This window comes from Anolis carolinensis, unplaced genomic scaffold (assembly GCF_035594765.1).
Source record: "Anolis carolinensis isolate JA03-04 unplaced genomic scaffold, rAnoCar3.1.pri scaffold_14, whole genome shotgun sequence".
In the NCBI taxonomy this organism is placed as follows: domain Eukaryota; kingdom Metazoa; phylum Chordata; class Lepidosauria; order Squamata; family Dactyloidae; genus Anolis; species Anolis carolinensis.
This window is the reverse complement of record NW_026943825.1, coordinates 9,190,401-9,308,421: the sequence shown is the minus strand read 5'-3', so window position 1 is coordinate 9,308,421 and position 118,021 is coordinate 9,190,401. Positions and strand designations below refer to the sequence as shown.

At 41.3% G+C, this 118,021-nt stretch overlaps 5 protein-coding genes across 8 annotated transcripts; 3 read left to right on the top strand and 2 right to left on the bottom strand.

Moving 5' to 3' along the window:
- The first annotated feature begins 785 nt into the window (after positions 1-785).
- LOC100559819 (lysosomal acid glucosylceramidase) lies at positions 786-21,550 on the top strand. Of its 2 annotated transcripts, none has more exons than XM_062964907.1 (11): positions 786-926; positions 2,202-2,310; positions 4,721-4,912; positions 5,005-5,151; positions 6,349-6,482; positions 7,433-7,605; positions 8,880-9,114; positions 10,789-11,016; positions 18,223-18,386; positions 18,478-18,603; positions 21,182-21,550. In XM_062964907.1, exons 2-11 carry the CDS (start codon positions 2,244-2,246, stop codon positions 21,279-21,281), a joined length of 1,566 nt encoding a protein of 521 aa, XP_062820977.1. In that variant the 5' UTR covers positions 786-926; positions 2,202-2,243; the 3' UTR covers positions 21,282-21,550. The 2 variants fall into 2 exon arrangements, with proteins under 2 accessions (XP_062820977.1, XP_062820976.1); XM_062964906.1 differs by having other exon boundaries at positions 8,880-9,117.
- Positions 21,551-36,177: 14,627 nt separating this feature from the next.
- Positions 36,178-47,983, top strand: LOC100559029 (lysosomal acid glucosylceramidase). The gene is made up of 9 exons (XM_062965207.1): positions 36,178-36,669; positions 40,317-40,463; positions 42,354-42,490; positions 43,342-43,514; positions 43,628-43,868; positions 43,946-44,170; positions 46,484-46,647; positions 46,819-46,944; positions 47,605-47,983. Exons 1-9 carry the CDS (start codon positions 36,354-36,356, stop codon positions 47,708-47,710), a joined length of 1,635 nt encoding a protein of 544 aa, XP_062821277.1. The 5' UTR covers positions 36,178-36,353; the 3' UTR covers positions 47,711-47,983.
- A 6,231-nt stretch (positions 47,984-54,214) lies between these two features.
- Positions 54,215-59,170, top strand: LOC100559226 (C-reactive protein-like). The gene is made up of 2 exons (XM_062965315.1): positions 54,215-55,203; positions 57,678-59,170. The coding sequence occupies exons 1-2, from the start codon at positions 55,140-55,142 to the stop codon at positions 58,301-58,303; spliced, it is 690 nt and encodes a 229-aa protein (XP_062821385.1). The 5' UTR covers positions 54,215-55,139; the 3' UTR covers positions 58,304-59,170.
- A 502-nt stretch (positions 59,171-59,672) lies between these two features.
- On the bottom strand, positions 59,673-90,081 carry syvn1 (synoviolin 1). The gene is made up of 16 exons (XM_062965314.1): positions 89,934-90,081; positions 78,156-78,311; positions 77,898-77,990; positions 76,313-76,465; positions 75,366-75,414; positions 73,711-73,814; positions 70,836-70,962; positions 70,615-70,714; positions 67,607-67,672; positions 67,374-67,490; positions 66,387-66,553; positions 66,142-66,294; positions 65,143-65,262; positions 63,484-63,670; positions 63,198-63,343; positions 59,673-62,597 (listed from the first exon to the last, which is right to left on the bottom strand). The coding sequence occupies exons 2-16, from the start codon at positions 78,285-78,287 to the stop codon at positions 62,443-62,445; spliced, it is 1,869 nt and encodes a 622-aa protein (XP_062821384.1). The 5' UTR covers positions 78,288-78,311; positions 89,934-90,081; the 3' UTR covers positions 59,673-62,442.
- Positions 90,082-98,164: 8,083 nt separating this feature from the next.
- On the bottom strand, positions 98,165-111,045 carry cdc42ep2 (CDC42 effector protein 2). Of its 3 annotated transcripts, none has more exons than XM_062965311.1 (2): positions 110,931-111,045; positions 98,165-99,421 (listed from the first exon to the last, which is right to left on the bottom strand). In XM_062965311.1, exon 2 carries the CDS (start codon positions 99,140-99,142, stop codon positions 98,441-98,443), a length of 702 nt encoding a protein of 233 aa, XP_062821381.1. In that variant the 5' UTR covers positions 99,143-99,421; positions 110,931-111,045; the 3' UTR covers positions 98,165-98,440. The 3 variants fall into 3 exon arrangements, with proteins under 3 accessions (XP_062821381.1, XP_062821383.1, XP_062821382.1); XM_062965313.1 differs by lacking the exon at positions 110,931-111,045 and adding an exon at positions 105,073-105,259; XM_062965312.1 differs by lacking the exon at positions 110,931-111,045 and adding an exon at positions 100,774-100,967.
- Positions 111,046-118,021: the final 6,976 nt, after the last annotated feature.

Sequence of the window (118,021 nt, the reverse complement as noted above, 5' to 3'; positions counted from 1 at the left end):
TCCTAAACCATCCCGCGGGTCGCGGGGAGAGGAAAGTCCGGGCTTAGGCTACAAGAGAGCAGTCCGGCTTGAAAAGAGCAGTCGGTTCCGTTTGACAGTCAGCTGATGAGGTGCCGAGGACTGGACCGATTTCGGTTCCGTTGGTGGTCTTCGAGTCAGGAGCCTTAGAAAGGGTTAGGACTAAAAGAGGAGTGTTCTAGGGGTAATTTTGATAAAGATATGAGCCGATTTGTATCGTCCGCCGTATTAATCTATGGCGGAGAAGCCTCAGCCAGAGTTAAAAGGACGGACGGGTTAGAGAGAGAGAGAGAGAGGAGATTTCGTGCAAAGAAGGTGTCAGGGAAAGACACAAAATAACCAGATAGAGAGTGTTACTGTTAAAAATGAATGCTACTTTTATTGGGGGGATTTGTTACATAGTTCAGGGAAGGGGAAAGTGAAGAAGAAAAGATCTTTTAATAATAGTCTGCTGCGGTCCCGCTCCGTTCCTTTTGGTGATGGATCTGCGGAACTCTCCGCTGCGGGTCCAAATCAATTTGAAAGCCGGGGTGACGGTCATCATATTGTGTATTTATATATGTGTGTGTGTGTATATATGTATATACAGTATGTATATATGTATATACTATATGTATATATGTGTGTGTGTACATGTATATACAGTATATGTATGTATGTGTGTATGTATATGTATATGCCTAGCACATCACTTTCTGGCAGACCCTTGCCTCTCTTCTGCAGCACAAGCCCTTCTTTCTGTTCTGGGTTCCAAAACACTACAACTCCCAGCTGCCCCTGCGGCACAGGGCGGGTCACGTGAGCCGGATCATGTGACCTTCAGGCAGGGAATCTGCGGAAAAGCCGCTGGATCCCGCTTCTTTGCTGCTTTTCCAGCCGAGGAGGTGAAGGAGGCTGGCTGCACCTGGGTAAGGGATAAGCTTCCCTGTCTTGGGGCTGATGGGAGTGGGAGTCCCGAAGGGTTTCGAAGCAGAACGCGGAGGCTGGTCAGTGGGTTTGCTGTGAGTGTTCCTGGCTGTGTTCCAGAAGCATTCTCTCCTGACGTTTCGCCCACATCTATGGCAGGTTGTGCTCAAAGGTTGTGTGGTCTGTTGGAAGTAGCCTTGTAGCTTCAAAGTCTGGTTGCTTCCTGCCCGGGGGGGGGGACCCGTTGTTGGAAGGGTGTTAGCTGGCCCTGATTGTTTCTTATCTGGGATTCCCGTTTCGTTTTTTTTGTTGCTCTTTATTTACTGTCCTGATTTTAGAGTTCGTTACCTTCCCGCCGATAGGAGCGGTACCTATTGATCTACTCACCTTTAGCATGTTTTCGGACTGCTACGGTTGGTGGAAGCTGGGGCTAACGGTGGGAGCTCACCCCGCTCCACAGATTGAAACCACACCGACCATTCGGCCTGCCAAGTTCAGCTACTTGCAGTACCTTATTGATTTACTCACCTTGGCATGTTTTCGGACTGCTACGGTTGGCAGAAGCTGGGGCTAACGGTGGGAGCTCACCCCGCTCCACAGATTCAAACCACGCCGACCATTCGGCCTGCCAAGTTCAGCTACTTGCAGTACCTTATTGATCTACTCACCTTTTGCATGTTTTCGGACTGCTGCGGTTGGCGGAAGCTGGGGCTAACGGCGGGAGCTTACCCCACTCCAAAGATTCAAACCATCGACCATTTGGCCTGCCAAGTTCATCTACTTGCAGTACCTATTGATCTACTCGCCTTTGGCATGTTTTCGGGCTGCTGCGGTTGGCGGAAGCTGGGGCTAACGGCGGGAGCTCACCCCGCTCTACAGATTCAAACCCCCTTAAATCCATTCCTGTGCTATGGTAGATTCTGCACATGCTCAGAAGCGCCCCATCGAGTGGGAGGTTGCCTTCTAATTATGTGGTGCGACCGTGGCACACCTTGCCGGCACAAAGGTGCCAGGTGTTAATGGGATTCAGGTGTCAACAGGAGTGCGAAGGAATTGATTTAGACTAATGCAAGGAATTGATTTAGACTAATGCGCTTCCTTCCAAGGCAGGTGTGCCTTCAGGTGCTCCAAAGGCCAGGCCAGGCACCCCAAGGGCCACCGTATTCTTCCAGGAAGGGAGGCACCAGCAAAGCCCTCCCGGCAGATAGCCATCCAGCATCTCCTTCAAAGCCTCTGGAGAAGGAAAATCCTGAAACCCTTTTCTCCCCCTTTCTTAGAGATGTGAATAGCCAGTTGTGGGTCTGAGTTACGCTGGGACCATGGTGCTCCGGAGAGCCGGTGTGTGGGGTTTGCTGGTCTTGCTACAGGCAGTCGTTGGAGGGATGGGTGAGTGCGGCATACTATTATTATTATTATTATTATTATTATTATTATTATTATTATTTATAGAGTGGAATATAAACATTATTATTATTATTATTATTATTATTATTATTATTATTATAGAATGGAATATGAATAAACTATATTATTATTATAAAGTGGAATATAAATAAATTATTATTATTATTATTAACTAGCTGTGCCCGGCCACGCGTTGCTGTGGCAAAGTGGTGGGGGTATTGGTTAAAAATTGTTTTGGAATTTTTATTTGATGTTATTTGTATTTTTAATTACTTTTATTGTAACTTATCTTTTTTATTATTTTGTTGTATATTTTTAGTTATTTTGTTATTATAGTATTTTATTGTATTACTTTTTAGTGTTTTTAATTATTTTAGTGTTTTTAATTATTTTTTATTGTATTATTTGTATTTATTTTATTTTTTATTCTTTTATTAACACAGGGCTGAGTGGGTTGCTAGGAGATCAAGTGGGCGGAGCTTAGCCTTCTAACTGGCAGCAATTAGATAAAAACAATTATTCCTTTCCCTCTAATTAGGACTTTATTTTTCTTTTCTTTTTGTTGTCGGAACCTAGGGGCAAGGATGGTGGGTTGTGTTGCCAAATTTTTAGGTTCTGGGGCTTGTACTTTTGTTGTTTAGTGGGAGGAACGGACACCATTACTCCTTTATATATATAGAAGTGGAATATAAATAAATTATTCTTATTCTTATTATTATCGAGTGGAATATAAATAAACCAATTTATTTATTTATTTATTAGCAACATTTATATCCCGCCCTTCTCACCCTGAAGGGGACTCAGGGCCACTTACAAGTTATATATACATACAGTAGAGTCTCGCTTATCCAACCTCCACTTATCCAACATTCAGTCGTCCTTTTAGTAGTCAGTGTTTTTGTAGTTAATGTTTTCAATACATTGCAAAGTTTCGGTGCTAAATTCATAAATACAGTAATTACTACATAACACTACTGTGTATTGATCTGCTTTTATGTGATGTTTTGGTGCTTAATTTGTAAAATCATAATGTAATTTGATGTTTAATAGGCTTTTCCTTAGTCCCTCCTTATTATCCAACATTTTCACTAATCCAACGTTTTGCCAGCCCGTTTATATTGGATAAGTGAGACTCTACTGTACAATATATTATATTATTAGTATAGCACAATATAAGCACTATATAAGCATTATATAGTATTATATTGTACTATACGACTTATCCAAGGTTCTGGATCATCCAATGCATTTTTGTAGTCAATGTTTTCAATATATCATAATATTTTGTTGCTAAATTCGTGAATACAGTAATTACAACATAACATTGCTGCGTATTGAACTACCTTTTCTGTCAGATTTGTTGTCTAACATGATGTTTTGGTGCTTAATTTGTAAAATCATAACCTAATTTGATGTTTAATAGGCTTTTCCTTAATCCCTCCTTATTATCCAAGATATTCGCTTATCCAAGCTTCTGCCGGCCTGTTTAGCTTGGATAAGTGAGACTCTACTGTATTATTATAGCGTGGACTATAAATAAACTATATGATTATTATTATAGAGTGGAATATAATAATCTATATTATTATTATTATAGAGTGGAATATAAATAAACTATATTGTTATTGTTATAAAGTGGAATATAAATTAACTATATTATTATTATCATTATTAGAGAGTGGAATATAAATAAACTATATTATTATTATTATAGAGTGGAATATAAATAAACTATATTATTATTATTATTATTATAGAGTGGAATATAAATAAACTATATTATTATTATTATTATCATTATTAGAGAGTGGAATATAAATAAATAAATAAAGTATATATTTAATATTATTATAGAGTGGAATATAATAATCTATATTATTATTATTATAGAGTGGAATATAAATAAACTATATTATTATTATTATAGAGTGGAATATAAATAAACTATATTATTATTATTATTATTATTATTATAGAGTGGAATATAAATAAACTATATTATTATTATTATCATTATTAGAGAGTGGAATATAAATAAATAAATAAATAAAGTATATATTATTATTATAGAGTGGAATATGAATAAACTATATTATTATTATTATTATTATTATTATTATAGAGTGGAATATAAATAAACTATATATTTATTATTATCATTATTAGAGAGTGGAATATAAATAAATAAATAAATAAATAAAGTATATATTTATTATTATTATTATAGAGTGGAATATAAATAAAGTTTTTTATTATTATTATTATTATTATTAATATAGAGTGGGATATAAATAAAGTATATTATTTTATTATTTTCTGCAACATGTTTTTGGGGGGAGTGACGACCCCTTCCTTCCTTCCTTCTCTGTCTGTCCTCCCTTCTCCGCGAAAGGGAGCCAACCCTGCAAGGAGAAGTACTTGGACCCGGACTCCATGGTGTGTGTTTGCGACCGCGCCTATTGCGACACCCAGGACCCCGTCTCCCTCCCTCGGCCCGGCTTCTTTGCCAAGTACGAGAGCAGCAAGTCCGGGCGGCGGCTGGAGCGCAGCGAAGGGAAGTTCCAGGACAAGGCCTCCACCCCAGGTACCCCGGCCACTCCTTTCTTTGGTGGGCCGAAGGAACGGAAACACTCATTCGGATACATGACAACTCACTGACCAACCTTTGCCTCCCAGCTCTGGTTCTGGTTCTGGAGACGGCCCAACGGTATCAAATGATCAAGGGATTTGGCGGTGCTGTCACGGACGCGGCTGCAATGAATATATTATCGCTGACTCCCGACGTCCAGAATAATCTGCTCCGTTCCTACTTTTCGGATGAAGGTGAGGGTTAGAGTGGGACTCAGGGCAGATCACAATGAACACATATACACGGCAAACATATACATACACACATAGATACATATATACGTATATATACATAAACACATAAATATATACATATACATACACATATACCTACTTATATATAAATACACATACATAAATATACATATACATACACACATACATATATATCCATACATATACATACATACACACATACATATATATACATGCATATACATACATACATGCACACATATACATATACATGCATATATACACATACATACATATACATACACACATATATACATATATATAAATACATGCATACACACACATATACATACACACATACATATATATACATATACATACACACATATGCATACACATGCATACATACACATACATACATATACATGCATAAATACACATATATACATATATATACATATACATACATATACATACACACATATATACATATATATATACATACATGCATACACACACATATACATACACACATATACATACACATGCATACATACACATACATACATACATATATATGCATATATATATATATATATACATGCATACATACAATAGCTTGGGTACCCAGTGATTTATTTATTTGTTTATTTTATTTACAGTACAGTAGCTTCTCACTTATCCAAGAATCGCTTATCCAACGTTCTGGATTATCCAACGCATTTTTGTAGTCAATGTTTTCAATATGTCATGATATTTTGGTGCTAAATTTGTAAATACAGTAATTACTACATATATGTCGTTCACATATACACGACAAACATTCAACACCGTTATTAGACATACGACATATATAGATGGACACAGAGGCCATTTAACGTGTTCCAGCTTCATGAGGGTTATGCTCAATTCCGGCCACAGGGGGAGCTGCCACTTCATCGTCCACTTGTGACACCCAAGCCCTTGATGGAGTACTTCCTCATTCTTTCCTCTTGGTGTCGTAAATGAGTTAAATTAACCTCCCTGCATAAAGCGGTACCTACATTTCCTACTCAACAGATTCAGCTGACTTCCGAGCTGCATAGGTCAACAGTGAACTAGGCTATTAATGGTTGGGGGCTCAATCCGACCCAGGCTGGCTTCGAACTCATGACTTTGGTGGTGTCTTTCTGTGGCCTTTCCCCTCGTTGTCTGCAGGGATCGAGTACAACGTCCTGCGTCTGCCCATGGCCAGTTGCGACTTCTCGGTGCGGCCGTATTCGTATGCCGACACGCCATACGACTACGAGCTGAAGGACTTCAACCTGGTGGATGAGGACGTCAACATGAAAGTGAGTGTCCTGCAGTGAGTACGTGATAATTTTTGGGACTCAAAAATATCCCTCTTTTGTGGTGATTCCACCAAAAATATAGCAGAAGCAGACTTCACAACCAAGCAGATCCCAAAAATATAAGTCCAAAAGTATTTATTGAAGTAAAAGAAATACATTCTGGATAGGAAAGATATCGAAGAATGTGCATTCTCCAAGTAAGATGTAGCTGCGTGTACATTAGTAGAGAATGGCAAGATGCTGAGCTAACTAATAGGCATGTCCGATCGATGAAAAAAATATTTCAATTCTCGTTTCTAAAGTAGGGGGTGCTGGCGCTTCGATATAGAAATTATTTCCGATTTTTTCACCCCAAAATTTCGGATATTTCCGAAAATTCGTAATGATTCTAAATGTTTTTAAAATGGCGGACACGCATGCACAATCGCTACAGTATGGCAATGTATGGCATTGTATGACAATGTGGACGCAGAGGACGTTAGCCCCCACCTTTGCGTCCATCATGGAAGCTTCTGATTGGCCGGGGAGCGGTAGCCATGTTAGGCTGCACTAAGCTCCCATTCAAGCTAGGTTGCAGAAACAAATTATTTTTTAAAAATATTTTTTTAAATATATTTTAAAAAAAATGGGGGGGGGGGGGAATTAACAAAACATTAAGAGACAATTAGAGAATGGGCCAACAATGGTTCGAATTACATTGCTGGTTGCGCTGTGAGACAATGTCTCCGAATGCGTATCAAAAAGCGAGAACAATCCGAAATAATTCCGATATACGATTCAAAACGATTTTTTGGACATGTCTACTAACTAACTTTCTCAATCTCCTGGTCTAAGGAAGGCAAAAGGTAAAGATATCAATTATTATGCATGCGGCTACATCTTGCCATCTTCCAAGCAAGATGTAGCTGTGTGTACATTAGTAGAGAATGGCAAGGTTCTTCTCCCCGCAGATCCCTCTGGTCCATCGGGCCAAGGCCATGTCTAAGAAGCCCATCTCCTTGTTGGCCGCCCCATGGACCTCCCCGACGTGGATGAGAACCAACGAGGAATGGAAGGGGAAGGGGTCCCTCAAGGGGAGCGCCGGAGACCGGTTCCACAAGACGTGGGCCAACTATTTCGTCAGGTAAAGTGGGGTACGGATTGGGGCACGGCTCCCTGTTGTGGTGTCTCTCGGCTCCAGTTGGATTAGTCTTCTTGAAAGAATACGCCAAGACGCACAATGTCTTTAATATTCGGGTCGGCTTATATGCGAGTATATACGGTATATCAGAGATAGAGAGTTTATTAAAGTCTTATTATTATCTGGTGCAGCAGATTAAGCCACTGGGCTGCTGAACTTGCTGACCGAACGGTCGGCGGTTTGAATCTGGGGAGCAGGGTGAGCTCCCAATGTTAGCCCCAGCTTCTGCCAACCTAGCACTTCGAAAACATGCAAATGTGAGTAGATCAATAGGTATCGCTCCCATTGGCGGGAAGGTAATATTGGCGCTCCATGGAGTCATGCCCGCGGCCACATGACCTCGGAGGTATAAGAAAGTATTGTTATTATTATTAATAAAGTATTATTAATTATTATTAAGTATTATTATTTTATTATTAAGTATTATTATTTTATTGTTTATTATTTTAAAGATTTTTTTTTTAATGATGTTTTTAAAATGTTTTTAAATTGTTGATTTTAGCCGGTTCTTGTAAGCCGCTCCGAGCCCTAGGGGAGTGGCGGCATATAAGTTTGAAAAATAAATAAATAAATAAATCAATTGTATGACACAGCAAACAAGATAGATATGCTGGATTTCGTTTCACAAAATCACAAGTCGAACACTTCCCAAGTGTCTAGGACTGTGTGATGAATTTTCGGATGATGTGTGCAGATCCCAGTAGGGTGGCCTTTTGCAGTTGGCAGATTGTAATTTCGTCAATGTCTATCGTTTCCAAATGCTGGCTGAGATCTGAGATTATTATTATTATTATTGATAAAGTATTATTATTATTGACAAATTATTATTATTATTATTATTATTATTATTATGAACCTCCGCTGGCTCAGTGTGTTAAAGCGCTGAGCTGCTGAACTTGCAGACCGAAAGGTCCCAGGTTCAAATCCTGGGAACGGAGTGAGCGCCCGCTGTTAGCTCCAGCTTCTGCCAACCTAGCAGTTCGAAAACATGCAAATGTGAGTAGATTAATATGTACCGCTCCGGTGGGAAGGTAACAGCGCTCCATGCAGTCATGCCGGCCACATGACCTTGGAGGTGTCTACGGACAACGCCGGCTCTTTGGCTTAGAAATGGAGATGAGCACCAACCCTCAGAGTCAGACATGACTGGACTTAACGTCAGGGGAAACCTTTACTTATTATTATTATTATTGTTATTATTATTTATTTTCCTCCAGGTTCCTAGACGAGTACGCCAAGCACAACCTGACCTTTTGGGCTGTGTCGGCCGAGAACGAGCCGACGGCCGGCCTGATCGACAACTACCCGTTCCAGTGCTTGGGCTTCACCGCCGAGCAGCAGCGGGACTTCATTGCGCTGGACCTGGGGCCGGCCCTGGCCAACAGCTCCCACAAGGACATCCGTCTCATTGTCCTGGATGACAACCGCGTGCTTCTGCCCCACTGGGCCAAGGTGGTATGTTGCCGCATGAAAAACGGTTGTGAGCGCATGGCTTTATTTATTTATTATTTATTTACAGTATTTATATTCCGCCCTTCTCACCCCGAAGGGGACTCAGGGCGGATCACATTATAACACACAAAGGGCAAACATTCAATGCCCATAAACACATCAAACAGAGACTGAGAGACACACGCAGAGGCAAGTTAACGTTCTTCTGAGGGGATGTTCGATTCTGGCCACAGGGGGGAGCAGCTGCTTCATCATCCACACTGACGGCACTTCCTCATTCCAGGTCGTAAATTAGTTAATCTTGCCTCCCCACTTTTTATAAGTGGTACCTTATCTCCTACTTGATAGATGCAACTATCTTTCGGGTTGCTAGGTCAGCAACGAGCAGGGGCTATTTTTTATTTTTAATTGACGGGTGCTCACCCCGCCACGGGCTGGCCTCGAACTCATGACCTCATGGTCAGAGTGATTTAAGGCAGCTGCTCAACAGCTGCGCCACAGCCCAGCCCGGCTTTCCATTCCATCAGAGCACAGACTCAACCCTGCTTGAGCGGTGATGGCATGATCGTCAGCATAGAGGAAACTCTCTGTCCCTTCTGGCAGTGGTTGGTCTGTGTTTTAGATCAGTGATTCCCAAAGTGGGTGCTACCGCCCCCTGGTGGGTGCTGCAGCGATCCAGGGGGGCGGTGATGGCACCTATTAGGACACGGGGGCGGGGCCAGAGGAGGGGAGGGGCCTCTTTCCAAATGCTGGAAACAGGGCTGAGCATCTATACCTCTCCTGAGAGGCCTTTTAGGATTAAAGGGTGGGGCTAGGGGTGGGGGGTGGGGCCTCTTCCCAAGAGCATGAGGCAGGGCTGAGCCTCTATACCTCTCCTGAGAGGCCTTTCAGGACTAAAGGGCAGGGCTGGGGGTGGGGGCGGGGCCTCTTCCCAAGAGCATGAGACAGGGCTGAGCCTCTATATGTCTCCTGAGAGGCCTTTCAGGACTAAAGGGCGGGGCTAGGGGTGGGGGCGGGGCCTCTTCCCAAGAGCATGAGACAGGGCTGAGCCTCTATATGTCTCCTGAGAGGCCTTTCAGGACTAAAGGGCGGGGCTAGGGGTGGGGGCGGGGCCTCTTCCCAAGAGCATGAGACAGGGCTGAGCCTCTATACCTCCCCTGAGGCGCTTGTTAGAAGACGGGGGCGAGGTATAGAGGTCCAGCCCCGTCAGGCACTTGGGAAGCGGCCCCACCCCCTCCTCTATCCCCACCTTTTAGTCCTAAAAAGCCATTCAGGAGAGGTATAGATGCTCAACCCTGTCTCAACCCCCTGTGTCCAGGACAGGGATAGAAGCTCAGCCCTGCCTCAGAGCCCGTAACTCTGCCGTCCATTTGTGGCCCCGCCCACCCACCCCCCTCGCAGTCTTGCATCTTGGACTAGGGGAGAGGCTCAGCCCTGCCCTCTTGAGCAGGAGCCACGCCCACCCCTCTAAGCCACGCCCCCCTTTCCAGGGTTTGCTGAGTCATATTTTTTTCTGGAAGGGGGGCGGTAGGCCAAATAAGTTTGGGAACCACAAATCTAAATCTTCAGAGAGCTTCTGTTCCACCAATTCAAAGCTCCCTGCTTGAGCGGTGATGGCACGATCGTCAGCATAGAGAGAGCTTGTGTGTGATGTGTTTACTTCTCTCTGCGCAGGTGTTGAGCGGAGACAGCAAGGCGTACCGCTACGTCCACGGCATCGGCGTCCACTGGTACCTGGACTTCATTGCCCCCATCGCGGACACGGTGGCCATTACCCATCAGCTCTTCCCAGACTATTTTGTTATTTCTACCGAGGCCTGTGCCGGAGCGCACTTCTGGGAGAAGGACGTCATGCTCGGCTCGTGGGATCGGGGCAACCAGTACAGCCGCAGCATCCTGGCGGTAAGGCCATGATATTACTGTTGTTGTTGTTGTTGTAACGATGGGGAGGACACCAACAACGACCTCCCAACACATCATAATTATTATCAAGGATGATGTTGTTGTTGTTGTTGTTGAGAAGCATGAAGACACCAGCAAAGACCTCCCAACACATACCGTATAAACTCGAGTAATTTGATGTTTAATAGGCTTTTCCTTAATCCCTCCTTATTATCCAAGATATTCACTTATCCAAGGTTCTGCCAGCCCATTTAGCTTGGATAAGTGAGACTCTACTGTGTAGTGAAATGATGTCCATTTTGGCCACCTTGATTAGCATTGAATGGCCTTGCAGCTTCAAAGTCTGGCTGTTTACTGTGCTATAGTGTAATAATATATAAATATTATTATATTACAATATAATAATAATAATAATAATGATAATAATAATAAGTAATATAGTAATACAGTAGAGTCTCGCTTATCCAACGTTCTGGATTATCCAACGCATTTTTGTAGTCAATGTTTTCAATACATCATGATATTTTGGTGCTAAATTCGTAAAAACAGTAATTACTACATAGCATTACTACGTATTGAACTACTTTTTCTGTCAAATTTGTTGTATAACATGATGTTTTTGTGCTTAATTTGTAAAACAATAACCTATTTTGATGTTTAATAGGCTTTTTCTTAATCTCTCCTTATTATCCAACATATTCGCTTATCCAATGTTCTGCCAGCCTGTTTATGTTGGATAAGTGAGACTCTACTGCATATACCGTATATACTCGAGTATAAGCCGACCCGAATATGAGCCAAAGCACCTAATTTTACCACAAAACAACTGGGAAAATGTTGACTCCAGTATAAGCCGAGGGTGTTAAATTTCAGAAATAAAAATAGGTACCAATAAAATTACCGTATATACCTGACTATAAGCCGACCCTAATATAAGCCAAGGCACCTAATTTTACCACAAAAAACTGGGAAAACATTGGCTCCAGTATAAGCCGAAGGTGGTAAATTTCAGAAATAAAAATAGATACCAATAAAATTACCGTAATTATTATCAAAGATGTTGTTGTTATTGACAAGCATGAAGACACCAACAAAGTCCTCCCAACACATCATTATTTTCAAAGATGATGATGATGATGATGTTGTTGTTCTAACGAGCACAAAGACACCAACAAAGCCCTCCCAACACATCATCAATATTATCAAAGATGTTGTTGTTGTTGTTGTTGTAGAATCCTAGAGTTAGAAGAGACCCTAAAGGCTATTCAGTCCTAACCTCATTCTGCCAGGCAGGAAGACACCATCAAAGCCCTCCCAACAGATGGCCATCCAGAAGGAAACTCCCTCATAATTATTATCAAAGTAGTTATTATTGCTATTATTATTGGATCCTAGAATTAGAAGAGACCCCAAAGGCTACCTCATTCTGCCAGGCAGGAGGACACCATCAAAACCCTCCTGACAGATGACCACCCAGCCTATGTTGGAATGTCAGGCTCACTTCAAAGGACCAGTCTGAACGCAGGTCAAAGATTGCTGCTCTCAAATCCAATCTTTATTGAAGAATACATGACTTTGGAAAAGTCGGGAATGACCTAATGTTTACATACAATCATTTTTATCACCTCTGTCGTAACGTCACACCACACGTAAATATCATCACCAAATCCCACCCCCTGTATCACATTACTATTATTCCCACACATTCTACCAATTATAATTGTTTATACTTTCAACCCCGAGTTCCCAGGCTCTTCTATCTTCTTCTGCCAGGTGCTTCATGAGACATCAGGAATTATTTATGTTATGACTCCAAGTCCAGGGCTTGGAAATTCAGCCCTGGGACTTGGTTCCATGACATGGCGCCCCCTTTTTCTCCATCGTCCTCTTCGGTGCTGCTTTCATCACAATTCTGAAATAAATCAAACAATAACTCTATGCGTCCATTTTGTCCAAAGTACCCATATACTTTTTCAGTAAACTGCGATGGAATACTGGGTGTATTTTCCCTAAACTTTTTGGCAAGGCCAATTGGAAAGTCACTTCGTTTATAACACCCTGTATTCTGAATGGTCCAATATATTTGGGGCCCAGTTTTCTCGAAGGTAGTCCCAACTTGATGTTTTGTGTACTTAACCATACTAAATCTCCTTTCTCCAATTTTTCGCCTTCCATCCTTTTTCTGTCTGCGAATGTTTTATACTTTTTGTGTGCTTCCTTTAAGGATGCAGTCACTTGACTCCAACATTCTAGCATTTGAGTTTTCCATTTCCCTGCCCCTGTTTCTTCATTCTCTGTCCATCTTGGCAATTGGGGCAGAGGCTGTATTTCATACCCGTAAACAACTTCAAAGGGGGTTTTATTTGTTGCGGAGTGTATAGCCGAATTAAAAGCTAGTTCTGCGAAGGCTAGCCATTTAGACCAGTCATTCTGTCTCATGTTTGAGTACATGCGGAGGAACTGTCCAAGCGTCTGTTGAGTACGTTCTACTGCCCCGTTTGTCATGGGGTGAAAAGCAGAACTTAGGCTCCTTTCTGCTCCTAGCATTTCCAAGAATTTTTCCCAGAATTTTGCTGTGAACTGAACCCCTTTGTCACTGACCACTCTACTGGGACATCCATGAAGTTTATAAATATGGTTTATGTACAATTCAGCCAGCTTCTCTGCCGATGGTAGTTTCGTCAGTGCTATAAAGTGGGCCTGTTTAGAAAACAGGTCTAATACTGTCCAAATATAACGATGTCCCTTGCTAACCGGCAGTTCCCCCACAAAGTCCATAGCCACACATTCCCAAGGCCTGGTAGGTTCTGCTACTGTTTGTAATAATCCCATTGGCTTCCCTCCTCTTGATTTATTTCTGGCACAATCATCACATTGGACAACATGATTCTTTATGTCCTTCCTCATCCCAGGCCACCAACAATGTTTTGCTATCGCCTTTGTTGTTTTTGTAATCCCTGTATGACCAGCGCTCTGGTTATTGTGAAAACGATGCAAAATCTTAATCCTTAATATTGCCGGGATATACAGTTTCTTGTTCACAAACCAAAATCCCCCCTTCTGCTCCCCCTTTTCTGCGTTGGATGCAATCCACTGATCTCCTTCGTATGACTGTCTCAGTTCTTTTCCCCAACTATTTTCCTCGTCAAATTCAATAATAGCAGTGTTCTCTCTTTGGGTCTGAGCTCTTGTACTGACAGCTAAACCCCATTGTTTATCGGAAAATAATGTTCCCTCTTTTGTAGTGGTTATGCCCTCGTGTTGAGGCATGCGTGAAAGAGCATCTGCCAAGACATTCTGTTTCCCTTGGAAAAACTTTAATTGGAAATCGAACCTGCTAAAGTATTGTGCCCATCTAATTTGTTTAGGGGACAATTTTCGAGGAGATTTTAAATACTGGAGGTTCTTATGGTCAGACCAAATTTCAAATGGGATTCCACTCCCTTCGAGGAAGTGCCGCCAGCATTCTAAGGCTTTTAATATGGCTAATGCTTCTTTTTCCCATATGGGCCAACATTTTTCAGTTTCACTGAACTTCCGAGACAAATATCCACAAGGTTTTAAATTCCCATTTTGATCTTTTTGCAATAGTACTGCCCCGTATGCACAGTCTGAAGCATCGCAATGAATTATGAAAGGGCTCCGGATATCGGGGTGTTTTAGGACAGGTTCTTCTGTGAAGCGTCCTTTTAGGGTTTCAAATGCCTTTTGGCATTCTGGTGTCCAACTCAGTTTGGCGCCAGGAGCTTTCACTTTTGCTGTCTCCCCTTTCCCTTTTGTTTTTAAAAGTTCAGTAAGGGGAGCGGTTATTTGCGCAAAGCCTTTTATGAACGATCTATAAAAATTTGCAAATCCCAGAAATGATTGCAATTGTCTCCTTGTTTGAGGTACTCCCCATTCTTTTACGTCTGATACTTTAGACGGGTCCATAGCTAACCCTTCTGGAGATATCCGGTACCCTAGAAAGTCAATTTGAGTTTTATTGAATTCACATTTGGACAGTTTTGCATACAGCTTTGCTTCCCTTAGTCTTTGCAAAACTTCCCGGACCAATTCCACGTGCTTTTCCTTATCCTCGCTCACGATCAAGATGTCATCCAGAAATATGAATACTCCTCGGTACAACAATGGGTGCAGTATTTCATTTATAAGCTGCATAAAGCAACCGCCGCCATTTTTTAACCCAAATGGCAAAATTTTATATTCAAAATGGCCGAATGCGCAGGAAAATGCAGTTTTCCAAGTATCCTCGGGTTTGATTCTTAATTTATGATATGCTTCAATTAAATCCAGTTTAGTAAATATGCTCCCTTTCTTCAATACGGTAATTAAATCCTTTACTAAGGGCATAGGGTATTTATTGTCCTTAGTAATTGCATTTAAATTTCGATAGTCAATGCACAATCTTAGAGAGTTGTCTTTCTTTCTCCTAAATAACACTGGGGCTCCGAGAGGAGAGTTGGACGGCTTAATGAAGCCTCGCGCCAGGTTCTTATCAATATATTTCCTCAATTCCTCCTTCTCCTGAACAGACATGGGATACACTTTTGGTTTTGGTAAGTTTGCTCCTGGGGTTATTTCAATTTCTACTTCTATATTCCTCTTGGGAGGTAATTTACTTGCCTCTTTCTGATTAAAAACATCCACAAAGTCTCTGTATTCAGGTGGCAATAGCTGTGGGTCTATTTCCCCTGTTTCATCTCCCTCGTCCTCCTCTGCTGCTATTTTGCTTATCCCCCATTGTGTTTGTTGCTCTTTAAATGCCAGGCTCTTTCCTCTCCAATCTACTTCGGGATTTGCCTGTTCGAGCCATGGGATCCCTAGTATGACATTGTATGTGGCAATAGGGGCTATCACAAAGGATATTCTTCCTTCCCATTTGCCTATTTTACATGGGACCCCCCGTATTTCCTTCGTAGATACCTCTCCAGCAGCAACTGATCCATCTAGCTGCGAAAATGCAATCGGGGAGTCAAGCAGCGTCTGCCGGCATTTTAGCGCACCTGCTAATTCCGGAGTTATAATGTTCCTAGAACAACCGCAATCCACGAATGCCCTGCAGGTGGCCCGATTCTCTAACCCCGATAGGCAGATTGGCACTACTAGCATGCGTTTGTCTTGACTCACCAGCCTCTCCGGAGATTCTGGGGCTCGCACCTCCTCCTCCGCTCGTCTCCCGGCTGCTGGCTTGGGCTTTGGGGGTTTTTGCGGCTCCCCCTTCCGGGCCCAACATTCTGCTGCTCGATGGCCCGTCTTCCCACACACAAAGCATCCCGGCTTGGGTCTGTTGTCGTCTCCTTTGAAGGGGATCCCCGGCCTCCCTCCGGGCCTTTCCTGCTTCCTCGTTTCTCCTCGACCCCTCGCCACCGGTCTTTGCTGGCCGCCGCCGCTCCGGAACCGCTTTACTTGGGCCAGGGTGGATTCGACGCGCCCTGCCAGTTGTATCCAGCCCTGAAGTGTCTCTGGATCGTCTCTGTGCGCCGCCCAACTAAAAACCTCGGGGCGTAGTCCCTCTTTGAATATCTCCACTTTGGTCACTTCAGACCACTCTGGTACCTTTTCCGCGAGATGGAGGAATTCCTCTGCGTACTCGGGCACCGTTTTGTCCCTCTGCTTTATTCCTTTAAGCTGGTCTCGAGCCCTCAATTGCTCTAGCCGGTCTCTGAACCGGTTTTCCAGTGCGGCGAGGAAGCGGGGCACTGACCTCAAGCACGGGTCGCGTCTGGCATGTAGTTGCACATACCAGCTGGCCGCTCCTCTCTTTAGTGTGTTGCCGATGGCCCGCACCATGCTTCCTTCGGAGGGGAATGTGTGTGCATTGTCCGCCATGTATCCCCTGATGCCAATGAGGAAAAAGTTCAGTTCAGATTATTCCCCTCCGTATTCCAGTTTGAGCTCTTCCCTCCTCTGCATCCATTCTGCGGCCCGTTGATGCTGTCTGGGAGGCATGGGGAAGGGTTGCATCGGGTTCCCTTGGACGGCCCCTTTGAACACGCCGCGCCCCATCCCGGCGGTCGTTCCCCGCGGCTCCCGAAACTCTGCCGCTGCTGTCGACCCTTCTCCCCATCCGAATGCGGGCCTCGCCGTAGCCCCCGCACCTCGCCTTCCTTCGTCGTACGGCACATCCTCCTCCTCTTCCTGGATCTCCGGCTCCTCTCCGCCTTCCTCTGCTAATCCACTGGACCCGATTCCTGGTCCCAGTGGTCTTTCCACCCCGACGCCCATTCGGGGGGTTGGGAGTCCTGTTGGAGTTGGCGGTCTCAGAGTTCTCAGAGCTTGCTGGCGCTCCACCTCGCGCGCCATTCTGTCCCGGAACTCCAGTTCCTGCCAGTATTCCTCATCCCCCTCGCCGCCACGGGGCTCTGCGTTGAGGTGCGCTGGCCCCTCTGGCTCCAAGCCCCTTCTTTACTTGGCTCTCTCTCGGCGCCATATCGGGTGGGCTCCTTCTGGAGATTCTCTTCCAATAGTGGCACCAATCTCCCCACGGTTTCCGACAGCCTGGATAAATTAGTTTCCAGGATGGATAACTGCAGGGCCACGGTCTCCGGCATGCTTCCTCCAGATCCCCAACTGGTTTCTGCAGCCGCCGAGACGCCTCTTCCTCCTCTGGGAATCCTCTGGGTCACGCCGTTCGGCAAGCTATGGCTTGCAGCGTTTCTTCCCCCAACGGCCGGGCCCCTGGCAGAGGCCTCTCCATTTAGGCTTTGATCGCCTTCTCCACTCATTATCACTTCACTGCGAATCCGCAGGAGGGTGAGAACGGGGATTCCCGACTTAAGTGTCAGGCTCACTTCAAAGGACCAGTCTGAACGCAGGTCAAAGATTGCTGCTCTCAAATCCAATCTTTATTGAAGAATACATGACTTTGGAAAAGTCGGGAATGACCTAATGTTTACATACAATCATTTTTATCACCTCTGTCGTAACGTCACACCACACGTAAATATCATCACCAAATCCCACCCCCTGTATCACATTACTATTATTCCCACACATTCTACCAATTATAATTGTTTATACTTTCAACCCCGAGTTCCCAGGCTCTTCTATCTTCTTCTGCCAGGTGCTTCATGAGACATCAGGAATTATTTATGTTATGACTCCAAGTCCAGGGCTTGGAAATTCAGCCCTGGGACTTGGTTCCATGACAGGAAACCTGCCTCTCTTCTAATCTTCTAATCTTTCCGCTTTCTCCTCCCTCTACAGAACCTCAACAACTACGTTGCAGGCTGGGTCGACTGGAATCTGGCTCTGGATTTGGAAGGGGGCCCCAACTGGGTCCAGAACTTTGTGGACAGCCCGATCATAGTGGACGCGGCCAACGACGTCTTCTACAAGCAGCCCATGTTCTACCACATGGGACACTTCAGGTAGCGGGGTAGATGGCTATATCGTCGTCATACATGTGGCCATTGTCTGCCAGTTGTGGACCTGATGGCACCTTCCGCCGTGTCTTTGCAGCAAATTCATCCCGGAAGGCTCCCAGCGGGTCGGCTTGACCGTGGTACAGAAATGCCTGGGTTGCAACTTGGAGCACGTGGCCGCCCTTCGCCCCGATGGGTCTGCCGTGGTGGTGGTCCTGAACCGGTGAGTTCCAGGTGCATTAGAGACCGCGAGGGCCATCCAGCCCACGGAAAGACACCATCAAAGCCCTCCCGACAGAGGACCATCCAACCTCTGGTTCAAAGCCTCCATCACACACATATTCCACCTGAAACGGGTGGATGTTGTAGTTGAATCCTCACCAGGTTCGGTCCGGACCCATCAAGCCATGGGGGAGCATTTGTGGGACATACATAACTAAATATATACATGAATGCATATTTTCATAGATATATACACATACTGTAATAATAATGTGTATAATAATGTGAATAATACACAATAATAATAATAATAATAATAATAATTCTGGAACACAACACACCAGACATCACAGTTGTGGAAAGAAAAAAGGTTTGGATCATTGATGTTACCATCCCAGGTGACAGTCACATTGATGAAAAACAACAGGAAAAACTCAGCCGTTATCAGGACCTCAAGATTGAACTTCAAAGACTCTGGCAGAAACCAGTGCAGGTGGTCCCGGTGTTGATGGGCACATTGGGTCAGCCGGCATTTGGAAACAGTAGACATTTGACAAAATCACAATCTGCCAACTGCAAAAGGCCACCCGACTGAGATCTGCACGCATCATCCGAAAATACATCACACAGTCCTAGACACTTGGGAAGTGTTCGACTTGTGATTCTGTGATACAAAATCCAGCATATCTATCTTGTTTACTGTGTCATAATAAAATGTAATACAATATTATACTAATAATAATACAATATAATAATATTAACGTCATGGACAGAACGCCAGCAAGTAAAACAAAACTCAGTTTATTGAGGTTACAGAACTAAAAACGCCCGTAAGGAACAAAGAACAGGGCAAACACTTGACTTCAGTGTGCTAAATAACCAAAAAGCAGCTCAGTTTGAGCTTAAACAGTTCAAAGGGAAAAACCGGGTTAAACAGGAGTATAATCCGGATTAAATCAAAGAGCTTACTTCAGCTTGGCAAACAATGCAAACAAAAGAGAATCAACAGGAGTTGGAATGTAAACAAAAGACTGGCGGCAGATTCTTCTCTGCTACTCAGGAACAGCAGGGGAGTAAACCAGGCTTGTTTACTCCTTCCTGCAGCGAACGAGAGCGTGGTTGTAGTCAAGATTCAGGTTTAGGGTAACGGCAGTCAGCAGGGTCCCAATCCGGTCCAGAAGATCAAAAGCCAAGCGTAGTTGTCAAGGAATCCAAAGGTCACACCGATAGCCAGCAGAAGGGTTAATCCGGAATCGTAGTCAGTCAGTCCAGCGTCAATCCAGTGAAAGTAGATATTGCCCGTCAAAAAGACGACGGAGGTCCAAGCTATCAAGATTAAACACAAGTTGCACAGAGAAAAACCCCACACAGTTCCTCCCGCCGTCAATGCCCCTTCCTTGGTAAACTTACGTATCCAGTAATGAAACACACCCATCTTCAGGAAATTCCCCAGCAAGAGCCCAAGCGTCCGTCCAGATTACCTTGCCCAACGCAATTAGACATTGGTCCCAAACCCCATTTTATCACAGTTCAAGCTCATCATCGCTGTCAGCTGCCATCCCAATTCCAGACGCCCCAACATCATCATCCTCATCAGAGCTTAAGCACCTTCGACTACGCCCCACAGCATCCCCAGCTGTGGATCCCGCTCCATCCCTCCAACCAGTCCATGGGTCGGATCCTGCAACCCGCCAATCACCTCCCATGCTTTCACTGCCTGCCTCCCCAACACCCAAATCCTCCCTCACACGAGTCCATTCCATATCATCCTCCTCCGAGCTGGCCATCTCTTCCTCCAAACCCTGAGAAAAACCCTCAAATGAGTCCTCATCTGTCGGCTCTGCAAACAAATCCCGGAGCCGTTTCCTTTCACGCTCCTCGAGAGTGTCTGACTCTCGAGGAGTCTTACGACCCCTTCTTTCATTACCGGAGCCCGAAGGCTCAACCATAACAATTAATTATATATTATATATTAAATGTAATACAGTAGAGTCTCACTTATCCAACATAAATGGGCCGGCAGACCGTTGGATAAGTGAATATCTTGGATAATAAGGAGGAATTAAGGAAAAGCCTATTAAACATCAAATTAGGTTATGATTTTACATATTAAGCACCAAAACATGTTATACAACAAATTTGACAGAAAAAGTAGTTTAATATGCAGTAATGTTATGTTGTAATTACTGTATTTATGAATTTAGCACCAAAATATCACGATATATTAAAAACATTGACTACAAAAATGGCTTGGATAATCCTGAACCTTGGATAAGCGAGGCTTGGATAAGTGAGACTCTACTGTAATAATAATAATGTAATACAATATTATACTAATAATAATACAATATAATAATTTTAATTATATATTAAATGTAATATTACTAATAATAATCGCATATAATGATATAGTACAATATAGTAATTTAATGCTTCTATTGTGCTATGCTAATAATACATTGTATGTTCATTTGATTTGTAAGCCGCTCTGAGTCCCCTCCGGGGTGAGAAGAGCGGGATATAAATGTAGTAAATAAATAAATAATAAATGACGTTTTGTCCTCGTTGTGCCGTTTCAGCTCCGGCTTGAACGTCTCCTTCGGGATTTCCGACCACGCCGGCATGATCCTGACCGAGATCCCGGCCAACTCCATCCAGACCTATCTCTGGAGGCGCTGAGGACGACGGCGGCCCAAGGTTGGGAACTCTTTCTTGGCATTCACCAAAACCCGCCCGGCCTCATTTGCCTTCCACGCCAAAGCTGAGGGGCTGGCGTGGTCCATGGGACATCGGGACCATCGTTTCTGCCGGCTTGGAAAACGTTGCTCGAAGTATATCCTCTGAACCAAAATGAAGGAGCCCGGACTGGCATTCCGATCCCAAAGAGAAGCGGCGTGTTTCCTTGTCTGCTTCTTTGGAGTCTGCTATTAAAACCGAATCATGCTTTATTACTTTTATTATTATTTTCCCAGGCAGAAGAATGTCACACTTTTTGGATTGCTGATGTTGTTCCAAAGTTAGTTGTAAATTACTTTCCGACAGCGAAAACATGTTGATTCCATCCGTTCCCGGACAGATGTTGACTTACCTTAATTGGTGTCGGTCAACGTAAGGAGCCTTGTGTTGATTTCCTTCTTAACTTAAAAGAGCCATTATTTCTGGTCATGTAAACACGTTGTTTTCCCCAAAAGCTCATCAGGTCAGTTAATCATTTGTTACCGTTCTCATTAGCAACTTTTAATTCCAGTTCCTCAGTGTAGTTGTTTTCCAGGCCTCAATATTTTAGAATTGTGTCTTCAGCCCAATTCGACCCCAAACCAAACAGTAGAGTCTCACTTATCCAAGACTCACTTATCCAAGGTTCTGGATTAATATGATATAATAATATTTATATATTATTGCATTATAACACAGAAAGCAGCCAGGCTTTGAAGCTGCAAGGCCATTCAATGCTAATCAAGGTGGCCAAAATGGCAACATTCACACCTTGGACATCATTCTGCTCTATATTTATATATATATACACACACATACACACACACACACATATACAGTAGAGTCTCACTTATCCAACACTCGCTTATCCAACGTTCTGGATTATCCAATGCATTTTTGCAGACAATCTTTTCAATACATCGTGATATTTTGGTGCTAAATTCGTAAATACAGTAATTACAACATAACATTACTGCGTATTGAACTACTTTTTCTGTCAAATTTGTTGTGTAACATGATGTTTTGGTGCTTAATTTGTAAAATCATAACCTCATTTGATGTTTAATAGGCTTCTCCTTAATCTCTTCTCATTATCCAACATATTCACTCATCCAATGTTCTGCTGGCCCATTTATGTTAGATAAGTGAGACTCTACTGTATATACTCGAGTATAAGCCTAGTTTTTCAGCCCTTTTTTAAAGACTGAAAAAGCCCCCCTTGGCTTATACTCGGGTGAGGGTCCTGGTTGGCTTATATTTGGGTCAGTTTATACTCGAGAATTTATTTATTTATTATTTTTCTCTATTATTATTGGTATTATTACATTTATTATTTTTCTCTATTATTACATTTATTTTACTCTATTTTTATTATTATTCATACATTTATTATTTCACTCTAATATTATTATTATTACATTTATTATTTTACTCTATTTATTATTACATGTATTATTTTCCTGTATTTATTACTATTATTACATATATTATTTTACTCTATTATTATTAAAAGGATACATAAGCACATTGACATTGAAGAAGATGAGAATAATGATTTGATCAGAGTTGGACGGTCTTATCTTAAATTTGTGCTTTATGTAAATATTCAAAAACATTTAACCTACTGATGCCTCAATTAATGTAGTTTTATTGGTATCTATTTTTATTTCTGAAATTTACCACCCTCGGCTTATACTGGAGTCAATGTTTTCCTAGGGGTTTTTTGTGGTAAAATTTGGTATCTCAGCTTATATTCGGGTCGGCTTATACTCGGGTATATATGGTATATATCTTTCTTACAATTGCATTCAAACCATACATCATATTTATCCATGACACCTTCTTTGGTACGAGATCCAATAATCACATGACCGATTTGCATTGCATCTCTTCTGCAACGTAATTGTTTTTGACATACAGTAGAGTCTCACTTATCCAACATAAACGAGCCGGCAGAACGTTGGATAAGCGAATATGTTGGATAATAAGGAGAGATTAAGAAAAAGCCTATTAAACATCAAAATTGGTTATGATTTTACAAATTAAGCACCAAAACGTCATGTTATACAACAAATTTGACAGAAAAAGTAGTTCAGTATGCAGAAATGCTATGTAGCAATTACTGTATTTATGAATTTAGCACCAAAATATTATGATATATTGAAAACATTGACTACAAAAATGTGTTGGATAATCCAGAACGTTGGATAAGTGAGTTTTGGATAAGTGAGACTCTACTGTATATACAACTACAAAGCCCATTGCTCATAGGACACATGCTTTCCTAAGCAAAGGAAAACACGTCCTCTCTCTTTGCCGATCAGCGAAGCTCTTCTGCCAGCAAGGGCACATTCCACAGCAGAAGGATGAATGTCCTCTGAGACCGGAAGTCACAACCTATTGGCTCGGCAAGCTAGCACTCAAACATGGTCTTATCTTAAATTTGAGCTTGATGTAAATATTCAAAAACATTTAACCTACTGATGCCCCAGTTAATGTAATTTTATTGGTATCTATTTTTATTTCTGAAATTTACCACCCTCGGCTTATACTGGAGTCAATGTTTTCCCAGTTTTTTTGTGGTAAAATTAGGTGCCTCGGCTTATATTCGGGTCGGCTTATACTCAAGTATATACGGTAGGTAAAGGTAAAGGCTTCCCCTGACGTTAAGTCCAGTCATGTCTGACTCTGGGGGTTGGTGCTCATCTCCATTTCTAAGCCCAAGAGCCGGCGTTGTCCGTAGACACCTCCAAGGTCATGTGGCCACTGGCATTATTGCATGGAGCACCGTTACCTTCCCGCCTGCGCGGTACCTATTTATCTACTCACATTTGCATGTTTTCGAACTGCTAGGTTGGCAGAAGCTGGAGCTAACAGCGGGCGCTCACTCCGCGCCCGGATTTGAACCTGGGACCTTTCAGTCTGCAAGTTCAGCAGCTCAGCGCTTTAACACACGGAACCAGCAGAGGTTCATAATAATAATAATAATAATACTTTATCAAGAATAATAATAATACTTAATAATCTCAGATCTCAGCCAGCATTTGGAAACAATAGACATTGACAAAATTACGATCTGCCAACTGCAAAAGGCCACCCGACTGGGATCTGCGCGCATCATCCGAAAATACATCACACAGTCCTAGACACTTGGGAAGTGTTTGACTTTAACACACTGCACCACCAGGGGCCCCAAATTGTAATTAAAACCTGCTAATGAGACCTGAAATAGTTGACCTGCCTGTTAATTGTGATAAGAACTGTGACAGTGATAAGAGAAATGTTTACATCTGTTTACGTCTGTCAACATTTCGTGCCTACCACGAACTACCGTATGTTGAATTGGTTGAGACTCGTTGAGGGATCAATGGAAACGTGCTGCAGGACGTCTTGCAAAAACAAAAGTTTGGGCAGTGTAATAAACCTTTGCCTTTTTTAAACGATAGAACCAATTAGGGAATGCTGTCGATAACCCGGGAACAAAAACTGTGCTTCATAGTGTCATCAAATCGGAACCTGAATGGCGCTTGCAAAATTCCGATTTCAAGCTCGGGCGGTGTCGTCGGCGCTGCGGGTTTCTCTCCCGTTCTGGGCTGAAATTAATTCAAATGGCGACCAACCTTTCCTTTGCCCAGTGCTTAGAAATGCCATCATTCTGGCTCAGCCAGAAATGCCATTTCGCTCCTGCCTCCTCCAGAGATTCCTCCCCATAAACAGATGTCTCCAGAATCCATCGGTGAGGAATCAAAGGTCAGTGAAGCCTCCTTGTGCTCCCTCAACGTCTCCTGGGTTTCTGGCCTGTTTTCTTGGTTGGCGCAGGTGAGCACAGCCTGGGAGAGGTGAGAACAGCCGCCAGGTGAGTCGGAGGCTGGATTTTCCTGAACGAGAGGCATTTGCGCAATAGGGAAAATATCACTGGCAGTGGCAAAATAGGGGACAGGATACAAAAATAAATTATTATTATTATTATTATTATTATTATTATTATTATTATTATTATTATTATTATTGCATGACACAGCAAACAAGATAGACATGCTGGATTTCATATCACAAAATCACAAGACGGACACTTCCCAAGTGTCTAAGACTGTGTGATGTATTTTCGGATGATGCACACAGATCCTAGTCGGGTGGCCTTTTGCAGTTGGCAGATCGTGATTTTGTCAATGTCTGTTGTTTCCAAATGCCGACTGAGATCTTTGGGCGTGGCACTTGTTGTGCCCATCACCACCGGGACCACCTGCACTGGTTTCTGCCAGAGTCTTTGAAGTTCAATCTTGAGGTCCTGATAGCGGCTGAGTTTTTCCTGTTGTTTTTCGTCACCTGGGATGGCGACATCAATGATCCAAACCTTTTTCTTTTCCACAACTGTGATGTCTGGTGTGTTGTGTTCCAGAACTTTGTCAGTCTGGATTCGGAAGTCCCACAGTATCTTTGCGTGTTCATTTTCCACAACCTTTGCAGGTTTGTGATCCCACCAGTTCTTTGCTGCTGGGAGGTGGTACTTGAGGCATAAGTTGCAATGAATCATTTGGGCCACATAGTCATGCCTCTGTTTGTAGTCTGTCTGTGCGATTTTCTTACAGTAGCTGAGGAGATGATCCATGGTTTCCTCGGTTTCCTTGCACAGTCTGCATTTTGGGTCATCAGCTGATTTTTCGATCTTGGCCTTAACTGCCTTTGTTCTGATGTCTTGCTCCTGGGCTGCAAGGATCAGGCCTTCTGCCTCCTTCTTCAGGGTCCCATTCGTGAGCCATAAGGAAAACATCACTGGCAGTGGAGAAACTTCAATGGCTTCTCTCTCTCTTGCCAGCTTCGATTCTTAAGCTTTTGGAGCGGGCCATGCTAACGCTTTGAATAGACTTTTAACTTACAAAACTTCCGAATTCTTCCAATTTCCTTTTTTTTTTTTTTTTTACGAATCCTTTGCACATGCCTACGGAATATAAATAACGAACACCCAGCGGCGCAGCAGGTTAAACCACCGAGCTGCTGAACTTACTGAGTGAAAGTTCGGCGGTTTGAATCCGGGGGAGCAAGGTGAGCTCCCTCTGTTAGCCCCAGCTTCTGTCAACCGAGCAATTCAAAAACATATAGGCAATCGCTGCATTCCTGTTTGCGACGTCACGTTCAAATCATCACCTCGTTTGACTCGTTGCTAAAAAAATAAAAGGGTGGCAGCTCATTACGGAGACTAATAAGGCCATCATTTAAGATGCAGATTTGCGGTTACGGATTATCCAGGGAAATGGAGACGAGGCGGGACCTGCTTCGACTATTTCACCCCAGCGCCTGGCATTTAGGAAGGCAGAGTGCCTCTGAATACGCAAAGCCTCTCCAAAGCATAAGTCACCTTTCAGATAAGAACCCAACTCATTTGAGATCTAAAATGCCGCAATTAGATTATAATCTGTCTGGGAAGGAGGCCAGGTACAGTTTGTGGTGATGGAGAGACTTCACCAAAGCTTAGGTGCAATTGCTGAGTTTCCATACTTCATCTTGTTCACAGGAGTGGAAATCACTTTTAACCTTTTAACCTCAGCCAAAACCAAGGTCACAACAACATCTGTTATAGAACTCCAATATGCTGATGATAACATAGTCTGTGCGCATTCAGAAGAAGACCTCCTGTGTCTCAATGTGAAGACTTTTAGGTTGTCTACACCAGAGATTTCTGCCCTGAATTCATCCCACTGACTCATAATGTAAATGGACTCAATACCCTTCAAAAAAGGCATGAAAACAAGATACAAGCACATTTACATTGAAGACAATGAGAATAATGATTTGATCATAGTTGGACAGTCTTATCTTAAATTAGAGCTTGATGTAAATATTCAAAAACATTTAACCTACTCAATTAATGTCATTTTATTGGTATCTATTTTTATTTCTGAAATTTACCACCCTCGGCTTATACTGGAGTCAATGTTTTCCCAGTTTTTTTGTGGTCAAATTAGAAGCCTCGGCTTATATTCGGGTCGGCTTATACTCGAGTATATATATATATATATATATATATATATATATATATATATATGGCAATACAAAAGAACTTGCACATGTATGGGACGAGTGATGCCTAGCTTGAAATCTGTCCATGTGGAAGGGATCTAGGAATCTGGAGCCAACAGTGTGATGCTGCAGCTCAAAAGGCCAATGCGATTCTAGGCTGCAGCAGTAGTTAAAATTAGGTGCCTCGGATTATATTCTGGTCGGCTCATACTCAAGTATATATGGTATATATATACAGTAGAGTCTCACTTATCCAAAATAAATGGGCCGACAGAATGTTGGATAAGCAAATATGTTGGATAATAAGGAGGGATTAAGGAAAAGCCTATTAAACATCAAATTAGGTTATGATTTTACAAATTAAGCACCAAAACATCATGTTATACAACAAATTTGACAGAAAATGTAGTTCAATACACAGTAATGCTATGCAGTAATTACTGTATTTATGAATTTAGCACCAAAATATCACGATGTATTGAAAACATTGACTACAAAAATGCGTTGGATAATCCAGAACATTGGATAAGTGAGACTCTACTGTATATATAGTTGATATGGCAATACAAAGGAACTTGCACATGTATGGGATGAGTGATGCCTGGCTTGAAACCAGTCTATGTGGAAGGGATCTAGGAATCTGGAGTCAACAGTGTGATGCTGCAGCTCAAAAGGCCAATGCGATTCTTGGCTACAGCAGTAGTTAAAATTAGGTGCCTCGGCTTATATTTGGGTTGGCTTATACTCATAATTGTTCCCACAAACTTGAGACAGCCTTTGATGGCCTTTTCTTTTCTTTTCTTTTTTTTGGCCTTGTCTTGAGTCCGCCGAGGGCGAGATTCCTTGCCACTGAGTTGACACCTTGAGAGGTGCCGCTCGCTTGGAAAGTCGCCTTGCCTTAGGGGCAGGAAGGCGAGGGAGCGAGGTGTCAGCGCTTCTAAACGGGGAAGCATCCATCCTGGAGGAACCTGTCTGTGCAGATGGTCAGATGGCACGCCGTTGCATTTCTATTTATACCACCCTCCTTCCTAGAAGCTTCGGTTGAGCGGCCTGTGGTGGCACCGAAACCCACACGCAGCACAACCCTGCGAGGAAGGCCTGGGACTGCTGCCGATGGACCAAGGAAGAGCCGGAGAAGGACCTGCTTTGCAACCTAAGGCATCGAACCCTCCAGGTAAGGCCAAGCAGGACTCTGTGTAGAACTCTATCTCGAACTCTAGAGGCGCCTAGAACTCTATCTATTCAAATCCAAATCCAAATTTATTTGATGCTTAGACCATAGGTCTTTCACATGCAAGACAAACAAATACATGAAAGCCAGATTATTAAATCTATATATATAAAAGAGTGATGGCATCACGGCGACCCACAAAACAACAAAAGTACAAGCCCCCAACCTCGAAATTTGACAACACAACCCATCATCCACGCCTCTAGGTTGATACAACAAAAAGCAAAGAAAAATAAAGTCCTAATTAGAGGGAGAGAAATAATTGTTTTTATACAAATTGCTGCCACTTAGAAGGCTAAGCTCTGCCCACTTGGTCTCCTAGCAACCCACTCAGCCCAGTGTTAATAAAAGAATAAAAAATAAAATAAATACAAATAATACAATAAAAATAATAAAAAACACTAAAAAATTAATACAATAAAATACTATAACAAAATAACTAAAAACAATACAACAAAATAATAAAATATAATAAATAAAAAAGATAAGTTACAATAAAATTAATTTAAAAATACAAATAACGTCAAATAAAAATTCCACAACTTTTACCCAATACCACCACCACTTTGCAACAGCAACGCGTGTCCGGGCACAGCTAGTACAATATAAAACATGCCATTAATAGGAAACAAATTCAAATTAGAACCTGAAATGTATTTACTAAGCTTTACGAATTCAAATTTAAAAAAAAATGAAGACAGAATATTTTTCTACATAAGCACAGCGGCCAGACTAACAATAGCAAAAGTCTGGAAAGGGAAAAAACTTCCTACTTCCGAGGAATGGTTAATCAGAATCTTGGACATGATACAAATGGATAAGCTAGCACAAAAAATAAGAGAGGGTAAAAATAAAACAGACTGGACAAACTTCACAAAATTCTTGATAAAAAGAAGAATGGACTTCACGATAGACTTATCTACAATATAAAATGGTTTAAACGAAAAGATACTAAGGAAAATACAAATATGTAATCAAGGAAAGAGAAAACTCCGAGGTCAAGCTGGGAAGTCAACCATTTTTTTTCTTTTTTCTTTTTTTTTCTTTTCTCTCTTTTTTTTTCTTCACCTATTTTCAGAACCCTTTCACCCCCCCCCCTCACTTTCCTGTTAATATATTGTTCCACCACTTTCGATGTATTATGTTTCTTTACAAAATAAAAAATATTATTAACTAAAAACAAAACAAAACAAAACATGCCATTTAAGCCCTATATAAACCACTAGCTGTGCCCGGCCAGGCGTTGCTGTGGCAAAGTGGTGGTGGTATTGGTTAAAAATTATTGTGGAATTTTTATTTGATGTTATTTGTATTTAATTAATTTTGTTGTAACGTATCTTTTTTATTTATTATATTTTATTATTTTGTTGTATTATTTTTAGTTATTTTGTTATTATAGTATTTTATTGTATTAATTTTTTTAGTGTTTTAAATCATGTTAGTGTTTTTTATTATTTTTATTGTATTATTTGTATTTATTTTATTTTTTATTCTTTTATTAACACTGGGCTGGGTGGGTTGCTAGGAGACCAAGTGGGCGGAGCTTAGCCTTCTAACTGGCAGCAATTGGATAAAAACAATTACTCCTCTCCCTCTAATTAGGGCTTTATTTTTCTTTTCTTTTTGTTGTCGGAACCTAGGGGCAAGGATGGTGGGTTGTGTTGCCAAATTTCTAGGTTCTGTTGTTTAGTGGGAGGAACGGACACCATTACTCTTTTATATATATAGATTAAAACATTAAAATGCTGCAAATGTCAATGTCAGGATATGCCCTTCAAATACTACATATTTCATGGATTAGCACCAACATAATTAAAAACAAGATAAAACCAAGTAAGTACAGCATTATTAAAACTTAAGCAGGGAACACCTTGGATATAAACAAGCACTATTAGTTAAAAGCATCCCTAGCACAGTCAATTGCAATATCAGAGATTAGTCTTGCCTGGATTTTCCGTGCTGCCAGGGCAAAAAGGGCCACCTGATGAGTAACCACATGGTTAGTGTCAGACAGAAGGTAGACAATCCTTGATAGCTTTGATTATACGTGGTGAATGGGTGCTTGTCCCGATTTCTTGACCACGGGTTCTCACCCTGCTCTCCCTTCTGGATTTAGGTCTGCACCTTCTCTTGAGCTTTGACACCAGCACTTGAGAGCCACGATGAAAACCACGGGCACCATCCTTGGGGTGCTCGTCCTCCTTGTCTGGACAGTCGCAGAGACAACAAGTAAGTGAAGGCATCATCCATTGCTTTGCAGGTTGCTGTGAGTTCTCCAGGCTGTGTGGCTATGGTCCGGAAGCATTCTCTCCTGACGTTTCGCCCACATCTACGGCAGGCGTCCTCAGAGGTAGTGAGGTGTGAGGTCCTCATCTTCCAGTTGTGCTGTGGGTTAAGGCTTCTCCAGAAGAAAGCACCAAGACACACGCTGGGTGGATCCCAACAGGTTTATGGTTCATAATACCAGAATCTTCTCTGTAGCCTATTTATATGGGGTCTCCCACATACCTGAGGGTAATTGAGGTTTTATGGCTGGCCATCTGTTCTTTGTCAGTGCTTGCTCTGTGTTCGGAGATGTCATGAAACGGGGGATCATGGCATGAAGTCTGTTGGAAACTAAGCAAGTGGGGGTGTATATTTCGGAACTTTAGGTTGCTGTGAGTTTTCCGGGCTGTATGGCCATGTTCCAGAAGCAGCATTCTCTCCTGACATTTCTCCCAGACCTATGGCAGGCATCCTCAGAGGTTGCGAGGTCTGTTGGAAACTAGGCAAGTTCTCTGGGCTGTCTGGCTATGGTCTGGAAGCAGCTATCTCTCCTGACGTTTCACCCACGTCTACGGCAGGCATACTCAGAGATAGTGAGGTCTGTTGGAAACTAAGCAAGTGGGGTATATACTCAAGTATAAGCCTAGTTTTTCAGCCCTCTTAAGCCCCCCTCGGCTTATACTTGGCTTATATTTGGGTCAGCTTATACTCGAGAATATATGGTACATTTATTATTTTTCTCTATTATTATTGGTATTATTACATTTATTATTTTTCTCTATTATTATTGCTACTACTATACCAACTATACAGCTCCAGGGCATTGAACATGTTTTAATTGATTTTAAATTGTTGTTGCTGTATGCTTTTTTGATGCAGTTATTGCTGTGTTTGAATTTGTTTTTACTGTTGTGTTTTTATATTGTTTGGGCATGGTCCCTTTGTAAGCCGCCCCAAGTCCCCTTGGGCAGATGGGGCGGGATATAAGAATAAATAATAATAATAATAATAATAATAATAATTATTATTATTATTATTATTATTATTATTATTATTAAAGGTAAAGGTTTCCCCTGACGTTAAGTCCAATCATGTCTGACTCTGGGGGTTGGTGCTCATCTCCATTTCTAAGCCGAAGAGCCAGCGTTGTCCGCAGACACCTCCAAGTTCATGTGGCCACTGGCATGACTGCATGGAGTGCTGTTACCTTCCTGCCGGAGCGGTACCTATTCATCTACTCACATTGGCATGTTTTCGAACTGCTAGGTGGGCAGAAGCTGGGGCTAACAGCGGGCACTCATTCCGCTCCCCGGATTTGAACCTGGGACCTTTTGGTCCGCAAGTTCAGCAGCTCAGTGCTTCACCACTGGGGCTCCATATATATAGTGGAATGATGTCCAGGGTGTGAATGTTGCCATTTTGTCCACCTTGATTAGCATTGAATGTCCTTGCAGCTTCAAAGCCTGGCTGCTTTCTGTGTTATAATGTAATAATATATAAATATTATTATATTACAATATAATAATAATAAGTAATATAGTAATATATAAATATTATAATATTGAAATATATATTATAATATTATTAGTGAATCCTAATAAGTACGTTTCTGGTTTTAATTTAAATTTGGTTCCTAACCATTTTTTTTGCGTCATTTTGTGTGCTGTCTTCCAAAATTCTTTGATTTTTGGGCAGTCCCACCATTGGTGGGAAAATGTTCCTGTTTTTTCCCCCACATTTCCAGCATGTTTTGGTTTTTCTTATTGAATTTTGCTACCAGAAAAAGAACAAATCAAGGAATGTATAATCAAATGGGCAAAAGATGTAGGCTATAATTTAAATTTGGATCTTTGGAGAGAGATTTGGAGGGGAAAAAAATAAAATACACGGCATCAACTTATATTAGAGAAAATTGGTACAAGATGCAATATACCCCGGAAAGGCTGGCAAAATTCAAAAGCCTTTGGTTCCTGATGGTTTTGTGAACTCAAACATTTTGCTTTGTGTACAGAATGGTTGAAAAATCTCTTATGAAATTCCCTCCAGGCTAAGCATGTAAACAAACCTCTAGGTTCAGTCTCCGGGATATCTCATTATGCACATCCAGATAGTCAGAAACTCCGAAATAATCCGAAATCCCAGAGCGATTTCCGTATTTCGCTCCACCCTTATTTCTGAACTACCAGAGGCTCGGCGTAATTTGCAATGCGGTTTTTTATTCTTCATGTCATTGCATCAGGGTCATGCATTTAAATATGATTCTATCATAAAACCCAGGAAATGAGGCGGCTGTGGTTGCAATAAAAAAGGGCACTCCACCCTCCCGCTCATTCCTATGCCTCTGGTTGCTACCACGTTTTGGCTTCCGAGGTGGCCCGTTGGAGAGGAAATGTGTCAGCAAGGAAGAAAAGAGCACAGCGTCGCCAAAATCATGTGTATGGATGGATGCCAATCTAGGACGACAGGTGGAAAAACAGGGCATTTTATCACACGAGGAAGTTGGCGTCACTGCCTGACTCGACATCAGAGCTTCCCAAGCTTTCCATTTATGGCCCATGCCTGATTTACATCCTTGAAAAGAGATATTATTTATTTATTACTATTTATTTGTTTACAGTATTTATATTCCGCCCTTCTTTCTCATCCCGAAAGGGACTCAGGGCAGATCGCACATATACATCATCATCATCATCATCATCATCATCATCATCATTTAATTACTTATTAATCGCCCTCCATCCAAGATGCTCTAGGCCAGGGGTCCTCAAACTTTTTAAGCCGAGGGCCAGTCCACAATCCTTCAGACTGTTGAGGGGCCGGATTATCATTTGAAAAAAAATAAACAAATTCCGATGCACACTTATTTGTAGTGCAAAAACAACAACAACAACAACAACAACAACAACAACAACAATGAAAGAACAATACAATATTTAAAAATAAAAACAATTTTAACCAACATACATTTATCAGGATTTCAATGGGAAGTGTGGTCCTGCTTCTGGCCAATGAGATAGTCAAGTTAATTAGGGTTGTTGTTGTTGTTGTTGTTGTTGTGTGCCTTCAAGTCATTTCAGACTTTGGGCGAGCCTAAGTCTAAAATTTATTTATTATTTATTTACTGCATTTATTTACTACATTTGTATCACACCCTTCTCACCCCAAAGGGGACTCAGAGTGGCTTACAAATTATATGTACATACAATATATTATATTATTAGCATAGCACAATATTAGCATTATATATTATTACTAGCTGTGCCCGGCCACGCGTTGCTGTGGCGTTGTCTGGTGGTGTTGGTGAGAAATTGTTGAGGTAGTGGTTGTATTGAATGTCTGTTGTATGGTTGTCTTTATGTTTAGTATGCACACTGAAGTGGATTATATGGATAATCCAGTTCAAAGCAGATAATATAAGATTATAAATGGGTTATATAGCTGTGTGGAAGGGCCTTGAGTCTGCACTGCCATATAATCCAGTTAAAATAAGATAATCTGTGGAAGAGGCCTAAGTGAGGCCTAACTGTGGCTGTCCCCTGGGCTGAGTAGGTTGCTAGGAGACCAAGTGGGCGGAGCTTAGCCTTCTAACTGGCAGCAATTGGATAAAAACTATTATTCCTCTCCCTGTAATTAGGACTTTATTTTTCTTTTCTTTTTGTTGTATCAACCTAGAGCCGTGAATGATGGGTTGTGTTGTCAAATTTCGAGTTTAGGGGGCCTGTAGTTTTGTTGTTTTGTCCGCTGCCCTGATGCCATCACTCTTTTATGTATATAGATGTTGAACTATACCACTATACTGTTATATTATTAGTAATATTATATGTAATATAGAATATATAATTAATATTATTATATGGTATTATTATTAGTGTTATATTGTATTACATTATAATATTATTATCAATATTATATGTATATACAATATATTATATTATAAAACTGAGGGCGGGAGCCAGGTAAATGACCTTGGAGGGCCGCATTCGGCCCCCGGGCCTTAGTTTGGGGACCCCTGCTCTAGGCGATTTACAAGCTAAATTGTAAAGGATAAAAATACATACATACAAATATTGATAAAATTAACATAGATCAAAAGCTCTAGTAAAAAGCCAGGTCTTAAGTGCTAGGATAAAAGGGCGGCAAACGTTCAATGCCATTAGACATGCGAAGATAAGCCGAGTTTTTCAGCCCTTTTTATGAGCTGAAAAAGCCTCCCCCCGGCTTATAATTGGGTGACTCCGGCAGCAGAGCCTGGAGCCTGAAGGCCATTGCTTGCAATATATGATCTATTTAACTCTCATCTTACCCTCTCTTATCAGTGTTTACTTTTCCAAAGCCTCTCTCGCTTGTAACCAAGGGAATGTTTTGAAAAGGGAAAGAAGCCCTTGCAAGTCAATATGAAGAATATATATTCGCTATGTAAGCAAACCTAGGGCCACGTGTCCCGAAATTATGCCCCCCTCCAACATACTGGCGGCAGCAGCGACACACTCTTCAGCCGCGGAACTACCTCGCTTTCTCATGAGATTTCACGCAATCTCGCAGAAGATTTTGCAGAACAGCCTCCATGATGAACCGGCCCTGAGATATATATATATATATATATGCCTATTAATCTTAGAAAAGCATTTCCCCCTGAAATATTTGTTAATCTCTGCTACAGATATATAAGCATTTCCCCCTCCAAGCCTTTGCAATCCCTATGTACCTTTATATTTGTATCTATCTATCTATCTACATTAATTTTATATATGAATTTTCCTCTCATATGTTTGCAAGTCTTCGTAAATCCCATATACATATAGATATCTAGAGATTTCTATGTACATGTATATCTGTAGCTATACATTATTTTATATATGAATTTTCGCCTCACATGTTTGCAAATCTTTGCAAATCCTATGCAGATATAATTATCTATATACAGAGAGATGTCTAGATAGATATATATGAATATAGTTATATAGGGCTTGCAAATATTGCAGGAGGGAAATGCACATATATACAGAGAGGATTTGCAAACATTTCAGGGGGAAATACATATGTGAAATTAGTATATATAATTATAGATCTATATCTAGCTCTGCGTTGTTTATATAGGCATTGAATGTTTGCCTGTTACTATGTTGGAAGCCGGCCTGAATCCCCATGGGGCGCTAGGGCAGGGTACAAATGAAGTTATTATTATTATTATTAAGTTATTGTTAATACCATAGTTTTTGTTGACCCTACTTTTCCACTTACAGAGCTAGTTTACTGTTTTTCTTTGAAATACGGTAAATATTCAAAAACCTTTAACCTACTGAAGTCTCAATATAATTTCATTGGGATCTATTTTCATTTTGAAATTGACCTGTAGCTGCTGCATTTCCTACTCTCAGCTTATACTCGAGTCAATAAGTTTCCTCAGTTTTTTGTGGTAAAATTAGGTGCATCGGCTTATATTAGGGTCGGCTTATACTCGAGTATATACAGTATATAAACAGACACAGAGGCAATATCCCATTTTCCAGCTTCATGAGAGTATGCTCGATTCCCACCACAGGGGGAACTGCCGCTTCACTGTCCACCCGAAGACCTCCGGGATATGGAGCATGTGCAGAGTGCCTAGCTTCTCCACTAAGCTCTCTTTCCTCTCCTCTCTCATAGCCAGCCGTCCTTGTGCCCCCCGTTTTCTCAGCGCCAGGGCCATGGTCTGCGTCTGCAATGCCACCTACTGCGACACAATGGACCCGGTCTCCATCCCTGCCGTCGGCCGCTTTGTCAAGTACGAGAGCACCCGTGCGGGTGGACGCCTGGAGCGCAGCGAAGGGGTGATCCAGCCAAGCACCTCTGGCTCAGGTAAATACATACATGACTGGAAAGACACACTCAAGAACTTGACAGTCATTGACTATCTCGGTGTTCCCAGCAAAAAGGAAAAGTATGGTATATAATATAGTACAAAGTAAATAGTGTTCAGGGGCCTCTGGTGGCACAGTGTGTTAAAGCCCTGAGCTGCTGAACTTGTGGACCAAAAGGTCCCAGGTTCAAATCCCGGGAGCGGAATGAGTGCCCACTGTTAGCCCCAGCTTCTACCAACCTAGCAGTTCGAAAACATGCCAATGTGAGTAGATGAATAGGTACTGCTCCGGCGGGAAGGTAACGGGGCTCCATGCAGTCATGCCGGCCACATGACCTTGGAAGTGTCTATGGACAACGCCGGCTCTTCGGCTTGGAAATGGAGATGAGCACCAACCCCCAGAGTCGGTCACGACTGGACTTAACGTCAGGGGAAAACCTTTACCTTTACCTAAGTAGTGTTCAAGTTACATACTTCTATTGTAATGTAATCCTTTATACATGCAAAATGTAACAACAATTTATATACAGTAGAGTCTCACTAATCCAAGCCTCGCTTATCCAAGCCTCTGGATTATCCAAGCCATTTTTGTAGTCAATGTTTTCAACATATCGCAATATTTTGGTGCTAAATTCGTAAATACAGTAATTACAGCATAACATTACTGCATATTGAACTACTTTTTCTTTCAAATTTGTTGTATCACATGATGTTTTGGTCCTTAATTAGTAAAATTATAACCAAATTTGATGTTTAATAGGCTTTTCCTTAATCCCTCCTTATTATCCAAGATATTCGCTTATCCAAGCATCTGCCGGCCCGTTTAGCTTGGATAAGTGAGACTCTACTGTATTCAAAACTGCATAGGAAAGAAATTATAGTTCTACACCTTTTCAGGTGTGAACTGGGTTTAAATAAACCCGGTGATTGACTGTAGCCCCGTCCCTGTCGTTCACCCAACAGGGCCGGCCCAAGGTAATTTTCAAGTGTAGGCGAACTGAATTTTGGCGCCTCCCCCCCCCCCCCCAAACCAAGCACTGAAAAATAAAAGTGTTGGATAAGTGAAAATGTTGGATAATAAGGAGGGATTAAGGAAAAGCCTAAAAAAAGAACAACACTCTGAAAACAAGGGAAATCCAGACAGGAAACAATCAGGGCCAGCTAACACCTCCCAACCAAGGATGCCCCCAGGGAGGAAGCAGCCAGGCTTTGAATCTGCAAGGCCATTAAATGCTAATCAGGGGTCTACACTATCCCCCATGCTATTTAACATCTACATGAAACCGCTGGGAGAGGTCATCTGGAGTTTTGGAAGGCGTTGCCGTCTCTACACAGATGACACGCAAATCCACTACTCGTTCCCATCTGATTCCAAGGAAGCCCCTCGGGTGCTGAACCAGTGCCTGGCCGCTGTGGCGGACTGGATGAGGAGGAACAAGCTGAGGATCAATCCTGACAAGACAGAGGCCCTCCTGGTCAGTCGCTCGTCGGATCGGGGTATTGGGTGGCAACCTGTGCTGGACGGGGTTGCACTCCCCCTGAAATCGCAGGTCCGCAGTTTGGGGGTCCTCCTGGACTCAGCGTTGACACTTGAAGCACAGGTGTCGGCGGTGGCCGGGAGGGCCTTTGCACAACTCAAGCTTGTGCGCCAACTACGACCATACCTCGTGAAGTCTGATTTGACCACGGTGGTGCACGCTTTAGTTACCTCTAGACTGGACTACTGTAATGCGCTCTACGTGGGGCTTCCCTTGAAGACGGCCCCGAAATTACAATTGGTCCAGCGCTCGGCTGCCAGATTAATAACAGGGGCAAGTTCCAGGGAGAGATCCACTCCCTTGTTTAAGAAGCTCCACTGGCTGCCGTTCATCTTCCGGTCCCAATTCAAGGTGCAGACCATCATCTATAAAGCCCTAAACGGTTTGGGACCCACCTACCTCCGTGACCGTATCTCCTTCCATAAACCTGCCCGATCTTTACGATCATCCAGGGAGGCCCTTTTATCACCACTGTCTATATCCCAGGCCCGCCTTGTGAGTACAAGGGAGAGGGCCTTTTCTGCTGTGGCCCCCCGATTGTGGAACTCACTACTTACTGAAATTAGGCAAGCTCCCACTCTGTTAGCTTTTAGGAAAGACTTGAAAACATGGCTCTTCCGCTGTGCCTTCGGTGAGTAATTTCTGTTATATATTTCTGTGTTACTCCCACCCCGAACATCTGTCCTCTAGACTACCCCACTTCCATATGTCCCTGCCTGCAGTGGAGTACTCCTCTGTCCCTCTCACTCCAGGTTTTATCTTTGTGTTCATACGGCCTGCCCTTGTTTTATTGTTTTTTTATTTCTTGATGTAATGCCTATTATCATTTATTGTATTTTTAATGGTGCTATGATATGTTGTTTTTATATTTTATTATATTGTATTGCTCTGGGCATGGCCCCATGTTAGCCGCCCTGAGTCCCCGTTGGGGAGATGGTGGCAGGGTATAAATAAAGATTTATTATTATTATTATTATTATTATTATTATTATTATTATTATTATTATCAAGCTGGCCAATTGCAACATTCACACTAGCCTCAAACAGACAAGAGCTCTTTCTCCCACCCTGGACTTCATTCCACAGATATATAAACCCCACTTACCTCACTTCCAACAGACCTCAGAACCTCTAAGGATGGCTGCCATAGATGTGGGTGAAACTTCAGGAGAAAATGCTTTTGGAACATGGCCAGGCAGCCCGGAAACCTGGCCTAGAGGGCGAAGGCCAGAACAGCCAGGGCGGAGTTGCCCCAGAGGATGGCGCCTCAGGCAACCGCCTAGCTCGCCTAATGGTTGAACCGCCCCTGATGGTAACCTTATTTATCGTATCAGTTCAAATAAACAACATCCAATATAGTGTATACCCTATAGGTATACTGTTATCCAAATGGACTTATACAACTCTTAACATAAAGATATACAATGTAGCATCACCTCATGTTTGGATTCTATTAAAACTGTCACAGTCTCTTGTTTTAAATTCAGTTCTAACAAATAAGACTAAACTACAGTCTTACCGATGTCTTGATAATATTCTCAAGCACTGTATAAGTATTGTACAGGGTCAATCATTCAAATGAAATCAAAAGTGTTGTATAAATTCTTCATTTAAATGATACCAAAGTAGAGTATTATTTCATCACCTAAGAAGAGCAATCAACTTCTCAGACTCTGGAACCTACCGGTGAACTCCTTCTATCAGGGAGTAACTCTACTTTGGTATACCTATAGGGTACCTACACTATATTGGACTTTGTTTATTTGAACTGATACTATAAATAAGGTTACCATTATCTGTTGGATGAACGACAGGGACGGGGCTACAGTCAATCACCGGGTTTATTTAAACCCAGTTCACACTTGAAAGGGTGTAGAACTACAATTTCTTTCCTATACAGTTTTGAATTAATAAATTGTTTTTTCATTTTGCATGTATAAAGGATTACATTACAATAGAAGTATATAACTTGAACACTACTTACTTTGTACTATATTATATACCATACTTTTCCTTTTTGCTGTGTATTATAGACATCTGTGCATTTAGTTATCTCGGTGCCCCCCCCCAAATCTAACCAGCGTCTCCTCTCCCGCCCTCCTTCAAAGGCTTGCGATATACGTACAACCCTTTTGTGCACTACCAGCGCATCAAAGGTTTCGGCGGGTCCCTCACAGACGCGGCTGCGATCAACATCATGCGCTTGTCCCCGGCAGCCCAGGACCACTTGCTCCGCTCTTACTTCTCTGAAGAAGGTAAGCGTGGTTGCTTCTACCTCGCATGTAAGACTCCGGGAGTTCTTGAAGTTGAAATCAAGCTCACAACAACAATTCCTAATTTCCCTTCCCCACACCTCCCTTCTTTATGGCAGAGAACCGAAGCAGCCACTCCCAGGCCGCTACAGTGACCCTGACATTGCAGCTGCCAAAAGTGTGCAGCCGAGGTGCCAATCCAAATCAACATCTCATTCGTTGAGAATTGATAACTTTATTGGTTCAAAGAGCAAAAGCAATATAAATCCTGCAAATACCATATACTCGAAGATAAGCCGAGTTTTTCAGCCCTTTTTATGAGCTGCAAAAGCCTCCCCCGGCTTATAATGGGGTCAAGGTCAAGGCCAGCAATGGAGCCTGCAGGCTGTTGTTTGCAATATGTGATATATTCCTCTCTTACCCTCCCTTATCAGTGTGTTTTCTTTTGCAAAGCCTCCCTCGCTCTTAATCAAGGGAATGTTTTGAAAAGAGAAAGATGCCCTTGCAAGTCAGGAAGAAGAAAAATATATATTCATAATCTTATGAAAGCATTTTCCCTTGAAATATTTGTTAAACTCTCCTACGGATATATAGGCATTAACCCCTGCATGCATTTGCAATCCCTATGTATCTTTATATTTGTATCTATCTATATACATTCATTTTATATATGAATTTACCCTCATATGTTGGCAAGTCTCTGCAAATTCTATATAGATATAATTATCTATATAAAGAGAGATGTCTGGATATATATGAATATCTACCTATATCTAGGGCTTGCAAATATTACAGAGGGATTTGCAAACGTTTCAGGGGGAAATGCATATGTGAAATTAGTATCTATAATGATAGATCTATATCTAGCTCTGCATTGTTTATATAAGCATTGAATGTTTGCCTGTTACTATGTTGGAAGCCGGCCTGAGTCCCCATGGGAAATAGGGCAGGGTACAAATGAAGTTTTTATTATTATTATTTTATTATGACACAGCAAACAAGATAGATATGCTGGGTTTCATATCACAAAATCACAAGTCGAACACTTCCCAAGTGTGATGTATTTTTGGATAATGCGCGCAGATCCCAGTAGGGTGGCCTTTTGCAGTTGGCAGATCGTAATTTTGTCAATGTCTATTGTTTCCAAATGCCGGCTGAGATCTTTTGGCACGGCACCCAGTGTGCCCATCACCACCGGGACCACCTGCACTGGTTTCTGCCAGAGTCTTTGAAGTTCAGTCTTGAGGTCCTGAGAGCGGCTGAGTTTTTCCTGTTGTTTTTTGTCAATGCGACCGTCACCTGGGATGGCGACATCAATGATCCAAACCTTTTTCTTTTCCACAACTGTGATGTCTGGTGTGTTGTGTTCCAGAACTTTGTCTGTCTGGATTCGGAAGTCCCACAGTATCTGATAAAGTTCTGGAACACAATAAACTAGCTCTATAAGTGGAAAAGTAGGGGCAACAAAAACAATATGGTATCATATTATTATTATTATTATTATTATTATTATTATTATTATTATTATTATTATTATTATTATCTGATACCATATTGTTTTTGTTGCCCCTACTTTTCCACTTATAGAGCTAGTTTATTGTTTTTCTTTGAAACACGGTAAATATTCAAAAACATTTAACCTCCTGATGCCTGGATTAATGAAATTTTATTGGTATCTATTTTTATTTTGAAATTGACCCATAGCTGCTGCATTTCCCACTCTTGGCTTATACTCGAGTCAATAAGTTATCCCAGTTTTTGGTGGTAAAATTAGGTGCCTCGGCTTATATTTGGGTCACCTTATACTCGAGTTTATGCGGTAAACAAACAAATAAATAAGTGACTTGGAGGCACACAGAACCCGAACCCCTTTGCTTCCCCCTGTATTGACAGGGATTGAGTACAACCTTTTGCGCCTGCCCATGGCATGCTCTGACTTCTCCACCCGAGCGTACAGTTATGCGGATCAGTGCGCGAACGACTACGACTTGCGGTGCTTCAGCCTGGCTTACGAGGACACTGAACTGAGGGTGAGTGGCGCCAAGAGGGCAGAGACCTTCTCCCCGACTCCCTTGCATTCTTGTCTGGACATTCTTGTCTTGGCTGTCTCCTTCTGTTATCAAATGGCCCAAAAACCTCCAGGGAAGGGGATTGTTCTGTGTGTGTGTGTGTGGGGGGGGGGGGGGGTAAATTGCACCACCCTGATTTATTGGTGACTCAGGCCTCTCACCAATCCATCCTCTGCCAGACTGCTTAAGCATCCGGCTAAGCAGCACCGACAAATGACACCACAGTCGTACTTCAGCTTATCACAGTGGTTCCAAGGCTTTATTATATATACAAACTATATACAACTACAAAGTCCATTGCTCATAGGACCCATGCTTCCCTTAGCAAGGCAAAACATGTCCTCTCTCTTTGCCGATCATCAGCAAAGCTCTTCAGCCGGCAACTCCCACATTCCATAGCAGAATGACAAACGTCCTGTCTGCACTTCTGAGACCTGAAGGCTTGACCTATTGGCTAGGCAGGCTATCATTCAAGCTGGCCTGCCATTAACCCGTGTGCTGCTGAAAAGTTGCAAAAACCTAACAAAATACTTGATTCAACATTTCACCCTTACACCAAAATACACCAACACGTTCGACAGGTTTAGTTGAGCAAAACATCCTGCCGGGTGAACAAAAAAAGTGCCACACAATTCCCCCTTCTGCACCTGCTTGTTACTAGGCATTTTCCTTTGGAACTTTCCCCTTTGGCTGGCCATTTTCCACTCCAGGCACTATTCCCTTCATTCAGATAGTGGGACAGCCGACCGGTAATGGTTCTGGGTGGGTGGATGAAGTAACCCTATGCCTCTGGAACTGGGCTCTCTCTGTAGATCCCTCTCCTCCATCGCTTTGTGGCTGCCGCGAAGAGGCACCTCTCCCTCATCGGCAGCCCGTGGTCTGCTCCCGGCTGGCTGAGGACCAACAACCAAGTGATGGGCAAAGCGCGTCTGAAGGGAGAGCCGGGCGACATCCACCACAAGACCTGGGCCCGCTATTTCGTCAGGTATGGATCTCTTCGTTAGGGAATCAATTGCCAGTTGTCCAAGCCATTGATAAATATGTTCAACGTCAACTGAGTTGAGGGCAGAACATTTTTTAAGTATACCCATAATTCAGGTTCCTGGACGAATACGCCCGTCACAACGTCACCTTCTGGGCAGTCACGGCTCAGAACGAGCCCTCGTCCTCGGTGTTTATTCCCATGAAGAACTTCCCCATGACCCAGTTCAGTCCGGAGAAGCAGCGGGACTTCATCATCGCGGATCTGGGCCCAGCCTTGGCCGCCAGTCGCCATAAGGACGTCCTGCTCATCATCCACGACGACCAGAGGATCCACCTGCCCAACTGGGCCAACGTGGTAGGTGGCCATGAACGCCTTCGAAAACACATTGCCTGTATTATGTTGGTCTTCATACCTCCTGTCTGCTTCTCCAGGTCATCGGAAACAGCAGTGCTGCCAGGTACGTGGCTGGGATCGGGATCCACTGGTACCTGGACAGCGTGACTCCTCCTGGACTCACCTTGGAGGCCACCTACCTGCTCTTCCCAGACTTCTTCCTGCTCTACACAGAATCCTGCAACGGCTTCCGGGTCTGGGAGCCCAGAGTGGACCTCGGGAGCTGGGAACGAGGCGTCCGCTACTCCCAAAACATCCTGACGGTAAGACCTCTCCCAACTATTCCTGAACACGGGACCAAGAAGGCTTCCAAAAGCCTCGTCCCATTCCACCACGGCCTCCTCCTGGTCCAGTTTCCATTGTTCCTTATCTCTAAAATGTTATTTCCTAATGGTATGCTGAAAAATATTCATGTAGATCAGGGGTCCTCAAACTTTTTAAGTCGAGGGCCAGTCCACAATCCTTCAGACTGTTGAGGGGCCGGATTATCATTTGAAAAAAATATATATAAACAAATTCCGATACACACTGCACATGTCTTATTTGTAGTGCAAAAACAACAGCAACAACAACTACAACTACAACAACAATGAAAGAACAATACAATATTTTAAAATAAAAACAATTTTAACCAACATACATTTATCAGGATTTCAATGGGAAGTGTGGTCCTGCTTCTGGCCAATGAGATAGTCAAGTTAATTAAGATTGTTGTTGTTGTTGTTGTGTGCCTTTCAGACTTATTTATTTATTTATTTACTTATTTACAGCATTTATATTCCGCCCTTCTCACCCCGAAGGGGACTCAGGGCAGATCACATTACACATATAGGCAAACATTCCATGCCTTTTAACATAGAACAAAGACAAGACAAACATAGGCTCCGAGCGGGCCTCGAACGCATGACCTCCTGGTCAGAGTGATTCATTGCAGTTAATTGCAGCTGGCTTGCTCTCCCGCCTGCGCCACAGCCCGGGACGTTGGGCGAGCCTAAGTCTAAAATTTATTTATTTAATATTTATTTATTTACTACATTTGTATCACACCCTTCTCACTCCAAAGGGGACTCAGAGTGGCTTACAAATTATATGTACATACAATATATTATATTATTAGCATAGCACAATATTAGCATTAAATATTACTATATTGAACTATACCACTATACTGTACTATTATTAGTAATATTATATGTAATATAGAATATATAATTAATATTATTATATGGTATTATTATTAGTGTTATATTGTATGACATTATAATATTATTATCAATATTATATGTATATACAATATATTATATTATAAAACTGAGGGCGGGGGCCAGGTAAATGACCTCAGAGGGCCGCATCCGGCCCCCGGGCCTTAGTTTGGGGACCCCTGATGTTGATCCTTGTTTGTAGCATCTTTCAGTCCGTTGACTGCAAGGTCCGTTGAGGAAAGATGGTCAGCTAGTGGTCTGGGAAATGCTTTGCAGTGTGGTAGCCATGTAGACATGTTCAACAGGCATATAGGAAAGCGCCTTATGTGGAATCACACTATGACCTATCCAGCTCTGTATTTTCCCTAGTAGACTGATAATACTAAGATAGGTAAGCTATGTTCCAAATCCAGCTTTGAGTTCCAGGTTTTGAACCTTGTCATCTTCAGCTTCCAGAGTCTACCAGTTCAGAGGATAATGGTTCATAGCCCTTTCTGGAAGCGGAAGAGTCTAGACTAGTGATTCCCAAAGTGGGCGCTGCAGCGATCCAGGGGGGTGGTGATGGCACCTATTAGGACATGGGGGCGGAGCCAGAGGATGGGTGGGGCCAGGGGAGGGGTGGGGCCCCTTCCCAAGAGCGTGAGACAGGGCTGAGCACCCGGGGGCGGGATGTAGAGGCCCCTCCTCTAGCCCCGCCTCCTGTGTCCTGGCAGGCTCCGCGGGACAGGGATAGAAGCTCAGCCCTGCCTCAGAGCTCGTAACTCCGCCCATCCCAGTCCTGGCCGCCCATTTGTGGCCCCGCCCACCTCCACCTCCCCTCGCAGCCCTGCATCTGGGACTAGGGGAGAGGCTCAGCCCCGCCCTCTTGAGCAGGAACCACGCCCACACCTCTAAGCCACGCCCCCCTTTCCAGGGGGTGCTGAGTAATATTTTTTTCTGGAAAGGGGGTGGCAGGCCAAATAAGTTTGGGAACCACTGGTCTAGAAGTTCAAAGGAGGATGCATAGTCCTCCCTGGAAGTTCAGAAGACGATGTTTCCTCACCCTCTCTGGAAGAAGCAACTCTCCCAAATATGGCCATCTAAATATCATGGGGTCTACCAGACAGAAAGCTGGCAGCAAGGGATGGTGGGCTGCAGTTCAATAAAGTTTCAGAGGTCATACTTTTGCACTGAGCTAAAGACTATCTAAAGACCGTCCGAATATCTAGTTTCAATGTTGGGCCCCTTCTTTTTGAGTCCTCCCATGCTCCTCTTCTCTCGTCCTTCCATGCTCGGGGCCTCCAGCTAGCATGGCCAATAGTGAAGGCTTTGGGGAGATGTTGTCTAGCCGTGTCATTACCGCTTGGGCCGACCATGACCCTTTGCCTCCTGTAGAACCTCAACAGCTTCATTGTGGGTTGGATTGACTGGAACCTGGTCCTGGACATGGAAGGGGGACCCAACTATGTGAAGAACCACGTGGACAGCCCGATCATCGTGAACCCCCTTCGAGACGAGTTCTACAAGCAGCCCATGTTCTACCACTTGGCCCACTTCAGGTAAGCCAAGGATCTGTGGGATCTTCTGAGATGTTTTCGCCTATATTTAGCATGTGGCAGCTGTGGTCCAACATATCAGGCATGAAGAAGGCCTCTACCCTTGGTGTCTTGGATGATGGCTTCCTAGGTGATAGGTGGTCTCAATGACAACTTTTCTCCTTTCTTTCCCAGCAAATTTATCCCCGAAGGCTCCATCCGGGTCGCCATGACCAAAAATTTTGAAATTACTGGCTGCCAATTGCAAAGCACCGGCTTCGTGCGTCCGGACGGCATCGCCGTAGTAGTCGTGCTCAACAAGTGAGTAAGACGGATTGAGAAGCGCAGCTACCACGTCTTGTAAGCTTACCAAGCTTGGAAATATATCTCCGCTTAATGGCAGAACGTTTACTAGACATGTCCAAAAAATCGTTTTGAATCGTATATCGGAATTATTTTGGATTGTTCTCACTTTTTGATACGCATTCGGAGACATTGTCTCACAGCGCAACCAGCAATGTAATTCGAACCATTGTTGTACCATTCTCTAATTGTCTCTTAAAGTTTCGTTAATTTCCACCCCCCCCCCCAAATTTTTAAAAATATATTTTAAAAATATTTTTTTAAAAAAAATTTGTTTCTGCAACCTACCTTGAATGGGAGCTTAGCGCAGCCTAACATGGCTGCCGCTCCCCAGCCAATCAAAAGCTTCCACGATGGATGCAAAGGTGGGGGCTAACGTCCTCTGCATCGACATGGAAGATTGCTATACAAGCCCAGTGTGTAGCGATAGCACATGCGCGTCCGCCATTTTAGAAACATTTAGAATCATTACGAATTTTCGGAAATATCCTAAATTTTTGGGTGAAAAAATTGGAAATACTTTCTATATCAAAGCGCCAGCGCTCCCTACTTTAGAAACGAGAATTGCAACATTTTTTTTCATTGATCAGACATGCCTAATGTTTACCTTTTCTTCAGGTGCTCCTGGGACGTGAATTTTAGCATCGCCGATGACCAGCTCGGCGACATTGAGGACATTGCTCCGGCCCAATCCATCCAAACCTACCTTTGGGAGAGGCGATGAGACGAAATGATGGGCTCCTGTCAAAACGAGATCTGGTGACGCCCAGAAGAAGGAGGTCACCTTCTCCAATCCATGAAGGTGACCTGGATGGACCGAGGAGTGGACAACTTTGCTCTCTAAATGCTCACGTGCCAGTATCTTTCCTGGTTTTGACACCAGACATTGTTATGATAAGGCAAAAAGCCGTACATACCCCAAAGGGCTGTCTCATTGAAATGGCCGCCGCCCCATGTGCACAGTTAACAAAGAATATATACCTTGGCTTATCTAAAATTGACCAATGGATGAAGGTCTTCCTCACCTTCCACACCTACTTTGGCATAAATGATACCTGTTACCCAACTTGTTGATTTCAAGCTAACTTTTGGTCTTGGAACTTTCTGGAGAAAGGCACCAGCTCACAGGAAGGGTGGATATATGCAGAGGCAAAGCCACATAGGCAAAAGTTTACTATTTTCTGGCTTATGGTCCCTTCAATAATAATAATAATAATAATAATAATAATAATAATAATAATAATAATAATGATAATTTTATACCCCGCCTCCATCTCCCCCAAAGGGAACTCGGGGAGGTTCACAGATAATATCAGATAAAAACAGTGACAGTAAACAATACATCAGTAAACAAAACATACACCAATTATAAAATGTAAACATCAACCTATGAAATAAAAACACACTTAATAAAACACAGAATGAAAAACAGAGAAGTTGAGTAACAGACTCGCTAAAGTGCACTTTGTAAACTCAAAATAACAGATAAAGTGCTACCAATTCATTGGAGGTCAATTTGGGATGGGAAGGACCCTAAGTTAATATCAAGATTGACCAGGAGAAGTGCGACCGATACAGGATAAATATAAATATCCAAATCGGAAATATCTGGTAAATATCTAAATCGCAAATCATAAATATCCAGTAAATATACGAATCTCAAATCGTAAATATCTGGTAAATATCCGAATGGCAAATCGTAAATATCTGGTAAATATACAAATTGCAAATCATAACTATCCGGTAAATATCCGAATCACAAATCGTAAATATCCGGTAAATATCCGAATCGCAAATCGTAAACATCCAGTAAATATCCGAATCGCAAATCGTAAATATCCGGTAAATATCCGAATCGCAAATGGGAAATATCTGGTAAATATCCGAATGGCAAATTGTAAATATCCAGTAAATATCCGAATCGCAAATCGTAAATATCTGGTAAATATCCAAATGGCAAATCGTAAATATCCAGTAAATATCCGAATGGCAAATCGTAAATATCCGGTAAATATCCGAATGGCAAATTGTAAATATCCAAATGGCAAATCGGAAATATCTGGTAAATATCCAAATGGCAAATCGGAAATATCTGGTAAATATCCAAATCGCAAATCGGAAATATCTGGTAAATATCCAAATCGCAAAGCGATAATATCCATAAATATCCGAATGGCAAATCGTAAATATCCGAATCGCAAATCGGAAATATCTGGTAAATATCCGAATCGCAAATCGGAAATATCGGGTAAATATCCAAATCGCAAATCGTAAATATCCAGTAAATATCCGAATCGCAAATCGTAAATATCTGGTAAATATCCAAATCGCAAATCAGAAATATCTGGTAAATATCCGAATCGCAAATCGTAAATATCCAGTAAATATCTGAATCGCAAATGGGAAATATCCGGTAAATATCCGAATGGCAAATCGTAAATATCCGGTAAATATCCAAATCACAAATCGTAAATATCCGATATGCGGGATGTTTTTTCATTCACTGGACCAAATATGGCACAAATACCTGATCGATATGCCCAAATTTGAACACTGGGAGGCCACACAAATCAGGTCAGAGTTCCCCAGAAAGGAATGAACAAGGTTCCTGGAGGAAAAGGTCACCCGTGCCTTCCTGGGAGAAGTAAACAAGGAAACCAGCAGACCTTGTTCTCCCTGCGAGGGCAGATGCCTTCCTTTTATTACTGAGGGGCCCCAATGGGAAATAGTTGGGCCACAATTGACCCGAGACATCGAGGGACCTTCACCGACAAGCCACGTCGGCTTTGTATGAAAACCAGGAGCCTATGATACCTTTATATGTACTATTTAAATAGAAGACTGTGTGACCCCTTAATGAAAATATATCATAATCTGAGAAATGATGAATAGCTGGAAAGTTTTGCACTGTATGCAACAAACCTTCGCAAATTCTATTTGAATGAATTAAAAATAAATACCGTATATACTCGAGTATAAGCCGACCCGAATATAAGCCAAGGCACCTAATTTTACCACAAAAAACTGGGATGACTTATTGACTCGAGTCTAAGCCGAGGGTGGGAAATGCAGCAGTTACGGGTAAATTTCAAAATAAAAATAGATACCAATAAAATTTCATTAATCAAGGCATCAGTAGGTTAAATGTTTTTGAATATTTACCATATTTCAAAGAAAAGCAATAAACTAGCTCTATAAGTGGAAAAGTAAGGGATACAAAAACAATATGGTATCAACAATAACCTAATAATAATAATAATAATAATAATAATAATAATAATAACTTCAATTGGATTCCACCCTATCTCCCCATGGGGACCCAGGCCAGCTTCCAACATAGTAACAGGCAAACATTCAATGCTTAGATAAACAATGCAGAGCTAGATATAAATCTATAATTATATATACTAATTTCACATGTCCCCCTGAAACGTTTGCAAATCCTCTCTCTATATATATATGTGTGTGCATTTCCCCTACAATATTTGCAAGCCCTATATATCATATCTATCTAGACATGTCTATATATATTTGTATGTTCATTTCCCCCCTGTAATATTTGCAAGCCCTATATATAGGTAGGTAATAATATATTCATATCTATCCAGACATCTTTCTTTATATAGATATTTGCAAATTAATATATGGTATATACATGTAATAATAATAATAACATTATGATGTTATACAGTGTAATAATAATAATAATAATAATAATAATAATGTAATGTAATTATAATTCACTATTATAATTGTATATTTATATTACTAATAATATTGCAGTATAGTCGTATAATATAATATATTATATTATATTATAAACCGCCCTGAGTCCCCTTCGGGGTGAGAAGGGTGGGATATAAATGTCGCTAATAAATAAATAATTAATAAATATACCATATATACTTGAGTATAAGCCAACCCGAATATAAGCTGAGGCACATAATTTTGCCACAAGAAAACTGGGAAAACATTGACTCCAGTATAAGCCGAGAGCAGTAAATTTCAGAAATAAAACTGATACCAATAAAATTACATTAATTGAGGCATCGGGATTCGGTAGGTTAAACGTTTTTGAATATTTACATAAAACTCTAATTTAAGATAAGACTGTCCAACTCTGATTAGATCATTATTCTTCTTCAATGTAAATGTGCTTATGTATTCTTTTAATAATAATATAGTAAAATAATACATGAAGTAATAATAATAAATACTGGAAAATAATACATGTAATAATAAATAGAGTACAATAATAAATGTAATAATAATACTAATATCAGAGTGAAATAATAAATGTATTAATAATAATAAAAAACAGAGTAAAATAAATGTAATAGTAAAATAATAATAGAGTAAAATAATAAATAATAATATCAATAAAAATAGAGAAAAATAATAAATGTACCATATATATTTGAGTATGAGGCAACCAGGACCTCACTCGAGTATAAGCCGAGGGGGGCTTTTTCAGTCCTAAAAAGGGCTGAAAAACCAGACTTATACTCGAGTATATACAGTATCTACCGGTATGTTTGGTTTTAATCTTTGTTGGATCGGGTTTGTCTCCCCATGTTAGCAGCACCGAGTTCCTTTGGGGAGATGGAGGCGGGGTATAAAAATAAAGTTGTTATTTTATTATGACACAGCAAACAAGATCGATATGCTGGATTTTGTTTCACAAAATCACAAGTCGAACACTTCCCAAGTGTCTAGGACTGTGTGATGTATTTTCGGATGATGCGCACAGATCCCAGTCGGGTGGCCTTTTGCAGTTGGCAGATCGTGATTTTGTCAACGTCTATTGTTTCCAAATGCTGGCTGAGATCTTTTGGCACGGCACCAAGTGTGCCCATCACCACCGGGACCACCTGCACAGGTTTCTGCCAGAGTCTTTGAAGTTCAATCTTGAGGTCCTGATAGCGGCTGAGTTTTTCCTGTTGTTTTTCGTCAATGCGACTGTCACCTGGGATGGCGACATCAATGATCCAAACCTTTTTCCTTTCCACAACTGTGATGTCTGGTGTGTTGTGTCCCAGAACTTTGTCAGTCTGGATTCAGAAGTCCCACAGTATCTTTGCGTGCTCATTTTCCAATACTTTTGCAGGTTTGTGATCCCATCAGTTCTTTGCTGCTGGGAGGTGGTACTTGAGGCATAAGTTCCAATGGATCATTTGGGCCACATAGCTGTGCCTCTGTTTGTAGTCTGTCTGTGCGATTTTCTTACAGCAGCTGAAGAGATGATAAATGGTTTCATCAGCTTCCTTGCACAGTCTGCATTTTGGGTCATCAGCTGATTTTTCGATCTTGGCCTTAATTGCCTTTGTTCTGATGGCTTGCTCCTGGGCTGCAAGGATTATTATTATTATTATTATTAATAATAATAATAATAATAATAATAAGTTATTATTATTATTATTATTATTATTATTATTATTATTATTATTATATTAATTATGGTTCTGTTGTATGTTTTCTGTGTTGGTTTTGAATGTTTTACTTATGTTTGGAAACTGCCCCAAGTCCCTTCGGACTGCCAACTGCAAAAGGCCACCCTGCTGGGATCTGCACGCATCATCCGAAAATACATCACACAGTCCTAAACTCTTGGGAAGTGTTCGACTTGTGATTTTGTGATATGAAATCCAGCATGTCTATCTTGTTTGCTGTGTCATAATAAAATAATAACAATAATAATAATAAAACTTTATTTATACCCCGCCACCATCTCCCCGTGGGGACTCGGGGTGGCTCACAATGTTACAAAAGTAACAGTGCAAATACATTAACAATATACACAGTTTAAAACACAAGAAGATGATAAAACAGAAGTTAAAACAAAGGTTTATACAACAGTAATAATATCAAACAACCACCAATGCAATTCCGTCAACTTCAAAGGTGTGTGTGGGGGACGGGGGGACTATAGCAGCAATATAAGATAAAATCATTAGATTAAAATAACCCGATGAAAGGAACCTAATAACATTCAGAATAGAATTATAATGAGGCTGGTCATCCAATAGCTGTCTCTCCAAAATTCAAATCTTTTATAGTAAAATAAGAAAAGAAATGGAAGAAATAATAGGGAAAGAATTAATATGGGACAAAGCCAGATATATGTCTCTCACAATAAAGGTAAGGGACGATAACAATAATTGGATATATGACAGCTGCAATACAAGCCACAATAGCCCGAGGATGGAGGGATGAGACAAAATGGGACGTAGAAACTTGGTGATCTTATATATCAGAATATATAATTCATGATTTCATTAATCAAAGGAAAAGAAAATATACAAATACAGTAGAGTCTCACTTATCCAACACTCGCTTATCCAATATTCTGGATTATCCAACGCATTTTTGTAGTCAATGTTTTCAATACATCGTGATATTTTGGTGCTAAATTCATAAATACAGTAATTACTACATAGCATTACTGTGTATTGAACTACTTTTTATGTCAAATTTGTTGTATAACATAATGTTTTGGTGCTTAATTTGTAAAATCATAACCTATTTTGATGTTTAATAGGCTTTTCCTTAATCTCTCCTTATTATCCAACATATTCGCTTATCCAACGTTCTGCTGGCCCATTTACATTGGATAAGCGAGACTCTACTGTAGTCAAAAAAACCAAGACTGGTTCAGGAAATGGTCAGTCCTAATTGACAAAATACAGTAGAGTCTCACTTATCCAACGTTCTGGATTATCCAACGCATCCAACGCAATATATCATGATATTTTGGTGCTAAATTCGTAAATACAGTAATTACTACATAGCATTAATGTGTAATGAACTACTTTTTCTGTCAAATTTGTTGTATAGCATGTTGTTTTGGTGCTTAATTTGTAAAATCATAACTTATTTTGATGTTTAATAGGCTTTTTCTTAATCTCTCCTTATTATCCAACATATTCGCTTATCCAACATTCTGCCGGCCCGTTTACTAGACATGTCCAAAAAATCGTTTTGAATCATATATCAGAATTATTTCGGATTGTTCTCGCTTTTTGATACGCATTCCGAGACATTGTCTCACAGCGCAACCAGCAATGTAATTCGAACCATTGTTGGCCCATTCTCTAATTGTCTCTTATTGTTTTGTTAATTCCCCCCCCCCCCCAATTTTTTTAAATATATTTTTAAAAATATTTTTATTTATTTTTTTGTTTCTACAACCTACCTAGAATGGGAGCTTAGCACAGCCTAACATGGCTGCCGTTCCCTGGCCAATCAGAAGCTTCCACGGTGGATGCAAAGGTGGGGGCTAGGGTTGAGGAGGATAGCTCAAGAAATGAGGGCGGGAGAGCCCTGTAAAAGTCCCCCCCCCCCCGGTTCCTTTTTTTTTTTTGGCGATTGCGCATGCGCGTCCGTCATTTTAGAAACATTTCGAATCATTACGAATTTTCGGAAATATCCGAAATTTTGGGGTGAAAAAAATCGGAAATACTTTCTATATCGAAGCGCCAGCACCCCGTACTTTAGAAACGAGAATTGAAACATTTTTTTCATCGATCGGACATGCCTACCGTTTACATTGGATAACGAGACTCTACTGTAGTCAAAAAAACCAAGACTGGTTCAGGAAATGGTCAGTCCTGATTGACAAAATAGGACATCTAGTACACAATGCCAAGTTATTCACTTTGTTTGTGTTCGTAAATACATGATAACTGTACCCTCGATTTGCTTCCGACGCGATCCATAAATAAACATTGGTCAGCAGCCATGCATGTTGACATTTTTCGGCTGTGAAAAGATGGAAAATGGACACCCGGAAAACCTCTTTTTCACCAGAATATTGTTCTCCGTTTCCCAAGGCTCTCTCCAGGATCCTGTTCAAAGACACGCCATCCAAACCTTGCCCAACAGAGCAACGGAACCTGTTTTGATCGGATCTCGAAGTTTCCGTGGGTCTCAATCAAGTGTCTCTTAAAAGTTAGGAAGAGGAAGCGAGGAATGCGACGGGGTCTACCTGGCGGGGAAGCCCCAAACTGGAATGGTCATCTTAATAAGGAATTTGGAGACGTTTTTATGACATTCCCCATTGCGGGGATGAGGAGAAAGAAGCCGGCCATGGACATAAAAGGCAGAGGAGAGCTAGAAATCCCATCCAAGTTGTTCTATCTCTGGAAGGAACCACAATGGAGGTCCTTCGCATCCTGGTCCTCGTCTTCGCTGGCTTCGTGGGGTCCTTTGCTCAGCAAGGTGAGTATTATTGCAGTGAGAGAGATCGATAGATACTAATCATCCACATTCGACTAACACAGTCGTTGGGATTTATAGTTCACCTACAATCAAAGAGCATTCTGAACTCCACCAGCGATGGAATTGAACCAGACTTGTCACAAACTGAACCAGACTTGTCATAGCCAACATGACATACTGGAAGGGTTCGATGGGCCTTGACGTTGAGTTTGGGAGTTGTAGTTCACCTACATCCAGAGAGCACCATGGACTCCATAATGGATCTGGACCAAACTTGGCACTAATACGCAATATGCTCAAACGTGAACACTGGTGGAGTTTGGGGGAAATAGACCTTGAGATTTGGGAGTTGTCGTTGCTGGGATTTATAGTTCACATATCCAGAACATACTACGAACCCAGACAGTGATGGTTCTGGACCAAACTTGGCATACATACCCAATATACCCTAATGTGAACACTGGTGGAGTTTGGGGAAAATAGACCTTGGGATCTGGGAGTTATAGTTGCTGGGATTTATAGTTCACCTACAATCAAAGAGGCCCTCGAACCCCACCGATGGATAGAATTGGGCCAAACTTCCTACACAGAACCCCCATGACCAGTAGAAAATACTGGAGGGATTTGGGAGGAATTGTCGGTGATTTATGGGACATGCAGTTCACCTACCAACCAGAAAGGTGTGGGTGAACTACAACTCCCATTATGCCAACTCCCTAGAAACTCCATCAGTACATAAAGTTTGCCATGTTGGGCATATTTGTTCTAGATGCATCTTCAGTGAGGTTCAGGGTGAACTACACCCCGCCTGTAGGGTGAACTACAACTCCCACTCTGGTGAGTCAGTCCCCTCCAACCCCTCCATTAAGTGGAGTGGGTCATGGGGGTTCTGTGTGCCAGGTGTGGTCCAGGTCTATCCTCGGTGGAGGCCGTAGTCTCTCGTTGTGTGTGAACTACAACTCCCAGGTGGTCCATTCCCTCACCCTAACCCAAACCCCTCTGGTAATCCAATTTGGGCATATTGGGCCGGCATGCCAAGTTTGGTCCAGATCCATCATGGTTTGGGTTCAGAGTGCTCTCTGGATGTAGGTGAACTACAACTCCCACCACTCCCTCCAGTATTTTGTGTTGGTCATGGGGGCTCTGTACCAAGCTAGTTCCAGGTCCATCATTGGTGGAGTTCAGGTGAACTATATATCCCAGTCCCTACAACTCCTGTACATCATAATAATAATAATAATAATAATAATAATAATAATAATAATAATAATAATAATAGGTAAAGGTAAAGGTTTCCCCTGACATTAAGTCCAGTCGTATTTGACTCTGGGGGTTGGTGCTCATCTCTATTTCTAAGCCGAAGAGCCGGCGTTGTCCATAGACATCTCCAAGGTCATGTGGCTGGCATGACTGCATGGAGCGGCGTTACCTTCCGTACCTATTGATCTACTCACATTTGCATGTTTTCGAACTGCTAGGTTGGCAGGAGCTGGGGCTAACAATGGGAGCTCATTCCGCTCCTGGGATTTGAACCTGAGACCTTTCAGTCTGCAAGTTCAGCAGCTCAGTGCTTTAACACACTGATCCACCAGGGGCCCCAAGAATAATAATAATAATAATAATAATAATAATAATAATAATAATAATAACAACTTTATTTTTGTACCCCACTTCCATTTCCTCGCCGCTGCCTCATCACACCAGAGCATGGATCCACGTTAAATCCAGCTCCTGCCTCTGGGATTTGTAGTTTGGTGAGGTGGCCCAGGAACGGTCTGGTCGAGGTGTTTATAGCCCTCTCCCACCAGTAACATGCTTTGCTAATTGTATGTTTGTTTGTGTGTGTGTGTGTATACACATATGCATATATACTTATATACAATATAATTTACAATAATATATAATATTATATAATATATAATATAATAATATATAATATTATAAAGGAGTCCCAGTGGCGCAGTGTGTTAAAGCACTGAGCTGCTGAACTTGCAGACCGAAAGGTCCCAGGTTCAAACCATGGGAGCGGAGTGAGCGCCCGCTGTTAGCTCCAGCTTCTGTCAACCTAGCAGTTAGAAAACATGCCAATGTGAGTAGATCAATAGGTACCGCTCCGGCGGGAAGGTAACGGCGCTCCATGCAGTCATGCCCGTGACCACATGACCTTGGAGTGTCTATGGACAACGCTGGCTCTTCGGCTTAGAAATGGAGATGAGCACCAACCCCCAGAGTCAGAAATGACTGGACTTAACGTCAGGGGAAACCTTTACCTTTACCTTAATAATATAATATTGTATGTACATTTAATTTGTAAGCCGCTCTGAGTCCCCTTCTGGGTGGGAATGGGTGGGATATAAATGTATTAAATAAATAAAGTGGATTCAAAGTGGATTTGATGCGGATCCAAGCTCTCGTTTGATGATGTCCTCTGTGGAGGACCTCATTCCACGACGGTGCCTGTTGCCTCCCCGCAGATCTCCAGAGGACGTCCTTCGTGTTCCCCGTGGAGTCGGACTCGGCCGCCGTGGTGGTGAAGGCTGTGATCCCGCACCCGCTGACCAGCTTCACCGTCTGCCTGCGCTACTACACCCTCCTGACCCGGCCGGTCACTTTCTTCTCGTACGCCACAAAGCACACCGACAACGACATCATCCTCTTCAAGGAGAAGCCCAACGAGTACCGGGTTTACGTCGGCAACGCCTACGTGACGTTCACCATTCCCGACAGGCCGGCCAACATACCCGCATGGGAGCACCTCTGCGCCAGCTGGGAGTCGGCCACGGGGTTGGTGACCCTCTGGGTGGACGGGAAGCCGCTGCCCCGGCTGGGCCTCCAGAAGGGCTACTCCATCAGCAACGACGCCTCCATCGTCCTGGGCCAGGACCAGGACTCCACCTTGGGCGGCTACGAGGCCAACGAGTCCTTCGTCGGGGAGCTGATGGACGTCAACATGTGGGCCCGGGTCCTCACGCCGGACGAGGTCTGCCTGGCCTTCAGCGGCTGCAACCTGTCCGACTATCTCATCAACTGGAGAGCCTTCCGCTACGATATCCAGGGATACGTAGTACTTCAGCCTTACCTTGGCCAGTGCCCACGCTGAGGAACGTGGTGACCGTTCCACACGTGCATCTTGAGCACCAATAAAAAAAAATCGCACCCGACCCATGCTCTCTCTCAATGATTTCTGAAAAATATTGTAAACTAGCTTTCCCAAAATGTTGATTTTTCAATTGTGGGTGAACTATAACTCCCATCATGCCAGGTTGACCCCGAAAAACTCCATCCATACTTTAAAAAGTTTGTGATGTTGGGCACATTTGTTCTGGATGCATCATGGGTGGGGTTCATTGTCCTCTCTGGCTCTAGGGTGAACTACAACTCCCACTCTGGTGAGTCACTCCCTTCAAGGTTGAGTGAGTCATGCCAGGTTAACCTTGAGTTTGTGATGTTGGGCAAGTTTGCTTTGGATGCATCATGGGTGGAGTTGAGTGTGCTCTCTGGCTGTAGGGTGAACTACAACTCCCACTATGGTGAGTCAGTCCCCTCAAGCCCCTCCAGTAGGTTGAGTTAGTCATGAGGGTTCTCTGTGCCAAGTTTGTTACAGGCCGATCATTGGTGGAGGGTCACGATTTCCCTGGTTGTGGGTGAACTACAACTCCCAGAAAGGAATGTCCGTTCCCGTCAAACCCCTCCAGAAATCAAATTTCAGCGTATCAGGTCTGTGTGCCAAGTTTGGTCCAGGTCCAACATCGGTGGAAGTCAGTTTCCCTGGTTGTGGGAGAACTACAACTCCCAGAAAGGAAGACCCGTTCCCTAACCCTAACCCAAACCCCTCCAGTTATCCAATTTCCGCATATCAGGTCTGGGTGCCCAGTTTAGCCCAGATCCATCAGCGTTTGGGTTTACAGTGCTCTCTGGATGTAGGTGATTTACAATTCCACAAATAAAGGTGAATTTCTCTCAAAGATCTCCAGTGTTTTGTGCTGGTCATGGGGGGCTCTGTGTGCCAAGTTTGGTCCAATTCCATTTTTGGTGGAGTTCAGGATGCTCATTGATTGAAGGTGAACTATACATCCCAGTACCTACAACTCCAAAATGTCCAGGCCAATTCCCTTCAAAACCCACCAGTATTCAAATTAGGGTATATCGGGTATGCCCGCCTAGTTGGTTCAGATCCATCCTTGTTTATTTATTATTGGGTTCATAATGTGCTCTGGATGTAGGTGAACTACAACTCTAGGAGGAAATTGTTCCGGTTTAAAAGCCTTCACTTGGGTGGTGGGTAGGATGGTTTGTGGAGGACATTGGCAGGGCTCTCGGACATGTTCACAGTACTCACTACAACCTGCAATATCATTGAAGGGAGCGCCATTGGCGTCTCCTCATAGGTGGAAAAAGTTTGCCCAGCCCTGATCTAGAAGCGGCATCAACTCTTTCCTCTGCCCTACAAATTCACACCAAAACAGATGGAAAGAGCACCATCTTTAATGCAAGGTGTTTTTTTAATTTGCTGTATATACACAATCCAAGCTATTAAAAATTATACAGTATTTACAAACAATTAAATAATTACTCAGAACTTCCTCCGCCTCCACAGATAAGCCGTAAGGAACATTAGAGGTTGACAGCCTTGCTCCGTCTCAACTTGGAAGGAGCAAGGTTCAACAAGGTTTTCCTTTTAGAGGTTAGAACAAAAGTTAAGATACTTCTCCTCAAAGTTCTGATCTCCTTGCAGAGAAATTCTGCAAAACAATGTTTACTTTGGGTGGAAACAGGAACCAAATGGTAAGTTTGGTATAGAACTAAATGCTGCCTCTCTCCGTGGCATCAACGATGCTCACAGACTGAAAGGAGTTTCTGGCTATTGCTTTCGTCTCAATTGGAAAATAAATTGTTTAAAAAGAGGATGCGTCACAGAAACATGTGCAATGAAAGTGGGTAGTACGCAGCCCAAAGGGCATAGCCGAATACTCAAACGAGCCGCGTTCAAACAGACAAGACCGGAAGATGGGATGGGACAGAGAAGCTTTGCTTAACAGCATGACAAAACTGATGGGAGAATGCCAAAGGAAACCATAGCAAACTAGGCAGTAAAAACCCAAGCCTCCTTGCACACCCAAAGTGGTTATTTAGGCATGTTGGATATTGAGAACTCAAATTGTATAGGTACCTGAATATAATGAAACATGGATGTTCTAAATATTCAAAGGCCCATAGGTTCCCCTCCCATTCCTCAACTACAGACTTAGCAATCGGCTGCATAAATTTGTACGGAGGCATTCCATACTCTACAGAAAGGAATCCTGAAAGTAGTACTGGAGATCTTGGACCCGACATAGCATCAGTCCCTCTCAAAGTGTAGTGACTCCTAAATGGGATTGTTGGGTGCGTATCCCAAAACGTGAACGAGGGAGGCCTAGCTGAATCTAGCACTGAATATATTCCATTTCCCTTCATACGAGGGAGGCCTAGCTGAATCTAGCACTGAATATATTCCATTTCCCTTCATAATAATAACAGTCTTCAGGATGAAGCTCTCCATTCCCAACATGGGATGAAATACAAAGCCATCCCCCGAAGACTCACAAATATTTGGCTGACGGGATGTTGTGAGCTGTTGTACAGTAGGATCCCACTTATCCGACATAAATGGGCGGGCGAGAATGTCGGAGAAGCAAAACTGTTGGATAATAGGGAGGGTGGCGATCCTCCTTCTCCTCTTTCAGGCCATCGAGAAAGAGGAAGCTTCTGCTGCCGCTGTGCCTTTGCCGTCCTGCCCGCCCTTCCCTCAGGTCGGATAAGTGGGATGAGAAGGAGTCGGATGAGAAGGAGTCGGATAAGTGGGCCTCTACTGTATCAACAGATGGCGAAACATGCCAGAAGGGGTTGGGAATTCAGCTCAGGAAAGAAGCCTCACCAACCCAAGTCACACACTCCCAACATTTCCAATCTGCAGAGTTTAAAAAGGAATGTCCGCCCTGCCTGCCTTTGCAGAGATCTCCAAATAAGACGCATTAGTTTCTAACATTTCAGGAGACAAACGACAGAAATATGAGAAGAGAAAGAAATGAACCCGAGGTGGAGAGGATGTCAGGTCTGCCATCGACAACAATAGCTGTTCCCTTGATTCGAAAGAGTTACAAGGATGAAACAGTCAACGTTTTCTTCAAGCTAAATGCCGACGATGCAAAGCACGGAGGGCAACGGCAATGCATGGATCGTAGACACTCTTATATATCTGCGGTTTGAAACAACCGGATTTATGTACCAGTATGCATTTGCAGCAAGCTTGCATCTCATCCCAGCCCTCTGAAATTGAAGAAAATATGGATGCAGTACACTCTGGACCACATACTATTTCCATCCATCCAAACAAGCAAAATTTGACACAACATTCCACAGACTTCCCGATACTGTTTCCATCCAAATAAGTCATAATATGTCACAACATACCACAGACTTCCAGATGCCGTTTCCATTCAAACAAGCCAAACTGGACACAACATACCACACGCTTCCCAATTGTTACTTTTTCCTACTTTCAGGAGCGTTCCCGGAAAAAAACAAGCCACTTCCATAAAGAGAGAGGACTAACAGGCTCCGGATCATCTAGTTGAAACAACAGAAGCCTTTCCATTGATCCCATCGCAAGAAAGAGCCAACTCTTGCAACTTCCTTTTGCTTATTTCGGCTCAGCCTATGCCGGACCCCAAACTCTCTCGCTTGGGAAGGGAATTCACTCACAGAGCTCCTTCCGTTCCCGTCAAACTTTTGCTCAGGAAAGAAGTGAGGAAACAAAAGATATATCCTGTAACCATAAAACTAGAGAACTAAAGCAACAGGAATCTGTGTAGAAGAAGCCGCTCGCACCCTGTTTATTCCCTCGCTGTCGAGATGGCAAGAAGGGAAGGAGGAAGACCTATTGTGGAGCGTGAACATCTGTCCGGTCGAGATACAAAAAGGATCGTTGCCCCCATCTTGGTGTAGTTTCCAAGGCATGTATCTCAATCCCATCCCTCCTCCTGTCGCTGCAAACTGTGCCCCCCGCAGCCTTCACATCCACATTGGCACTTGATGGCGCAAAAATATCAAAACACTCGTCTCGTTTGTCCCGTCCCTTCCACCGAACGCTGCTTTTCTTCTTCTCCTTGTATTACGGAAAAGGGAAATAAAATTCCCCGCAATGGTTTAACTCATCAGGCAAAGGGCAAGGCTTGCTCCGTGGGGGCCGCAGGGCTATCAATGGGAAGGGGAAGAGGGCAGTTCAAGTTTTTGAAGCCGGCGCCGGCGCAGTTCCGCCGTGTCCGGCTCCTCCGGCAGCAAAGAGTTCTCTCCATCCGGTTTGTGCTCGGAGGGCTCCGCGTAACCTTCGGCACCGCCCTCCGAGAGGGGACCTGAAAGGACAAGAGGACAACCATCTGTAAGAAGTGGGAGGAGAAAAAATATTTACTGTATATTTTAATTACCGTATATACTCGAGTATAAGCCGACCAGAATATAAACTGAGGCACCTAATTTTACCACAAAAATGAACTTCAAAGACTCTGGCAGAAACCAGTGCAGGTGATGGGCACATTTGGTGCTGTGCCAAAAGATCTCAGCCGGCATTTAGAAACAATAGACATTGACAAAATTACGATCTGCCAACTGCAAAAGGCCACCCTACTGGGATCTGCGCGCATTATCCAAAAATACATCACACTTGGGGTTCGACTTGTGATTTTGTGATATGAAACCCAGCATATCTATCTTGTTTGCTGTGTCATAATACACAGAGGTAAAAAGTGCAAACTGGTACGAAAATGGTCACGGATACAGCATTATTATGGGGATGAGCATTGTTATGGGGATGAGTGATGAGTGAGGTTTTCAAGCTCTTTCTGAATGTGATCCGACTTCCATGTATCCGACACACCGTATTATCCGATGCCGGCAAGTTGGATAATACAGTGTGTCAGATAAGCGGAAGTCGGATAAGCGGAACTCTACTGTACCTGCTTGGCTCGATGCCTCTGTCTCTGCTGGTAATGAAGAGGCGCCGTCTTCAGATTGGAAGACAGTGCTGGGCTCAGCGGGGCCGGGCTCGGGGCTGGGGGTCTTTGGAGGGGAGGTCGAGGGGGGCGGTGCGGGTCGAGGTGTCCTAGAAGGGGGACAAAAGAGTGCAGAGTAATGCGTCACATCTTGAGAGATCCAGGTGACCGGGCACCTGAGAGGCTGCCGTGAAAAGGAAAAGATATAGGATCCGGGGTGAAGTACAAAGCACTGGTAAGTGTCATTTACCCGATGGTTGCCAAGACTGTGAGGTACTGGTTGATCTGCAGCATGGCTGCGTCGAGGAGCGTGTGGATGTTCTGCAGGCACTGGAGCCGGGCCTCCAAGTGCTGCCGCTCGTGGCCTTCCATGGCTTGCAGCTCTTCTTCCGTCAGCCCCGCAAACCCGGAGGGAGGCACCGGCATCGGAGGGAAGCCTTGGAGGAGGGAAAGGAGAGAGAGGTGGCTGTGCAGGAGGGGGCGGGCTGTGGCGCAGGCTGGTGAGCAGCCTGCTGCAATAAATCACTCTGACCATGAGGTCATGAGTTCGAGGCCAGCCCGTGGTGGGGTGAGCAACTGTCAATTAAAACATTTAAAAATAGCCCCTGCTCATTGCTGACCTAGCAACAGGAAAGATAGTTGCATCTACCGTGTTTCCCCGAAAATAAGCCAGTGTCTTATATTAATTTTTGCTCCCAAAGATGCTCTAGGTCTTATTTTCAGGGGAGGTCTTATTTTTCCATGAAGAAGAATTCACATTTATTGTTGAACAACAAAAATGAACATTTATTATATACTGTACAGTAGTTGTCATCACAAACCAGCAAATCCAGATAAACTGTGAATCCTATCAAGAATTTCTTGTTACTACTACTATTTCCATGTACAACACTTTATGGTATGTACATTTACCGATCCTGTGTGCTCTGGTGTTCTGTTCGGAGGTCATGCTTCCAAACAAAATCTTTGCTAGGTCTTACTTTCAGGGGAGGCCTTATATTTAGCAATTCAGCAAAACTTCTACTAGGTCTTATTTTCTGGGGATGTCTTATTTTAGGGGAAACAGGGTATCAAGTGGGGAGGCAAATTTAACTAATTTATGACGTTGGAATGAGGAAGTGCAGCTCAGTGGATGATGAAGCAGCTGTTCCCCCCTGTGGCCGGAATGGAACATCCCCTCAGGAGAAGGTTAAATTGCCTCTGCGTCTGTCTCTGCCTCGGTTCTATGTGTATATGGGCATTGAATGTTTGCCCTATATGTACCCTGTTTCCCCAAATATAAGACATCTCCTGAAAATAAGACCTAGTAGAGATTTTGCAGAATTGCTAAATATAAGGCCTCCCCCGAAAGTAAGACCTACCAAAGTTCTTGTTTGGAAGCATGCCCACCGAACAGAACACCAGATCATGCAGGATCATTAAATGTACGTACCATAGATTGTTGTACATGGAAATAGTGGTAGTAACAAGAAATTATTGAATAGGATTCACATGTCTGGTCATGCTGGTTTGTGATGACAACTACTGAACAGTATATGATAAATGTTCATTTTTTTTATTCAACAATAAATGTGAATACTTATTCATGGAAAAATAAGACATCCCCTGAAAATAAGACCTAGAGCATCTTTGGGAACAAAAATTAATATAAGACACTGTCTTATTTTCGGGGAAACACGGTATATAATGTGATCCGCCCTCAGTCCCCTTCGGGGTGAGAAGGGCGGAATATAAATACTGTAAATTAAATAAATAAATAAACAAACAAACAAGCCAGACCACAGGCAAAGCAGTTACAAGAAAGTGCCAGACCGTTTATGATCTAAGGCAGCATGGCTCTCCAGATATAGATGAACATCTCCCCTAAATCGCAGCCACACAAACCACCGTTTTGGGTCCCAAGACGTACCAAAGAGAGGCGGGAAGGGCATCCCCATCCAAGGGGGAGGGAAGGGGAAGCCAGGCACCGTCCCAGCCGAGGCCGTCGCGTCGGAAGCGGAGGCTGAATCACTCCTGGGCCTTGAGGTCCCTGGTGAAAGCAAAACATTAAACCTTTGACGGATGACTGGATGGTTTAGCTCAGTGGTTCCCAAACTTATTTGGCCTGCCGCCCCCTTTCCAGAAAAAATATTAATCAGTGCCCCCTAAAAGTGGGGCATGGCTTAAAGGGGTGGGCGTGGCTCCTGCTCAAGAGGGCGGGGCTGAGCCTCTCCCCTAGTCCAAGATGCAGGGCTGGGAGGGGGAGGGGAGAGGTGGGCGGGGCCACAAATGGGCAGCCAGGACTGGGATGGGCGGAGTTACGAGCTCTGAGGCAGGGCTGAGCTTCTATCCCTGTCCTGCGGCGCCTGCCAGGACACAGGGGGCGGGGCCTCTTCCCAAGTGCCTGACGGGGCGGAACCTCTATACCCCGCCCCCGTGTTCTAACAAGTGCCTCAGGGGAGGTATACAGAGGCTCTTGGGAAGAGGCCCTGCCCCCACCCCAGCCCCGCCCTTTAGTTCTAAAAGGCCTCTTAAGAGAGGTAGAGGCTCAGCCCTGTCTCGGGCTCTTGGAAGGAGGCCCTGCCCCCTTCCCTAGCTTCGCCCTCTGTGTCCCAACAAGCCTCCTCAGGAAAGGCATAGAGGCTCAGCCCTGTCTCGGGTTCTTGGGAAGAAGCCACGCCCACTCCTCTAGCTCCGCCCCCTAACAGGTGTCTCATGTGCTCAGCCCTGTCTCCAGCACTTGGGAAGAGGCCCCGCCCCTCCCCTGGCCCCGCCCCCGTGTCCTAATAGGTGGCATCACCGCCCCCTGGATCGCTGCAGTGCCCACTTTGGGAATCACTGGTTTAGCTGCTCTTACTGCTAATTCAGGGGAAACCAGCCGACCCCTAATGTGTGCTTTTCACTTTAAGAACAGACAAGCATTTCTCACCTGCTCCTTGGGCTCCGGATGTGGAAGGAGCGGCCGTCGAAGCGTTTTCTGCGTTGTTCTGTGGCTGAACGCCGGGCACGGGAGGGAATGGAGCCATGGGAGGCCACAGGGGGAACATCCCGGGAGGAAAAGGGGGCAGGAGGCCTTGGGGAACTGCAGAGGAAGGGGAAAAGGGCGCATCACAACAACAACAACAACATGACTGCGCATCATTCCAAACACGTCTGAAACGATTGCTTACTTACAGTTTGGGGGCTGGGGGATGAGTGGGGTCTGGTGGGGCGGCTGCGGCTGCTGCCCTCCGTCCTGCTGTTCGGGGGGAGCCTGGGACTGGGTGGGGAGGGAGGCGCGGAGGACGTCCATCCGGCAAGTGGGGCAGGTCTGCTGGCGCTGGAACCACGACCGCAGGCAGCTGAGAAAGAGGAAGTGGCAGCATCGGTTACTGTGTTGTCGAAGGCTTTCATGGCCGGAAAATTTATACTGTTTAGTCAGTATTGTACCACTTGATATCCACCAGCAAGGAAAGGACCAAGGCAGTGACATCTCCAGTCCATCCCCTGGGTGGGTATCAGCCAGCATGCCAACACCTTGAATCAAGAAATAGCTTCCCAAGATCCACAGAGATACTCGCAGGAACACCCCAGCAAGCAAGAGTCCAAAAGCGGCAGGGTAAAACCCAGAACCTCAATCATTGAGTGACTCCCTACTGAGCACACAGACTTGAAAGGCGCTGAAGAGACTGCGCTCTGGCACCACGAGATGCAGATTCCTTGGCAAGTTGGAATAACAGTTTCATCTATGTTGATGATCATGCCATCACTGCCCACTAGCTTCCTAGGATCTACGGAGATACTCGCAGGAACATCTCAGCAAGCAAGAATCCAAAAGTGGCAGCCTAAAACACAGAACCTCAATCAGTGGCTAACGCCGGATGCCAGACTCCCTCCTGGGCAGACAGAAGACTGGGCGACTTGGAAGGCGCTGAACAGGCTGCGCTCTGGCACCACGAGATACAGAGCCAACCTTCAGAAATGGGGCCACAAAGTGGAGTCCGCAACATGCGAGTGCGGAGAAGAGCAAACCACAGACCACTGACGACAATGCGGCCTGAGCACTGCCACATGCACAATGGAGGACCTGCTCACAACCACACCAGAGGCACAACAAGCAGTCAAAGGAAATACATTATAGCTGTAGTCTCAATTTGCTTCCGACACGATAAATAAACAAACCTGGTGTGAAAGATGTGGTTGCAAGGCAGGCGTTTTGCGCCCGTCACCATCTCCTCTCGGCAAATGATGCACACGTTGTCCATGGCTTGCAGCTCTTCCGGGGTGGCATCCGGGTACCTGGCGTAAGGCAAAAAGGAGTTCAGAAAACACAAACCATCCCCAAGAGGACATCAACAACTTGTGCCATTACTGTCTGTTGGGTTGCCTAGCCCTTGAAAAAAGCAAATACTCACAAGGTGTTCATGTTGCGGATGGCGCGGCGCGACATGATGGCATCCGTCACGGCTTTCTTGAATTGCCTGGGTGGATGGACAGAAGCAAGGGACAAGTCAGGACATTTGCTAGGATGGAAAACAAGCTCATGACAGATCTCATCGACACCTCTCAACGAATGGATGGGAGAACGACGACAGTGATTCACAAAAGTGACAACTTTATATGGCATCAGACTGCAGATATGTGCAATATAATAATATAATGAAATATAATAATATAATTATTTGCGACATTTAAATCCCGCCCTTCTCACCCCGAAGGGGACTCAAGGCGGCTTACAAGTTATACATACTTACAATCTATATATATAAAAGAGTGATAGCATCAGGGCAGCGGACAAAACAACAAAACTACAGGCCCCCCAACCTCGAAATTTGACAACACAACCCATCATTCACGGCTCTAGGTAGATACATCAAAAAGAAAAGAAAAATAAAGTCCTAATTACAGGGAGAGGAATAATAGTTTTTATCCAATTGCTGCCAGTTAGAAGGCTAAGCTCCGCCCACTTGATCTCCTAGCAACCTAAGCCCAGGGGACAGGCACAGTTAGGCCTCACTTAGGCCTCTTCCACAGATTATCAGATTTGAACTGGATTATATGGCAGTGTAGACTCAAGGCCCTTCCACACAGCTATATAACCCATTTAGAATCTTATATTATCTGCTTTGAACTGGATTATCTTGACTCCACACTGCCATATAATCCACTTCAGTGTGCATACTAAACATAAAGACAACCATACAACAGACATTCAATACCACCGCTACCTCAACAATTTCTCACCAACACCACCAGACAACGCCACAGCAACGTGTGGCTGGGCACAGCTAGTATATTATATTATTAACATTGCACAATGTAAGCATCATATATTACTATATTATACTAGACCACTATACTGCAATATGATTAGTGATATTACATGTAATAGATAATATACAATTATAACAGCATATTATTATTATATTGTATTACATTATAATATTATTATCAATATTATATGTATATACAATATATTATATTACAGTAGAGTCTCACATCCAACATAAACGGGCTGGCAGAACATTGGATAAGCGAAAATGTTGGATAATAAGGAGGGATTAAGAAAAAAGCCTATTAAACATAAAATTACATTATGATTTTACAAACTAAGCACCAAAACATGTTTTACAACAGATTGACAGAAAAAGCAGTTCAATACATAGTAATGTTGTGTAGTAATTACTGTATTTATGAATTTAGCACCAAAATAATGCAGCATTTACTACAGAAACAATGACTACTAAAAGGCAGACTGCGTTGGATAATACAGAACATTGGATAAGTGAAGCTTGAATAAGTGAGACTCTACTGTATTAGTATAGCATAATATGAGTATTAGATATTATTATATTGTTATATTGACACAGAAGACATGGCAGAATGATGCCTTCCTGGTCCCATATAATTATGTGCAATATAATAATAATACACTATAATAATTGTATATTATATATTGTATGTAATATTACTAATAATAATGCAGTCTAGTGGTACGGTACAATATAGTAATATATAATTCTGATATTGCGCTATGCTAATAATATTATATTGTATGTAAATATAAATGCAATAGTAACAATAGTAATAGTGTAAAATAATGAATGTAATAATAATAGAGAAAAATAATAAATGTACCATATATACTTAAGTATAAGCCGACCCAAATATAAGCCAACCAGGACCCTCACCCGAGTATAAGCCGAGGGGGGCTTTTTCAGTCCTTAAAAAGGGCTGAAAAACTCGGTTTATACTCTAGTATATAAGGTAGATAACAAATGTTATCTAACAAAAAGCCCTGAAAACATGGCTATGTGCCCAGGCTTTCAATGATTAAATGATAAAGACGACCTGGACTGATTTACGGCTACAGCACGGGGATTTTGTATGAACCAATTTTTAACCATATGTTTTATATTTATAGTTCACCTGCAGTGAATGAGCATCACACTTGGCACACAGAGCCAATACATAAGAGCCATAACCAATACAACATATTACACATAGTTCACCTGCAACCAGATAAACACTGACCCCCACCGACAATGCACTAGGACCACACTTCACACAGAGAACCTTCATGATCTACTGAACATACTGCAGATATTTGTGGGAAGGGGCCTTGGGAGTTGTAGAGTTGGGGCCTTTGGGAGTTGTAGTTCACCTCCATCCAAAGACCACTGAACCCAGCCAATGACGACTCTAGACCAAACTTGGCACAGACTGAATATTGCCTGCTGTGGATACTGATAGATATTTCGGGGCAATTGCCCCAGGAATCTGGAAATTACAGTTGTTCACCCCCATGCAGAGAATACTGCACCACACCTGGTACACATGCCCAAAATGGCCAACTTATAACACTGGCAGGGTTTCGGGAGGATTCACCCACGATTCTGGGAATTATAGTTCACCCACTCCAAAGAGAAGAAGAAGAAGAAGATTTTATTGATTAGCCCTTAGGCCATATCAAAGTACCAAGCCAAACAACCAGGCTCGAAAAGACCTGGTTACATTCTATACAAATATTAAATAAAACACTTGTAACCATACAATAAATAAATATAATAAAACTGGGTGTGTACATCATATGTAGGGGTGACAATGACATATGATGTACAGACTCCAAACAGAATACATAACATTAAAAGACTAATACCATTCTCAAATGACCCGGGTATCGCCGGGTCCCCAAGCTAGTAAATAATAAATGTGTCCCAATGTCACGTGAAGACAGATAATTGTCCTTCCAAAAATGTGGGCAACGGCCTGGTGATTTTTCCCATTTTGTGGAAGTAGAATATTTCAAAAGGCTGCCATAAAAGCTTATAAACACTGCCGTGAAATTTTTAAAACGCTATGCGAACGCAACGCAGGTCAAATAACTTAGATTCCAGACAACGTTAACCAAAGCCGGTCTTACCGCATTGCGAGGTACATGGGCCGGATGGCAAAGAGCGGGAAGGTGTGCACTTTGATCATGATGGTCATGAAGGCCACGTACAAGAGGACCTTGATGAAGCCTAGGAAGAGAGAAAGAGGCACCGCTGGAGTGGGAGAAGCTGCCCAGGACACGTTCCCGTTGCAATCGCATTTCGAGAGCAGCAAAGACTGCCACAAGCTCTCTCCCTCGGAAGAGCTCACCTGTGAAGAGCTCCGTGTACAGCATATAGACAGCCTTGTTGTCCCAGGGGTTCTCGCTCTGGAGGTCGATGGAGTGCAGGATGTACTTGATGAAAATGGTGAGCACCATGGTCATCAGAATGGCATACTGCGGGAGCAACAGAGAAAACCTCGCTCAGTTGGCGCAACTGCTTCTCCCTACCACCAGCCTCATTTTCGATCATCACAAAAGATGGAATCCACCCTATTCTGCTAGGCATCACAACTATGTATTACTGTATATACTCGAGTATAAGCCGACCCGAATATAAGCCGAGGCACTTAATTTTACCATCAAAAAAAAAAAACCTGGAAAACATTGACTCCAGTATAAGCCAATGGTGGTAAATTTCAGAAATAAAAATAGATACCAATAAAATTACATTAATTGAGGCATCAGGAGGTTAAATGTTTTTGAATATTTACATCAAGCTCAAATTTAATTTTTTAAAATAATTTTTATTAAGGTTTTCTTTCGTGTACATGATTAAAAGGGAAAGGTAAGTGAGGAAAGATTGGGGTGGAAGTTGAATAGGGGGGAAAAGAGAAAAAAAAACAAAAACAAAAAACAAACAGGGATATAGGTGAATAGTCTAGGACAGGGGCCCCCAAACTTTTTAAACAGGGGGGGCCGGTTCATGATCCTTCGGACCATTGGAGGGCCGGACTATAGTTGGCCACCGAGCAATAATAATAATAAATAACAACAACAACAATAAAAAAGAGTGTTGGAAGAGACCCCTTGGGCTATTGAGTCCAACCCCCTTTTGCCTTTGTGCACCGAAATCACAAGCAAAGCACCCCTGACAGATGGCCACCCAGCCTCAATGTTAATAATAATAATAATAATAATAATAATAATGTGATTTTGTGATAAGAAATCCAGCATATCTATCTTGTTTGCTGTGTCATACAATATAATAATAATAATAATAATAATAATAATAATAATAATAATAATAATAATAAAGGTTGTAAGAGAAGAGACCCCTTGGGTCATTTAGTCCAACCCCCTTTTGCCCTTGTGCCTTGGGGGCCGGATAAATAGCTTCGATGGGCCGCATCCGGCCCCTGGGCCTTAGTTTGGGGACCCCTGGTCTAGGATGTGAGGGTATAGTAGGGTAAAAAGTCTTGTTCAGTCTTCCGTTTTCTATTCTTTGTAGTATTAGTTTCATTTCTTATTTATTTTCCCTTTATACTCTGGTCTATTTCAAAATTTCCAATCTTGGATTCTCCTTTTGTTTAGTTTTCTTTCACTTTTTCTTGTATTCTTCATATTTTTTCCAGTCTGTCCTTTTTATTGCATTTCCTCTGCTTGTTTTCATCAAGTATGTTAACTTATCCATATCATATATTTCGTCTAATTTCTCTAACCATTGTTGTCTTGTTGGGATTTCTTTTTGTTTCCAATATCTCGCAAAGGTTATTCTTGCGGCTGTCACTGCATATGTAAAAATAATGTCCTCATTCTGATTATTTATTTATTTATTTATTTCCATCATTTATATGATTAAAGTTTATTGCCTTCTCCGTTAGTCCAAGTAAGTAAAATTCTGGCTTCATTGTGAATGATATTTGTAGTATTTTCTATGTTTCTTGATGTATTATTTTCCAAAACTTTATTGTTTCTGGACAAGTCCACCAGATATGGAAGTAAGTCCCTTCTTGTTTTTTACATTTCCAACATTTGTTTTGTGTATTTTTGTACATTTGTGTACCAAGTTTGACAAAAAAACATCAGGCTCAAATTTAAGATAAGACTGTCCAACTCTGATCAAATCATTATTCTCATCTTCTTCAATGTCAATGTGCTTATGTATCCTTTTAATAATAATAGAGTAAAATAATACATGTAATAATAATAATAAATACAGTAAAATAATAAATGCAATAATAATAATATCAGAGTAAAATAACACATGTAATAATAATAATAATAATAATAATACAGGAAAATAATACATGTAATAATAAATAGAGTAAAATAATAAATGCAATAATAATAATATCAGAGTGAAATAATAAATATATTAATAATAAAAATAGAGTAAAATAAATGTAATAGTAGCAACAATAATAGAGCACAATAATAAATGTAATACCAATAATAATAGAGAAAAATAATAAATGTACCGTATATTCTCAAGTATAAGGTGACCCAAATATAAGGTGACCCAAATATAAGCTAACCAGGACCCTTACCCGAGTATAAGCCGAGGGGGGCTTTTTCAGTCTTAAAAAGAGGGCTGAAAAACTAGGCTTATACTTGAGTATATACAGTATATGTTTTATGTCTATATGTTTTAAATGTATTTATGTGTATTGCTGGGCTTGGTCCCATGTGAGCCACCCTGAGTCCCTTCGGGGAGATGGGGCAAGATATAAGAATATTATTATTACTATTATTATTACTACTGTTTTTAGGAATTATTGAAAAGTGATTTCATGTTTTTTTAAACATGTTTTGATTTCTATATCGAGACATGTTTAAAAACAAATTAAATCACTTTTCAATAGGTTGCAGTGAGTTTTCTGGGCTTTCTGGCCCTGTTCCAGCAGCATTCTCTCCTGACGTTCCACCCACATCTACGGCAGGCATCCTCTGAGGTTGCGAGGTCTGTTGGAAACGAGGGAAATGGGCTTTATGTAACTGTGGAATGATGTCCAGGGTGGGAGAAAAAAAAGGACTCTTGTCTGTTGGATGCCAGTGTGAATGTTGCAATTGGCCACCTTGACTAGCATTGAATAGCCTTGCAGCTTCAAAGCCTGGCTGCTTCCTGCTTGGGGGGATCCTTTGTTGTAATTAATCCCCTTGATTAGCATTTTATGGCCCTGTGGCAGAGTCTCCCTCACTGACCTCAAACCCAAAGACCAGCTGGACTGAGGCTCCCCGCGTGAGGATGCTGTGGTACGCATGGCTGACAAACAGGAAATCCAGGATGCCCAGGAGCACCATTAAAGCTGGAAGAGCAAATGTAAACATCAAGAAGGGGGCACCAAGGAAGACACAGCGCACACATCACCCACCCCAGTCCCAGTATTTGAACATCATCCTGGCAGAAATGCATACAGTGAGCAGTTACAGAAAATACAATATAATACAGTATAATAATTATCTATATCTAATATCTAATCTAAATCTAAATCCATAATAAAAGTGAAAACCCGTATGTGTGTATGTGGCACGGGTGTCCGCACACACAGACAGCCTCCAGCCTCCACAAACAGGCTACAGTTCCCAGTGCCAAGAAGCCAGCAAGTCACTCTTTTCCACGGACATTGTGGTTACAGCGAGCGCCATGAACCTGTAGCCCAACCCCTGCCAATGTCCTTCCCAAAGACTACAGCCCACCACCCAAGGAATGCTTTCATTTGGGGACAATTTCATCCTAGATTTTGCTTTTTCTTCCACCACAGGCAGGCATCCCAGGGTTCTCCATGGCTGTGAAATTTGCATCACCCCGCCTACTGCCCTTCCATTTCAAAGCTGTCTGCATAACAAACACAGCAGAACTGAGCAACAACTAAACTTACTGGAGGAGTTTGGGGGATTGAAGTTGTAGTTTACCCTGCATCAAGTTAGACCACTGTGACTCCTACTGGGGAATTTAGAGGAGTTGTAGTTCACCTACACCCAGAATGTTATGAACCCAAACAATGATGGCTCTGGACCAAACTTGCCATGCACACCTGATATGCCCAGATTTGAATATTGGTGGGTTTGGAGGGGAATTGGCCTGGACATTTGGGAGTAGTAGGTACTGGGGTTTATATTTCACCTGCAATGAATGAGCACTCAGAACCCCTCCGATGATGGACCAGGATCAAACTTGGCACAAAGAGCCCCCATAACCAACACAACATATTGGACAAGTTTGGAGAAAAGGGAGTTATAGTTCACCTGCATCCACAGAAACACTGACCCCACCAACAATGCACCGGGACCAAAATTTGCAGAGAAGCCTCATGACCAACTGAACATATTGCTGGGGTTGGTGGGAATGGGCCTTGCTTTTGGGAGTTGTAGTTCACCTCCATCCAAACACCACTGAACCCACCCAATGACGAATCTAGACCAAACTTGGCACACAGACTGAATATTGCCTGCTGTGGATACTGACAGATGTTTCAGGACCCACTCTAAACTGAGAATACCTAACATTCAAATACAAATAATTCCTATTTCAAATAACCTGGGCACCGCCGGGTCCCCAAGCTAGTATTTTATATATTACAAGTAATATTGCTAATAATATAGCAGTATAGTGATCTATATAATTATTATATTATAATATTGTATTATTATTATTAGTATTATTATATTGTATTACAATATTGTGATCAATATTATATGTACTGGACCAATGGAAGCTGGAGTCCAAAACATCACTGACTTGTTGCACAAGTATGACGTAGGGCTGCAGAAGTTTCATAACAACTTTGGAGACATAATAGAGAATTTTGCAAAGGAAAAAGGAAACCAACATAGAGAAGGAAAGACTTTGTACTTACAAACAATGCGGAAGTGAAAGAGCCACGAAATGTTAGGACTTCTCTCCATCTAGAGAAAGAAAAAAACACCCCAAAACCATATTCTGAGTGGAGCAAGTCAAGCATGTTATGGTGACCCTCAACCATAACTTTATTTCCGTTGCTACTTCGTCACTGCCATTTTGCTACTGTTATGAATCGCAAATCATAAATATCCGATATGCAGGATGTATTCTCATTCACTGGACCGCATTTGACACAAATACCCGATACGCCAAAATATGAATACTGGTGGAGTTGGGATGGGGATTGGTTTGTCATTTGGGAGTTGTAGTTACTGGGATTTATAGTTCACCTACTCTCAAAGAGCATTTGGGACTCCACCAACGATGGAACTGAACCAAACACGGCACACAGATCTCCCATGACCAACAGAAAATACTGGAGGGGTCTGGTGGGCATTGGTCTTGAGTTTGGAGTTGTAGTTCACCTACATCCAGAGAGCACTATGGACTCAAACAATGATGGATCTGGACCAAACTTGGCACAAATACTCAATATGAGAAAATTTGAATACTGGTGGAGTTTATGAACCCAGGCAACTATAGATCGGGACCACATTTGGCAAACACACTAAAATACTGATGGGGTTGCGAGGGGTTGATTTTGCCATTTGGGAGTTGTAGTTGAGGGGATTTATAGTTCACCTACAATTAAAATGCCCCTTGAACCCTACCAAGGATAGAATTGGGCCAAACATCCTGCATGGAACCCCCATGGCCAACAGAAAATACTGGTCTTTGGTGACCCCTCTGACACCCCCTCGTGACCAACCCCCAAGGGGTCCCGACCCCCAGGTTGAGAAAGGCTGAGTTATATGATCCCAGTTGACGCAAAACAAACTACGCTGCTTGGCTGTAACAGAAAAATCAAGGCTACCAAGAACGTTTTCGATCTCTGGTACTCACAAAGTCCACCCGATCCTCAGCCAGCCAGTGGAAGCACTTGAGGAAGAGGAGGAGGGTGAAGAGGGCCACAAAGCGAGGACTGAAGTCGTCCCTGAAGACGGTGAAGGCAAGGCAGGTCTCGGTCACGGCATACCACGACCGCTCAAGCAGGTGCTGCAAGAGAGAAACCATTGTCCGTGGGAACAATAATGATTTTTGTCTACAACTCTAGATCCCTCTCTATGCCACTCTCAAAATACTGCAGCCTTTTTTAAACCCTCGGCTCAATGAAGACTTATGTTAAATCAATATACTGTATATACCTGAGTATAAGCCTAGAATTTCAGCCCTCTTTTTTAGACTGAAAAAGCCCCCCTCGGCTTATAACTGGGTGAGAGTCCTGGCTGGCTTATATATGGGTCAGCTTATACTCGAGAATATATGGTACATTTATTATTTTTCTCTATTATTATTGGTATTATTACATTTATTAATTTTCTCTATTATTGTTGCTACTATTACATTTATTTTACTCTATTTTATTATTATTAATACATTTATTATTTCACTCTGATCTTATTATTATTGCATTTATTATTTTACTCTATTTATTATTACAGGTATTATTTTCCTGTATTTATTATTATTATTATTATTATTATTATTATTATTACATGTATTATTTTACTCTATTATTATTAAAAGGATACATAAGCACATTTACAGTAGAGTCTCACTTATCCAACGTTCTGGATTATCCAACGCAGTCTGCCTTTTAGTAGTCAATGTTTTTGTACTTAGTGTTTTCAATACATTGTGATATTTTGGTGCTAAATTCGTAAATACAGTAATTACTACATAGCATTACTGCGTATTGAACTACTTTTTCTATCAAATTTGTTGTATAACACGATGTTTTGGTACTTAATTTGTAAAATCATAACCTAATTTGATGTTTAATAGGCTTCTCATTAATCCTCCTTATTATCCAACATATTCGCTTATCCATTGTTCTGTCGGGCCATTTATGTTGTATAAGTGAGACTCTACTGTATTATTAATACATTTATTATTTCACTCTGATCTTATTATTATCATTATTGCATTTATTATTTTGCTCTATTATTACTTATATTATTTTCCTGTATTTATTATTATTATTATTACATGTATTATTTTACTCTATTATTATTAAAAGGATACATAAGCACATTTACATTGAAGATGAGAATAATGATTTGATCAGAGTTGGACAGTCTTATCTTAAATTTGAGCTTTATGTAAATATTCAAAAACAATTAACCTACTGATGCCTCAATTAATGTAATTTTATTGGTATCTATTTTTATTTCTGAAATTTACCACCCTTGGCTTATACTGGAGTCAAAGTTTTCCCAGTTTTTTTGTGGTAAAATTAGGTGCCTCGTCTTATATTCGGGTCGGCTTATACTCGAGTATATAAGGTAACTGCAACTTGAAAAACAATTTGAGATGTAAAACGATTTGACAAATAACAACACTATTCCCCCTCTAAAAATAAATGGAAACAAAACTTCTGGATCCTTCCTGAACCATGCCTAAACTCTCAAGACCCAGCAAGGCTCACCTCCATTTCTGCTGCTCGGAGCTGTCCAAAAAACACCTTGCCCATGAATTTCCCCAACAGGAATACCAGGACAAAAGCTTGAATGTATAACACCTGGTTCAAGAAAGGAAAAAAAAGACAGAGTTCAGAAATGTATCCCCCACAACTGCTAGTATAAACAATTTGAGATTCTCGCAAACTAGAAAAGATATAATATTTTTTAGCGGCACATTATCGTAATTCTGGTTGCCCCGTCCTCCCGTTAGTCAAACAATATACCGCCATGCTGGGGCTGGACTTGGTCAGGTACACGACGGTGGGGTAAAACTGGTGCTTGAGGTAATAGGCGTGGGCCACCACGGCGGAAGTCAGGGCCAGGCTGGCAGCCATCATGATGGCGGTTCGTAACATCTCCCTGGTCCCACGTCCAGCAGCCTGGAAAGGGAGAAAGAAACCAGCGGAGCACGTCAAGTCTCAGAGGGGAAAAAAACGTTATGAGTCACTCAATTTGCATCGTAACGGACGGCTGCACCCACATTGCTGATCTTAACCACTGGATAAATAACACCCCTACTGTATTATAATTGTATATTATAGAATCATAGAATCATAGAATAGTAGAGTTGGAAGAGACCACATGGGCCATCTAGTTCAACCCCCTGCTAAGAAGCAGGAAATCGCATTCAAAGCACCCCCGACAGATGGCCATCCAGCCTCTGCTTAAAAGCCTCCAAGGAAGGAGCCTCCACCACGGCCCCGGGGAGAGAGTTCCACTGTCGAACAGCCCTTCTCACAGTGAGGAAGTTCTTCCTGATGTTCAGGTGGAATCTCCTTTCCTGTAGTTTGAAGCCATTGTTCCGTGTCCTAGTCTGCAGGGCAGCAGAAAACAAGCTCCCTCCCTCCTCCCTATGACTTCCCCTCACATATTTGTACATGGCTATCATGTCTCCTCTCAGCCTTCTCTTCTGCAGGCTAAACATGCCCAGCTCTTTAAGCTGCTCCTCATAGGGCTTCTTCTCCAGACCCTTAATCATTTTAGTCGCCCTCCTCTGGACGCTTTCCAGCTTGTCAACATCTCCCTTCAACTGTGGTGCCCAAAATTGGACACAGTATTCCAGGTGTGGTCTGACCAAGGCAGAATAGAGGGGGAGCATAACTTCCCTGGATCTAGATGCTATTCCCCTATTGATGCAGGCCAGAATCCCATTGGCTTTTTTAGCAGCCGCATCACATTGTTGGCTCATGTTTAACTTGTTGTCCACAAGGACTCCAAGGTCTTTTTCGCACACACTGCTGTCAAGCCAGGCGTCCCCCATTCTGTATCTTTGATTTCCATTTTTTCTGCCGAAGTGAAGTATCTTGCATTTGTCCCTGTTGAACTTCATTTTGTTAGTTTTGGCCCATCTCTCTAGTCTGTCAAGATCGTTTTGAATTCTGCTCCTGTCTTCTGGAGTGTTAGCTATCCCTCCCAGTTTTGTGTCGTCTGCAAACTTGATGATCGTGCCTTCTAACCCTTCGTCTAAGTCGTTAATAAAGATGTTGAACAGAACCGGGCCCAGGACAGAGCCCTGCGGCACTCCACTTGTCACTTCTTTCCATGATGAAGACGACGCATTGGTGAGCACCCTTTGGGTTCGTTCGCTTAGCCAATTGCAGATCCACCTAACCGTAGTTTTGTCTAGCCCACATTTTACTAGTTTGTTTGCCAGAAGGTCGTGGGGGACTTTGTCGAAGGCCTTACTGAAATCCAGGTAGGCTACATCCACAGCATTCCCTGTATCGACCCAACTCGTAACTCTATCGAAAAAAGAGATCAGATTAGTCTGGCATGACTTGTTTTTGGTAAATCCGTGTTGACTATTAGCAATGACCGCATTTGTTTCTAAGTGTTCGCAGACCACTTCCTTAATGATCTTTTCCAGAATTTTGCCTGGTATTGATGTGAGGCTGACCGGACGGTAATTGTTTGGGTCGTTCTTTTTTCCCTTCTTGAAGATAGGGACCACATTCGCCCTCCTCCAATCTGCTGGGACTTCTCCCGTTCTCCAAGAACTCTCGAAGATAATTGCCAGTGGTTCTGAAATAACTTCCGCTAGTTCCTTCAGTACTCTTGGGTGTAGCTGATCTGGCCCTGGGGACTTGAATTCGTTTAGAGAGGCCAAGTGTTCCTGGACAACTTGTTTCCCTATTTGGGGTTGGATTTCCCCCAATCCTTCGTCCATTCCGTGTTGCTGAGGTTGAAGATGGCTTTCTTTTTCTGAGAAGACCGAGGCAAAGAAGGCATTAAGTAGTTCTGCCTTTTCCCTGTCCCCTGTCGCCATCACCCCATCTTCTCCTTGCAGTGGCCCTATCGCCTCCTTTTTCTTCCTTTTTCTACCAACGTAAGCAAAAAAGCCTTTTTTGTTGTTTTTTATGTCCCTGGCAAGCCTGAGCTCATTTTGCGCTTTAGCCTTGCGAACCTTTTCCCTACAGGTGTTGGCTATACGTTATATATTACAATACTATGCTAATACTATAGTAAATAGTCACACACACACACACACACATATATATATTATATATATGTTATGGTTGAGCCTTCGGGCTCCGGTAATGAAAGAAGGGGTCGTAAGACTCCTCGAGAGTCAGACACTCTCGAGGAGCGTGAAAGGAAACGGCTCCGGGATTTGTTTGCAGAGCTGACAGATGAGGACTCATTTGAGGGTTTTTCTCAGGGTTTGGAGGAAGAGATGGCCAGCTCGGAGGAGGATGATATGGAATGGACTCGTGTGAGGGAGGATTTGGGTGTTGGGGAAACAGGCAATGAAAGCATGGGAGGTGATTGGCGGGTTGCAGGATCCGACCCATGGACTGGTTGGAGGGATGGAGCGGGATCCACAGCTGGGGATGCTGTGGGGCGTAGTCGAAGGTGCTTAAGCTCTGATGAGGATGATGATGTTGGGGCGTCTGGAATTGGGATGGCAGCTGACAGCGATGATGAGCTTGAACTGTGATAAAATGGGGTTTGGGACCAATGTCTAATTGCGTTGGGCAAGGTAATCTGGACGGACGCTTGGGCTCTTGCTGGGGAATTTCCTGAAGACGGGTGTGATTCATTACTGGATACCTTGGACCTCCGTCGTCTTTTTGACGGGCAATACCTACTTTCACTGGATTGACGCTGGACTGACTGACTACGATTCCGGATTAACCCTTCTGCTGGCTATCGGTGAGACCTTTGGATTCCTTGACGACTAGGCTTGGCTATTGATCCTCTGGACCGGATTGGGACCCTGCTGACTGCCGTTACCCTAAACCTGAATCCTGACTACGACCACGCTTTCGTTCGCTGCAGGAAGGAATAAACAAGCCTGGTTTACTCCCCTGCTGTTCCTGAGTAGCAGAGAGGAATCTGCCACCAGTCTTTTGTTTACATTCTAACTCCTGTTGATCCTCTTTTGTTTGCATTGTTTGCCAAGCTGAAGTAAGCTCTTTGATTTAATCCGGATTATACTGCTGTTTAACCCGGTTTATCCCTTTGAACTGTTTAAGCTCGAACTGAGCTGCTTTTTGTTATTTAGCACACTGAAGTCAAGTGTTTGCCCTGTTCTTTGTTTCCTACGGGCGTTTTTAGTTCTGTAACCTCAATAAACTGAGTTTTGTTTTACTTGCTGGTGTTCTGTCTCTGACAATATATCTATATCTATATATATAAAAGGGTAATGAAATTTCAGCCTAGGACAAAACAACAAAACTACACATCCCAGAAACACTAAACTTGGCAGCACAACCCCTCATCCATGCCTCTACGTTCATACAACAAAAAGAAAAGAAAAATAAAGTCCTAATTAGAGGGAGAGGAATAATTGTTTTTATCCAATTGCTGCCAGTTAGAAGGCTAAGCTCCACCCACTTGGTCTGCTGTCAGTTAGAAGGCTAAGCTCCACCCACTTGGTCTCCTAGCAACCCACTCAGCCCAGGGCCACTTCAATCAAGCCTCTTCCACACTGCCTATAAAATACAGATTATCTGATTTCAACTGGATTATATGGCAGTGTAGACTCAAGATGAGCACCAACCCCAGAGTCAGACACGACTGGACTTAATGTCAGGGGAAAACCTTTACCCTTGACCTTAACTACCACCAATTCCTCAATACTTTATTTCCCATACCACCAGACTTCGCCACAGCAATGCGTGGCCGGGCACAGCTAGTCTATATATATAAAATGATAAAGTTGTTTGCGCAGTGACTATAACAACAAAACTAAACATCCCAGAAATACGAAACTTGGCAACACAACGCAAAAGCCTTCCCTCCAGGTTGTAACAACACAACCACACCACAAAACCACATAGGACCCACAAAACTCACAACAACGCATCATGCGATAACAACACAACTAAACGCCCCAGAAATACAAAACTTGGCAACACAATGCAAAAGCCTTGCCTCCCGGTTGTAACAACACAACCACACCACAAAACCACACAGGACCCACAAAACTCACAACAACGCATCGTGACTATAACAACACAACTAAACGCCCCAGAAATACAAAACTTGGCAACACAACGCAAAAGCCTTCCCTCCAGGTTGTAACAACACAACCACACCACAAAACCACAATCCGGATCCATAAAACTCACAACAACGCATCGTGACTATAACAACACAACTAAACGCCCCAGAAATACGAAACTTGGCACACAACTAAACGCACCAGAAATATAAAACTTGACAACACAACGCAAAAACCTTGCCTCCCGGTTGTAACAACACAACCACACCACAAAACCACAATCCGGACCCACAAAACTCACAACAACGCATCGAGACTATAACACAACTAAACGCCCCAGAAATACAAAATTTGAACACAAAACGCAAAAGCCTTGCCTCCCAGTTGTAAGAATACAACCACAACACAAAACCACAATCCAGACCCACAAAACTCACAACAACGCATCATGACTATAACAACACAACTAAACGCCCCAGAAATACAAAACTTGGCAACACAACACAAAAGCATTCCCTCCCGATTGTAACAACACAACCACACCACAAAACCACAATCCGGATCCACAAAACTCACAACAATGCATCGTGACTATAACAACACAACTAAACGCCCCAGAAATACGAAACTTGGCACACAACTAAACGCCCCAGAAATACAAAACTTGACAACACAACACAAAAGCCTTTTCTCCCGGTTGTAACAACACAACTACACCACAAAACCACAATCCGGACCCACAAAACTCACAACAACGCATCGTGACTATAACACAACTAAACGCCCCAGAAATACAAAATTTGAACACAAAACGCAAAAGCCTTGCCTCCCAGTTGTAAGAACACAACCACAACACAAAACCACAATCCAGACCCACAAAACTCACAACAATACATCGTGACTATAACAACACAACTAAACGCCCCAGAAATACAAAACCTGGCACACAACTAAACGCCCCACAAATACAAAATTTGGCAACACAACACAAAAGCCTTGCCTCTCAGTTGTAACAACACAACCACACCACAAAACCACAATCCGGACCCACAAAACTCACAATAACGCATTGTGACTATAAAAAATACAAAATTTGACAACACAACTCATCCACCTCCCCAATCCCTACATTCACACTTGGCCTCCAAAAAAACAATTACAATAATAACAATGACAACAACAACAACAATAAGAATCAACACCATCACAGGCAAGAAACAGCCAGGCACTGAGGCTGAGAAGCCAGTCAGTGCTACACTGGGCCTCCAAAAAACAATACAGTAGCATTTAACTTATCCAACCTTCATGACCACTACAACAACAACAATAATAAACACCTACACAGGCAAAACAAAAAAAAGAATATTGTACCACAATAAAAATACAAACCGCACTCAGCAGAATCAGACATTACAATTAACAACAAACCAAAGACAACAGGGATCTCAAGCAATTATCAATCAACACAAAAACTGAAGAAGGTAACAGACTTCAAATACTACTACAGTAGAGTCTCCCTTATCCAAGCCTCGCTTATCCAAGCTTCTGCATTATCCAAGCCATTTTTGTAGTCAATGTTTTCAATATATCGTGATATTTTGATGCTAAATTTGTAAATACAGTAATTACAACATAACATTCCTGCATATTGAACTACTTTTTCTGTCAAATTTGTTGTCTAACATGATGTTTTGGTGCTTAATTTGTAAAACCATAACCTAATTTGATGTTTAATAGGCTTTTCCTTAATCCCTCCTTATTATCCAAGATATTCGCTTATCCAACCTTCTGCTGGCCTGTTTAGCTTGGATAAGTGAGACTCTACTGTACTAATGTGAGTATAAAGAAAGGTGGAGGTCACAGCATAAATACAACCTAATGTAGACTGACCAACACCACCAGACTAAGCCACAGCAACGCGTGGCTAGGCACAGCTAGTCTATATATATAAAAGGGTAATGACATTTCGGCCTAGGACAAAACAACAAAACTACACATCCCAGAAACACTAAACTTGGCAGCACAACCCCTCATCCATGCCTCTACGTTCATACAACACAAAGAAAAGAAAAATAAAGTCCTAATTAGAGGGAGAGGGATAATTGTTTTTATCCAATTGCTGCCAGTTAGAAGGCTAAGCTCCGCCCAGGGGACAGGCAGAGTTAGGCCTCTTCCACACTGCCTATAAAATACAGATTATCTGATTTTCACTGGATTATATGGCAGTGTAGACTCAAGGCCCTTCCACACAGCTATATAACCCATTTATAATGGACTTAATGTCAGGGGAAAACCTTTACCCTTTACCTTAACTACCACCAATTCCTCAATACTTTATTTCCCATACCACCAGACCGCCACAGCAATGCGTGGCCGGGCACAGCTAGTGTATATGTATGTATGTGTGTGTGTGTGTATATATATATATATATACACACATACATACACAGTAGAGTCTCACTTATCCAACATCCGCTTATCCAACATTCTGCATTATCCAACGCAGTTTGCCTTCCACCCCAATCCACAGCTGATTCTCTAGACAGCAAGAATTGAACTTTTCATGGATTTAATTTCCGACAATGTTGCTACTGTAAGTTCATTTTATGTAATTCTATCTTTATTTGTAGTCAATTTGTTAGTAGCCAATATTTTGTAGTCAATGTTTTCAATATATTGTGATGTTTTTGTGCTAAATTCGTAAATAGAGTAATTACTACATAACGTTACCATGTTTTGGAGTGCTTTTTCTGTCGATTAGTTGTAAAACATGATGTTTTTGGTACTTAATTTGTAAAATCATAACGTAATTTGATGTTAAATAGGCTTTCCCTTTATCCCTCCTTATTATCCAACATTTTCACTTATCCAATGTTCTGCCGGCCCGTTTAAGTTGGATAAATGAGACTCTACTGTATATAATATTGTATATAATATACAATATAATTTACAATAATAAACAATAATTAATATAATAATTAATATATTGTTATACATGTAATATAGATTATACAATATAATTTACAATAATAAATAATACATTGTATATACATATAGATAATATTATAATGTAACTCAATAATAATACAATATAATAATCTTCATTTGGGGCCTCCAGTGGCACAGTTTGTTAAAGCGCTGAGCTGCTGAATTTGTGGACCAAAAGGTTGCCAGGTTCGAATCCAGGGAGCAGAATGAGCGCCCGCTGTTAGCCTCAGCTTCTGCCAACCTAGCAGTTTGAAAACATGCCAATGTGAGTATATCAATAGGTACCGCTCCGGCTGGAAGGTAACGGTGCTCCAGTGGCCAGTGGCCACATGACCTTGGAGGTGTCTACGGACAACACCAGCTCTTCGGCTTAGAAATGGAGATGAGCACCAACCCCCAGAGTCAGACATGACTGGACTTAACATCAGGGGAAACCTTTATCTTTTAATCTTAAGTATATATTATTTATTACATGTAATATTACTGGTAATATTACAGTATAGTGGTGTGGTGCAATATGTTGGTATATAGTACTAGTGTTGTGCTGTGCTAATGATAATACTCTGTATGTAAATATTACTTGCAAGCTGCTCTGAGACCCCTTCCGGGTGAGAAGGGTGGGATATCAATGTACAGTAGTAAATAAAATAAAATAAATTGAAGCAGAATGAAAATCGGTGCACCTGTTGGTTTATAAGACCAGTTCCGCTTCTGTTAACCACAGAGAAAAACATGACTATTTTTACAGTTAAAGTAATGTTGTGATGTTTCATACAGGCTTCCTGTGAGGAAGGCTGGAATACAGAGGAATGCGGCAGCTCCGAGATACAACTATAGTAAAATTCCAGGGCCAAGGGCAATATGGAGTATTCCTTTAAAGGTTTGGTAACAAGAACTTGTGCATATCTACATGTTCGATTATTTTCAGATTATATCTGAAATAAGATTGCAATAAAATTGCAGCATGACAATTCTTAAAGCAGCTCCTATATAATATAATAATATAATAATAAAGCTTTATTTATATACCACCCTATCTCCTCAGGAGACTCAGGGCGGTTTCCAACCTGATAAAAACAATACAATACACATAATAACAACAGAACCATACAACAATTTTAAAAATAATACAAATAATAAACATAAATGTGCAACATACAATCCAACAATGAAAAATAAAACTAGTAACAATCCTCCATTTACGGGCCAGTTATAGTGACCCAGAGTTTATTCAATGACTATTATGTCCAGGCTTTAAATTTTGTTGATGTGTTTTATATTGTTTTATATTGTTACAATGTGTTAATCTAAGGATCTGTGTTTTTAACCTATGTTGTTGTTACGACTCGTACCCATGTGAGCCGCCCCGAATCCCTTCGGGGAGATGGAGGCGGGATACAAAAATAAAGTAGTAATAGTAGTAGTAGTTGTTGATTATTATTATTATTATTTTATTATGACACAGCAAACAAGATAGATATGCTGGATTATTATTATTATTATTATTATTATTATTGGATTGGCCAACTATAAAAGGCTATTCAAGTCTTGTTCCTAGAGTATAATCAAGTGATCAAACTTCTGCTCAGAAACAATAACAGAAAGCCACAGTCATGGACATTCACTCTGGAATCCTGCAAATCAGGGCTGGGCAATGCAAGGCCTCTAAACCTTCCGATCAGTCCTTAGGTGGCTCGGCCAATAGCGACACAACATGGGAGTCGCAGTTTATCATTTGGAGGGCCATACGTTCCCCAGTCTTGCTGTAGTCTCTATTTTAATCTGAGTAACTCAATCTGCACTCCAAGAGTCATCCAATATTATTTTGGTAACCAAGACAGGAGCCAAAATAGGAGTGAGCTGTTAGGAAGCTTCCCTATATGCCAGATAATATAGCTGAATACTGAGTTTACCCTAGCATTTCAAAAAAGCATGACTTTTGGCCCTTGAGATATTTTTAAGTTCATCTTCAAAAGGTCTTAGTAAGCATGACCAGTGGGAATGGATTGTGGGATTCAGAACACCAAATTCATATAAACTCGGCATGCATTTTTAAAAAAAGTTTTTCTGTCCCTTAGCTTTGCAGGTCTGTGTAATAATAATAATTAATAATAATAGTAAAACATTTTATTTATATGCTATTAAGATTCTAAGTTGAGATTTCCTGATTTTAAACTTGATTGCTCAGCAGCTGTTCACCAGCTGCCTGACATGGCTGATTAAATACAACATTATCAATAAATCAGGTATTAAAATAGCAGCAAACATATGATAAGTGTGTATTCTCATGCATATGTGTGTTATGCTATATATATATATATAGTATATAATATACAATAATATATAATATAATATATTGTATATAAATATAATATTAATAACAGTATAATTAGTACAATATAATATGCTATTATAGTTGCATATTATATATTACATGTAATATTACTAATAATAGTATTACTAATTGTACTAATTGTTATGATTTGTTGTTTTATTTATATTCTGTGATATTGTATTGTTCTGGGCATGGCCCCATGTAAGCTGCCCCGAGTCCCCGTTGGGGAGATGGTGGCGGGGTATAAATAAAGTTTATTATTATTATTATTATTATTGAAGTATGATGATAGAGTACGATATACTGTAGTAATATATAATGCAATATTATGCTATGCTAATAATATAAAATATTGTATATACATATAATATTGATAATATTACTAATAATATTACAGTATACTAGCATGGTACAATATAGTAATATATAATACTAATATTGTGCTATGCTAATAATACAATATATTGTATGTACATATAATTTGTAAGACACACTGAGTCCCCTTTGGGGTAAGAAGGACGGGATATAAATAAATGCATGGGTGTCAATGTTTTGGTGGCATCATCTCTTCTACATCTAATGAACCACTCTACCTGGACACCTCTCTTGATGTAATCAGTTATGCATTCAGCATGGAAAAAGTGACCGTTAAAGAGATTAAAGCTGCCGTATGTCAACACCGGTAGTTAAAGAGATTAAAAGTGCCACGTGTCAACATCTACATTAGGCATCATTCAAAACTGTGGCCCTGTTTGGGCCTCCAACTCCCAGAATTCCTAACCATTGAACAAGCTGGATCGAGCTTCTGTGAGCTGGAGGCCCAAACAGCTGGCGGGTCGGAGTTTGAGGATGCTTAATCTACATTATTGACTGGTTGATGGAATACAGAGGGCATGCTTTTGGGATTTTTAGATGACACCAAACAGAGGGATAGCTAACACCCCAGAGGACAGGATCAAGAGGAGAAAGGAAGTGTGGAAGCTTGTTTTCTCAAGGACTACGACTGTGAATTTATGATGCTGTGTTGATTGTTTATTCTCTATGTTTTGTTTTGCACTTGTATTTTGAATGCCACACCTTGAGTGTTCTGTGAGCCACCCCAAGTCCCTCTGGGAGATGGTGGCGGGATATAAATAAATTTTTCAATTATTATTATTAATAATAATAATAATAATATTAATTTGCAGCAATGGATTCCAATTGCAGGAAAAGAGACTCCACCTAAACAACAGGAAGAACTTCCCGACAGTAAGAGCTGTTTGGCAGTGCAACAGGCTGCCTTGGAGTGAGGTGGGGTCTCCTTCTCTGGAGGTTTGAAAGCAGAGGATGGATAGGGCGGCCATCTGTCGGGAGGATTTTGATGGTGTTCTCCTACCTGGCAGAATGGGCTGGATGGCCCTTGGGGTGGGTCACTTCCAATTCCAGGAACCTATGATTCAACCGATTCTGCAAGGCCATCTGCCGGGAGGGCTTTGATTGTGTTCCACCCCAATGACCCTTGGGATGGGTCATTTCCAATTCCAGGAGACTATGATTCCACAGATTCTGGATGGCCATCTGTCAAGAGGGCTTTTCAATTCCAGGAGCCTATGACTCAACCGATTCTGCATGGCCATCTGTCGGGAGGGCTTTGATGGTGTTCCATTCCAATGGCCCTTGGGATGGGTCACTTCTAATTCCAGGAGCCTATGATTCCACAGATTCTGGATGACCATCTGTTGGGAGGGCTTCAATGGTGTTTATTTATTTATTTACTACACTTATATGCCGCCCTTCTCACTCCAAAGGCGACTCAGAGCGGCTTACAAATTACATTCACATACAATACATTATATTATTAGCATAGTACAATACTAGCATTAAATTACTATGCTGTACTATATGATTACATTGTAATATTATTAGTAATATTATATTTAATATATAATATATAATTAATATTATCAAATTGTATTAAATTAAATTATTCTCCTGCCTGGCAGAATGGACTGGATGGACATCTGTCGGGAGGGCTTTGATGGCGTTCTCCTGCCTGGCAAAATGGGCTAGACAGCCATTGGGGTGGGTCACTTCCAACTCTATGGGCCTATGATTAGATTCTGGCTGGCCATCTGCCGGGAGGGCTTTGATGGTGTTCTCAAAGGCACACACTACCACGGCAACCGTGAGGACGGCCCCGCTTCTTGCTCCTCCCCGCCGAGCCCCCTTCCTGCCCCTCGGCCACTTACTCACCCGAATCCCGGCCGGCCGGGCCTTGCGCGCCCTCCTTCTCCGTCAGCAACTCCTCTCTCCTTCTCCAAACCGGAAATCCCGACGCTGAGGAGACACCTCACTTCCTGTTGGAACGTACCAAGTGTATACCCTTCAGCGCCTGCTTCTTTTCCTTCCTCGGAAACACTTCCCAAATTTCATTTTAAATATTAAAAACTTTCTGTCATAAAACCCAGCTTTCTTTTTCATCCCTTCGCCAACAATTCCTCTTTCTTTGCCGCGTCTTCCCCCCCTCTTTGAAGTGGTACGGTCCAAACTTGCCTCCGCTTCGTGTTGTCTCCCTAACGCGGGACGGGGCAAGAGAGGGTCCCGTGGCTCACGCTGATTGGCCCAAAGTCAGCGCTCTCGTCCAATAGGAAAAATTGTTGCCGACTTTCGCAGCCTGGGAAGGAACGGGCGTTGCTAGGCGGGGAGGAGGAAGAAGAAAGAGTCTGCCTGGGCGCTGAGTTCCAATTCTAACAATTCTGATTATTTTAATTATTTTATTATATTATAATAATTAAAATAGTCATTATTATTCATCAATACAAGAAATGCTTGGGATCAGAAGTGTTTTGTTGGATTTGACGCACAGAGACTCCCATGATCAGCAAAAAATGGTGGTGCATGATGGGAGTTGTAGTTCACCCACAAACTTGTGCATTTTGGACAATTATTTTCCAAATAACCCGGGGCAACACCTTGTACCCAAGCTACTGTGTGTGTGCGCCGCTCTAAAGAAATATTACCGTATATACTCAAGTATAAGCTGACCCGAATATAAGCCGAGGCACCTAATTTTACCACAAAAAAACCTGGGAAAACATTGACTCCAGTATAAGCCGAGGGCGGTAAATTTCAGAAATAAAAATAGATAGCAATAAAATTACATTAATTGAGGCATCAGGAGGTTATATGTTTTTGAATATTTACATAAAGCTTAAATTTAAGATAAGACTGTCCAGCTCTGATCGAATCATTATTCTCATCTTCTTCAATGTCAATGTGCTTATGTATCCTTTTAATAATAATAGAGTAAAATAAATGTAATAGTAGCAACAATAATAGCAAAATATAATACATGTAATAATATCAATAATTATAGAGAAAAATAATAAATGTACCATATATTCTCGAGTATAAGCTGACCCAAATTTAAGCCAACCAGGACCCTCACCCGAGTATAAGCCGAGAGGGGCTTTTTCAGTCTTAAAAAAAGGGCAAAAAATAGGCTTATACTCGAGTATATACAGTATTTTCCTTGCTGTGAGATTTTGAGACTGCTGTGCCCGAACAGGCCAGAAGAGGGCGTACAAATACCAAAAGTAGGCTTTTTTGATCAGGCCGTGGGTTTGAAAAGTTGAGACACACTGAGCATGTGCAGAGCGCCGCCTTCCTTGAGCCCATTCTCAAGGTCTTTGCCAGCCTTGGTGCTAAACTGTATCCTCTTCATCCAGCTTACTGTATTTACGAATTTAGCACCAAAATATCATGATATATTGAAAACATTGACTACAAAAATGCCTTGGATAATCCAGAGGCTTGGATAAGCGAGACTCTACTGTATATAATATAATTTACAATAATATACAATATTATAATATACTAGCTGTGCCCGGCCACGCGTTGCTGTGGCGAAGTATGGTGGTATGGGAAATAAAGTATTGAGGAAATGGTGGTAGTTAAGGTCAAGGGTAAAGGTGTGGAGTCCAGATAATCCAGTTAAAGCAAATAATATAAGATAATATAAGATGTTATATTATATAGCTTATATATAGGGTTATATAGCTGTGTGGAAGGGCCTTGAGTCTACACTGCCATCTAATCCAGTTAAAATCTGATAATCTGTATTTTATAGGCAGTGTGGAAGAGGCCTAAGTGAGGCCTGACTCTGCCTGTCCCCTGGGCTGAGTGGGTTGCTAGGAGACCAAGTGGGCAGACCTTAGCCTTCTAACTGGCAGCAATTGGATAAAAACAATTATTCCTCTCCCTCTAATTAGGACTTTATTTTTCTTTTCTTTTTGTTGTATCAACCTAGAGGCATGGATGATGGGTTGTGTTGTCAATTTTCGAGGTTGTGGAGTGTTTAGTTTTGTTGTTTTGGCAGTCGCCAGGATTCCATCACTCTTTTATGTATATAGATATATTGTATATGCATATAATATTAATATTATTTTATAATACAATACAATACTAATAATACAATATAATCATGTTAATTATATATTTCATGTAATATTATTAATAATATTACAATATATTGATATAGTACAATATAGTAATTTATTGCCAGGATTGTGCTTTGCTAGTAGAGTCTCACTTATCCAACATTCACTTATCCAACGTTCTGGATTATCCAATGCATTTTTGTAGTCGAGGTTTTCAATAAATCGTGATATTTTGGTGCTAAATTCATAAATACAATAATTACTACATAGCATTATTTCGTATTGAACTATTTTTTTCTGTCAAATTTGTTGTATAACATGAAGTTTTGGTGCTTAATTTGTAAAATCATAACCTAATTTGATGTTTAATAGGCTTTTCTTTAATCCCTCCTTATTATCCAACATATCCGCTTATCCAACGTTATGCTGGCCCATTTATGTTGGATAAGTGAGACTCTACTGTAATATAATATTGTATGTAAATTTAATTTGTAAGCCGCTCTGAGTCCCCTTTGGGGTGAGAAGGGTGGGATATAAATGTATTAAATCAATAAATAAATAATATTATTATATTGTATTATTAGTTTTATAATATTGTATTTCATTATAGTATTATCAATAATATTATATGTATATACAATATATTATATATTATATTATAATACAATGTGCCCATAATTGTGCATTATACAATTCCTGGTCTTTGCCAAAGTCCTGGAAAGCAGCCAGGAATTGTGCAATGCGCAATCACAGAATTATAGACCCCCAAGGAGTACACAATCAAAGCCCTCCCGACAGATGCCCTTCCAATAACCCCAGAGACTGCGTTCTCAAGCGATTGTGTTTGTTGTTGTCGCAACCCACAATCTCTTTTGCCCATTAAGCACATGTTTGGCATTGGAATCTGGACCGGGAGGGGAAACGCCAAGCCATTGTGTACATGTGTGTGTGAGATGCTTCACGCCATAAATTTTGCACAAACCAGCTGCAACGAGACACTTTTTTGGCACGACTTTGCAAACCAAGATTTTAACGGCCCTTTAGGGATTGTGCAGCTGTTGTCTTTGCAGGGAATGTTGTGAGCCTTGCGAGAAAATGCCTGTGTTATTATAACAACATGCGCCCTATGCTGGATATACATAGAAAGGATTAGCTACTGGCCAATAGGGATGTATGCATGCAGCACCCAGATGTGGCCACAAGAGGGCAGTGTATAGATAGAAAGGATTAGCTACTAGTCTATAGTTCTGTATGTATGCAGTGCTCAGGTACGACCACAAGAGGGCAGCATATAGAAAGGATTAGCTGCTGCCCTATAGGGATGTATGTATGCAGGACCCAGATGCGACCACAAGGGGGCAGTATATAGATAGAAAGGATTAGCTATTGACCTCTAGGGATTTATGTATGCAGCACCCAGATACGACCACAAGGGGGCAGCGTATAGATAGAAAGGATTAGCCTCTAGGGATGTATGTATGCCGAGCTCAGATGTAACCACAAGAGGGGAGCATATAGATATAGAAAGGATTAGCTACTGGCCTCTAGGGATGTATGTATGCAGCATCCAGATGTGACCACAAGGGGGTAGCATATAGATAGAAAGGATTAGCCTCTAGGGATGTATGCATGCAGTGCTAAGGTACGACCACAAGAGGGCAGTGTATAGATAGAAAGGATTAGCTACTAGTCTATAGTTCTGTATGTATGCAGTGCTCAGGTACGACCACAAGAGGGCAGAATATAGAAAGGATTAGCTACTGGCCTCTAGGGATGTATGTATGCAGGACCCAGATGCGACCACAAGGGGGGGCAGCATAGATAGAAAGGATTAGCCTCTAGGGATGTATGTATGCAGTGTTTAGATGCAACCACACGGGAGCAGTATAGAGAAAGAAAGGATTTGCTATCAGTTCATAGGTCTGAATGTATGCAGTGCTCAGTCATAATCACAAGATGGCAGTGTATAGATAGAAAGGATTCACTACTGGCCTCTAGGGATGTATGTATGCAGTGCTCAGACGCAACCACAAGGAGGAAGCATAAAGATAGAAAGGATTAGCTACTGGTTTATAGAGATGTGCTCTGTGCTCAGACATAACCACAAGAGGGCAGCATATAGATAGAAAGGATTAGCTACTGGTTTATAGAGATGTGTTCTGTGCTCAGACATAATCACAAGAGGGCAGCATATAGATAGAAAGGATAAGCTACTGGCCTCTGGGGCGTATGTATGCTGTGTTTAGAAGCAACCACAAGAGGGCAGTATATAGATAGAAAGGATTAGCTATTGACCTATAGAGACGTATGTATGCAGTGTTTAGATGCAACCACAAGAGGGCAGTATATAGATAGAAAGGATTAGCTACTGGCCTTTAGGGTTGTATGTGTGCAATGCTCTAACGCAGCCACAAGAGGGCAGCATATAAAGACACGATTAGCTGTTTAGAGGTCTGTCTGTATTCAGTGCTCAGACGTAACCACAAGAGGGCAGTATATAGAAAGGATTAGCATCCACAGTCGGGGCATTCACCTCGTCAGGAAATCAGCAATTTAACGAGGATTGGTCTTTTGGAAGGCTGTGTTTGTGCCCGAGGCTGAGAGTGTGTGACCTCCAAGAGGAGGCCAAGTGCAGGGAGGGAAAGGAAAGAAAGAGCCGCAAAGAAATGCATATTGAGTAGCGATTTAATTAAGCTAAATAGCACGGGAGCCGCACACCTCCGGAGCGTTGTGCCAAGGGCTGGGACGTCGCCCAGGGCAAGGAGCCAAGCAGGCAATTAACCCGAGTCTTGCAATTAAGACATAACCGGGGGTCCTTTCCTTGGGTCACAGGTCGGGAGAGAAAAAAGAAGCTGAGGTCGGTGGTTGCGACGCTCGAGGTGGTTTGCAAGAAGAGGCTCCGCACCCAAACCATCGCAACGAGGCCGACGGGACGGAGACGAGAAAGCGGAGATGTCCCGACACAGCGTGGCTCGTTCCAGAACGTGGCAGCACATTTGTCTGACCAGACAATGGAAACCATGTCCCGTCGGGACACAATGCGCGATGAAAAGGGACCGGTGGAGAGCTCGGAAGGGATTTGGAAGGCTTTGGGAGCGAGGAAGCCATGCGGAAAAAATCATAACAAAGCATAACCCTGCTTCTAGTTATAAGTCGGAAACGGAGTTAGAAATATACTGTATATACTCAAGTATAAGCCTAGTTTTTCAGCCCTTTTTTAGGACTGAAAAAAAAAACCCTCCTCGGCTTATACTCAGGTGAGGGTCCTGGTGGGCTTATATTCAGGTCGGCTTATACTCAAGTATATATGTAAACTACCTGTGCCCAGCCACGCGTTGCTGTGGCGAAGTATGGTGCTATGGGAAATAAAGTATTGAGGAATTGGTGGTAGTTAAGGTAAAGGGTCCCCTGGGCTGAGTGGGTTGCTAGGAGACCAAGAGCTTAGCCAAACTGGCAGCAATTGAATAAAAGCAATTATTCCTCTCCCTCTAATTAGGACTTTATTTTTCTTTTCTTTTTGTTGTATCAACCTAGAGGCGTGGATGAGGGGTTGTGATGTCAATTTTCGAGGTTGTGGGGTGTTTACTTTTGTTGTTTTGTCCACTGCCATGATGCCATCACTCTTTTATATATATAGATATTTATTATTTTTCTCTATTATTATTGGTATTGTTAGCCTCCGGTGGCCTCGGGGATAAAAGCCTCATGACTTGAAGGTTGGGTTGCTGACCGATGGCTGCCAGGGGAGAGTGCGGATGAGCTCCCTCTAGCAGCTCCAGCTCCATGCAGGGACACAAGGATGGTAAAACATCAAAACATAAAGGCGTCCCCTGGGCAATATACTTGCAGACGGCCAATTCTCTCACTCCAGAAGCAACTCCGGTTGCTCCTGACACAAAAAAAAAATGGTATAGTAGAGTCTCACTTATCCAAGCCTCGCTTATCCAAGCTTCTGGATTATCCAAGGCATTTTTGTAGTCAATGTTTTCAATATATCGTGATATTTTGGTGCTAAATTCGTAAATACAGTAATTACTATGTAGCATTACTGTGTATTGAACTACCTTTTCTGTCAAATTTGTTGTATAACATGATGTTTTGGTGCTTAATTTGTAAAATCATAACCTAATTTGATGCTTAATAGTCTTTTCCTTAATCCCTCCTTATTATCCAAGATATTCGCTTATCCAAGGTTCTGCTGGCCGGTTTAGCTTGGATAAGTGAGACTCTACTGTATTGTTACATTTATTATTTTACTTTATTAATTATTATTATTACATTTATTATTTTACTCTATTATTGTTGTTACTTTTACTTTTAAGGTAAAGGTAAAGGTTTCCCCTGACGTTAAGTCCAGTCGTGTCTGACTCTGGGGGTTGGTGCTCATCTCCATTTCTAAGCCGAAGAGCCAGCGTTGTCCGTAGACACCTCCAAGGTCATGTGGCCACTGGCATGACTGCATGGAGCGCTGTTAAGCTTCCCGCCGGAGCGGTACTTATTGATCTACTCACATTTGCATGTTTTCGAACTGCTAGGTTGTCAGAAGCTGGAGCTAACAGCGGGCGCTCACTTTGCTCCCCGTGTTTGAACCTTTCGGTCTGCAAGTTCAGCGGCTCAGTGCTTTAACACACTGGAGGCTCCACTTTTACATTTATTTTACTCTATTTTTATTATTATTAATACATTTATTATTTTACTCTATTTATTATTACAGTAGAGTCTCACTTATCCAAGCTAAACAGGCTGGCAGAAGCTTGGATAAGAGAGTATCTTGGATAATAAGGAGGGATTAAGCAAAAGCCTATTAAACATCAAATTAGGTTATGATTTTACAAATTAAGCACCAAAACATGTTATACAGCAAATTTGACAGAAAAAGTAGTTCAACACGCATGTTATGTTGTAATTACTGTATTTATGAATTTAGCACCAAAATATCACGATATATTAAAAACATTGACTTCAAAAATGGCTTGGATAATCCCGAAGCTTGGATAAGCGAAGCTTGGATAAGTGAGACTCTACTGTACTTGTATTATTTCCCTGTATTATTTATTATTAATTATAATCAATATTAATAAATATTAAATATTAATATTAAATAATATTAATAAATTATTATTATTATTATTATTATTATTATTATTATTATTATTATTATAACACAGCAAACAAGATTGATATGCTGGATTTCTCACCCGCTATCAGGACCTCAAGATTGAACTTCAAAGACTCTGGCAGAAACCAGTGCAGGTGGTCCCGGTGGTGATGGGCACACTGGGTGCCGTGCCAAAAGATCTCAGCAGGCATTTGGAAACAATAGACATTAACAAAATTACGATCTGCCAACTGCAAAAGGCCACCCTGCTGGGATCTGCGCGCATCATCCGAAAATACATCACACAGTCCTAGACACTTGGGAAGTGTTCGACTTGTGATTTTTATTGTGCCAAATTGCTATGTGTGTGTGTGTGTAAAGAAATCCTTGCAAGGTTGTTTGCAAGAGATCTCTGCAAAAGAGCTCAGCTTTGCAGAGCCAAAGCCACGCCTAAAACAATGTATCTGTTTGCTGGCAGATGGCTGTTTTTGTCAGTTGGAAATCTGGGCTTCAAGAGAGAGCACAGAAAAGACATGCTCTATCTAGCTACGGTCAAGTAGCTGTTTGAATATGCTATGCTGTATATATTGAATGCTGATTGATTGGTTATTGATCTTATGCAACTACATGGACATTGTACGATTGCTGAACTGTTTCAATCCAACAAGTAAAGTTCCTTTGTTCTTTCAAATTCCTCTTCCTGGTCTGAGTCTTTTGCATATGGTGTTAACTGGACGTTGCTGATTCCGCTATACTCTCACCTGGTAACAATTTTGTGATATGAAATCTAGCATATCTATTATTATTATTATTATTATTATTATTATTATTATTATTATTATTATTATTACATGTATTATTTTACTGGGTGTAGTTATTTCCATCCCGTCCTTTCAAACCACACTCAAAATGTTGCGATTCTCATGGGCAAGTAAGTGGTACCCCACTAATGTTCGTGAATTTATTGCTTTGTTTCGAATACAGATAACACAGCAGCGTGGGGGCGGAGGCAGGTGTTGTTAGTGGCTTGCAACCGGATAAATTTCATGGGGTTTTTTTTCCTTGGCACATCGGAGGGAGAGGTAGCCATAGTTTGCAAAACTACGGAAGTGTCTGCGGGGAGGACGTACGTACACTGTTAGTATCCAAGACCTCACACATGTCCACACACACACACCGGTCCAGCTTCAGTGTTCGGAAGGTCCTGAGTCCCGTTCGCCGCATCACGTCAGACGTTGCTGCCAGACAGAGTCCCGCAACGGAGCAGCCGCCTCCTCGGTGTGATGCTTGTCCATCACCTGGAGGACGTCGTCCAGGATCGAGGGCCCCAAATCCACGTGGAGGGAGAGGAGCGACCCGGCGTGAGACAGCATGACGCCCTCGTCGTCGTTGTCCCCGTTCAAAGGAGCCGCGCACTTGCCGTTAGCCACAGTCCGAGTGCCGTCGGTCGGGTTCGGGTTCGGCTCCGTATCTGGCATCCGCGCGGCCGCCGGAGCCTTGTCGTCGAGGTGGAGGCGCGGCGGCTTTGGCGGGGCTTGAGCGGGAGGCAAGGTCAAGGCCTGCAGCCCGCCGATGACCGGGAGGGAGATGGCGTTCTTCAGGAGTGGCGACGGGACATCTGCCGGCGGCGGGTCATAGCCGGAGATGGTGGCGGTGCGGGAGAACTCGAAGGGCACCACGTAACGGGCGCCGCCTCCGCCCTCGCTGAGGTTGCTCTCGGACCGCGGCAGGAGGTGGAACTTCCCTTGGAGGAAGGAGATGTCCCCAAACATGTCGCTCTCCCCGCCGCTCCCGATGTGGATCGTGTGCCGGAAGTCCCCCAGTGGCGGGCTGATCATGTCCGAGGAGAGGATGTCGCGGAGCTTCTCCTTCTTCCCGCGGCGGCTTCCGCGCTTCAGGTAAATCGGCACTTTGGCCGTGGACATCGCGACGACGGTAAAGGCCTGACCCACCCAAAAGACAATCCTCGAGCAATGCTATGTGGCCATTGGACCCCGAATCACCAGAATTCGGATGTTTTCGGTGTCAATATTTCGGGCCTGCAGCAGCTATGTCGTGTTGCTCGTTCACGGATAAGTCCCCAAAGAGAGTCATGTCGAGATCCCAGAAGATCGGTCCCGTCTTCTCCGTGCCATCCAAAGAGAGAGGCCCGAGGCCACCACACACAAATATTTCTGCCTCTTTATGTACAAAATCCGGCCATTCTGAAACAGAGACAGGAAGAAAAATTAGACACTCCATGAATTCGGACTACAAGTGAAATCAGCAAAGTGGTGCATAATAATAATAATATTAAATAATTATTATTTAAAGATCTCAGCTGGCATTTGGAAACAATAGACATTGACAAAATTACGATCTGTCAACTACAAAAGGCCACCCGACTGGGATCTGCGCACATCATCCAAAAATACATCACACTTGGGAAGTGCTCGACTTGTGATTTTGTGATATGAAATCCAGCATATCTATCTTGTTTGCTGTGTCATAATAAAATAATAATAATAACAGTCCTATAATCTATATATATAAAAGGGTAATGAAATTTCGGCCTAGGACAAAACAACAAAATTATACATCCCAGAAACACTAAACTTGGCAGCACAACCCCTCATCCATGCCTCTACGTTCATACAACAAAAAGCTCCAGTTACTCCAGAAAACGGCCAGGCTTTGAGACTGCAAGGCTATTCACTGCTATTCCACCTGGCCTACAAAGGATTCCCATAAGCCACAGCAACGCGTGGCCGGGCAAAGCTAGTAACATAATAATAATAATAATAATAATAATAATAATAATAATAATAATAACAGTCCTAGACAATTGGGAAGTGTCCAACATGTGATCCAATTCAACAGCCAGCAGTGTCTGCTGTGGACTCATCTTGTTGTGTTTCACAACACACCAGACATCACAGTTGTGGAAAAGAAAAAGGTTTGGATCATTGATGTCGCCATCCCAGGTGACAGTCGCATTGACGAAAAACAACAGGAAAAACTCAGCCGCTCTCAGGACCTCAAGATTGAACTTCAAAGACTCTGGCAGAAACCAGTGCAGGTGGTCCCGGTGGTGATGGACACACTGGGTGTCGTGCCAAAAGATCTCAGCGGCATTTGGAAACAATAGACATTGACAAAACTACGATCTGCAAAAGGCCACCCTACTGGGATCTGCGCGCATCATCCGAAAATACATCACACAGTCCTAGACTCTTGGGAAGTGTTCGACTTGTGATTGTGTGATACGAAATCCAGCATATCCATCTTGTTTGCTGTGTAATAATAATAATAATAATAATAATAATAATAATAATAATAATAATAATAATATACATCACACAGTCCTAGACACTTGGGAAGTGTTCGACTTGTGATTTTGTGATACGAAATCCATAATAATAATAATAATAATAATAATAATAATAATATACATCACACAGTCCTAGACACTTGGGCAGTGTCTGACTTGTGATTTTGTGATACGAAATCCAGCATATCTATCTTGTTTGCTGTTTCATACAATACAATAATGATAATAATAATAACAATAACAGACCTTGGCCTGCACTTAAACACAATCACCACCTGTCAGCTGCAAAAGGCCACCCGACTTGGATCTAGTGCACGAATTATTCGCAAATGTCCATGTTTTTTATCCACCACCAGAAGTGCAAGAATGGCAAATGTGGGCCACGCTTGTTCGGTCGAAGGAGCCAACGGCCGTGCCCGGCGACACAATCGGAGCTCCGCTTCCACCAGCCAAAAGCCTTCCAATTAAGCTCGGCGGACAAAAGGACTAAGCAAACAGGCCACCCACTCGAGCCCTTTTGAGAACAAGGGGCCTCGACTGACCGACAGTAAACTATGGACTGCTCTGTTTCTCTGCGAGGGAATAATTAACGCCGGCACCGCCACAAGCCTAATGAAGCTTAATCATTAAGTATTTTCTCAGATGAGTGAGAGAGACTCTTGGAAAGAAGTATGCCGATGGGGAAACAAAGATACGCAACGCTGGGCAACAGGATGCAGGAGATTTTGGCACCCGAAGTCCAGTACATTCACAAGGGAAAGGAGCAAAAAATAAATTTGAAATTAAAATTTATTTATTTATTTACTACCTTTATATCCCGCTCTTCTCACCCCGAAGGAGACTCGAGAGTGGCTTACAAATCAAATGTACATACAGTATATTATTAGCATAGCACAATATAAGCATTAAATGACTATATTGTACTATATCATTATATGGTAATATTATTAGCAATATTACATTTAATATATAATATATAATTAATATTATTGTGTATTATTATTAAATACTAGCTGTGCCCAGCCACGCGTTGCTGTGGCGTTGTCTGGTGGTGTTGGTGAGAAATTGTTCAGGTAGTGGTGGTATTGAATGTCTGTTGTATGGTTGTCTTTATGTTTAGTATGCACACTGAAGTGGATTATATGGCAGTGTGGAGTCAAGATAATCCAGTTCAAAGCAGATAATATGAGATTCTAAATGGGTTATATAGCTGTGTGGAAGGGCCTTGAGTCTACACTGCCATATAATCCAGTTCAAATCTGATAATCTGTGGAAGAGGCCTAAGTGAGGCCTAACTGTGCCTGTCCCCTGGGTTGTGTTGTCAAATGTCGAGGTTGGGGGGCCTGTAGTTTTGTTGTTTTGTCCGCTGCCCTGATGCCATCACTCTTTTATATATATAGATTGTATTACATTATAATATTATTATCAATATTATATGTAAATACAATGTATTACAGTAGAGTCTTACTTATCCAACATAAACGGGCCGGCAGAACGTTGGATAAGTGAATATGTTGGATAATAAGGAGAGATTAAGAAAAAGCCTATTAAACATCAAAATGGGTTATGATGTTACAAATTAAGCACCAAAACATCATGTTATACAACAAATTTGACAGAAAAAGTAGTTCAATACACAGTAATGCTATGTAGTAATTACTGTACTTACGAATTTAGCACCAAAATATCACGATATATCGAAAACATCGACTACAAAAATGGCTTGGATAATCCAGAACGTTGGTTAAGCGAGTGTTGGATAAGTGAGACTCTACTGTATATTGTATGATATCATAATATGGTAATATTATTAGTAATATTACATTTAATATATAATATATAATTAATATTATTGTGTATTATTATTAGTTTAATATTGTATTACATTCTTATCAATATTATATGTAAATACAATATATTATATATTTACATTATATAATTATAAAATATCACTAGACTGCTGGTTTTCAGCCTTCCTGGATACGGTGTCTCATATTGTGAAGACTGCCGACCATAATATTATTTTCGTTGCTACCTCATCACTCTCATTTGGCTACTGTTCTGAATCGTAATGTACCGTATATACTCGAGTATAAGCCGACCCAAATATAAGCCGGGGCTCTTAATTTTACTACAAAAAAACTGGGAAAACATTGACTCCAGTATAAGCCGAGATACCAATAAAATTACATTACCGTATATACTCAAGTATAAGTTGACCCGAATATAAGCCGAGGCACCTAATTTTACCACAAAAAACTGGGAAAACATTGACTCCAGTATGAGCCAAGAGTAGTAAATTTCAGAAATAAAAATACTGTAGATACCAATAAAATTAAATGAATTGAGGCATCAGTAGGTTAAATGTTTTTGAATATTTACATAAAGCTCAAATTTAAAATAAGACTGTCCAACTCTGATCAAATCATTATTCTCATCTTCTTCAATGTAAATGCCCTTATGTGTCCTTTTAATAATAACAGAGTAAAATAATACATGTAATAATAATAATAATAATAATAATAAATAATACAGGAAAATAATACAGAAAATAATAAACATAATAATAAGATCAGAGTGAAATAATAAATGTATTAATAATAATAATAAAAATAGAGTAAAATAAATGTAATAGTAGCAACAATAATAGAGAAAAATAATAAATGTACCATATATTCTCGAGTATAAGCTGACTCAAATATGTCAACCAGGACCCTCACCCGAGTATAAGCCGAGGGGGGCTTTTTAGTCTTAAAAAAAGGGCTGAAAAGCTAGGCTTATATTCAAGTATATACAGTAAATATCTGATATACCACTACAACTCCCAAATTTCAAGGTCTATTTTTGCCAAACTCCACATTTGGGCATATTGAGTATCTATCCCAAGTTTGGTCCAGATCATCACTGTTTGAGTCCACGGTGCTCTCTGGATGTAGGTGAACTACAACTCCCAAACTCAAAGTTCAAACCCCACCAAACCCTTCCAGTATTTTCTGTCCGTCATAGGGATTCTGTGTGCCAAGTTTGGTTCAATTCCATCATTGGTGAAGGTCAGAATGCTCTTTGATTGTAGAACTATAAATCCCAGCAACTACAACTCCCAAATGGCAAAATCTATTTCCCCCCATATTCAAATTTGGGCGTATCAGGTATTTGTGCCAAATGTGGCCTGGTAAATGAAAATATATCCTGCATATCGGATATTTACAATTTGTGATTCGGATATTTACGATTTGTGATTCGGATATTTATTGGATATTTACGATTTGTGATTTGGATATTTATTGGATATTTACGATTTGTGATTTGGATATTTATTGGATATTTACGATTCGTGATTTGGATATTTATTGGATATTTACGATTCCTGATTCAGATATTTATCGGATATTTACAATTTGTGATTCGGATATTTACGATTTGTGATTTGGATATTTATTGAATATTTACGATTTGTGATTCGGATATTTATTGGATATTTACGATTTGTGATTCGGATATTTATTGGATATTTACAATTCGTGATTTGGATATTTATTGGATATTTACGATTCCTGATTCAGATATTTATCGGATATTTACAATTTGTGATTTGGATATTTATCGGATATTTACGATTCGTGATTCGGATATTTATTGGATATTTACAATTTGTGATTCGGATATTTATTGGATATTTACGATTTGTGATTTGGATATTTATTGGATATTTACGATTTGTGATTTGGATATTTATTGGATATTTACGATTCCTGATTCAGATATTTATCGGATATTTACAATTTGTGATTTGGATATTTACGATTTGTGATTTGGATATTTATTGGATATTTACGATTCGTGATTTGGATATTTATTGGATATTTACGATTCCCGATTCAGATATTTATCGGATATTTACAATTTGTGATTCGGATATTTACGATTTGTGATTTGGATATTTATTGGATATTTACGATTTGTGATTCGGATATTTATTGGATATTTACGATTTGTGATTCGGATATTTATTGGATATTTACGATTTGTGATTTGGATATTTATTGGATATTTACGATTCCTGATTCAGATATTTATCGGATATTTACAATTTGTGATTCGGATATTTATTGGATATTTACGATTCGTGATTTGGATATTTATTGGATATTTACGATTCGTGATTCGGATATTTATCGGATATTTACAATTTGTGATTTGGATATTTATTGGATATTTACGATTCCTGATTCAGATATTTATCGGATATTTACAATTTGTGATTTGGATATTTATCGGATATTTACGATTCGTGATTCGGATATTTATTGGATATTTACGATTTGTGATTCGGATATTTATCGGATACGATTCGTGATTTGGATATTTATTGGATATTTACGATTCGTGATTCAAATATTTATCAGATATTTACAATTTGTGATTTGGATATTTATCGGATATTTACGATTCGTGATTCGGGTATGTATCGGATATTTACGATTCGTGATTCGGATATTTATCGGATATTTACGATTCGTGATTCGGATATTTATCGATATTTACAATGTACATGTGCTCCTTGACCGTAGACACGCTGACTCCTACTTCTCCCTGGCAATTCCCTCCTTTCTCTCCCCATCAGCAGCCACTTAAGGCAGGGACCGGTGTGTCTTTTTGGCTCAGACAGAAACTGCCCGAAGGCAATGCTGCTCTGGAAGCAACAAGGGAAGGCAACAAAACAAACCATGATCTTGCATCCTATACAATAATAATTACCAGTAATTTTCATACAACTTGGAGACAACCTCTTGGCTACTTTGCCAGGAATCAAAGCTGAAGCTTTTTTGGGAAAGCAAATCAGGGAGACACAATCAAAGCACCCCCGACAGATGGCCACTTGGCCTCTGCTGCAAAACCTCCAGAGAAGGTAGTCGTGGCATTATTTTCGACCCTTCTTGCCCAACATCACAAACTTATTTATTATTTCTTTATATATTACAATACTTATTTCCAGACCTTCTTACCCATAGGAGGCTCAGGGCGGCTTACAATAAAACACAATATAAAAATATTACAGATAATTCAATCAATTAAAATTAAAATTAAATACATTAAACATTGATAAAAAATATACATATAAATACACTGATGGAGTTTCTGGGGGTTTACCTGGCATGATGGGTGTTGCAGTTCACCCACAACCTTTTTTAAAAATTTAAAAATTGACTTATTCAAACAACCCGGGCAACACCTTGTACCCAAGCTAGTAGTAATAGTAATAATAGTAATAATACTCTTTTATAATAATGATGATGATGGAATTTGCTTCACTGAGGATGGGTGGCCATCTGTTGGGAGGGCTTTGATGGTGTCTTCCTGCTTGGCAGAATGGGGTTGGAATGGATGGCCCTTGGTGTCCCTTCTAACTCTAGGATTCTATAATAATAATAATAATGATCATCTGATAGCTGGATGGCCATCTGTTGGGAGGGCTTTGCTTGTGTCTTCCTGCCTAGCAGAATGGGGTTGGGACTGGATGGCCTAGGATGTTAGGTCTCTTCTCATTCTCAGACGTGCACGGGAGGCATGGCATGGCCTCCCTCCCCGCGCAAGCTATGCCACCAATGTGCCAATCCCAGGGCTTCTCGTCTCCATTTCAGTCTGCTCCAAAGATAGGCTCGGCCGAGGGTGCGGCGCGGGCCGCACATTGCAAAGCGCAGCCCCGGGCAGGTAGCGCTTGGGATGATCCGCGGGAGATTTACACGCCCGAGAAAGCTATTCCACCATCGTGATATCGGAAACACTGGGTTTGTTGTGTGCATTTTCCGGGCTGCCTGGCCATGTCCCAGAGGCAGCACTCTCTCCTGACATTTCGCTCACATCCGTGGCAGGCATCCCCAGAGGTTAGGAGGTCTATCATCACCATCACAGTAAAACCACGCTTAAGTTGCCAATCTGGTGCTCATTTCCAGAAAGAATAATAGAACCGATGGGAGAAGAACGTATAACAAAGGATTCCCCCAGGCAGGAAGCGGCCAGGCTTTGAAGCTGCAAGGCCACTCAATGTTAACCAAGCTGGCCAAGTGGCAACAAACAGACAAGAGTTCTTTCTCCCCCCCCCCCCCCGACCACAATTCACAGGGAGATATACCATATATACTCAAGTATAAGCCGACCCGAATATAAGTCGAGGCACCTACCGTATATACTCAAATATAAGCCGACCCTAATATAAGCCGAGGCATCTAATGTTACTACAAAAAAACTGGGAAATCATTGACTCAAGTATAAGCCGAGGGTGGAAAATTTCAGAAATAAAAATAGATACCAAAAATTACATTAACTGAGGCATCAGTAGGTTAAATGTTTTTGAATATTTACATCAAGCTCTAATTTAAGATAAGACTGTCTAACTCTGATTAAATCATTAATCCTTTTAATAATAATAGAGTAGAATAATAAATGTAATAATAATAAGATCAGAGTGAAATAATAAATGTATTAATAATAATAATAATAGAGTAAAATAAATGTAATAGTAGCAACAATAACAGAATACAATAATAAATGTAATAATAATAGAGTAAAATAATAAATGTAACAATCCCAAAAATAATAGAGAAAAATAATAAATTTACCATATATTCTCAAGTATAAGCTGACCCAAATATAAGCCAACGAGGACCCTCACCCAAGTATAAGCCGAGGGGGGCTTTTTTAGTAATAATACTTATGTAATAATAAATAAAGTAAAATAATAAATGTATTAATAATAAAAATAGAGTAAAATAAATGTAAAAGTAACAATAGAGTAAAATAATAAATGTAATAATAATAATTAATAGAGTAAAATAAATGTAATAATAAATAGAGTAAAATAAATGTAAAAGTAACAATAATAGAGTAAAATAATAAATGTAATACCAATAATAATAGAGAAAAATAATAAATATACCATATATACTTGAGTATAAGCCGTCCTGAATATAAGCCCACCAGGAACCTCACCCGAGTATAAGCCGAGGAGGTTTTTTTTTTTCAGTCCTAAAAAAGGGCTGAAAAGCTAGGCTTATACTTGAGTATATACAGTATTTTATTATTTTATGTGATTATATTGGGCTGGGAGAGGACAAAAGGGAGAGTCCTGTTTGCAGAAATCTTTGCGTAGCCGAGAAGGAAGGAAAGTTCACAGCCTTGTGTGTGCACCACACCCTGGTTGTAAACACGCCAAGAGTTCTTGAGAAATATATATATATATATATATATATATATATATATATATATACACATACATACATACATACATACATACACACACACACACACACACACACACACACACACACACATATATAGGGAGAGCGAAGACAGATGGGAACAAGGAGGGCTTGGTTGCCAGATGGCCTAGGAGATGTGTAATGAGATGTGTCCTTTTGGCCAGCGGCTGCCCTTGGAGTCTTCCAGAGTGAAATAATAATGCAATAATAATAATAATAAAAATAATATCAGAGTGAAATAATAAATGTATTATTAATAATAAAAAATAGAGTAAAATAAATGTAATAGTAGCAACAATAATAGAAAAAATAATAAATGTAATACCAATAATAATAAAGAAAAATAATAAATGTACCATATATTCTCGAGTATAAGCTGGCCCAAATATAAGCCAACCAGGACCCTCACCCGAGTATAAGCCAAGGGGGGCTTTTTCAGTCTTAAAAAAATACTCGAGTATATGTAGTAAGTTGCCAATCTGGTGCTCATTTCCAGAAAGAACAATAGAACCGATGGGAGCAGAACGCAAAACAAAGGATTACCCCAAGGCAGGAAGCAGCCAGGCTTTGAAGCTGCAAGGCCACTCAATGTTAATCAAGCTGGCCAATTGCAACAAACAGACAAGATTTCTTTCTCTCTCCCACCCTGGACCTCATTCCACAGGGAGATAAATATCTAAACCTCGTTTTCCTAGTTTCTAACAGACCTCACAACCTCTGAGGATGCCTGCCACAGATGTGGGAGAAACGTCAGGAGAGAATGCTGCGTCTGGAACATGGCCAGGCAGCCCAGAAAACTCATAGCAACCCATTACAATTATTGTTAGGTCATTGGGGGTTTAATGCTTATAGGGAGAGAATGCTGATTTATTATTATTATTATTATTATTATTATTATTATTATTATTACAGTAGAGTCGCACTTATCCAAGACTCACTTATCCAAGGTTCTGGATTATCCAACGCATTTTTGTAATCAATGTTTTCAATATATCATGATATTTTGGTGCTAAATTCGTGAATACAGTAATTACAACATAACATTACTGCTCATTGAACTACTTTTTCTGTCAATTTTGTTGTATAACATGATGTTTTGGTGCTTAATTTGTAAAATCATAACCTAACTTCATGTTTAATAGGCTTTTTCTTAATCCCTCCTTATTATCCAAGGTATTCGCTTATCCAAGATTCTGCTGGCCCGTTTAGCTTGGATAAGTGAGAGTCTACTGTATATCTAAACCCCATTTTCCTAGTTTCCAACAGACTTCACAACCTCTGAGGATGCCTGCCGTAGATGTGGGAGAAACATCAGGAGAGAATGCTGCTTCTGAAACATGGCCAAGCAGCCCAGAAAACTCATAGCAACCCATTACAATTATTGTTAGGTCATTGGGGGTTTAATGCTTATAGGAAGACAATGCTGATTTATAATAATAATAATAATAGATAATGATGGAGTCTGCTTCTCTGGAGGTTTTAAAGCATAGGCTGCGTGGCCATCAGTCGGGAAGGCTTTAATTGAAGTTAATTTAATTAAATTAATAATTAATTAAATTAATAATTACTAGTTAATTAAATTAATAATTTAATTGTGAAGTAAAGGCAGTGGTGGATTCCTTGGTTGGATCAATCCAGCTGTCAGGTGGTCTCCCTGTTTTCCTATTGTTGTTGTGTGTTTTTCTAATGAGTTGTGTTATTTTCTGACACATCCAAAGTTCAGCAGACACGGCTTCGTTATCTTGGCCTCTAAGGATTGGTTGCGTAATTCTTAATCGCAGATCTGGAAAGGCCTCACAGAATCAGAAAAGGCCATCTAGTCCAGCCCTATTCTGCCAGGCAAGAAGACACCATCGAAGCTCTCCAGACAGATGGCCATCCAGCCTCTGCTTAGAAAAAAAACCCAGGGAAGGAGGCTCCAAGGCAGCCTATTCCACTACTGAGCAGCTCCTGAACATAGACAAAGCGTCATTTTCCAAACTTCGCATTTAGAAAAATATAAAAGTGGCAAGGTAAACTCCTGAGCATACCCAAAGTGTACTTTTCCAACCATCATAGCTATTTAGTGATAGAATAGACTTCTGAGCATGTGCAAAGTGTCCTTTCCCAACTATATTATATAATATTATATATTATTATTCCCAATATTATATCGTATTATAGAATATTATATATTGTTATATTATTGAGTGATAATCGTACCTATTGAGCGATATAATAGAGGCATAGGTAGGCTTCTGAGCATGTACAAAGTGTCCTTTCCCAATGTTATTATTATATATTATTATTCCCAATATTGTATTATTATATTGTATTATAGAATATTATTATATATTGTTATATTATTGAGTGATAATCGTACCTATTGAGCGATATAATAGAGGCATAGGTAGGCTTCTGAGCATGTACAAAGTGTCCTTTCCCAATGTTATTATTATATATTATTATTCCCAATATTGTATTATTATATTGTATTATAGAATATTATATATTGTTATATTATTGAGTGATAATCGTACCTATTGAGCGATATAATAGAGGCATAGGTAGACTTCTGAGCATGTGCAAAGTGTCCTTTCCCAATGTTATTATTATATATTATTATTCCCAATATTATATCATATTATAGAATATTTTTATGTATTGTTATATTATTGAGTGATAATCGTACCTATTGAGCGATATAATAGAGGCATAGGTAGGCTTCTGAGCATGTGCAAAGTGTCCTTTCCCAATGTTATTATTATATATTATGATTCCCAATATTATATTATTATATCGTATTATAGAATATTATTTTATATTACTGAGCGATAATCGTACCTATTGAGCGATATAATAGAGGCATAGTTAGGCTCCTGAGCATGTGCAAAGTGTCTTTTCCCAACTATCTAGTGATAAAATCAAGGGAAGGTGGGCTTCTGAGCATGACCAGAGTACACTTTTCCAATACTGCTGCTACTTAGCAAAATAAAAACAACAATCCTGGCTTCTGAGCATGTCCAAAGTGCCCTTTGCATCAATGACTTAGGAGCAACCGGGCTCCTGAGCATGCACAGAGTGCCCTCTGGCAGATAAAGCACCCGCAATGGTAAGAAACCCCCACCCAATGGTACTAATACAATACGAACAACCAGGACTCACTTGGGCGTTGGTTCCTCTTCCTGGGGCGCCAAGCGGGGAAAAGGCGCGCCTTCCGCCTGCCCGAGATTGCCACTCACTGCCAGACCACGCCCCCTCCAGCCCCCGGACCAATCCCAAACCGCGGCTGTCTTGGCAGCGTTCTATCCCCGCCCCCTTTAATTTGCATGTTGCAACATTGCTGAATCAAGGCAAGGGATTTGTGGTTCCATCTCCCTGAGCAAGTACAAGCCATTCCTATGTCTTTGGACCTCTTTGTGTATTATATTATGTATTATTATATTATATTCATTATATTATTATTATTATTATTATTATTATTATTATTATATATTATTAGCATTATTATATTATTTATTATATTTTATAATATTAGCATTATTATATTATTCATTATATTTCATATCTATCTATCTATCTATATCTATCTATATATATATATGAGTGATGGCATCATGGCAACCCACAAAACAACAAAACTACAGGCCGCCCAACCTCAAAATTTGACAACACAACCCATCATCCACGGCTCCAGTAAGATACAACAAAAAGAAAAACAAAGTCCTAATTAGAGGGAGAGCAATAATTGTTTTTATCCAATTGCTGCCAGTTTAGAGGGCTAATCTCTGCCCACTTGGTCTCCTAGCAACCAATTCAGCCAAGGGACAGCCAGGGTTCAGTTAGGGGACAAGCAGACTTAGGCCTCTCTTAGGCCTCTTCCACAGTTTATCTAATTTGCACTGGATTATATGGCAGTGTAGACTCAAGGCCCTTCCACACAGCTATATAACCCATTTATTTATCTTCTATATATATAAAAGAGTGATGGCATCATGGCGACCCACAAAACAACAAAACTACAGGCCCTCCAACCTCGAAATTTGACAACACAACCCATCATCCACGCCTCTAGGTTGATACAACAAAAAGAAAAGAAAAATAAAGTCCTAATTAGAGAGAGAGAAATAATTGCTTTTATCCAATTGCTGCCAGTTAGAAGGCTAAGCTCCTCCAACTTGGTCTCCTAGCAACCCAATAAAAAATAATAAAAAACACTAAAAAATTAATACAATAAAATACTATAATAACAGAAAATAACTAAAAATAATACAAGAAAATAATAAAATATAATAAATAAAAATATAACTTACAATAAAATTGATAAAAAATGCAAATAAAGTCAAATAAAAATTACACAACAATTTTTAACCAATACCACCACCACTTTGCCACAGCATCGCGTGGCCGGGCACAGCTAGTAATCTGGATATTATATTATTATATATTATTTTATATATTATACTATTATATTATTATATTTATAATTTTAGCATTATATTCATTATATTTTATTATAATTATATATTAACATTATTATATTCTTATATTATTTTATAATATCATTATACAGTAGAGTCTCACTTATCCAAGACTTCTGGATTATCCAAGCCATTTTTGTAGTCAATGTTTTCAATATATTGTGATATTTTGGTGCTAAATTCGTAAACACAGTAATTACAACATAACATGACTGCGTATTGAACTACTTTTTCTGTCAATTTTGTTGTATAACATGAAGTTTTGGTGCTTCATTTGTCAAATCATATTGGATGTTTAATAGGCTTTTCCTTAATCCCTCCTTATTATCCAAGATATTCGCTTATCCAAGCTTCTGCCAGCCCGTTTAGCTTGGATAAGTGAGACTCTACTGTATATTATTATATTATATATTACTAGCTGTGCCCGGCCACGCGTTGCTGTGGCGAAGTCTGGTGGTATGGGAAATAAAGTATTGAGGAATTGGTGGTAGTTAAGGTAAACGGTAAAGGTTTCCCCTGACATTAAATCCATTATAAATGGGTTATATAGCTGTGTGGAAGGGCTTTGAGTCTACACTGCCATATAATCCAGTTAAAATCAGATAATCTGTATTTTATAGGCAGTGTGGAAGAGGCCTAAGTGAGGCCTAACTCTGCCTGTCCCTTGGGCTGAGTGGGTTGCTAGGAGACCAAGTGGGCGGAGCTTAGCCTTCTAACTGGCAGCAATTGGATAAAGACAATTATTCCTCTCCCTCTAATTAGAACTTCATTTTTCTTTTCTTTTTGTTGTATCAACCTAGTGGCATGGATGAGGGGTTGTGCTGCCAAGTTTAGTGTTTCTGGGATGTGTAGTTTTGTTGTTTTGTCCTAGGCCGAAATTTCATTACCCTTTTATATATATAGATTATATTAATAAATTTTAGCATTATTATATTATAATTTATATTTTATTATTTTATATATTATATTATATATTATTACATTATGTGTCTAGATAGGTTGTAGATACAGTAGAGTCTCACTTATCCAAGCTAAACGGGCCTGCAGAAGCTTGGAAAAGCGAGTATCTTGGATAATAAGGAGAGCTTGAGAAAAAGCCTATTAAACTTAAAATTAGGTTATGATTTTACAAATTAGGCACCAAAACATCATGTTATATAACAAATTTGACAGAAAAAGTAGTTCAATACGCAGTAATGCTATGTAGTAATTACTGTATTTACGAATTTACCACCAAAATATCATGATGCATTGAAAACATTGACTACAAAAATGCCTTGGATAATCCAGAACCTTGGATAAGCGAGGCTTGGATAAATGAGACTCTACTGTACATATAATATTGATAGTTATAATGTAATACAATATAATACTAATAAAATACAATATAATATTACAGGATAGCGGTATAGTAAAATATAGTGATACTAGCTGTGCCCTGCCACGCGTTGCTGTGGCCCATTGGAATTGCACTGAATAGCTCCGGTTTTTGGGGTTTTTTTAGGCCCTGTGGAGGTTCGTGACGTGATATTTTGTGGTTTCAACCTCGAGGCGTGGATAATGGATTGTGTTGTGAAATTTCGAGGTTGGGGGGTGTTTAGTTTTGTTGTTTTGCTCGGTGCCAGGATTCCATCACTCTTTTATATATATAGATATGCTAATATTGTGCTATGCTAATAATATAATATATGGTATATACATATAATATTGATAATAATGTTATAATGTAATACAATACTAATAAAATACAATATAATATTACAGGATAGCGGTATAGTAAAATATAGTGATATATGATGCTAATATTGTGCTATGCTAATAATATAATATATGGTATACACATATAATATTGATAATAATGTTATAATGCAATACATTAATAATAATATACTAATATTAATTATATATATTACATGTAATATTACTAACAATATTGCAGTATAGTGGTATAGTACACTATAGTGATATATGATGCTAATATTGTGCTCTCTTTTCTCTTTCTCTCTATATATATACTAGCTGTGTCCGGCCATGCGTTGCTGTGGCAAAGTGGTGGTGATATTGGTTAAAAATTGTTGTGGAATTTTTATTTGACGTTATTTGTATTTTTTAATTAATTTTATTGTAACTTATCTTTTTTATTTATTATATTTTATTATTTTGTATTATTTTTAGTTATTTTGTTATTATAGGACTTTATTATATTAATTTTTTAGTGTTTTTAATTATTTTAGTGTTTTTTATTGTTTTATTTGTATTTATTTTATTTTATTATTCTTTTATTAACACTGGGCTGAGTGGTTTGCAAAGAGACCAAGTGGGCCGAGATTAGCCTTCTAACTGACAGCAATTGGATAAAAACAATGATTTCTCTCCCTCTAATTAGGACTTTATTTTTCTTTTCTTTTTGTTGTCGGAACCTAGGGGCAAGGATGGTGGGTTGTGTTGCCAAATTTCTAGGTTCTGGGGCTTGTACTTTTTTTGTTTAGTGGGAGGAACGGACAGCATTACTCCTTTATATATATAGATGATAATCAGTTTTTAATATATTACCTGCCTCTTGTTCCAGCTCAAGGCGGAACCCAACGTAATTAAAATATGTAAACAAAGGGCCATAAAAGGCATCCTATCCTATTGCCCCTAATCCTATGGGTGTGTATGTGTAGGGTCTTTTCCCACCCCTGGGATTGTATGGTGAGGAGCCGTGTTTCCGTTGTGATGCAACCCCCATGATGTAACCACCAACCTCTTTTTCTCCCCCTCCTTCCGTTGTGTTGATCTGAGCAGAGAGGAAACCCAAACCCATATTTGGCCTGCGAATATTCTCCTCCGACCGCACAGCCAGCCAAGCCTATAATTTTAATCATGTCAAGGTGGAATTCCTCCGATTTACGGGCAGATCGGCATCATCAAATCCCAGAGGGTCTCTTTGGAGCCGGAGAAGGGATCTATGGGATCTGTTTTGGGGAGACCGACCAGTCCTTTGCCTGGAGTCAGAACCTGAACCCGGGTCCAAAGCTGACCCCAATTCTTCCCGCTTGCAATGCTTCCTGGCTCTTTTCTCCTTTCCACTCGCTCTGGAATTCCTTTCCCTGGAAGTCATCGCTCTCTCTTCAGCCAAACCTGTTTTGAATTAATTTCTTGCCAACTTTGTAAAACACACACGATTTATATAAGCAACCATTTCTATGAATTCATCTGGCTGGAACAAGGCACAGAGGGACATGAAAATAATACTGTATATACTGGAGAATAAGCCTGGTTTTTCAGCCCTTTTTTAGGACTGAAAAACCCCCTCTCGGCTTATACTCGAGTATATATGATACATTTATTATTTTTATTTTTATTGGTGCAGTAGAGTCTCACTTATCCAACATAAACTGGCCGGCAGTCCATTTTCCAATATTATAATATAGTATTATAACTTAATAGAATATTATACTAATAATAATACAGTAGAGTCTCACTTATCCAACATAAACTGGCCGGCAGTCCATTTTCCAATATTATAACATAGTATTATAACTTAATAGAATATTATACTAATAATAATAGAGTCTCACTTATCCAACATAAACTGGCCAGCAGTCCATTTCCCAATATTATAATATAGTATTATAACTTAATAGAATATTATACTAATAATAATACAGTAGTCTCACTTATCCAATACTCACTTATCCAACGTTCTGGATTATCCAACGCATTTTGTAGTCAATGTTTTCAATATATCGTGATATTTTGGTGCTAAATTCGTAAGTACAGTAATTACAACATAATATTACTACAAATTGAACTATTTTCTATCAAATTTGTTGTATAACATGTTTTGTTGCTTAACTTGTAAAATCATGACCTAATTTGATGTTTAATAGGCGTTTCCTTAATCCCTCATTATTATTATTATTATTATTATTATTATTATTATTAAACTTATATACCGCTACTCCCGGTTTGGCTTGGAGCGGTTTACAAAAATAGATTAAAACAATACATTTGGCTTTAAAAAAACAATAAAAGCAACAATAAAAGCAACAATAAAAACAGACATAGCCCCGAGTCTTTCACCCACTGAATGCTTGTCGGAAGAGCAAGGTTTTGCAGGCTTTCCGAAAGGCAAGTAAGTCTCGGGTGGTTCGAGTTTCCACTGGCAAGGCATTCCATAATTGAGGGGCTACAATCGAGAAGGCTCTCTGCCTAGTGGAAGACAAATGATAAGTCCGTATGTTAGGGACTTCAAGCAAATTTTGGTCTTCAGACCGAAGTAATCTCTGGGGTTGGTAGGGTGATAAGCGGGCCCTCAGGTACGCTGGCCCCAGACCATGTAAGGCCTTGAAAGTTAGTACTAGTATCTTGAAAATAATCCGGTACTCAATCGGTAGCCAGTGCAGCTGTTGAAGAATTGGGGTGATACGCCACCTCGCCGGCACCCCAGCAAGAAGACGAGCCGCCGCGTTTTGCACCAGCTTCAGTTTCCAGATCACTGACAGAGGAAGGCCAATGTAGAGGGCGTTACAGTAGTCGAGCCTCGAGATGACCGTCGCCTGGATCACCGTCGCCAGGTCGTTCCTAGATAGGTAGGGAGCCAGTCGCCTAGCTTGGCGTAGATGGAAAAACGCAGATCTGCTCACAGCAGAGACCTGGGCCTCCATTGTGAGCAGAGGGTCCAATAAGACACCAAGACTTTTTACCGAAGATGACGGACGTAGTGTCTCACCATCCAGGGTAGGCAGCTGGATCTCCCTCCCACCCGGACGGCCCAGCCAAAGGATCTCCGTCTTCGCTGGATTCACCCTCAACCTGCTGGCACGCAACCATCCAGTAACGGCTTCAAGGCACTGATGGAAACTATCGGGTACGGAGTCCGGCTGGCCCTCCATCCTCAGAATGAGCTGAGTGTCATCAGCGTACTGGTGGCACTCGAGCCCAAAGCTCCGCACCAGTCGGGCAAGCGGTCGCATATAGATGTTAAATAATAGAGGAGAGAGAATAGCTCCCTGTGGGACCCCACAAGTTAGCGGAGACCACGCGGAAACCAACCCTCCCTTCACCACCCGCTGTCCCCGATTTTGGAGGAAGGAGGACACCCATTTAAGGGGTATCCCCCTAACCCCCGTCATGGCTAGGCGGTGGGTCAATAGATTGTGGTCGACCGTATCAAATGCTGCTGTGAGATCCAATAACACGAGCAGCGCTGATCCGCCTTGATCCCTCTGGCAGCGAAGTTGGCATATTCACTTATCCAACCTTCTGCCGGCCCGTTTATGTTGGATAAGTGAGACTCTACTGTACAATATAATATTAATTATATAATATACAGTAGAGCCTCACTTATCCAACATAAACTGGCTGGCAGTCCATTTTGCAATATTATAATATAGTATTATAACTTAATCAAATATTATACTAATAATAATACAATATAATAATATTAATTATATAATATACAGTAGAGTCTCACTTATCCAACATAAACAGGCTGGCAGAAGCTTGGATAAGCAAATATCTTGGATAATAAGGAGGGATTAAGGAAAAGCCTATTAAACATCAAATTAGGTTATGATTTTACAAATTAAGCACCAAACATCATGTTATACAACAAATTTGACAGAAAAAGTAGTTCAATACACAGTAATACTATGTTGTAATTACTGTATTTTCAAATTTAGAACCAAAATATCACGATATATTGAAAACATTGACTACAAAAATGGCTTGGATAATCCAGAGGCTTGGATAAGCGAGGCTTGGATAAGTAAGACTCTACTGTATTAC

What these genes read in the sequence shown, in the direction of transcription:
- syvn1 (XM_062965314.1), bottom strand. Translation starts at nt 78,287, where the DNA reads ATGTTACGAACCGCCATCATGATGGCTGCCAGCCTGGCCCTGACTTCC. An exon ending in CATCCCCCAGCCCCCAAACT is followed by an intron (nt 66,295 to 66,386) that starts GTAAGTAAGCAA and finishes CTTCCTCTGCAG; the next exon opens with TTCCCCAAGGCCTCCTGCCC. An exon ending in GCCCTTCCCGCCTCTCTTTG is followed by an intron (nt 63,671 to 65,142) that starts GTACGTCTTGGG and finishes CCCTCCTCCAAG; the next exon opens with GCTTCCCTCCGATGCCGGTG.
- LOC100559029 (XM_062965207.1), top strand. Translation starts at nt 36,354, where the DNA reads ATGCTCGATTCCCACCACAGGGGGAACTGCCGCTTCACTGTCCACCCG. An exon ending in GCCAAGCACCTCTGGCTCAG is followed by an intron (nt 36,670 to 40,316) that starts GTAAATACATAC and finishes CCTCCTTCAAAG; the next exon opens with GCTTGCGATATACGTACAAC. An exon ending in CTCTTACTTCTCTGAAGAAG is followed by an intron (nt 40,464 to 42,353) that starts GTAAGCGTGGTT and finishes CTGTATTGACAG; the next exon opens with GGATTGAGTACAACCTTTTG.
- cdc42ep2 (XM_062965311.1), bottom strand. Translation starts at nt 99,142, where the DNA reads ATGTCCACGGCCAAAGTGCCGATTTACCTGAAGCGCGGAAGCCGCCGC.
- LOC100559226 (XM_062965315.1), top strand. Translation starts at nt 55,140, where the DNA reads ATGGAGGTCCTTCGCATCCTGGTCCTCGTCTTCGCTGGCTTCGTGGGG. An exon ending in GGGGTCCTTTGCTCAGCAAG is followed by an intron (nt 55,204 to 57,677) that starts GTGAGTATTATT and finishes GCCTCCCCGCAG; the next exon opens with ATCTCCAGAGGACGTCCTTC.
- LOC100559819 (XM_062964906.1), top strand. Translation starts at nt 2,244, where the DNA reads ATGGTGCTCCGGAGAGCCGGTGTGTGGGGTTTGCTGGTCTTGCTACAG. An exon ending in TTCCTACTTTTCGGATGAAG is followed by an intron (nt 5,152 to 6,348) that starts GTGAGGGTTAGA and finishes CGTTGTCTGCAG; the next exon opens with GGATCGAGTACAACGTCCTG. An exon ending in TACCACATGGGACACTTCAG is followed by an intron (nt 18,387 to 18,477) that starts GTAGCGGGGTAG and finishes GTGTCTTTGCAG; the next exon opens with CAAATTCATCCCGGAAGGCT.